A 139,339-nucleotide genomic window follows, 5' to 3' on the forward strand; every position below is an offset into this window, starting at 1 on the left:
AATGAAATACAAAACTTGCTCTCATCTGAAAAGAGGACTTTGGACCACTGGGCAACAGTCCAGTTCTTCTTCTCCTTAGCCCAGGTAAGACACCTCTGACGTTGTCTGTGGTTCAGGAGTGGCTTAACAAGAGGAATACGACAACTGTAGCCAAATTCCTTGACACGTCTGTGTGTGGTGGCTCTTGATGCCTTGACCCCAGCCTCAGTCCATTCCTTGTGAAGTTCACCCAAATTCTTGAATCGATTTTGCTTGACAATCCTCATAAGGCTGCGGTTCTTTCGGTTGGTTGTGCATCTTTTTCTTCCACACTTTTCCCTTCCACTCAACTTTCTGTTAACATGCTTGGATACAGCACTCTGTGAACAGCCAGCTTCTTTGGCAATGAATGTTTGTGGCTTACCCTCCTTGTGAAGGGTGTCAGTGATTGTCTTCTGGACAACTGTAAGATCAACAGATTGTGTAGCCTAGTGAACCAAACTGAGAGACCATTTTGAAGGCTCAGGAAACCTTTGCAGGTGTTTTGAGTTAATTATCTGATTGGCATGTCACCATATTCTAATTTTTTGAGATAGTGAATTGGTGGGTTTTTGTTAAATGTGAGCCAACATCATCACAATTAAAAGAACCAAAGACTTAAACTACTTCAGTCTGTGTGCATTGAATTTATTTAATACACAAGTTTAACAATTTGAGTTGAATTACTGAAATAAATGAACTTTTCCACGACATTCTAATTTATTGAGATGCACCTGTATGTTCATTAAAAAAAAAAAAAAGGGTATATATGAAGAATTTCAGTCAGGATTTAGGCCCCATCATAGTACAGAGACTGCACTTATCAGAGTTACAAATGACTTGCTCTTATCCTCTGATTGTGCCTGCATTTCTCTTCTAGTGCTTTTAGATCTTAGTGCTGCCTTCAACACCACAGATCACAAAATTCTCTTAGATACGGTTGAAAATTAGGTTGGCATTTGTGGACAGGCATTAGCTTGGTTTAGGTCCTATTTATCTGACCGCTACCACTTTGTCTGTGTAATTGAGGAATTGTCAGATCAAACAAAAGTTAAGTATGGAGTGCCACAGGGATCGGTTTTAAAGCCTGTGCTTTTCTCCTTGTATATGCTTCCCCTTGGAGACATTGTCTGGAAACGTGGAATTAGTGGAACTTTATATTTCCTCGAAACCCAACAAAATTTCACAATTCTCCAAGTTATCGAGTGTATCAATGATATCAAAGATTGGATGGCTAGAAATGTCCTTCTACTCAATTCCTACAAAACAGAGGTAATAAATATGGACCAAAAACCTCTAAAATTATGATAAAATATAAAATAAAATATAAAATGGATCTCAATGGATGTACTGTCATGTCATCTTCTACAGCAAAGAACTTGTTTTATTGTTATATTTGATAGCAATCTGTCCTTTGAAAATCACATTTCCAATGTTTGTAGAACAGCATTCTTCCATCTCAGAAATATTGCTAAGTTACAACACATGATCTCTGTTTCTAATGCTGAAAAACTAATTAATGCGTTCATGAATTTAGCAATTAATCTTACAGTTCACAGAAAATCTTTTTGTTTAAACGTTGGCCCCTAACACTTACTTAGTTTAATAATTTTAAATCATGACTTGTACTACACATAAATAACTAATATTGGTGTTATATTCATGCTATATTTAGCCAGAGAGGAACTGGCCCCCACAGTGAGCCTGGTTTCCCCCAATGTTATTTTTCTCCATTAACCAACATCTTATGGAGTTTTGTGTTCTTTGCCACAGTCGCCTTAAGCTTGCTCACTGGGGGTCTAAATATACAGTTGAAGTCAGAAGTTTACATACACTTAGGTTGAAGTCATTAAAACTCATTTTTTAACCACTCCACAGATTTAATATTAGCAAACTATAGTTTTGGCAAGTCCTTTAGGACATCTACTTAGTAATTTTTCCAACAATTGTTTACAAACAGATTGTTTCACTTTTAACTGACTATATCACAATTTCAGTGGGTCAGAAGTTTACATACACTAAGTTAATTGTGCCTTTAAGCAGCTTGGAAAATTCCAGAAAATGATGTCAAGCCTTTAGACAATTAGCCAATTAGCTTCTGATAGGAGGTGTACTGAATTGGAGGTGTACCTGTGGATGCATTTTAAGGCCTACCTTCAAACTCAGTGCCTCTTTGCTTGACATCATGGGAAAATCAAAAGAAATCAGCCATGACCTCAGCCAAGAAAAAATTGTGGATCTCCACAAGTCTGGTTCATCCTTGGGGGCAATTTCAAAAATGCCTGAAGGTACCATGTTCATCTGTACAAACAATAGACACAAGTATAAACACCATGGGACCAAGCAGCCATCAGAATTGTCCTCTGGTCTATTGAAACAAAAATTGAACTATTTGGCCATAATGACCATCGTTATGCTTGGAGGAAAAAGGGTGAGGCTTGCAAGAAGAAGAACACCATACCATTCGTGAATCATGGGGGTGGCAGCATCATGTTGTGGGGGTGCTTTGCTGCAGGAGAAACTGGTGCACTTCACAAAATAGATGGCATCATGAGGAAGGAAAATTATGTGGCTATACTGAAGCAACATCTCAAGACAACAGCCAGGAATTTAAAGCTCTGTTGCAAAAGGGTCTTCCATATGGACAGTGACCCCAAGCATACCTCCAAAGTTGTGGCAAAATGGCTTAAGGACAACAATGTCAAGGTATTGGAGTGGCCATCACAAAGCCCTGGCCTCAATCCGATAGAAAATTTGTGGAGGCCTACAAACCTGACTCAGTTACACCAGTTCTGTCTGCAGGAATGGGCCAAAATTCCAGCAACTTATTGTGAGAAGCTTGTGGAAGGCTACTCAAAACGTTTGACCCAAGTTAAATAATTTAAAGGCAATGCTACCAAATACTAACAAAGTGTATGTAAACTTCTGACCCTTTGGGAATGTGATGAAAGAAATAAAAGCTGAAACAAATCATTCTCTCTACAATTATTCTGACATTTCACATTCTTAAAATAAAGTAGTGATCCTAACTGACCTAAGACAGTGAATGTTTTCTATGATTATATGTCAGGAATTGTGAAAAACTGAGTTTAAATGTATTTGGCAAAGGTGAATGTAAACTTCAACTGTAAATATAATTTACATATTTTTTTATATTTATTTTAAGGTGCAATTTACAATCATGTTTTTTAGTAAACCGCACTATTATGCCTCGAAGACATTACTATATTACAGCTTTTTCTGTTAAAGCATAATTTTCTGTAAAGCTGCTTTGAAATGATGAGTGTTTTAAAAAGCACTATACAAATAAAAATGACTTGAATTTTATGTTGCCTTTATGTGCTTTTTGGAGCTTCAAAATTTTGGTACCCATTCACTTGCATTGTGAGGATCTACAGAGCTGAAATATTCTTCTAAAAATCTTAAATTGTGTTCTGCAGAAAAAAGAAAGTCACACACCTGGGATGGCATGAGGGTGAGTAAATTATGACATAATTTTCATTTTGGGGTGAATTATCCATTTAAACCAGCCCAGAGTAGTTCTACCATGACATTTCTTTGACTCAAGATATCATAACTGTACTCCCAACAGCAGGAATCTGCTGGTTAATATGGTTAATGTGATGCTACCAGTGGACATCAAAACAGTCTCACTAACATTTTCTTCCACTAGATGGCAAAATAACAACCTTTATCACTGCTTTGAGTTTATTCTTTTCTTTTTTAAAGAGGATGGAAAATTGTTTTGGAGTCAAGGGTCTGAGAGAGACAACGATTCTGCACTGTCTGGCAAAGAAACACACATTCTCGGGCATAAACACACACAACCACACTCCCTCCCACTCTCCATCAATCTAACAGCAACTGGTTCAGCGAGGAGAAGTGTGTCAGGCTTTTTGTGTGCATGTGCACATTTACATGTATGCATTTTGTTTCTAGAACCTTTTTTCTGATAAAAAGAAAAAGTAACTAAGACATCTTTCTTAGACTAGTGAAAGACATTTTCATCTTTTTATCTAAAATATTCCATTTTTAGCTAAGACAAATTTGGTGTTTTTGAGAATGGTTTCTCCAAATTAACACCACAGGACAACTGCATGAATTACGGATTGTTAAGGAGGCTGTTGAACATTATTTTTCTTCCATAGTCACTTTTAAATTTTTCTTTTAGCCCTGATTTTTGCTTAATTCAAACAGTGCCTTACAACATGTGCAGACTTTGGAGTATAGCAGTACTGCTCTGTGTCAAATTGGTGGACACTGTGAATGGTAATACAGGACTTATGCTGGACAGAGGTGCAGCGGCTTCCTCTTGCTTTGGAGGTTTTGACCTCTATTTTGTACTAGACAAGTAAGTTATCCTCTTGTTTACCTCTTTGCTTACAAATTCACAGTTATACTTATGATAAAAGGGGGTTAATTAGTAATGTCAAAGACAGAGAGTGTTGGCATGAGTCACCACCAGGACTGAGGGCTTTAACTCATTAATCTGGCTTTTGTAATTATAGAGAAGTATAACACACATATGGAATTAGGATTTATAACAATTTGATAACCATACAACTCATTGTGCTGGTATTTTGGGCAAGGTTCTGTTGAAAACGTTAGAAAAAGGTTCAATTAAAAGATACTTTTATGTATGAAACATCTTCACTCTAAAGTTTTTGATGAAAACTGACCCAAAAATTCACTTTTGCCAATGAGTGATACTTTGAAGATCATTTATAATCAATGTTGTCATTGCTTGCAACTGTACAGTGCCCCCAAAAGTATTTTGACACTTAAAAACGTCTGAATTGGATTGCTTTAAAAAAACAAAATGTAAACAAATTGGCAAATGCCACAAAAATAAAATAATAATAATAATAATTCTCAGAACTAGCTTTTTTGAGCCAGTTTTAGCCAACTATCAAAGTGATTTTTTGTGGCTGTATATAGTCAGTTCCCCTCAAGTTCATACAGGTGTCCTAACAGAGCAACCACATGTGTAGTTCATCACATTAATGTTTGATAACCACAAAGTGTAATATATATATATATATATATATATATATATATATATATATATATATATATATATATATATATATATATATATATATATATATATATATATTTTTTTTTTTTTTTACAGTATATATGTTGTTTTATCATCTAAAAACTTGAAAGGTATGCTTGACCTTGTTACTTTAAAATAAAATGCCATTTAGTTTGATATTTTGTTATACAAGTGTGTCCAAAAGCTTTTTGGGGTCTCTTTATGTGTGTGCAAAAGACCAAGAGAAGAAATAATCAAGACTCCTATCTTCTGTAACATCAGTATGTCCCAAACATGCTGGCTGGGGTTGAGTGGTGCCCCCTGAAGATAGATGACAACTACGTAGCGCTGAGCCAAAGGATTGTATGAAAATGATAGATTAAACAGCTGTGTCTAGATCAATTGTCAAATTAGTACCACAGAGAAAGTTTAAGAGAAAAGGAAATGTATTTTTAAGTTCTGACTACAAATTGTTGTTGTTTTAGTCTTGCTTAGTTTGGTTGACACCCCACAGGCTGATAAGCACACAGTGGTGCCAAAGTTGACAATGTAGTCCATGAACACATGGAGAAATATTTTTTTCGACGCTCACTTTGTTTAAACTCACCATTACACTGCTATGTTTACCTGGGCACTGTAATCTTTGTACATATGAATTCACACATACACATGGGCACACACTGGATGTGGGTCATAATTTCCATATATTTAGTTTCTACTATTCTGAACTTTGGCTTTACTTGGCAACACTCTCAGAGGGCAAAACCTTACAGTGTTATTTTCATGTTCAATGAACGAGTTTTAAAGAGATTCTGAAGTTTCATTTTTGGGTGAACTATCCCTTTAACTGAAAAGAAAAACCAACACAGCTGTGTTTTTCAGTACGTGTAAATCATTCCTCATGGGTAGCCTGTCAGTTCAGCTGTGATGTTATTGTTGGAAAGATTCATACTGTTATACTGTACAGTGAGAGACACTGCTACATCAATTCATTTCCCTTTTACACCATTTTTGTTAAAGCTTTGCATATTGCAAGTAAATCAAATGCTTTTTGTTCTGATCCATATTGTTTTCTTTGTCAATAAGAGCCTTTTCATGAATGTGACAATGTTGAATGTTGGTTGCTATTGCATATTGGTGCCACTATTGAAGTAACATTTTTGGAAACCAGGGCAAAGGCTGACCGAATTAAAGAAAGACCCCATGAAATCCCATGAAATTGTTACATAAACTTTTTTATGGGTTATTTTTATGCCTAAATGTTAAAAGTTTTTTATACTGAACTAGCCACCCGTCTATAGGCCACAACATTTACGGTAGCTATTTAAATACATTGTAAAAAGTACTATGTGATAACTACTTAAAAAAAAAATATGGTAACAAAATTAAACAATATTTATAAGAAATTTTTAAGCCTTGTTTTTTTTTTTTTTTTTTTTTAATGAAAACTCAATTAAATCATGTGAAGTGACTCAAATTAGTTAGTATATGAGACATGATGAATTTAACATCATGTGTTTATTCTACTAATAATAGTAAGCAAATTTACTGATTTTTGTAATGCTTAACATTATAAAAGTGTAATTTCTTTACCACCAAAATGAAGGTCACAGTTTAATAACAAACTAAATAAAAAAATTCAATGTACTGTTCTCATTGTGTGTACAATTTAACAGCCAGCCAGCCAGCCAAATGCAGACGAGTCAGGATTCATCTTATTTTATCAGGTTAATGAGATGCCAAGATATAATCATGAATTAATAGTAAAACTCTAAATAACAATGAATAAACAGAAAATATGAATTAATAAACAACCACAAATGCAAATAGCTCTGCCACATGCTCAGTAAACTTTAATGTACACATTTGCACACTTAAGTATGTTTTTCTCTTTATGTAAATGTAAGTGCGAGAGTAAATACAGCAAATTACTTGTAAATTACTATTATAGAAACATAGAAATGTCTTCAGTGCTGTTATGTTGTACATTAAAGGGAATTAACCTAGCTAATATGCTATGGCAAACACAATGTAGAACTAATATAAACATCTTCATTAATACTCCTAAATAAAATTTATTAAGTGTTACATAGAAGAGTGAAAACTCACAGACAATGCTTTCACTAAGACAAACCAAAGGATGGCTGCAGAATAGAATGGGACACTGAAGAAATGTGTTCAACACTGAATTCACTTCTTTGTTACTAACATGACTTGATTAACTTCCTGTAGGGAAACATCACCACTAGGGGGAGGCCATTCACTAAGGCAACAATGAAAGTGGGGCAAAACAACTAGTTTGTAACATCGCATGCTAACAGGTTACATCATCAGCTCATCAGGATCTTCGACATAAATTGAGAATAAAAATCCAAAGAGACATCCAAAATGTGCAATGTTGATGGTGCTCCAGAACTGGATTGAACACCTGGTCTATGAGACAATTTAAGAAATAAAAGGAAATTCTAAATTATTAAGGCTTACCTTTTTAGCATGTTCACGTGTCAACCAGTCTGCCAAAATGTCATCAAATCAACAGTTGTTCATTTTCAAATAAATTGGTGTCTCTCTTAAATCAAACCACAAAATTGCACAAATTTTATCAAAATAATTAGGTTATCTTCTCTCTTAAATGTATTAGTTAAATGTCCCCAATATTTTTTTATACAATGCTGAGCCATAATTTAAAACATGAAACATCCATAATATTTATTAACTTCTTGTTAATTTTCTTAATCAAATTTACTTGACAACCGAATCACTTTATACAGATTTTTCTGTTGTTGTATGGAACACCTCTGATCTACTTCAGGTCCTTTTCCCTTTCTAAGTCTTTGCAGTATATTCTCCCATATTTTACCTATTTATATTATTGTTGTTTATTACTTCTGTTTATCAACAGACCTTCATGCTCTGCAAGTTTCCGATGTGGACATGACACACGCTATGTGTATCGGGAGACATCCGTCTTTATATTGCAAATTTCGGCACAGAAGTTGCATCTGCAGCTGCATAAATGTATTGACACACTAATTAAAATTGTGGGAAACAATGTATCATGTGCTCGAATGTTATAGTTGTGTAAAAATGTTGCCGACTTTGTTGATTCTAGTGCAGGGCTTACAGCGAGCTGGTGCAGTTGCCAGATATTCAATCACAGAATCATTATACATGAATAAGATTTATTTTCATTATCTAGTTTCTATCATAAAACCTTTTGCCGACCGTGGTCCATTATTGAAGTATCCCAAACAATGCAACCTGATTATATAAAATTCTATAATTTCAACCCACAACTGAATTTTCAAATTAGCTCAATTTGTTGTGAAAACGCGACCAATCTTATCATGTGGCTTGTTGAGCGCATTGCCACGCTCAACTCGCCACGCGACCCACCGAGAACAAACCACATTATAGCGACCACAAGGAGGTTACCCCATGTGACTCTATCCTCCCTAGCAACTGGGTCAATTTGGTTGCTTTGAGACCTGGCTGGGTCACTCAGCACGCCCTGGGTTTCTAACTAGCGATCTCCAGGGGTGGTAGCCAGCGTCTTTACCACTGAGCTACCCAGGCCCTCTACGCCAGACTAGGCCAACCGACAGTGAATTGGACATCGATTCCTCAAAAACATAATCGAGAAAATAACATGCCAATCAATAATAAATATATTGATATTTTATGAAATTCCTAATAAGTGTGCAGCGTGCGAAAACACTGTTTCTCACTTGATTGACAAGGCTTTTTTTCTGTCACATCTGCCCTATTTTGTGTTCTTTATGAGATAAGTATTCTAAAAGTCTATACACAATTTTATAAAGTAATGTCAAGTCATTTTTATTTGTATAGCGCTTTTCACAACACACATCATTTCAAAGCAGCTTTCCAATTATTTCAAATTATGCTTTAACAGAAAAAGAAGCTGTAATATCTGTTATGTCTTAGAGTCATAATTGTGCAGTTAAAACATGATTATAAATTGTACCTTAAAATAAATAATTAATTATATAATTAAGTAAATAATATTTGTATTTAGACTAGCTATTTATTTTAAATGTGTATATCTTGTTAAATTTAATGTTGTCAACTTTTAGGAGTGCAATAGCATATAGATTACCTCAAAGCTAACAAACATGGACAAAAGGACACTAAAAGCTCTGTTTGTTCCTCATACATCTCACCATCAGCTACTCATTTCTAATGTTACATTTCTGTTCATTGAAATTGGCAGCTGGGTTTATTTCTCAGTCTCAGAAAAAGAATAAAACTAAAAGCTACAATAGACTAAACTTTACAGTGATGACATTGATTCAGATGCACATGAAGTGGTTTCAGAAATATACATGAAATGATTATGTAACAACATTGTGGGATAAGGTATCATTGTATTCATGTAATGCAATGAATATCGGCACCTATTGGCCATGCGAAAAGCCAACAAGACCACATAGAAAATTGCCATGTTTCTTCCGAAAGTTTATGTACCCTGAAATCAACCCCATTATACCAAAATACTGATAAGCACCATCCCCCATCACACATAGTTTCTGCATCAATTCAAATAGGTTTACCTTTTCCTGTGGTACTACTGAAAGCGTGTTGCACGAGCAACCTCCGTGACACGACTTTTGGTCCTGTGGAAATCAGGAGGCAATTGTGTTCACATAAACAATAGTGAAAATGATTCGGTGGTTGCATTTTCTTCCTATAATGACATTTTTACTCTACTGACATTTAGGTTTAGTGTTGGGGTTTGAGTTTGGGTGTATGGTTAATAAAATAATCATTCCTATCGACTGTAATATGTCATTGACAACTAAAAGTGCAATGCGCATATCACTTCTGGTGCCACTCTGGACATTTCACCTGGGAATTGGAGCTCATATGTGCTTATATGTTTAACAACATTTCTTCAGCCACTGGGGAAGTGGTTTTCATTTCAGTAAGCAAAGACTGATTTCTGCAGTAGAGCTTTTGACCTACTGTTGCCAAATTCACAATGCAATCAGTCTGGCAAAAGCTTTATTAAACTTTTATTAAAAAAGTTTGGGGTTTTCTTAAGGGTTTTATGATTAAAGGTTTATACTTCACATGTCCACTTGTTCGTGAGGATTGCATGAGGTTTGGGTAATGTTTTACATGGGCAAAGTTTGTGAAAACAAATCAATCAAGAATGCCAGATCACTTGATTCTAAGTTGTGGGAATGTGTTTGGTTGTTCTACTTATAGGCCATTTCTGTGGCTCCATTTTATAGTTGTGGGTTTGATGGTTTGGCTCCTGTGGTCAGTAGGATCTGTGAAGGCCATTTACTGGTTCCCTCCATTCATTCAACTTAAACTCTTTTACAGACAGTGCAACAAGTGAACAGTTAAGAAACAGTGGTGAGAAAAATGGTGTATTTCAAAAATAACTTTATAATTAATAACACTATGGTGTTGTTGTTTCTACTGTACTGTTGTTTTTTGTCTATATTACAATGGATTGTTATTTATTACTGTCTTGTAGATATGCAATATATATAGTTATAATACTCACATATACAGAAAAATACTACTGCTTCAGCATGTTAATTTTGGTGATATATTATGTGTTTGGACTGATAGAGCATTTATTTAAGAGAGTTTATTGTAGATCATTTCACAGCTCTCTAGAAAATGTCCTGGTTACTTGCGTAACCTCCGTTCCCTGATGGAGGGAACGAGACGTTGTGTCGATGTAGTGACACTAGGGGTCACTCTTGGGAGCCTGAGACACCTCTGGTCTTTGATAAAAGGCCAATGAAAATCGGTGAGTGGTATTTGCATGCCACTCCCCCGGACATACGGGTATAAAAGGAGCTGGTATGCAACCACTCATTCAGGTTTTGTGCTGAGGAGCCGAGACAAGGTCCGGCCAGTTCAGCGGGTAGTTCAGCGTTGTGGCAGGAGGGACACAACGTATTGTTCCCTCCATCAGGGAACGGAGGTTACGCAAGTATCCAGGATGTTCCCTATCTGTCATTCACTCGAAGTTGTGTCGATGTAGTGACACTCGGGTTCCCTATACAAAACACCACAATTGGCTGAACTGTGTTACGTAAACTGGCGGTGTGTGACGGGCAGACAACTGTGTGCCTCGTAGCCAGCGCACCAGGCCATCACGTAACCTCCCCCAACATAGTTATGAGTGTCAAATGGCCCTTTGGGGACAAGTCGACTACCCAAAAGATATAGACAGGCTAGCCCAGTCGTGGCCTCTTTTCCCCTTCTTTTTTTCCACTCCCTAAAAAACAAGGGGGATTATCCGACTGGGCCGCCAGGTCTAGTCGGGGGGTGTCCCTCCCAAGGGGAGGACACAGTGGAGACCACACCTCGCCCAGAGAGAGGGTGGGATATTTAAGTGGAAAATACGTCACATGGTCTTGCCGACCATGTGGAGAAGTCTCATGGTAGATCCTACCCAAAGGGAGAGGAGTTACTACAAACATGGAGACTGTGGCAGAGGGGGCTCTGCCCAAGGAAGACGCAGTTTGCCAACAGGGAAATGAATTAGCGGAAGATATACATCGAATGGGGTTACCTTACAGGGAACTGCCACATGCGGAGCACCTACCCCAGAACAGTGCTCTTAGTTAGCACGTGTACTGGGCTGGCAGCGAGCCTCTCCGAAAACTCGACAGCCACAGGGCTCGGAGGAAGTCAACCAGGGAACATAGTTTGTGAACACTACTGGGAATTAATAGCACATGTCTTCAGCTTAGAGGAGGTGAAAGGTGCTATGTGCAAGTGATACACCTGGCCAGCTATCCCGGGCTTATCTGCTTGTATTGCGTGCCACTACCTGGGATGAAACCGGTTCCACCCGGAGGTTGTAGAACCTTGCAAAGGTGTTGGGTGTTGCCCAGCCTGCTGCTCAGCAAATGTCAAATGTTTACCCCTGGTAGAATGGGCTCGTAGCCCTACCGGAAGCGGCACGTCCTGGGCGTGATATGCCATAGCTATGAGCCAGTGGGCGATCCTCTGCTTGGAGACAGCGCTTCCTTTCCATTGTGCACCAAAGCAGACAAAGAGCTGCTCAGAGATCCTAAAGTTCTGCGTGCGATCCAAATAGATGCGTAAAGTGCGCACCGGACACAGCAACGACAGGGCTGGGTCTGCCTCCTCCTGGGTCAGCGCTCGCAGGTTCACCACCTGGTCCCTAAAAGGGGTCGTGGGAACCTTGGGCACATAGCCCGGTCGGGGTCTCAAGATCACGTGAGAGTAGCCCGGACCGAACTCCAGGCACGTTTCGCTGACAGAGAACGCTTGCAGTTCTCCTACCCTTTTGATGGAGTGAGTGCAGTCAGGAGGGCAGTCTTCAAGGAGAGTGCCTTAAGCTCAGCTGACTGCAAAGGCCTCAAAGGTGGCTCTCTGTAGACTCTGAAGAACTACAGAGAGGTCCCATGAGGGAACGAGGCGCAGTCAGGAGGGGTTCAGCCTCCTGGCGCCTCTCAGGAACCTGATGATCAGGTCGTGCTTCCCTAAGGACTTACCGTCCACTGTGTTGTGGTGTGCTGCTATAGCAGCAACGTACACCCTTAAGGTGGAAGGGGACAGCCGATCTTCCAACCTCCCCTGGGCTTGGACGGGAGCTTTGGGCATCCGTGCCAGTTGGCGGCGCTCTGCGGGCATAGGTGAACCGCGAGCGCCTTATCCACTGGGGGAATCGCCGTATAGCCCCTGGCTGCCCCGCCATCGAGGGTAGTGAGGGCGGGGGAACTGAGAAATCGGGACCGAGCAGTAAAAGGTGCCTCCTACGATTTTGTCAGCTCCTCGTGCACTTCCGGGAAGAAAGGCACTGGAGTGGGGCGTGGCTGCTTTGAGCGGTGCCGCGAGCCCAGGAACCAATCATTGAGCCGCAAGGGTTCAGGGGAGAGCAGAGGGTTTCACTCTAGCCCAATGCTCGCGGCCGCCCGGGAAAGCATGTCCGTCATCTCTGCATCAGCCTGTGACTGGGCAATCGTCCCCGAAGGGGGGAGCCCAGCTGAGGATTCTGCGTGTGACTGGACAAGCCTGCTCTCTGATGCTGCGCTCGAGAGCTCATCAACTTCGCGGGCTCCGAACAAGAGGTTGAACTCGCCGTGAGACGAGCCGGCGGACTCATCCGGAAGCCCGATCGGGGCAGACGAGCGTGCTGGGGAATAGGAGGTCCGCGGGGGGATACCCGGCGGAGGTGGTCCCATTGGGGTCCCCAAATCGCCCCAGTGCTAGCCGCGCTGGCCTCAAACCCGTAGGTAGAATGACCGAGGCGGGGAGCCGCTGGGGTGCCGAGACCGCAACGTTGCCATGGTCATGTTCTCGCAGTGAGGACCGCAACCAGGAATAACACATGATCGGAAAGGCATCTTTAAAAAGACGTTCCATGTGTGCCGCTCTTTAAGAGAAATATACTCTTTCAGGAAAATATACTCTCTTTTTTTCTGCCGAAGCACCCAGGGGCGTTCTCTGCAGTGCACTAATGCAGAGGAGGGAGAAGCCGCTGAAATGCGCTGTCAGATCCAGCAGAGGTGAATGAACAGTCAGCTCAGTAGACATTGACCGTTCAGCTCCAAAGAGAAAATCTGAATGATTGGTTGCATACCAGCTCCTTTTATACCCGTATGTCCGGGGGAGTGGCATGCAAATACCACTCGCCAATTTTATCAAAGACCAGAGGTGTCTCGGGCTCCCAAGAGTGACCCCTAGTGTCACTACATCGACATAACGTCGAGTGAGTGACAGATAGGGAACGTAAGTGTGATTGGTTAGTCGCAACATTTTGCAGTCAAATATATTTGACCGCTAAACTTTATATTTGAACATTGTCCCAACTATTCAGTCTCTCTCACTAATAGCTAATAGGTCATTGACATAAGGTTGTCGGACGTGATAAAATTAGAAATCTTTTAAAAAACAATCTAGTTTAAAACATGTGTCTTGTTCATAGAAATGTAATCTTTGTGCCCATGTTGGTTTCATACACTTTTGAAAAATATTAATATCATTTTCAAATAATAATAATTTAATGACTTGAAAATGTCATGTGGTGTATCCATCAAGAAAAAGGTATTAAAATACTTTCATTGCACCTTGAATACATGACAGTGTATGCAACTAAGTCATTAATTAAAAAAAAAAAAATTCTTCAAACAAACTTTAAAGGAAAACATTTTCAGTAAAAATGTCCAAAAAATTAAATATTGCAAAATAATATTTCTTTTTCTTTTTCTTTTTTCTTTTTTTTTTATTCTTTTTTTTTTTTTTTTTTTTTACTTCACACACAGTCTTGAGGTTCTAAAGTGGTCTTCTCTGTTTTATGTTTTGTTTTGTTTTTTGTCACATGACAACAAAATGGCTTCCTACATGTTGGTTGCACCACATGACTTTGATTTGGTGGACAAAAGTATTCATCATATTTTAAAACAAAATTGTTTCACAGCCTATTTTATTATTATTATTATTATTATTATTATTATTATTATTATTATTTAGCAAATTATAATAAAATATTTTTCTGCACTATTTATGCCAACATTTTTTTTTTTTTTTTTTTTTTTTAGATTTTCAGCTTTTAATGAGAATTTGGATTCTCAAAAATGAGTCTCCAGATGGTTACACCACATGACATTTTTTATTTAAGGCCAAGAAAAAAAATCTAAATGACAACTCAGTAAATGAAAAAATGTATAGAAGAGTTGTATTTAAGTTATTATTTTGTTTGAATTGCAGTTTTAATGTATTTTGAATAATTTCATAGATCTGGACAAAAAACGGAGCATCACATCATTGACCTTCTGATGCGCATACAACTTTTGATAGATCATCTAGAACAGGAGTTCCCAGAAATCATTGCTTTAAAAAATATAAACATGGAATGGCTAGGAGACACAAAGCACTAGATGAGAGAGAGCTTCAAATAGAGCAACACTACAATAGATTATAATGTTACATAATAGGTAAATACACTATATTGCCAAAAGTATTCGCTCATCTGCCTTTAGACGCATATGAACTTAAGTGACATCCCATTCTTAATCCATAGGGTTTAATATGACGTCGGCCCACCCTGCAGATATAACAGCTTCAACTCTTCTGGGAAGGCTTTCCACAAGGTTTAGGAGTGTGTTTATGGGAATATTTGACCATTCTTCCAAAAGCGCATTTGTGAGGTCAGACACTGATGTTGGACAAGAAGGCCTGGCTCGCAGTCTTCGCTCTAATTCATCCCAAAGGTGCTCTATCAGGTTGAGGTCAGGACTCTGTGCAGGCCAGTCAAGTTTTTCCACACCAAACTCGCTCATCCTTGTCTTTATGGACCTTGCTTTGTGCACTGGTGCGCAGTCATGTTGGAACAGGAAGGGACCATCCCCAAACTGTTCCCACAAAGTTGGGAGCATGGAATTGTCCAAAATCTCTTGGTATGCTGAAGCATTCAGAGTTCCTTTCACTGGAACTAAGGGGCCAAGCCCGGCTCCTGAAAAACAACCCCACACCATAATTCCCCCTCCACCAAACATCACAGTTGGCACAATGCAGTCAGACAAATATCGTTCTCCTGGCAACCGCCAAACCCAGACTCGTCCATCAGATTGCCAGATGGAGAAGCGTGATTCGTCACTCCAGAGAACGCGTCTCTACTGCTCTAGAGTCCAGTGGCGGCGTGCTTTACACCACTGCATCCGACGCTTTGCATTGCACTTGGTGATGTATGGCTTGGATGCAGCTGCTCGGCCATGGAAACCCATTCCATGAAGCTCTCTACGCACTGTTCTTGAGCTAATCTGAAGGCCACATGAACTTTGGAGGTCTGTAGCGATTGACTCTGCAGAAAGTTGGCGACCTCTGCGCACTATGCGCCTCAGCATCCGCTGACCCCGCTCTGTCATTTTACGTGGCCTACCACTTCGTGGGTGAGTTGCTGTCATTCCCAATCACTTCCACTTTGTTATAATACCACTGACAGTTGACTGTGGAATATTTAGTAGCGAGGAAATTTCACGACTGGACTTGTTGCACAGGTGGCATCCTATCACAGTACCATGCCGGAATTCACTGAGCTCCTGAGAGCGGCCCATTCTTTCACAAATGTTTGTAGAAGCAGTCTGCATGCCTAGGTGCTTCATTTTATACACCTGTGGCCATGGAAGTGATTGGAACACCTGAATTCAATTATTTGGATGGGTGAGCGAATACTTTTGGCAATATAGTGTATGTTAGCTAACTACAGTCCATAAAGAAGTAACTTGGATTGCAAATTAAAAATAATAAGGTAAAAATGTATTGTGTAATGTTGTTTCTGTGTTCGTCTTGTTGATTGGCAGATTGTTTTCTACGTTGTAGTGGACTTTTTTTATTTTTTATTAGAGACTTTAAGACAAATCTAGTAAGATAATAACATCATTTAAACTTGAATCAGTATTTCAAGTCCACATATTAATTCATTTGGTAAGTAGCCATATAATAACGTGGGACATAAACATATAAACATTTTGCGTTTGGATTTTGAACATCCTGTCAAGGTTTATTTTGTGATAATGACTGAACCTTGTCCTCTACTTAATTGTACAGTAATGGTTAAAATACTTAAATACTGAATACCAAACCATTCAAGAACAAAGGTTAAATGTTTGCCAATCTATGTTAATAATCACTGCACAAATAAATACACACACTCTCTCTCTCACCAGTGGTGGAAAGAGTACTGATTTTTTTTTTTTTTTTTACTTAAGTAAAAGTACTGCTACTGAAGAAATAATTCACTTGAGTACAAGTAGAAGTACTGAGAAATATCAAGTAAGAGTAAATAAGTAGTTTGCCTAAAAACAACTCAAGTAATTACATTACAAGTTGCTTGATGAAAATGATATTATATATAGTATATATGCTTCCATTTTTCGAACTCAAAGACATTTTTGTTCTTGAAAGAAATTGATGCTTCCTTTCACCAAGGATGCATTAAATTGATCAAAAATACTGCCAAAATCATTAATTGCAAATTATTATTACAGTTTGAAATAATTGTTTTAAGTGATATTCAATTTTTTCTTTACCCGTGATGGCAAACATATACTGTGTCACCTATTCCTTACAAAAGCATTCCAAAGTGCTAATTTGGTACTCAAGAACATTTTCTTATTATTAGAACAATTGAAAATGGTTGCGCTACCATGCAAAAATCACAATACGGTGGGTTTTTTCCCCATTTGCTGAGGTTTCGAGTTCTTACAAGTTGCTTTACACTTGCAAGTCAAATTTTGGTTTTAAAAATAGGCAAAAAGAAACACTTTTCTCCTGAAATTCTATTTTCTCCTCAAGTCTATTGTTTTATAGAGATGAAGGCTATTCCATACATTACTGTTTTGAAAAAAGAATCTCTAATCAGGATAGAGAGGGAAGTGCACAAAAAAAGACAAGTAAATCACGGTCTCTAGTTTGAGAAACAGACTCCTCACAGGTCCTAAACTTGCAGCTTCTAAATGCCAAAGACCTGCATTGCTGCAAGAGGATTCTTGGATGAACAGAAAATTGTATTAATACTTTAATAATTTATTTATATAGAAATAGTCATTTGTAACATTCTAAATGTCTCTAAATCGTCTCTAAACTACATAATGTGCATTGTGACTGAAACACATTCCTATTTCAGGTTTATTCTCATTCACGTATGTCCAAGTATTTTGGCTATTAAGTTAACATACTGTACAAACCTAATATAATGCACTATAATAGAGGACGAAATTTATCCTCTATGGTATTGCAGCAATTATCCAGATATGGAATGACATTATAAAGCAAACTGTTATCAACTCCTACATGCCAACTGAATAAAATAAGGCAAAAATAAACATTTCACACAGTGTTTAGTGAGAGATATGATTGATTCAAACACTAAAAGTGGTTGTTCTGTATATGTATTATTGTATTACAGTTGTAATAATAAAGTCTTAATTAACATTATGGTTATTTAACATATTGAGAAATTATTATTAAGTAAATTGTAGCATTTGGTTGCATTATGTTTTGTGATTTCTCATACATTCTTTATATAACATCCATCCCTTGCACACTTTTTGGCTTTTCAGACAGATAAACAACAGCACAAGGCAGAGAAATACAGTACAGCACTGTGAGCGAGAGTGTTACCTGCTAGGACAGTTTATTTTGAACAAGAGGGGCGAACGGTTACGGAATCTAACACATGAGTACAATACCGAACTGATGCGGATTGATAGAAAGGAGAGCCCGTGTGTGTGATGGTGCGATGAACAGGTTGGCAGGGGAAAAAAATTATGTTCAGTGAAAAGTCAAAAGAATATCACAATGTATGTAATTGTAACTATATCAGATATTATTAATAAAACATGGGAACTCATTGCTTGGGCATTTTTTGCCCCATATTTTGAATTTCTGGGATATTTTTGTCAATTTCTCTGACATTTTTGCCAAGTCCCTATTAATTTCTGCCACTATTGGCATTGTATCTTTCTAAGGTATTTAAAAAGTTTATTTTAGGCAAATAGTAGCACATAAACAAGATATCCCCACATATATGTCAGACTACATTGTGTTAATATTGACACAGTGAAAACATTGCCTACCTTCAAAACATTAGATCAGTGGTTAAACATGTTCAGAAGGTTCCCTCGTACCTGAATGAACGGCTCCTTTCCAGAATAAAATGAAATATGCAGAAAATCACAGTATTACAGTTCTTGTATAGTGACAGGGCAGAAAGTCTTGAAGAAGCTAGAGAAGAGAGGACACTGGCGGCAGTTTGTGCAAGCTGATGTTCTCATGATGCTTCCATCCTGCCGCGCACAGCAGGTTTTAGTTTATAAAGAGATTTAGCGCTCATAACTTTCTTCTTCCCAAAAAGTTTTTTGTACTTTGTAATTGTGGTGAAAAATAACTGTAGCGAAGTTGAATACTTCATTTTTAATCAACTCCAGTAAACGTAAAAGCACTATTATATATTTATACTTAAAAAAGTAGGAAAATGTGAAACATTTACTCAAGTACTGTAATGAGAGTAGTTATAATTCATTACTTTCCACCTCTGTCTCACACACACACACACACACACACACACACACACATACACACACACACACACACACACACACATACATTCATAACATTTACCTCTTGTTAAAACATTTCACCATCAATTCCAGATGTTCCAAACTCTCTGCCTGCTTTGGCTGCATTATCTGCTGAGAACCCTGGACCTCACTAACAATGGAAAAATAGTGTGTGAGAAAGACAAGGATGTGGGGAGAGGAAAGAGGAGGACAGAAGTAGTGCCTTATAGCAATGCAAATATTTTTGACACATTAACTCTGAAATCATTATGAGGTTGGTGTCGCATTTTCAATTGACTTAGCTACAGTGGCTGCAAAACGTATTTGGACACTTAAAGCCACATATCACATTAAGTGTTATTTTTAAAATTAGGATATTTCAAGATTTTCAAGCAAAACATTTCACAAAAAAAGATTTGTTTGGTTGTTAGATTTTAAATGATAAATCAATACTAATTTGATACTTTCTGGTTGTCAGACGTTAGTGGAATATATTCTAAGATGTCGTCATCGTCTAAGATACATTTTGCACAACTTTCTTTAATGTGCAAGTCCACAAAGAATATAAAGATCTGTAAATCCCATCCATTTGTTAATTCTGGAAAGTTCTTTTTTTATTAAAATCAGTCAAATATGGGAACAATGACCCTCCAGTCTCCTGATTTGATGCTTTCCACTGATCGACATGTTGCTATACCGAATGTTCCAGTACCTGACAGTGACCGAATCCTGCCGAGTTACTGACAAGCGACATATTTCATCAGACATCTGTCACGCCCCCATTGGTCTCCCAGTCCTCCACTATCATGCGCTCTCATTCTCAAACACTCTAATCCTTTCATTGGCATTACCTATCACCAATCACACATTAATCAAGGACTCTATTTATACTCACTGCTTCCCTCCAGTCATTGTCTAGTCATGTCAGTTGCAGCATTGACCTCACCACGCTCTTTTCCCAAGCAAAGTGCTGTGTATTATTATCTCTAATATTGCTATTCTGACTTCTTCCTTTTTGTTTATTTATTAGTGGAGTCTCTAAGTTTATTATTGTTTATCTTCATCATTAGAGTACTGCATTTGGATTCACCTACATTCTCTGTGTTCATCTTCTTCCTCCTCCATGAACCAAGCAGTGATATTTCTCCAGCTGCGTCAGGGGAATCGCTTGCTGGAGGAGTATGTAGTGGACTTTTGTGAATTGGCTAGCGATGTGGACTTAAATGACGTGGCTGTAAAGGAGCTTTTCCGGATTGGATTAAACAAGTCAGTGAAGTCTCATGCCTTATGACAAAAGCCCCTGGACTCTGGCCCAATTTATTGATCTGGTGCTGTTGCTGAGTGTATCAGACTTCACTGTAGGAGCGATGGAGGAGGCCAACACTCCTACGGTGGATTCCAAGACAGAGTTCCCTATTACACCTACTATGGTCTATGAGCCAGCGCCCATGCCTGCCAAGGTCCACGAGCCAGCAGCCATGCCCACTCCACCTCCTGAGACTCCTACTGTGGCTTTGCCTCCTGAGACACCTACTGCAGCTCCACCTGCTCTGCCTCCTGAGACTCCTATTGCAACTCCGTCTGCTCCACCTCCTGAGACTCCTAATATGGTTCCATCCACTCTGCCTCCTGATATTCCTGTGGCTCCGCCCACTTCTACTCCTGCAGCTCCATCCGCTTCTACTCCTGCGGCTCTGCCCGCCTCTCCTATAGAAGCTCCACCCACTCCGCCTCCTGAGCCTTCTGCGGCTCCATCCGCTCCACCTCCTGAGATTCCTGCAGCTCCGTTTGCTTCTCCTCCTGTGGCTCCGCCAGCTCCAACCCTTGCGGTTCCATCCGCTCCGCCCCGTGCATCTCCGCCTCCTGAGACTCCATCCACTGAGCCTCCTGAAGCGCTGCCTCCTGAGCCTCCTATGGCTCTGCCTCCTGATCCTCCTGTAGCACTGTCCCCTGAACTTCCTGCGGCTCAGCCTCTTGAACCTCCATTCCCGGCTGCTCCGACCTCTGAGTCTCTACTTTCTGCGGCTCTGCCCACTGAGCCTGCACCTCCACCCCTCTGCCTCCTGAGCCTCCATCCCTCTTCTCTCATCGTCTGTCTGTCCGCCTGGCCCATCTGCTCCTCCCTTGTCACCTGGCTGTCCGCCTGGCCCCTCTGCTCCATCTTGGTCCCCTGGTTCACTGCTCTTCTTGGATCCTCCTCCCAAGCTGCCAGACCCCATTCTGTGCTTCCAGAGCTGGGGAGGGGTGACTGTTATGCCCCCACCAGTCTCCCAGTCCTCCACTATCACCCGCTCTCATTCACCAACACTCTAATCCCATCATTGGCATCACATGTCACCAATCACACACTAATCAAGGACTCTATTTATACTCACTACTTCCCTCCAATCATTGTCTAGTCACGTCAGTTGCAGCATTGACCTCACCATGCTCTTTTCTCATGTGTGTGCTGTGTATTATTATCTCTAGTATTGTTATTCTGACTTCTTCCCTTTTGTTTATTTATGCAGTATGTCTGCAGAGTCTAAGTTAATTATTGTTTATCTTCATCATTAAAGTACTGCATTTGGGTTCATCTACATTCTCTGTTCATCTTCATCCTCCTCAACGTAACAACATCTTTCCATAAATTAAAATGTGTTTACGTTTTCCTGTGGCACGACTGATAGCACATTGCGTCAGCAGCGTCCGAGACTAGAGTTCATGGTCCCACATTGAAACCACAAAGTAATAACATTCACATAATAAATGACAAGCGTGATTCACAAAACTATTTTTGACACCACTGACGGGCAGGTTTAGGGTTGGGGTTTGGGGGTTAAGTTAATAAAATAAAACTAAATACAACTCTCTTTTGGCACTATACTCTGGGGACACTGGAGAAACTGGAGCTCACACGACCCCATATACATTCAAAAACACTTCCCGCTTTGGCAATGGTTTGAATTTAAGAAAGCACATACCGAGTTTAGCTGAAGAACTTTTGACCAAATGTCGACAAATTCAAAGTGAGATCAGTTTGAGTAGAACTTGCCTGATGTCTCATTAATTTGTTATATTATGTAAGGATTAAAGGTAAATGCTGCTTTCATTCATTGTGCACTATAAAATAACTAATGCTGGACTTCTATTACAATTCATTTAAAATGTATTTATCAAATTTAGCTCATTTATAAAATCCACTAGCACTTTAAGGTTATGGTTAATAGTTTTTATGATGACAATAACAGGGCTTGGCTATTTTACCCTTTCAGACACTGAGACAGAATCTCATTTAGATATTCATTTTGCGATGAATGGGTAATAAACCATGAAAGTAAAATGTACATGAGTTTGAATTTCTTAGGCTTAGGGTCAGTTTGTATAAAAGTACACTTTATCAGTTCATTCTTTCAACTCAGTAATTATTTTGGTTTGGTTTTGTTGATAGTGTACATCCATTTTTTCAATATAATAACACTGTAAATCGACATGAGGCTTCTGAATGTTCATATACCCTGAAACCTTATTCTGCCAAATTACTAACAAACGCCACCCCCCATCAGACATTTTTGCACCAATTCGAATACCTTACCCTGTGGTGCTACTGATGCATTGTGCAATCAACCTCTGAGACACAGTCCCATGAAAACCAGGAAGAAATCTTGTTTACATAATCATGAATGTGATTCAGAGATTGCATTTTTGCTCAAAAATTTAATTTTTACTCCACTGACGGTTAGGTTTAGGGTTGGAGTTTGGGATAGGGTTTAAGGTTAATTAAATATGCATTCCTGTTGGCTGTTTTACATCATTTACAAATAAAAATACAACTCGCTTGCACCTCCAGCTTTGTCCACTGGGGGCAGTGATTTGAATTTCGGTATGCACAGACTTGATTTCAGCAGCAGGATGTTTGACCTTCTTTCACCGAATTTACGGTATGGTCGGTTGCGATTTTATTTATTTTATTTAGTTATTAATTTTTTGCATTAATTGGCACACTTTTTATTTCGGTTGAAATTCTTTCCAGGGTGGTATACAAATCAGATTGGTGTGAAAAGCCATGCAGTCGAATATATCAATTTATCAATATATCAGTGAATTTTGTATTCCACAAACTCACCAAAAAGGATGCTTTCCACCATTCTTTTAATGTGATTTGGTATTATATGCATTGTGGCTACTGTGTAACCACCACATTTTACACATTTGCATGTGTTACAGTACAAAAGGACATTCAAAAATATTGTGCAAAATGAGAGGTGAAAATTTTTTTTGTGGTTTCTCCCAGTCACCAGTATTCCTAATAGGGTATTACCATGAAAAGGCATGATCATCTGGGTGTAATTATATTCAGAGTATAATAACATTTTAAAAACAATGTAATAACACATTTATAACCATACCATTTTGAATTAATGTCCTAGCTCTCCACTAGACATGGCATCATAGAAATAACATCTGGCACAGAGACAACTGCATTAATCAGAATGGCTTCAGTGATGACGTAATGATTACTGGCACTAGAAACATTAACCACTATCAGGGGATAATGATATCATGGTTGTATGATTTCCTCTGAAGCTGGAACCTTACAACATATGTGCAATGGATCAGCAAACAGAGCTTATGGAGATGTAGCTAAAAAGTAGCCATACTGTATTTAAGGGAATTGTGGTTATAAAATATAATACAAAATCAGGCCATTTAGGAAAGTCTTCTGAGAGGATTGGGAGATTCATTCTTTTGAATCTGTTCTTTTAATGACTTCGTCAATGTGTTTGAAACGTTTTTTTTACCGTAAGTAAAACTGACATTTGTTCCTGAAACAAGGATTATCCATTCGATCTGTGTTTGTTTTTTGTGCCTGCCCTTGCATTTTGCCTGTTTTGGCTTTTTCCCTTGCCCTGTCTGCATTTCCAGCAGCCTGGATTGTATTTTGTATTTTCATATTTTTTACCTGTTTGGACTTTGCTTTTGTAATTAATCTTATTTTGACCTATTCCCGTCTGCATTTGAGTCCTGTTCAACCCAAACCCTCACATAAGTCAAGGCAAATAGGGAAATGTAAAGTTGGCATCTCACACAGAGACAGCTGTTCTGGGGAATGCTGGATACTTGATCAATTTCCCTTTTAGGATGATGAAAATGTGTCAAAAGTGAACTGCTGCTTTTAGAAAAGATATTTTTCACACAGCTGTAAATCTGTAAATCTCAAACTGTGGCTATTCCTCTCAGCTTGTGAATCTTTATTGCCCCCATGATGTGCGACTGTAAGTGTCTGTTATACGTCTGTTTCATCATGCAGATCTGGAAGTGTGCAGCATCACTGGAATGAAATATATAACTTTGTGGAACATCTGGCCCATAAGTTTATAAGGTAAGAAAAGACGTGTTTCATAATAAAAACGTTACTATGTTTACATTTTTGCAAAATTTGTTTTACGTGCCTCGTTCTATGTATCGCTGCAGTTTTCTGGTGAAATAAACACTAGAGGCACTACAACAACGAGTTTTATTCACTTTCACACAAATCACGAGTAAAAAAGCAGATTAGCACTTTATAAACACATATTTCTCACTCTGCTCCCTACACAATACTATCTTATTAGTGTTGGGTGTATCCGATTACAATGTAATTACTGTAAAATAATTACTTTTTAGTTAAAAATGTAGTGTAAAAAATTACATTTTAAATTCTTGTAATCAGATTATAGTTACTGACTTTCAATTAAAGTAGTTACTGACTTTCAATTAAAGTTATTATTTTTAAGTAAATTACTTGCACTAAAGTAATATGTGTAATACATTTAAAATATGAATTAATATGTACGTCTGTTAGTATTTCTGAGTCAGCTGAAGGGTGTGCGACAATGAATGAGCAGGAAATATAGACATTTGGAATTTGAGCGGAAAACCAAAAACTTTTCTAGGAAAAATGATTTAGAAAGTAACTTAAAAGAAAATGTAATCTGTAAATTTTTAGATAAGTAAATAGTAATTTGTAGTGGATTACTTATTTTGAGTAACTTGCCAAATATTTTGAAACGCTTTTGCTATAATGCATGATTTTAAAGGCGAAACAGTTTAACACTTGCATTACATAACCAACTACATATACAAGCTTATTCCAATGTGTTCCAAACTTGTGCAGTGGCATAATTGATAGAGTGTTGGACTTTGTATATGGAAGACTGTGGGTCGAGACCAGCAAAGCACTAAGTCGACACCTGAACAGAAAGTGTTAAGAAATTAAGTGGTTACTTTAGCTACTGCGTTTTTCATCTCACATTTGCTTTCATGACACTATAGGTTAGGTTTAGGTATCGTGTTTAGAGTAGGGACTTCAGTTTTGTTCATTTCAAAATAGGAAAAAAAATAATCTCCATAGCAATCCATAGAACATTAACCTTAAAAACCTCATTTTTGGGGGGGGAGAACATTTAAGTTGCTTTTAGCGCCCCTCAGAGGTCATTTCACCTCGAAACCACAACATTTTATTTAACAAAAATGTTGCAACAGTCATGTAATTTTAATGAGAACACGCTGAAAAAAGTCCCACTTATGGTTTTCATAGATATGTGTAATTGAAAAGTTCCCATGAAAAACCTATGAAATCGCTCGATAAGCGCAGTTTTTTTCCTGACTTGACGTATTTGTTACTGAAACAGGAACTTGGGGCGGGATATATCAAAAGGATGACTGGGATTGTATTTTTTTTTTTTTTTTTTTTTCAGTTATGTCACATCCATTTTTCACAATTTGCTAACCTACTCGTCATTTGCAGGTGGTGTTAGGATTAGGGGGAGGGACAAAAATCTTTACTTTTTTTCCAGATGTGAAAGACTAGATTTTTAATGTGTATAACTGCTAAAGATTCATCTTCTCAACTTTTAAGAGTGCACTAGCATATAAATGACATCAAATTTATAATAGACATGGAGTAATCTATGCAAAACTCCCAATTTTTATTTCATGGGGTCTTTAACAGTAGAGTAAAGCTCTAAGGTCATTCTTTTAAAATAATAATACCCCATTTCAGTCATCTGAAATAACTCCAGTGCATCTGACATGTAGTGTGAAATGATAATTAATCTCAATCTTATATTTTTGTCATTTTAGCCCTCAGTTACGGATGTCCTTCATTGTATTCTCTGATCAGGGCAAGATTCTAATGCGGCTCACAGAGGACAGGTCAGTAAATGAACGTTATCTACATTTTCAACATAGATATGGTGTAGCTCACAGAGATGGAAACTTTAAACTTCATGAGACACAATATGTGAATGTGAATATTACAACAATGTTTAGATACAAGGGAGCCTCTCATGCACTCTCTGTTGCTTTTTCCTGTGAAACCATGAAATTTGCTCACATTGTCATTTAAATCACTGTAAACCATAATGCTCAAAATAATATTTGTTTTAGTAAAGACATATAAATTAGTTCAAATAAATTAACCTTGATGAGTATTTAGAACTTTTTCTTTCTTTTGAGTTGACGAAACTAACACATTTTAAGTAAGCTGAATTGTTTTATTGTATTGAGTTTAATGAACTTGTCTCTTAAAATTAACTGAACTGAGCAAGGAATATCTATTTCCAAGCATACTTCGCATGGCACTCGACAGGGAGAGTAAATGTTGAAATTAAGATATATAATGTGTCTTTGTGCAAGATGAATGTAAAAGGGGAGACTTGTTAATATTTAATGTTTTGTTGTGTTATTTAGAAGAGATTCTGTCATGTTAAGATTTTTGGAGGTTACCATTGAGGTGAAGAGTGGAGCTTGAGCTTAGGTTAAGAACAGGTACAAGTTTAGAATGTTCTACAGTATATTGCTTTACACATTGAGCAATTGCAATATTAATCAAAGCATAGTTTTTCAAATTAAAATGCATTCAGCATGCTAGCATTTACTGTGCTAACTATTTCAAGCTAGTACCTAGTTATGTTTCTTCTACTTTAAGTATTTAAGTTGAGCTTATATGGTAAATTTAAGTTCAGCGAAAGAGTTCAATTTAAAGTTAAGTGCCATTATAATGCATAAGTTTGCTTACTCAATATATCAAGTTAATCAACTGACATGCATATGTAGTACAAAATCAAAATTTGAAAGTTCTATTAACTTAAAAAAAATAGATGTAACTGATTGCCTCAGTTTTTTAAAGTTCTGCTAACTTATTAAAAGGTGTGTGATTAACTATTATTAATTAAAAGGTGTCAGTTTCATGAACTCAAAAGAAAGTTCTAAATACTCATGAAGGTTAACTTATTTGAACTAATTTGTATGTTTTAATTTTTTCCTACTCAAAACACTTAATTATTTTGAGCATTAGGGTTTACTGTGGACAGAGATAAAAGGCTTTAGACTTGTGAACATGTCTAGCTCAACCCCTATGTCCAAATGACTGCATTGTGTTCACAGTTGATATCTGGAAGAGTTTTGACTCTTTGGATATATGGATTTATTGCAACAGATTGTTTCAGTATGACACTTTTATCAAACAATGAGGGCCAAGTCTGTCAGAATTTATTATGTGAGCATTAATGACCCATGAAGTATATGACAGTATTGCACATCTGCTATGAGCATTTCCTTGTCTTCATAATTATTTCCAAAATAGAACTTCCAAGACTTCAACATATGCTTCACAATTTGTAAAGAAATGTCACTTTTGTGAGCTGCCTGTGCCAGTAATCTGTATGCCTTTCCCATGTGTCCAGAGAAATGTTGGATGTTTATTGCCTTCCTGCTATCTAGGTTTAACAAATGCCTGATTTCCAGTGTTTCCTTCGCTATTTTAGACTCTTCCAATAGCAAAAAGAATGCTTAATCTCTTTGAAGTGAATACTAATTATAAAAGAGGGACCTATTAATGCTAATGTGTTGTCTCTTGTTTTGGAAAGATCAGCTTGCCTTGAACCAAAAGACCAATTTAAAATACATTTACAATACACGTCAAAATTATCTTTGCTCATGAAGTAATTTAAGAAATAAATACAAGGCTTCAAAACTCATGGCATTCAGATATCATTGATGTATTTAAATACAGTTTCTGATCAAATAAAGTTGTGTACTGTATATAAGTATATAACTGTGTTTGTGATGCATTCATGTGCTGTCGGAATTATCCAACTTCCCACTTCTGAAGTGGTAATTAAGAGTATGTTGCTTTCAAGTGCTTTGTTGTGGGAAAGAACAGGAAACATGGACGACGCCAGGTTCAGTCACCTATATTTCTTGAGGAACTTTTATTTTGACACCATAATACATATTAGTCAGTTAGCTTGCTGACAATAATGGAATTTTGGTCAAATACAAGCTATTTTCACAGAGTAAAAATGTACAACATTCATCAAATGGTTGCTGATATACATAAATTAATATGACCGAAACAGCAAGTGCTAACAATTAGCCATTAACAATTAGCTGTATTTATAAAAATGAATAAATCCTGTCATTCACCACAGAAACTGTACTCTCCTCTGCCAAGTTGAAAGTTTACGTCTACTCCCAACTCGGAAACTCTGGTATCAAATTATCTCATCGTAATTACGACTTGAGGGGTCGTTCATGTGCAACTTCCGAGTGGGAAACTCGTATTTACAATGACAATGATAGCACGTGAAGGCAGCATTAATGTATCTCAATTGTTTCTCTTAGATATAAATGAGTTTAAAATCTCCAGCTTCTCAGATTTTTTTTCCTTAGAAAAAGAGATCTCAACAATGTCTCAAACTGTACTCAAATTTCCAAGACACCAAAGTCTATAATCAAATTTCAGTATGAACTCCAACATTTCTCAGTAAATTCTTCCAAGGCCAAATTATCTAATTTATGCCATCCACATCAATTTACAACTCTATACTCTTATATACTCATAAATGTGTATTATTTTGGCCATTAAATATTCATTATTTTCTCTCTCTTTATATGCATTTGTCAGGGACCTAATTCGTATAGGTCTGGAGGAACTCCAGAAAGTGCGTCCAGGTGGAGATACTTTCATGCACGAGGGTATTCAGAGGGTGAGTGAGCCAATAGGAACCATCTTGGCTCAGCAATATTGTCTACCCACATTAACATCGATGACGTGCCTAAATAGCCTTCACAAAGTTCAGATTGTGTTTGGCCAGTCCTCAGACAAATTGAACTCAATAATCAAAACAACAAAACAACAAAAAACTTTATTTCTTACCTGTCAGTGAAGTAACCAATCAATGTGATCTACAGGAGATACTTGGAGTACACTTTTAAAAGCTTTTTTTCTTTCTTTTTTTTTTTCTACCAGGCAAGTGAACAGATTTACTACAGTAACACTGAGGGTAGGTAAATTTAAAGAAAAACTTTAAAGAAAGTTTTGGCCAGTTTGGATTAACTTGTATTTAAAGGTGGTCTTAACTGGTTTAGAGTTTGCAATGTGGTACTGGTCTTTTGTTGGTTATGGGACAACATTCCTGTCAAACAAACTTAGTCCTATCTTTAACCCCAGTCTTAACCTTAACCATAATCTACCTCTAAAATCTGTAGAAATGATAAATTGATAAGAATGTAGAAGAGCCCTTGACCCCAGGAATACCCTTTCTTTATCTTAAAATCTGATTGGTTGATAGGAATGTTCTTCAATGACTTTAAATGACTTGCTAGCTAGCTTCATGTTGCATGTTAAAGTTTTAAAATGTATTGTTGCATGACATTAAAATCTGGCATGAAGTTTTATGACAGAAACATTGTTTCTCTGTTAAGGATACCGCACAGCCAGTGTCATCATTGCTCTCACAGATGGTGAACTGCATGAAGATCTCTTCTATTATGCTGAAAGAGAGGTAAGAATGAAATCTTAATGGAGATGAAGAGGTCATATCAGTAGGAATCAAAATGTCCTTGATCTTTTATCTCAAAAGATAAAAACTCAAAACAGTCCAAAAAGACAATCAAGCTGCAAAATCGACTCATTCTGAACCGCAACTTTTGCATTGGGTATTGAGAAACATGGCTTGCCCAGTCATGGTGAGGTAATTAAGAGAATGTCAGAGGGATGCTTTTATTCCTAAACATTAGAAGAACTATACTATAAAACAAAACGTTGTGCTGTTCCTGGCTGTGTGTAGAACCTGCTTATCTGCATATCCTTCAGAAGGATCCAAACTCAGAAAAAAGTGGATGAAGTTTATTTTTAACAAGACCCTGATCATTTCAGTCAGATCTTAACAGTTTGTTTTAACGCTGAATGTTTTGTGAACCCGACACAATGTAATACAGGCTTTGCTAAGAGGCCCCTAAAGCTGAAGTGTGTTATTTCTGCGCCACTAGCACCTCCAAACAGAATTGCAAAAATAAACATTGTTTTCAAAACTTTCTGAAATTCAAAGCTTTCTAAATGCGCATGAATAATCTAAGCTTTCAGAATTTCTGAACAATTATTGTACTGTTCTTGTACATATTGAATATACCATTCAAACATTTACAGTGTTGGTTGGAAAAAGTATGTGAACTCCTAGGCTAAATGACGCCAACAAAAGCTGATTAGAGTCAGAAGTTGGCAAACCTGGCATCTAATTAATTAAATGACAGTGGAGGTGTGGGTTAGAGCTACTTTGACTTTTTTTTAACATTTTAAGTTTGCTATTCACAAGAAGTATTTGCTGACATTGACCATGCCTCACAAAAAAAAAAAAAAAAGAGATCTCAGAAGACCTACGATCAATAATTGTTGCTTTGCATAAAGCTGGAAATTGTTAAAAAGTTATCTCGAAGAGCTTAGATATTCATCTGTCCACAGTTAGACCAATTGTCTATAAATGGAGACGATACTAGTACTGTGGCTACTCTCCCTAGAAGTGGCTGTCCAGCCAAGATGTCTCAAAGGGCACACTGCAGAGTGCCCAATAAGGTAAAAATATCCCTAGAATGAAAGCTAAAGACTTGAGGGAATCATTGGGACTGGATAACATCTCTTCATGAGTCTATTATACTGAAAACATTAAACAGGCATGGTGTCCATGACAGGACACCACAAAGGAAGTCACTGCTTTCCAACAAAAAACATTGCTGTGTGCCTGAAGTTTACCAAAGACCATCTTGACCCTCCACAATGCTACTGGGAAAATGTTTTGTGGACTGATGAAACTAAGGTTGAATTGTTTGGGAAGGACATGCAGCACTACGTATGACGTAAAAAGGGCACCACATACCAACATGAAAAAATCATCCCAAGGGTGAAATACGGTGAAGGGAGCATCATGATTTGGGACTGCTTTGCTGCTTTGGGGCCTAGACTGCTTTCCATCATCGAGAGAAAAAATAATTCCCAAGTTTATCAAGATATCCTACAGGATAATGTCAGAGTGGCTGTGTGCCAACTGAAGCTCAGTAGAAGTTAAATGATGCAGAGGGACAATGACCCTAAACATTGAAGTAAGTTCACTACAGAATGGCTTCAAAAAAAGAAAGTCCACCTTTTGAAGTGGCCCAGTCAGAGTGCAGACCTTAACCCAATAGAGATGCTGTGGAATGATGCTGTGGAATGACCTCAAGAGAGCCTGTTCAAACCAGACATCCTTAGAATATGGCTGAGTTGAAGCAGTTCTGTAAGGAAGAATGGTCCAAAATTGCTTCTGAACATTCAGGTCTAATGCACAGCTACAGGAAACGCTTGGTTGAGGTTATTTCTGCCAAAGGAGAATTGACCAGTTATTAAATCCAAGGGTTCACTTACTTTTTTCACAGCACTGTGAATGTTTAATGGGATGTATTCAATAAATCTGTTATAATCCCTGTCTGTTATAATAACTCAACAGATAGGGATTATCCTCTTCATAGATGTTCAGCTTTGCCAGCAAGTGCCAAAAAACATAAGGTGTGATCATGAAGCAGTTTATGGCTAATAGATTGCACATGTAAACAGTTTCTGTGTGTATCCCTCAGGCCAATCGTTCCCGCAGTCTGGGTGCCTCTGTGTACTGTGTGGGGGTCAAGGACTTCAATGAGACTCAGGTGTGTGTGTATTGCAGTCACACTTGTCTTTGAGCATGTGAAACCACTTTGAACCCCGCAAAAAATATGGGCAACAGGTTATGATGCTATGCTCTAGGGCTTCTGTTTTTTTGTTTTTTTTTTTTTTTTTTTTTGTATGTTTTTAATAAATTATGTATAACAAATAATAATAAATTCAAAATCTTAAAATACATTATCTCACCTGCAACACTGCAGCTTTGAAGTTTGTACTCTTTGTACTGAGCCAAGAGGTCAATATGTGATGTTTAAATCCTTTAACGGTCAAACAAATCAATTTGGTATGAATTCACAGATCAGAGTTCACCAAATTAGAAATGTATTCGCAGTGAAAGACAAACCGTCTACACAAGTGATTTTATTTCTGCTGTTATATGGGCTTATATGTATAAATGTAAGTGAATGGAACACAAATATCTAGTCTAGTGACCACACCTTAACACTTGTGTTGTGTTCATTTGTGCTAACAGCTTTTGTGTTCCCGGTCAAAAATGCCCGGTCCACTAAGATTGTTAATAAATCTCTCATACTGCATATATTCTCCCAAGAAATTGCATGAGATGTTTTTGTCAACTTCTTTTTTAGTAATTATGACAGGTTTTGTACATCGTTTTTTTTAACATATATATATATATATATATATATATATATATATATATATATATATATATATATATACTATGGATAGAAGGATTCATATAAATATAATAAATAGGAGCGTCTTTGTCACAATTGTCCTTATTACTTCCTGAAATATTCATATAACATAGAAAATTACATATCGTAACTTACAGCAGACTATCCTGATTCAAATGAGCCCAAACACAACCTAATATAAGTAGATATTTAAATATTTCTCAAAGAATTTACATGGAAAAATGATGCACAAAAGGGCCCTCAACACACGATGTGTGTGTGTGTTTGTATGTGTGTGTGTTTGCATGTGTGTGTGTGCACATGTCCGAGGACTTTGTGTGTGCAAACACACATCCACATATGTGCTCATCTAAAGGATTGATGCTCCTGAATGCTTAATATTTCTGTATTTTGTAGTTTAATCCATTCATTTCCAACGGCTGTCCAATTTTGATCAGGAACGCAACAGGTGTAACAAAGTGAAATAAAGCCAATAAAATATTAAAAACATCCAGTGAGGGGCAGTTCTGCGAATGGAAATTAATTGTTGATGAGAGAGGTCAACAGAGAATGGCCAGACTGGTTTGAACTGACAAAGTCTATGGTAACTCACATAACCGCTCTGTACAATTGTGGTGAGAAGAATAGCATCTCAGAATGCTATTCTGAGATGTGGGTTGGCGCAGTTTTGTGGCACGAGGGGGACCTATATATATATATATATATATATATATATATATATATATATATATATATATATATATATATATATATTTATATATATACAGGTGCATCTCAATAAATTAGAATGTCGTGGAAAAGTTCATTTATTTCAGTAATTCAACTCAAATTGTGAAACTCGTGTATTAAATAAATTCAGTGCACACAGACTGAAGTAGTTTAAGTCTTTGGTTCTTTTAATTGTGATGATTTTGGCTCACATTTAACAAAAATTCACTATCTCAACAAATTAGAATACATCATAAGACCAATAAAAAAAAACATTTTTAGTGAATTGTTGGCCTTCTGGAAAGTATGTTAATTTACTGTATATGTACTCAATACTTGGTAGGGGCTCCTTATGCTTTAATTACTGCCTCAATTCGGCGTGGCATGGAGGTGATCAGTTTGTGGCACTGCTGAGGTGGTATGGAAGCCCAGGTTTCTTTGACAGTGGCCTTCAGCTCATCTGCATTTTTTGGTCTCTTGTTTCTCATTTTCCTCTTGACAATACCCCATAGATTCTCTATGGGGTTCAGGTCTGGTGAGTTTGCTGGCCAGTCAAGCACACCAACACCATGGTCCTTTAACCAACTTTTGGTGCTTTTGGCAGTATGGGCAGGTGCCAAATCCTGCTGGAAAATGAAATCAGCATCTTTAAAAAGCTGGTCAGCAGAAGGAAGCATGAAGTGCTCCAAAATTTCTTGGTAAACGGGTGCAGTGACTTTGGTTTTCAAAAAACACAATGGACCAACACCAGCAGATGACATTGCACCCCAAATCATCACAGACTGTGGAAACTTAACACTGGACTTCAAGCAACTTGGGCTATGAGCTTCTCCACCCTTCCTCCAGACTCTAGGACCTTGGTTTCCAAATGAAATACAAAACTTGCTCTCATCTGAAAAGAGGACTTTGGACCACTGGGCAACAGTCCAGTTCTTCTTCTCCTTAGCCCAGGTAAGACACCTCTGACATTGTCTGTGGTTCAGGAGTGGCTTAACAAGAGGAATACGACAACTGTAGCCAAATTCCTTGACACTTCTGTGTGTGGTGGCTCTTGATGCCTTGACCCCAGCCTCAGTCCATTCCTTGTGAAGTTCACCCAAATTCTTGAATCGATTTTGCTTGACAATCCTCATACGGCTGCGGTTCTCTCTGTTGGTTGTGCATCTTTTTCTTCCACACTTTTTCCTTCCACTCAACTTTCTGTTAACATGCTTGGATACAGCACTCTGTGAACAGCCAGCTTCTTTGGCAATGAATGTTTGTGGCTTACCCCCCTTGTGAAGGGTGTCAATGATTGTCTTCTGGACAACTGTCAGATCAGCAGTCTTCCCCATAATTGTGTAGCCTAGTGAACCAAACTGAGAGACCATTTTGACGGCTCAGGAAACATTTGCAGGTGTTTTGAGTTGATTAGCTGATTGGCATGTCACCATATTCTAATTTGTTGAGATAGTGAATTGGTGGGTTTTTGTTAAATGTGAGCCAAAATCATCACAATTAAAAGAACCAAAGACTTAAACTACTTCAGTCTGTGTGCACTGAATTTATTTAATACACGAGTTTCACAATTTGAGTTGAATTACTGAAATAAATGAACTTTTCCACGACATTCTAATTTATTGAGATACACTTGTAGATACCATATGTGAACAAAGTCAAGGTATTGTATTCCAATTTGATTAAGTTAAAAAAAAAAAAAAATACAAAAACACAAAAAAATAGTCGTCCGGGTCAAAATGACCGGAACACAACATAAGGGTTAACAGTACTTGTCACCAATGGCCAAAGCATTACAAGTGTTCTGTAAATGATGCTTAGGAGAAAATCAACCAGTTTTGTGTGCTGAAGCAACAAATCTACCAAAAACTTTCAAAAATTGCCATGGTATTACATACCAATGCAATTTGTTTATGTACCATACGTCTACATAATAACATTGCATTAGGACCATGGTATTCTTTGACATACTTTTGTCTACCATGTAAATGCCATGGTACATGAATATGGTAATGATTCATCACCATGATATATATCTTATGTCAGAAATTAATTTTGTATTAAAGGTCAATATTTTCCCCTAAACTTGATTTCTGACCCATACTGTATTGAAAGTTCTATAGTAATAGGTTACCCTTCTGATACATTACTGTACCATAGTACCCCCACAGAACAGACTTAAAATCAGGTTTGAAATCAGGTTTGAAATTTTTGTGTTGATTTCACATAATTTGTCTTGTTTTTACCTTCCCTAGCTGGCCAAAATTGCTGACAGCAAAGATCATGTCTTCCCAGTAAATGATGGCTTCGAAGCTCTCCAAGGTGTCATTGATTCGGTAAGAGCCGTTAAAGAGGCAGTTTAACCCTGTGAGACCCAAATATAGAAACATAAAAAAAATAAAAAAAACATTTTCACCTTTTATATGTTGTTGTAGGAGGCCTCTAATGCAGAAATAAATGGGTTTTTACATTTTTTACATTTTAGTAAGTTTTTAGGGAAAAGTTGTAATATTGCAACATTGGGCCTGTTGGGTAGCAGAATTTCAGTGATTTTACTCACTGTCTGAACAAATGTAGAGAACATCTAATGGTTCATTTACAGGGTGTACTGCTTATGTAGCCCCATAACAGTAGCCTATATATCTATACACTAATAATCACATAATAATGATAATCAGACAAGTCATATTTTTATGAAAAATTGTTTATTATAAAAATATGTTCAGATTGTATTTACAAAACCTGATTAACTGAATGAAAACTATGGCATTTACTATGTTTAGATCTGTTCATAGCCCTGACCTGAAAAATCAGTGTTGGTACTGATAAAATCCTTTTTCAGCCAACGATACCTGTCACGGGGCATGGTCTGTGCTCTTGAATGGCTTGGTTTTGTTGGCATGATGTCCACATAATCATCCGATGGGCGATCATTGGGTTTTTTATTTTCCTTTTCCAGTTCAGAGGCATCTCCACATTCTTCTTCATCACTTGTATCAGAGTCCTTCTCAAAGTCACTGTTCCCATTTTGGACGGCATCAATGACATCATACACATTGTAGATAAGACGGTCTTTCCTGGCTGGTGGCATTCTGAAATGTAAAAAAAAAGTCACTGATTATTTTCCAGGCTAAATAATCTCAATGCAAATAAATCCCAGTCTTACTTACACGTTTTGAAGAATTGACCCATTCCGTAGAATTCACACATTCCACAGAATTCACACAATACTGTCTGGCTAGCTTATTGTGCCCTCTATTATCATGCTAATAGCACTTATACCCCCCACATTCCAGAACATTATCACCTGTCCCTCATGAAGCAAGCAGATATTTGGGCAAACAAGCAAAGCCCAGAAAAGAAAACAGGACCAGTTAAGTATATTTTATAAATTGTAAGATACAGATAGTTTCAAATATTGCTACACAAATACTTTCAAATTCTCAAAGAAATAATTTATTCTTTAATTCAACTTGAACTTATCATTTAATAATCATTTAATTTTGATTGAAACTCAAAATGGTAACAAAGAAGACATTTTAAACTTGTGAATGATCAAAAATAGTATGTTTCTATTAGTATTTTTTTTCACATGGAACAGGTGAGAAGTACAATTCATCCATGTAATGTGCAAGGTGCACAGGCAAATTTTGCCACTCCTTTCACCCAGTGTTGTAAAATTACAACATTGACATAACAAGCTCAAAATCTAATATGATCAAAGCATTCAACAGTACCTTAATATCTGCATGATCTAGATATATTACTAATCACAGAAAAAAAATATTTTAGACATTTTACTTACTTGAATTTTGATTTATCCAGTCCAGTAAAACAAGATGATGTGCTTCAAGGCAAGTTTGCAGGTTGTGTGAGTTCATGGCCAGGTGAATAGGCCTATTTACAAATTTTACCATCCAATAGCATTGCAAGGCTTAACAATAGGACCTATTAGTTGTGTAAATGTGGTCTTAGAGAAAAAAAAATCATGTGCAGGTTTATTTTAGTAGAGCTAAAATTGATGTTGTAATATTACAACAGTGGGCATCACAGGGTTAATTTCATTTAGATTTGTATTGTAATATCAGTTTGATTTTTGATTTTATTGTAATGAAATGGTAGATTGTATTCCTTATGAAAAAAAATTATTACCGAGGGGAAAATCATTATACATGATCATTAATCACAAACCTTGTTTATATTCCATTCTTATTGCGGAATTCCGTGCTCAGTATAAATCTTTTGGAACAGTGGAACAGGTTTAGAAATAGGGCAATGGCTGTTTAAGGAAGAAGCCACATGTTTGGCCATTCAGTGGTCTCACTCGATTCTGGACAGGACATCTTCATTAAAAAAAATTTTTTTAAAAAAGAAAGAAAGAAAAGAGGAAGAACAGAAAAACATGGAACCGAAGAACAACAAACAAGAATATTAATTCAGTCCAGTCTGAAGACTTTTTATTCTTTCCAGTATCGGTATTCTAAGAAAGCCCTGCCATGCCCTGCCTCAACTGCTTTGATCCTGCAGTTGACTGGAGTCTGCACAAAGAGGATCAAAGCCTGCTCACTGTATCCTTTTTTGAAAGGTATTGATTTATATTTTTTTTAACTTTGAAGCTGATGTGGAAGAAGAGATGTTTGGGTGAAGACTCGTCTTATCCAGAGGTGGACTGTTTCATGAGCTTAGACTGGGGTCTGTCCAGCTGGCCTCCATCTGCTACCAATTAGCTGTATGCTGAAAGCTCTTGGCTGTTACTCAGGAGAAGACGGCAAAGTGTTGTAAATCAGCAGGGTCCTTGGGATCTGAAAGCATACTTCCAGAGATGACAGACGAAGGCGGTAGACATGTAGATCTAAACAACCTCACACTCATAGGTGGTGGTATAGACTGATGAAGACTATTTCCAGGACAACAAGAGGAAAAGACTAATTAAACAGATGTACATTTCAAAACAAAAAAACACCACAAGAGGATTGTTGTGTTGGGGCACTTGCAGGGGAGGACTTGGAAAGTCATTGTGCAAAAAAATAAAAAATGGGTAACACTTTACAGTAATGTTCCCTTGAAGTGTTTATAAAGGGGTTCATGTATATATATATATATATATATACTAAAAATGTATGTCCACATACAGTATGTGGATAGTTGGACTAAGTTGTGAAATTTTAAATAATTCCAAGTTATAGAAAGCTTATTTTTTTTAATCAAATTGTTTATGTTTCCAGGAGTGTTGGTTATTCATGTTTTTGAGATGTTACATATATTACATCAGAATTTAGAATAAATATTTCTGGTTAAAATAACGACCAGCATCATCCAATCACTGCCAACCATGATAAATTAAAATTTTGCATGAAAATTTCTGAATCTATTTGCTGATTACCACTGTCCCATGTGGGCCAAACATGTTGAGTGGTCCAAACATCATCTGCAGCCTGAAACTGAACTTTTCAGCAGATGATAGGAGTGCATGCACTTGGCTGCATAGGAAAAATATAGGATGCTCCCTTGCTCCCTAATTAGGGAATGACTTAACCTCCAGTGTGCTGTCTGTCTGCATCAGTCTCAGAAGAGTTTGAAATGCACCTTATTTTCATCTTAACTCCATATAAAGGCCCTGAATGCAACATTTTCCAGCTTTTGGATGCATCCATTGATTCTCAATGTGATAATGCACAGTAAATAAAGAATATTTTAAAGAAAATTATCCTATAGTCCACGTACGTGGTCATAGTTTTTAACAGCGTGCCTTTTTGCGATAAATCAATGACATTTTTAAAATAGCATATCGAATGAAACTAGAGACTCTACTCTTTTGTAGAGGTTTTATTGTAAAAAACTTAATGAGGTTTCTTAACAGATGTAGTTTTGTTGCCGTTTCTCCCAAAGACAAACTTGGCTGAGGTCTGCGCCATGTTTTGTTGTCACATGACTCGTGGTGCATCGAAAGTTTAACCCTTTAATGACAGACTAGAGTCTCCTGAACTGAGATCAGTCAGTTTAAATGAAATTAAATAGAGAAGCCAAAACGTAATGTCTATGCATTTTAGAAGCGGGTCTCAGGAGGATAATAACATTAATAAAAAAGGCGATTTTCATGCAGCACTTGCAAAATAGTAAGCAGTTTTACCTGACATGTTATAAATGCTTAATAACACTTATTCAACATGAGTAAACTATGCAAATGTACCTTAATGTAAGGTGGACACGTATGAAGCATTTGTTAATGAGTTGCCAACATTAAAAACCTATGTATATAAAGTTCAGTATGGTTTAATGTTCATCAGTCTTTATTATATGCTATATGCTGTGACTGAGAATGAAGACCTGAAAAATGTTTTAGCAGAGGACTTTAGGTATCTAGGATTAGGTATGCTGCGACACCACATTACAAGACATAATAGTAATAAATATAAGCACAAAGCAGACGGTAGCAACATTAGATAATCCTTCCTTTTAATCTCACTATAATAATATATTTTTGCTGCATTGTGACATATCATGAATTAGTGCATTTTTAGGTTGTTGTATTTTTAATCAAAATAAGTATGAATAACTGTATTTATTAAGCATTTAAACAGTAACATGTAAGTAAAATGCTCACCATTTGGCAAGTACTGAAAGAAAGTCATGTGGCTATAACCACATTTTATACATTATAATGCATTTGTAAATGACTTATTATTCATTACTAAACCCTCAACAAAAGAAATATTGATGGAAACTGTTACCAAAAATGTCAGTGGAACTTCTCCATTTATTGTTCCCAACCATGTTCTAGTGATAATATTTCATGAAAGTGTAAGGGCTTTGGAAATGTAGAGTTTAGTTCTGTTAAATAAAGCACAAAAATAAACAATCATCCAATGATTTTCACTTTCTGTGTCTGTCAGATCTTGAAAAAATCATGCATTGAGATCCTTGCTGCAGAACCTTCCAGTATCTGTGCTGGAGGTGAGTAAAATTTTATGGATTTCTGATGGATCTCACTAGATCAACCTTGGCTTGGCTTCACAGCTCAGCTTCACGCAAACTCTGTTCTAGTGGGGGCAAAGACCCAACAGAATGGGTGAGCTGGCTAAAAACCAATAGTACCAAACAATCAGTTAACACATAATATGTTTGTCAGGTTTGACAATGGCCACATTAACAGTATACAAGTCACCATCTGCACAAAAGATCATGTCAAATGCTGAATTTAGGTTTCAAAATGAGCAATGTATGTTTAAAGATTGGCTCTTGAAAGATTCCTTCCTGTAAAGAGTAACCCCTGAGATGTTGTAAGTTACCTTGCAACTGATTGCTTTAACACAAGGCATTTATATAACACATTGCTTAGACAAAGTCACTCAACCACAGAGGCTAAACTTTGATTGGCTAGCACGAAGAAACTTTTAATGAGCCCAATGTTTCATTTAAAACCAGACTTTTAAGCATAAAGTAAACACAATGCGAATTTGTAAGTCTCAAAAGGCACTTAAAATTCTAAATAAAACAAAATGTGAGTTTTAACTTTAACAACTGACTGAAGAACTGATTTGTCAGTACTGTGCAAGTAAAAAATCTGTCTCCTTTATGACCATTCAGTCTTCTTTTAACTACTATGTTAATCTTTTGTGCTCTGGTTTTCAGCTGTTTATTCAGACAAATAAACTTAATTTATGCGTCTTTCCCTAGATAAATTGATTTTGAATTGATCAGATTTGTTTCGATGTAACTGACCTTGAACAATTGCCACAATTTAACATTGTTTTGCATTAACTTCCTGTCTTGTAGAGGCATTCCAAGTCGTCGTGAGAGGAAATGGATTCCTTCATGCTAGAAATGTGGACAAGGTTCTTTGCAGCTTCAGAATTAATGACACCCTTACCAGAAGTAAGTGCAATGACACAGTTCTATCAGTTAGTAATTCAGTCACATTAACAATGGGTGATGTTTTTTACCAGTTTTAAATTTTGCAATAGCTGCGCTAGCTCAGTTGTTAAAGATATTGCCGTAAAAATACAGCAACCATGTTTCAGGCGTTACAGGATGTCATTTTGGTGAATATTTTACAGCTCATTACCGTATATATCATTAAATTGTATACTGTTAATATACCAACTTACTGGAACTACAAAAATCTGCTTTGCACTTTAAAATGTACTGTTCACCACCATAGCGACACAGGTGGTAAAACAAACCTAGTCTCATAGAATGAACGTTACTAACTACATTTTTGCCACTTTCTACTTTTTGCTGCAGTTTCCTTCTGAAATTAACACTAGAGGTGCTGCAACATCTGCACTTTATTCACTTTCACAGATCACGACTACAATGTCTGTTGATGACTTTATGACTTTAACACTGATTTTTCGCTCTACTACTAACACACTGCTATGTTATTATATCAAAACACATACTCTAATGCACATTTGAAAAATTATACATTTTAACACTTGTATTACAGACCCACCTGCATTTACGCACTTATTCCAACATGGTTAGCTTGCGCTGTAGCTCACCTGTTAGAGTGTTGGACTTTAGACTCTGAGACTGAGCCTCAAGCCCAGCCAAGGTCACTCTGAGAGAAAGTGAAGCGAAAGTGCCATTGAAGCGACACGAAATGACACGGTTGCTTCAGTAGATGTGCTTTTAATGTCGGATTTGCTTTTAAAACATTATCATTTATGTTTAGGTGTTGGTTTAAGGTAAGGTGTCAGTTTTGCTCACCTCTCATTTATCTTTTAGGAAAATGTTGGTTAGGTTTAGGTGTTGGTTAAGGGTAAGGATGTCAGTTTTGTTCACCTCTCATTTATCTTTTAGGACACTATCGGTTAGGTTTAGGCATTGTTTAAGCGTTAGGATGTCAGTTTTGTTCACCTCTCAATTATCTCTTAGGACACTATTGGTTAAGTTTAGGCTAAAGTTTTAGGTTACGTAGGTACATTTACTCATTAAACATTCATCTAATATTCACCTTAAAAACCTCATCTGATTACAATATAATTTAACTCGCTTTTGGCTCTCCTGCAGGACATTTCACGGCCTGTGATGACTCCTTTAAAAGGCCTGTGATTAATACTTACTTTTTAAGTGACAATGCTGAATTAGTTGCTTGGATACATCTATGCTACACACATCACTGGATCTATTAATACTATTACAAAGGACATACACTACCGGTCAAAGGTTTTAAAACACTTGACTGAAATGTTTCTCATGATCTTAAAAATCTTTTGATGTGAAGGCACAGTTTTGATTTATTTTGGATTTTGTTTAGTCACAATATAATTCCTATAGTTCCATTTATGCTATTCCATAGTTTTGATGACTTTACTATTATCCTAAAATGTGAAAAAAAAAATAAATAAAAATAAAATAAAATATATATATATATATATATATATATATATATATATATATATATATATATATATATATATATATATATATATATATATACAGTATATAATAAAGAATGAGGAAGTGTTTCAAAACTTTTGACCGGTAGTGTAAATGTTAAGTTGAACAACAGCAGTGTTATATAAGACATTTCCGTGACTTCTTAAAGCAATAACCATATGGTTGGCATGATTCAAGTCAGAATGTATAAACCCTTCTGATTAGCTATCATATTTTCACCAAGCATCCCAGAGGTCTAGTTTATACAGAAACCTTGGAATACCTTACCGTGATTAGATAAATGCCAGTCCCATTTGTTTTTTATAATGGTTGTTTTTAAATGGTACATTTGGATTTATAGCATGGATTCCTACCAGATGAAGGAGATATAAGGTGGAAACAGTGCCACACAAGAGGCAAAGAGAGTTAGCAAAGTCCCTCAGGCTAATGACAGCTCTACCCCTTGCGTTTTTTACTGTAGGTTTGATGTGTAACCAGGATCCACGTTTATTTCTTGTACACTACACTATTGCAGAGCAGATTAGTCACATTTACTCACCCTCATGCCATTCCAAACATGTATGTTTTCTTTCTTATGTGGAAACAGAAGGAAAATTTTAAATGAATATCCTGGTCTGTCTTTTTAATACAATGGGAGTTGAAAAGCCTACCGGCGGGTCCAAAAGGAGGCACTATGTCGCAAAAATAGTTTACGCTTAAAATGTTCAAGTCTCCGAATACATAAATCAGGCCAATGGGGTATCGTTTGAAAGCTTATAATCAGTACTTTTCATAGATAACCATCACTTCTGCATTTATGTTACATAAAATAACAAAAGGTCTGAAAACATTCGTGTCGCAAATCAGCACCACCTAGAGGTCATGTGGTAGAAATGTTAATATTAATGTAAAAGACTTTTAAATAGCACTTAAATAGACAAATCATATACAGTATTAAATGAAAGTTCATTCTCAGGAATGCGACTGTACAGTTTATTTTGTTGCGCTAATATCACAGTTTGAAAGATTTTCAAAAGAATCACAAAGTGAAATATGATATCTGTAAGACATCAAATACAAACATCTCTTTTATGCACCGATCACTGCTGCTGTAAGCCCCCAAAAGGTAAAAACTTTATATCTGCTTTTACCTTAGGCAGTTTTCTAAAAAAGAGTTTACTTGTCTATAAGCTTGCTTGTCTGAATAATCCAATGTTATATCTTAGATGTCCAGAATAAAATGTGCGATCCAGCAAGAAAAGTATGCTAAACAAATTATTGGAAATATATGGTATCGACTATTGATGATAAAATTTTATACGTCATCGCAAAGGAGGGTCTCAGATTTCTAATGACACCTAGATTAAGCTTCTAGTCTACACAGAGGCCGAGATATTCGATGAAACAATGGGGGTGGTGCATGAACTGAAAATTAGACTGAGTGTCTATGGACGAGCACATCTTTATGGCTATTTTTAAGTCCTTTTTCAGTGAAAATCTTCACATCTTTGGTACATTAAAGAGTGCTATGAGACAAGCTCATTCACAGTGGCACGATGAGAACTTGTGTTGTGTGAAATGACTTTCAGCAAATCAGAGTGCCAAGGTTCACATATGTCCCATGATTGCTCCAACAAATTAATTCCTAAAGCAGTTATAAAATGTGTTAGCATTTTTAACAGTTTATATTGGGGGCGGGGGGGGGGGATGGGGGGGGGTTGCAAGAAGGAAGCGGGAGTCGGCGAGTTCCAACACAAAAAGGTACTTTATTTTTCACAACTCAAAGACCACGGAAAACTCAGGTCCACGCTCTTCAGCGGAAATATAATGTTCCTTGTCAACGGCACGGTCTTGGGGCCTCTCTGTCATCTGGTTCGCCTTTTAATCTGTCTCCAACTCTCATTGTAATGACAGACAGCTCTTAGAGAAAATCATTGTCAGGTGATGATCTTTACTGTTCTCATCTCCCGATCTCACTCTCCATTCACAAGCTGGTGCTCAACCACGTCCTCCACTTCCACAGCATTGTATTCATTTCACAAAATCTTCTTTTTTAATTAAAACTACTGAAATGCAAGTGAAACTGCGTGGTATTTCATATGCAGCGATACTGTAAGGCTTCAGGGAGGGTATCAACGCTCTGAACTAATTTAATTAAAATCAGAGTTGGTTCTAAGATAAAAGCCATCATCTGCCTTCAAATCTACTTTACAGCTTTGCCGTTTCAAAAATCTTTACCTCTCTTTGTCTCAAATAAAGTACTGCCACAGGTGCTGCTGATACTTTTCTACTCAGCAGTCATTGAGTCTGTCCTCTGCACTTCAGTAACTGTCTGGTTTGGTTCAGCTATGAAATCAGACATCAGAAGACTACAAAGGACAGTTCAGACTGCTTAGAGTATTATTTATTGGCCCCTGCCCTCCCTTCAAGAACTGTACACTTCCATAGTGAGGAAAAGGGCTGGACAAATCACTCTAGACCCTACTCACCCAGCCCACTACCTTCTTGAACAGTTGCCTTCTGGATGGCGCTACAGAGCTCTGAGCACCAGAACCGCCAGGCACAGGAACAGTTTTTTTCCCTCAGGCTATCCATCTCATGAACAGTTAAAACTGCCCCTTTGAGCAATAATTATGTGCAATACAGAGCTTAGTCTATTTATATTTATCCAACATATCCAACCTCTTCTGCCATAAATTCCCTTGCATCTGTATATAACAGATTTGTATTTGTACATACGTATAAATATATATATATATATATATATATATATATATATATACACACACACACACACACACACACACACTACCGGTCAAAAGTTTTGAAACACTTAGTATTTATTATATTTTTTTTTTTTTTCACATTTTAGAATAATAGTAAAGTCATCAAAACTATGGAATAACATAAATGGAACTATGGGAATTATGTTGTGACTAAACAAAATCCAAAATAAATCAAAACTGTGTTATATTTTAGCATCTTCAAAGTAGTCACCCTTTGCCCAGAATTTGCAGACATGTACTCTCGACATTTTCTCAACCAACTTCTTGAGGTATCACCCTGGGATGCTTTTTAAACAGTATTGAAGGAGTTCGCATCTATGTTGGGCACTTATTGGCTGCTTTTCTTTATTATTTGGTCCAAGTCATCAATTTCAAAACCTTTTTTTTTATTTTTTTTTTTTATTAAATTTTAGTTTTATAATGAAATAAATTAATATGGTGGCACAATTATATTTTTGTCTACAAAACTAATTTCAAACATTTAAGCATACGCCTTCAGATCAAAAGATTTTTAAGATCATGAGAAACATTTCAGTCAAGTGTTTCAAAACTTTTGACCAGTAGTATATATATATATATATATATACATTTTTTTTTTCTTTTCTTTTTTCTTATTGTGTATTTTCTATATATACTTATATTCACTTTTTATTCTGTTTTATTATTATTATTATTATTATTATTATTATTATTATTATCTCTGTCTTGTTGTTGTATTGTTTGTGCATTGGAAGCTTCTATCACCAAGACAAATTCCTTGTATGTGTAAGCATACTTGTCAATAAAGCTCATTCTGATTCTGATTCTGTAATTGCAAACAAGGCACCATGCTAATTGTTTCTGTCCGATAAAGATAATGTCTGGTTGATGAGTGTAACAGGGCTGTGTCATGGAAGCAATTTAAAAAAAAAAGAGAGAAAAATATGTTTTCTGTCCACAACTTAGAAGAGAATTTCCTAGCCTCAAGCCATATTTCCCAACCTACAGAAATTAACTCTGTTTATGCGTAGGCCTATTTACTCTTCACCACTGTAAACACAAGATATCCTGTAAATGAAAGATAATGACCATCGTGCACAAACCTTTTGATCCCTTTAATTTTAATTTAATTCATTGGAGTACCGAGGAAATCTCATAATGCTTGAGTACAAGAATGGATTATGGTCCAGCAAGGTTCTGGAGTACCAGGCTCTTTGGAGGCCCATTCTTGTTTCAACTGTTATTTTAATGTCCAAAAAAACAAGAAATAGTGTCGTGAATATGAGACATAAAGTTTATAATTGTGTTTATAATTCAATTGTGAAATATAAAGTCACAAATTTGCAATTACGAGAATGAACACCATATGTGTAGTACATTGCAATAGAGTCAAGAATGTACTATGACTATTATACAACAAGGCAGCAATAAGGTCTCATAGAATCACATTACTATACCTATATCTTTGCAAAGTTACTTATACTTTCCTTGTTGTACTGATTGTGGCACTTTCCTGGTGAAATGAACTCTAGAGGCGCTGCAACAAAAATACATTTTATTCCATTTCACAAAAAAACACAAGTAATATGGCAGATGATCAGTTTATAAATATATATAAAGCACACAATGCTTTCTTATGACATCAAAACAATTTTATTATATATTACATGCCACGTAATGTATACATTTTAGCATCTGCATTACGTAACCAACTAGATTTACAAGCTTGCTCAAATTAGATTAAAATGTGTGTTAGCTTAACTAATAGAGCATTGCAAGAGTCCAAAAGAGCATGTGAGTCGATACGTGAGCAAAACATTGTCAAAGAAGCAAGAACCAATAAATTATATGGCTGCTTCAGAAATTGCTTTTTCATATCAAACTTGGCTTTTTATGACACCTTCGGTTAGGTTTAAGGTTTAGGGTAGGGAGGTCGGTTTTGTTGATTTTAAACATAATAGAACATTAACCTTAAAATCCTCATATGTTTAGGAGAATATTTAACTCGCTTTTAGCGCCACACAGTGGACATTTCACCTCAGAACTGCAGCTATACATGTATGGTATCATGTAATATTATTTTGCAAAAATGTTGCCACGGTCATGTAATTTTCATGAGATCAGGCAGAATAAAGCGTTCAAAAGGCATTGCTGGTTGGCCAGGAACAATCTTTTCTCATTTCAGTGTTAATTTTAAATAGTGGCAATAGTCACTGGCACACATTCAAGCACTGCTCATCTATTTGAAGTCATCATTACATCTGTAGAGGCTTTCCATGTGTTGGACCTGTGCCGGCCTCTCAGCTTGAGGCCCCTGACAGTCAGAGGCCCCAGGGCGCTGCCTCAATTGGCTCAGTCCATAATCCGTCTGTGCACAAGTAGATCCATCTCTCCACACCACTCTGCATATTCTTCCTTTTTCAGTCTGATCTTTCAGGGCCACCATAGGTTAAGTGCCTTTTTCAAAAGCATAACGGTGAAGGCTTATTGCTCATTCCCAGCCATGAGCATTATCCACTACACCTTATGACCCACAGAAGCTGCACATGTCTAATGGAGTTTGAACATTAAAATCCAGGGTGATGAAATTAAATGGAAAAGATCCCTTTAAGTCTTTTTTTAAAAACTGCAGCTTTTTTTAGTTCAACTAGGCTTTTATTCAGTATGGAATAAAAACAAAAGAATATACTGTAACTACAAGGTTTTCAAACATCTTGCACTCTTGAGTGCAGTATTTTCCATATTTGGAGTTTGAACTGTAATCATACAACATATATTTTCTCTTTTTTTTTTTTTTAGTGGTGAAGCCATTAATAGTAGAGGACACGTACCTGCTATGTCCAGCTCCTGTTCTTCAAGAGGAGGGAACGTAAGTTTCCCCCCAAAAATAGTGCTGATCAGAAGATATTAATTGTGGGTGTACTCAGTAAGATACTTCAAGCAGTGCTTTTTAATGTGTATTGCAGGGCTGCCTCTCTTTACGTCAGCATGAATGAAGGCCTGAGTTTTATCTCTAGTTCTGTTACCATCACCACTGTAAGCTGTGTAAGTATTATTCTAAATCCATTTTCATTCTTTATTACTTGTGTTTTGGCATATGACATAACTGCTAAAAAGACAAGTTTAGACCAACATGGAAATTCAAGCTGCTTTTTGCTGGGTAGTACTGGTTTACTGCCGCCCTTATGAAAATTGAGAGTTCATGGCAAATTTGCAGCAAACTTGCAGCAAATTGTCCAATGTTGCCAAACGTTTGCTGGAAGTTCACCATTACCGGTGAAAAGCTGCAAACTTGTGGCAAACATTTGCTGCAAATCAAAAGCTCATTTGCATGTGAAAATAATGAGCGACAAATTTGTGTCAAGTTTGCCGCTAGATTAGATTTTTTTGTAAGTGCGGTTTTCCAGTATAGCCATGCTATTCACTATAGCAAAACTTAGCTGGTGAGGCTGGTAGACCAGCATGATCTTCCTGGTGAAGCTAGCTTTACACACAAAATGTACATTACAGTAAATTACATTGACTTACATGTAATGTAATGTAGCTATGCATTGTTATCATGTTTTATCATGTAGCTATGTGTTGCTAGCATATTTTAGCATGTAGCTAAGCTTTGCTAGCATGTTGCTAACATGTTTTAACATGTATCTAGGGGTTGTTAGCATGTTGCTAGGCATTGCTAACATATTTTAGCATGTAGCTAGGCATTGCTAACATATTTCTAGAATGTTTTAGCATGTAGCTAGGTGTTTCTAGCATGTTGCTAGACATTGCTAACATGTTTTTCCTTACAAAAATTGAGAATTCATGGCAAATTTGCTGTAAACTTTCCGCAAACCCGCCACTGATTATTTTCGCAGGCAAATGAGCTTTGCAAAAAACTTCCAAAGGTTTGCTGCAGGTTCACCACTACCGGTGAAGACCTGCAAACTTCTGGAAAACATTTGTGGTAAATCACAAGCTCATTTGCATGTGAAAATAATGATGGCTAGTTTGCATGTAGCTAGGCACTGCTAACATGTTGTTAACTTGTTTTAGCTAGATGCAACTAGTTGTTACTAGCATGTTGCTAGGCATTGCTAGCATTTTGTTTGGCATTGTTAGCATGTTTAGCACAGTAATTACATTAAACACAATAACATATTAACCCTTACAAAAATAAAGAGTTCATGGCAAATTTGCCGCAAACATACCGCAAATTCGCCACTGATAATTTTCACATGCAAATGAGCTTTGCAGCAAACTTGCGGCAAATCTCCCATTGTTGCCAAAGGTTTGCTTGTGTTGCACCACTAGTGGTGAAGAGCTGCAAACTTCTGGCAAACATTTGTGGCGAATCACAAGCTCATTTGCATGTGAAAATAATTTGCGGTAAATTTGTGGCAAGTTTGCGGCTAGTTCAGACTTTTTGTTAGGGAAACAATACATTTGGCAGACAATTTTATTCAAAGCAACTTAAAGTACATTGAAGGTATATATTTTATTAGTATGTTTTTTTTTTTTTTTTCTTCCTGGGAATCAAACCCATGGCCTTGGGATTATTTGCAATATGCTCTACTAGTCAAGCTACAGTAGAACATCCTGTATGCAAGTGACTATTACAGTATGTTATGAAGCCAAAAATGTGTTAAAGGAATGTAATAACAGGTTCCATGGATTGCAGGAATTTCTAATGCCTGTAAAGCTGTACCAGTCCTAGCTCTTTATATAAGCATAATAAGTTTCCCACCAGCCAAATCCAAATGTCATTTAAAAGGCAATAGCTAATGAGATCTCCCTGTAAGATCTTGTAACTTAGATAATAACCTCATTTAATAACCATCCCCACCAGCATGCATAATCTGTTGTTTTCAAAGCTTGCACTCTTGCAACGGACCATTGTTTGATTTGGAGACTAAAGGATTGACATCACTGTATTGTTTCATTTAATTTTCCAAGTAATGTTTCTGTATGTCACTTGCGTTTGAACTGTTTTGTCATAACAAAAATTGTAGTGAGTAATGTTCTTTCGCTCCTCCCTGCAGTCTGATGGTACGATCCTGGCCATAGCACTACTAATTGTGTTGTTACTACTGATTCTGGCCCTCCTATGGTGGTTTTGGCCTCTCTGCTGCACTGTGGTGAGTCTTGTGTACTAGTGTGCTTCATTTTCTAAACTAACTGAAGTGCTGCCACAATATTGCTTACACGCAGACATGAACACAATCTTTACTTGCAGAATACCACAGAAAACTGAGTTTCCCAACCTTAAACCTGGTCAAATTGGAAAAATGTAACTCGAGTATAAATCACTGCAAGTTTTCAAGACCACTAGTGGCGCTAAAATCGATACGATATTTACTCCTTAAAGAGTTGATTCACCCAAAAATGAAACTTCTCTCATCATTTACTCACCCTCATGCCATCCCAGGTGTGTATGACTTTTGTTCTTCATCAGAACACATTTGAAGAAAAATAAAAAATTATTTTAGCTCAGTAGGTCCTTAAAATGCAAGTGGATGGTGATCCGACCTTTGAAGCTCCAAAAAGAACAGACAGTCAGCATAAACGTCATCAATACGACTCCACTGGTTAAATAAATGTCGTCTTAAACGAAACGATCGCTTTTGCTGTGAAAAAGATCAATATTTAAGTACTTTTTAACGACAAATCATTGCTTCCGGTCAGCAGCAGAACGCGTGTGTGACATTATCGCGTTTGCATGTTCACGCGAGAACAGACGCACGTGTGACACACACGGAAGAGCAGCGCTATTTACAACTAAGTAGGAGGAACGCTGTACAGACACTTCTGTGGTTGTATCTGTTTGCTTACTCACAATGGGGTGTTTGTGTGCTCATCCTGATGTCTCAACTAAGAGAAAAACATGAGATTAGATCCATAACATGCCAACGTGAATACATCACACGAGACGGCGTGAACTCCGCCCTTTCGTGAAGTGTTGGTTTATAGTTAAAAAGTAATTAAATATTGATCTTTTCAAAGTAAAAGCGATCGTTTTGCTTTAGAAGACAATAATTTAACCAGTGGAGTCATATAGATAACGTTTATGCTGACTGTCTGTTCTCTTTGGAGCTTCAAAGGTTGTGTCATCATCCACTTGCATTTTAAGGACCTACTGAGCTAGATATTTCTCAATTTTTCTTCAAATGTGTTCTGATGAAGAAAATTAATGCACACCTGGGATGGCATGTGGGTGAGAAAATGATTTTTGGGTGAACTATCCCTTTAAGACAAATCAACCAACAAACACTCTCAAATCATTTTGTACAAAAACGTATGACTTTTACTACCATTGAAGAAACACAAAACAACCAATGTGATTTCAAATAAATAAAATCCTGTATTTTTTTTTTTTTTGCCAGCTTGCTTTATAAGAATTTATTTTATGATAGTAAATGTGTGCCTATGCAGACTTGAATTTTGGATTTAAAATTAAAATCCTGGTAGCGATAGAGGTCGGGATTTAGAAAACTGTGTTGCTGTTGGTTGTGTAAAGAAAGTTTCAACATAAAGGCTGAGAAATTAGCAGGTCATTCTCACAAAATAAACCTTGACAGGGTGGTCAGAATTGTATCATCCCGAAGGGGTTTATTTTGTGATAATGATTGGCTGACTGTACAGGTGCATCTCAATAAATTAGAATGTCATGGAAAAGTTCATTTATTTCAGTAATTCAACTCAAATTGTGAAACTCGTGTATTAAATAAATTCAGTGCACACAGACTGAAGTAGTTTAAGTCTTTGGTTCTTTTAATTGTGATGATTTTGGCTCACATTTAACAAAAACCCACCAATTCACTATCTCAACAAATTAGAATACATCATAAGACCAATACAAAAAAACATTTTTAGTGAATTGTTGGCCTTCTGGAAAGTATGTTCATTTACTGTATATGTACTCAATACTTGGTAGGGGCTCCTTTTGCTTTAATTACTGCCTCAGTTCGGCGTGGCATGGAGGTGATCAGTTTGTGGCACTGCTGAGGTGGTATGGAAGCCCAGGTTTCTTTGACAGTGGCCTTCAGCTCATCTGCATTTTTTGGTCTCTTGTTTCTCATTTTCCTCTTGACAATACCCCGTAGATTCTCTATGGGGTTCAGGTCTGGTGAGTTTGCTGGCCAGTCAAGCACACCAACACCATGGTCATTTAACCAACTTTTGGTGCTTTTGGCAGTGTGGGCAGGTGCCAAATCCTGCTGGAAAATGAAATCAGCATCTTTAAAAAGCTGGTCAGCAGAAGGAAGCATGAAGTGCTCCAAAATTTCTTGGTAAACGGGTGCAGTGACTTTTGTTTTCAAAAAACACAATTGACCAACACCAGCAGATGACATTGCACCCCAAAACTCAAAACTTAACACTGGACTTCAAGCAACTTGGGTTATGAGCTTCTCCACCCTTCCTCCAGACTCTAGGACCTTGGTTTCCAAATGAAATACAAATCTTGCTCTCATCTGAAAAGAGGACTTTGGACCACTGGGCAACAGTCCAGTTCTTCTTCTCCTTAGCCCAGGTAAGACACCTCTGACATTGTCTGTGGTTCAGGAGTGGCTTAACAAGAGGAATACGACAACTGTAGCCAAATTCCTTGACACTTCTGTGTGTGGTGGCTCTTGATGCCTTGACCCCAGCCTCAGTCCATTCCTTGTGAAGTTTACCCAAATTCTTGAATCGATTTTGCTTGACAATCCTCATACGGCTGCGGTTCTCTCGGTTGGTTGTGCATCTTTTTCTTCCACACTTTTTCCTTCCACTCAACTTTCTGTTTACATGCTTGGATACAGCACTCTGTGAACAGCCAGCTTCTTTGGCAATGAATGTTTGTGGCTTACCCTCCTTGTGAAGGGTGTCAATGATTGTCTTCTGGACAACTGTCAGATCAGCAGTCTTCCCCATGATTGTGTAGCCTAGTGAACCAAACTGAGAGACCATTTTGAAGGCTCAGGAAACCTTTGCAGGTGTTTTGAATTGATTAGCTGATTGGCGTGTCACCATATTCTAATTTTTTGAGATAGTGAATTGGTGGGTTTTTGTTAAATGTGAGCCAAAATCATCACAATTAAAAGAACCAAAGACTTAAACTACTTCAGTCTGTGTGCATTGAATTTATTTAATACACGAGTTTCACAATTTGAGTTGAATTACTGAAATAAATGAACTTTTCCAAGACATTCTAATTTATTGAGATGCACCTGTATTGCATGGCTACTTTACAAATAAATAAATACATGGACATGAAATTTTGATTTGTGTTGAAAATATTGTATTATGTACAAAAAAAAAAAAAAAGAAAGTGATATGAGAGACATTTAACTAGCACACCTGGGAAATCGATTCCCTGGGACAACGGTCAATTAGCAGTCAATATACAAAAATATCTGACTGCAGAATGCCACAATTGACCAATCAGAATCAAGTATTCCCGAGAGAGATGTAATAATATGGGTTTAACCGGTCATTTAAACTGGTCACCAGCTGAACCTGCAGGTCTTTTGTTTTCAGAATAGAAAGAGTTACTGAAGGTACAGTCAACATAATTCCAAGAGGACATGTCTTTGCTTACACTGCTTGAGACACAAACCTACTTTCTCCAAATTTCTGAGGGACATCTAATAACTCATTTTGTCAGGGAGGTTCGACTGAGGAATTTCTGAGGAACTGGACATGTGGAATTTGTCTGGAAAGGCACAACAGGAAAAGAGAAGAAATGAGTCATTCTCATGTTGGAAGAGCTTAGCTCGATGTGGAGTGAAGTTAAAGGAAGGCTAGATGAAACCATGCTAAATTCATGCTCAACTGTGATCAGTTTCCATAGAAACCAGCTGTTGGCCATTATAGACTAAATTAGCATTAGCTTAATTCTATGTTTAGTTAGCTTAGTTTTATTTATTAACATAAAGTCTTTAAGAATTTGAAAACTATACATTTTGGTCAAGTTCTAAGTTGCCTGGCAAATACCTTACAAAACATCTTGAAAAAGAAAATGTAAAAAAAGTCTTGTCTGTTTTTACAAGCTAATTATTTCCATCTGCTGCTTTAACCCTGTTAGCTAACTTTAATGCAGCATGGTGTAGGAAAGCTATCAACCCAATCTCATGAAATGTCATACATAATTTACGAGTTGGCTATTTCGCATGGTCTCGCACAATGTTGTTCGCATAAACTCGAATGTCTTCACCTGCAAACAGGGTTGGGGAGTAACGAAATACATGTAACGGGAATACGTATTTAAAATACAAAATATAAGTTACCACTACAGTTACAATTTAAATCATTGGTATGTAGAATACATTTACATTCAAAAAGTATATTGATTATTGAAGAGATTAATTTGCATTTTATTGTCAGTTGTTTCATTTAATATTTAGTCCTTTCAGATGGAAAACATATATACATATAAATGATGCTATTCAAAGTGCATTTGAACAGCGGTGAAACACTTTCTTATGATGTGTTACATTCATATGAGCAGACAGAGAAGTAAGTTTGAAGTAAGTTTGGAGCAGAAGAAATATAAATAAACCTTGTTTAAATTGTCAGATTTACACTAAGCTAAAATGCTATTTCTAGCCATTTAACATGCACATGTTACCAGGCACAATCCAAATTTTTTTTTTATCAAGAAAATTCACGTTGGATCATAATTTCATTTTTTCTAGTAAGACCTTTGATATTAGGGCAAAAATCATATTTTTGATAATAATTTTTGTATTGTTTTCCTGTAAAAATATCTAAAAATCATTAAGATACATTTGATGTATCTTATTTTAGAAACAACACTGCATATGATATTTAGGTTTTTCAGAGAATATATTTTTAACATGTGTATTTTATCTTACTGTACTGGCAGAGTTTTTAAAGTCAAAACAAGTGAAAAAATCTACCAGTGCTGAAGAAGTAATCCAAAGTATTTAGAATACATTACTGACCTTGAGTAATCTAATGGAATACGTTACAAATTACATTTTACAGCGTGTATTCTGTAATCTGTAGTGGAATACATTTCAAAAGTAACCCTCCCAACCCTGCCTGCAAATTCCTGGATGTCTAATGCGGAAGCGTGAGTTCCGCGCACGAGGCGTTAAGCACATACTTATTAATATTATGCCCAAACCCCTTATCTAAACTTAACCAATCAGTAGAGTGTGTAAACATGATAGGAAGCTGCTGTGTGTGACAGAAGCAAGTAATTGTCACGTATTAGATGGAAACGATGTCCAGCTACGTCATTGGCTTTAGTGAAAGTCGTTGGAATTCAAACGAGTGCAATCGCACGATACATACAAATTAGCCAAATTTAGAAAAGTCGTACGAAACCTGATGATTTCGCCGTGAGAATGTGTTGAAAGCTATCCTGTTATTACCATGGTAAAATACAATTGTGATTTGACCTTTGAAATAACAAGGAAGAATAGTGTCCAAAGTTTTCAATTTCATGAATATCCTTTGATTGCCAAGTAGCCTAATGCTAATGTTTAAAGTAGCCTAATGCTAATGTTTTACCCAAGGGGCACTGCAAGTGAGTGATGTGAGGATGTGAGCTTCATTCATTATAATGAGGCAAGGGAACATTAAAAATATAATTTGCTGACATATAGATGAAACACTAGCTTAAAAAAGTGCTAAGTCCTCTTGGGAAGTTCCTGCTTACAAGTTTGGAAACTGTTATTACGATTTGATGTGCATTCAGGTCATTTCTGAAGGAATAAAATAGACACATAAGGAAGTTGCATCATATTTCTCTTTTACATTTCAACAAAGACAAGAAACCTTTTAGCACTAGTACAACAAAAAGAAGACCAAAAGATGCACCATATACAGTATGTTTATTTATGTATTATATTAATTAATATAATTTAATATATTAGTTCATTTGTTTTATGTATATTAGCATTCTCCTGCTATCACAGAGAATGATGTGAAATTTAGTTTTGTCGCACAAGAGTTTCACCACATAATGCGACTGAACGTGTAGTATTTTCTGCTTATCAAAAGCTTTACCTTAAATTTTCAACAACAAGGTTGTGCGTTATGTCCAAAAACTTATTTCATGTTATGATTCATTTTAATTCATGGTAACGTATATTAAATGATATAGTGGTTAATGCTGGAAATTGCTCTATTAGCCATATGATAATACTCATATGCACATGGCAAGATTGGGGGATCCCTTCGAGAAATTTGACTCAAGATGGCGCCGAGTATGGCTGCTGCGTTGCGAGCTCCGACACAACATAGCAATGTTTTGTTTGTTTTGTTTACAATTCTTATGTTTTTTGTCTTGGATGTTGTCTGCCTTATTGTCTACGACAGACAAACACTTTTGGACATTGGTTCAGCGATCTCACACCGAAAACCGGACTTCACATTCCTCAATGCTGACCCGCTGTTTACAAACACGCAAGCGGAGCCCTTTGTCTGGGCAGCACGGCCGCGGAAACGCAGGAGGAAAAGGGGAAACAGAGCCGGCGTTCTCATCAGAGTAAGACGCCGCGCAAATCGACCCCCGCTACCCACTATTCTACTGGCAAATGTTCAGTCTCTGGATAACAAGCTCTGCGAGCTGAAAGCGTGGATATCTTTCCAACGAGAGACGAGGGACTGCTGCATTATCTGCCTAACAGAAACTTGGATGTCTGCAGAGATTCCAGACTCAGCCATTGAACCCGCGGGGTTCTCCATGCAACGAGCGGACAGAGCGAAAGACCTCTCAGGTAAAACTAGAGGAGGTGGTGTATGTTTTATGATCAACAAATCCTGGTGTGATCAGAGGAACGTACATTCCATCAAGTCTTTCTGTTCTCCTGATCTGGAATTTCTTATGCTTCTGTGTCGACCATTCTGGCTACCGAGGGAATTCACAGCGGTCATTATCACTGCTGTGTACATTCCCCCACAAGCCGACACAGACCGGGCACTCAAGGAACTGTATGGGAGTATAAGTGAGCAAGAAACCGCGCACCTTGAGGCTGCGTTCATTGTGACCGGGGACTTTAATAAAGCCAGTTTAAAATCAGTCGCACCAAAATATCACCAGCACATTAGTTTCAACACATGAGGGGACCGGGTTTTGGATCATTGCTACTCTCCGTTCCAGGATGGCTACAAATCCCTCCCCCGCCCACCATTTGGCAAATCGGACCACTCTTCCATTCAGCTTCTGCCCGCTTACAGGCAGAAACTGAAACAGGAAGCACCCACCCTCAGAACGATCCAGTGCTGGTCGGACCAATCAGACTCTATGCTACAAGACTGTTTTGATCACACGGACTGGGAGATGTTCCGGTCCACCTCTGATGACGACATCGAGCTTTACGCTGATAGCGTAATGTGTTTCATCAGAACGTGCGTAGAGGAAGTGATTCTGACCAGAACTGTACGAATCTATCTGAATCAGAAGCCGTGGATCAATAGCGATGTTCGCGCGGCACTTAATGCGCGGACCTCCGCTTTTAATTCCGGGAACGCGGAGGAGCATAAACAAGCCAGTTATGCCCTCCGAAAAACTATCAAAACAGCAAAACGCCAGTACAGGGACAAGATTGAAGGACAGTTTAACACCACCAACTCTAGAAGCATGTGGCAGGGAATTAAAATCATCACGGACTTTAAAGGGAATAAAAACTCCGCCATGAACACCGCTGCCTCTCTACCGGATGAGCTAAATACTTTTTATGCTCGTTTCGAGGGAAATAACACAACCCTCGCGGAGAGAGCTCTCGCGGCTGAAGCTACAGAGGTCAGTTCACTCTCCGTCTCTGTAGCGGATGTAACCCGATCCTTCCAACGGGTGAATATCCGCAAAGCCGCGGGCCCAGATGGCATTCCGGGCCGCGTCATCAGAGCGTGCGCGAACCAGCTGGCTGGTGTTTTTACGGACATTTTCAACCTTTCCCTCTCTTTGTCTGTAGTCCCCACATGCTTTAAAACATCCACCATTGTGCCTGTTCCAAAACAATCAAAAATAACTTGTTTAAATGACTGGCGTCCTGTTGCTCTGACCCCCATCATCAGCAAATGTTTTGAGAGACTAATAAGAGATTACATCTGCTCTGTCTTGCCACTCAATCTTGATCCGCTGCAGTTTGCTTACCGCAACAACTGCTCCACTGATGATGCCATTGCATCTACAATACACACTGCTCTCTCCCACCTGGAAAAAAAGAACACTTAAGTGAGAATGTTGTTTGTAGACTACAGCTCAGCATTCAACACCATAGTGCCCTCCAAGCTAGATGAGAAACTCTGGGCTCTGGGCTTAAACAGCTCGCTGTGCAGCTGGATCCTGGACTTCCTGTCAAGCAGACGCCAGGTGGTTAGAATAGGCAGCAACATCTCCTCATCACTGATCCTCAACACTGGAGCCCCACAGGGCTGTGTTCTCAGCCCACTACTGTATTCCTTGTACACACATGACTGTGTGGCAGCACATAGCTCCAATGCCATCATTAAGTTTGCTGATGACACGACGGTGGTAGGTCTGATCACTGACAATGATGAAACAGCCTACAGAGAGGAGGTGCACACTCTGACACACTGGTGTCAGGAGCACAACCTCTCCCTCAACGTCAGTAAGACAAAGGAGCTTGTGGTGGACTTCAGAAGAAAAGACAGAGAACACAGTCCCATCACCATCAATGGAGCACCAGTGGAGAGAGTCAGCAGCTTCAAGTTCCTGGGTGTCCACATCACTGAGGAACTCACATGGTCCATCCACACTGAAGTCGTTGTGAAGAAGGCTCATCAGCGCCTCTTCTCCCTGAGACGGCTGAGGAAGTTTGGAATGAAACGCCACATCCTCACACGGTTCTACACCTGCACTGTGGAGAGCATCCTGATTGGCTGTATCTCCGCCTGGTACGGCAATAGCACCGCCCACAACCGCAAAGCACTGCAAAGGGTGGTGCGAACTGCCAAACACATCATCGGAGGTGAGCTTCCCTCCCTCCAGGAAATATACACAAGGCGGTGTGTGAAAAAAGCTCAGAGGATCATCAGAGACTCCAGCCACCCGAGCCATGGGCTGTTCTCACTGCTACCATCAGGTAGGCGGTATCGCAGCATCAGGACCCGCACCAGCCGACTCCATGATAGCTTCTTCCCCCAAGCAATCAGACTTCTGAACTCTTGATCTCTCATGATCAATATACATCAGCACTGCACTTTATTACCCTTACTCTTATATCTCACACCGGACTGTCATAAATTATATTATTATTATTATTATATTATGTCTCTCTTAACAACTGACTATCAACCGACAGCCTGAATGTCAATACAGTACAATACTGTACATTCTATATATATATATATATATATATATATATATATATATATATATACTTTTTTATTTTATTTTTTTTATGTATTTTAAATTTTAATTTCTATTGAATAATGTGTAATGTGTATATAGTAAAAAACAAAAACAAAAACAGCGTATTGTATACTGTACAGTGTATGTTATTATTTGTATATTGTTGAGTGTAATTATGTGTATAACAGATGTTTAAATTGTGTTGTGTTAATTTGATGTTATTGTAAATTGGTATATGTCTCATCACTGTCACGACTGCTATGTTGATTGGAACTGCACCCAAGAATTTCACACACCATTGCACTTGTGTATATGGCTGTGTGACAATAAAGTGATTTGATTTGATTTGATTTTTTTTTATATAATACTTATATGCACATGGCAAGATTGGGGGATCCCTTCGAGAAATTTGACGCTTTAATATGGGACAATAGGTGTCTGTGGGAAGTCTTCATTTAGGTCAAAATATGGGACACACACAAAAAATCTAGAAATCTGACAAACTTGCTGCAAATGTCCCTCTCATTATTTTCACATGCAAATGAGCTTGCAGTTCGCCGCAAATGTTTACCAGAAGTTTGCAGCTCTTCACCGGTAATGGTGAACCTACTGCAAACCTTTGGCGACAATGAAGAGTTTGCCTCAAAGCTCATTTGCATGTGAAAATAATGAGTGGTGAATTTGCAGCAAGTTTGCCAGAATTCTCGATTTTTGTAAGGGCAGGTGGCAATCCTAGAGCACGCCTGTAACTGCACATCATTTGATTTATATACTGTATAAATGAGGCAAGTTGCAATGCTGCTTGTCAACAGTAAACAGCTAAACTTTGATTAGCGTTATGCCAACAACAATGTATTCCTTGTCTTGACATGTTTGGGAAAGTCCCCCTCTTTGTCAGTGCTGCACGTTATATACTGTAATACCAGCGCCCAGTCCTTATCAACAGCACATAAAATGCATGCAAGCTATTGTGTAGAGTTAACAATCACAACCTATAATGATCAATATCAATTAATTCCCACCAAAATTCCTTAACTGGCATGTCTCCAACTCAGAAAGTCAGGGCTCCCAATGTTTTCCAATGGTAATTATGACATTGTGCTGGCATTCATGGGTGCTCATCTCATAAATTCAATCATTAATAACTTGAAGGCAGTATAAGACCACAGAAAAGTAAAAGTAAAAATTTGCCCTTCAATCCAATTCCAAACTTAAATAAGAGATGACATGATTTCTAAACTATGACGTTTTTAATGTCTTTATTCTTCCAATGCTTTTCACATGATTCTCAGAATTCGAGATGAGTTTGAAAACAAAAACAAATCAGAAAGACCACATGTGCTCTTTCACAATTGTATTGCTTGTGGGTTAGCTCAGACTCTCCTTCTACATCTTTCTTTTTTCACACTCTTTGCCATCCTACGGTACCTTTCAGCTTAACGTATCTGGCCTCCAGATTTTTAGGTCATTTAAACTTGCTTGTAAACACACTGAAAAAGGGAGGGGTGTGCAATTCCTAAGCCATGTGTTTTTGTGTAACCTGATTTTCTGGCACACATTGAAAATATTACTTGGGTCCTTTGACAAATAAGTCGAAGAAAATAACAGTTTTTTTAACTTCGGAGAGCATGTGGTCTGACATGCTAGCATGAGTGGCTTATGTATTTATCTTTTCATCCTCTCTCTCTCTCTCTCTCTTTCTGTAGATTATCCATGAACCTCCACCTCCAATAGTAGAAGACAGTACGGTAAGAGATTTCTTAACCTTTGACTTTGATTGGTCTATTAAGGCACACATCAGAATCTAACTGGCGCTTGAAAAGTAAAGTTCTTTAAGGCAAACTTGGAATTTTGGTTTGACAAAGCTTGGCCTGAAAGTTTTAAACGGCTTTTAAAAGTTTTGACATTTAAAGGGTATTTAAACCTTATGTAGTTTAATATTTTGGCAATTTGAAAAGACACTTCAAGTTTAAATGTAAATTGTGTTGCAACTCTTTACGAATAGTGGTGAAACTTCAGCAAACCTTTGGCAACAATGAAGAGTTTACCGCAAAGCTCATTTGCATGTGAAAATAATGAGTTGCGAATTTGCGGCAAGTTTACGGAATTTTGTAAGGGCCTTTTTGCATTACTAAGCATTTGCTAAGTTTTTCTGATTGGTTGCTAGGGAACTTTTAACTGGTTGCTATATGGATGGATAGATAGAGAGAGATATAGAGAGGTAGCTATATTGTAGGCCTACTTTACTTTTGGAACACACAGAGTTTTCCAGAATACACTGCACGGTTTATGGTGAATTTCTCATTACACTTTTTTAGTTTGGATTAGGTTTAATCCATGTTTATGAAACATACCTTGAAACGTCCTGGTTACTTTCATAACCTCCATTCCCTGATGGAGGGAACGAGATGCTGTGTCGATGTAGTGACACTAGGGGTCACTCTTGGGAGACCCAAACACCTCTGCTTTTTTGAAAAAAGGCCAATGAGAATTGGCGAGTGGAATTTGCATGCCACTCCCCCGGACATATGGGTATAAAAGGAGCTGGTATGCAACCACTCATTCAGGTTTTGTGCTGAGGATCCAAGACCAGGTCCCGGCCATTTCAGCGGGTAGTTCAGTGTTGTGGCAAGAGGGACACAACGTCTCGTTCCCTCCATCAGGGAACGGAGGTTACGAAAGTAACCAGGACGTTCCCTATCTGTCACTCACTCGACATTGTGTCGATGTAGTGACAATAAGGGTGCTTATACAAAATGCCACAACTAGCTGAACTGTGTTACGTGAACTGGCGGTGTGTGTCGGGCAGACTGCTGTGTGCCTCATAGCCAGCGCACCAGGCCATCATGTAACCTCCCCCAACGCTCTTATGAGCGATGAACGGTCCATTAGGGACAAGTCGGCTGTCCAACTATAGGGACAGGCTAGCCCAGCCGAGGCCTCTTTTCCCTCTCTTTTCTCCCCAAAAAGAGTAGAATTTGTTAACTGACTGGGAGCCATAAGTGTCTGTGTCGGGGGGTGTCCCTCCCAAAGGGAAGACACTGCAGAGACCACAACCTGCCCAAAAGGGGGGGTATTTTGAGTGGAATACGTTACATGGTCTTACTGAGTCTTGTCGGAAGTATGTCATGTGGAGAGGTCCCATGGTAGGTCCTACCCGAAGGGGAGAATTTTCTACAGAGCATGGTGACCGAGGGCAGGGAAAAATTTTTGCGGAAGATATCACATGGGGTCGCCTTCGGGGAACCAGCACATGTGGAGCACCTACCTCAGTACAGGGGCTCGTTAGTGCATGTAATGGGCCGGTCAGCGAGTTTCTCCTCAAACTCAACTGCCAGAGGGCTAAGGAGGAAAGTCATCCAGGGATCACAGTCTGTGAACACAACTGGGTGTCAAGAGCGCACGTTTTCTCCTCAAGGGAGGGGAAAGGCGCTATACGCATGCAGTACACCCGGCCAGTTTGTCCCGGAACTTACCTGCTCGTGCCTGCCAATACACGGGACGAGACCGGCTCAACCCGGAGATTGTAGAACCTGGCAAAGGTGTTGGGTGTTGACCAGCTTGCTGCTCTACAGATGTCTGCCAAGGAGGTGCCACTGGCCAGGGCCCAGGAGGCCGCCACACTCCTGGTGGAGTGGGCTCATAACCCCACAGGGGGTGGCACGTCCTGAGCCTGATATGCCATCGTGATGGCGTCAATGACCCAGTGGGCGATCCTCTGTTTCGAGACAGCGCTTCCTTTCTGCTGTACACCAAAGCAAACAAAGAGCTGCTCGGAGCTTCTAAGGCTCTGCGTATGATCCAAATAGATGCGTAAAGCTCACACAGCAACGCCAAGGCTGGTTCTGCCTCCTCCTGGGGCAGCACTTGCAGGTTCACCACTTGATCCCTTAAAGGGGTTGTGGGAACCTTGGGCACATAGCCCGGACGGGGTCTCAGGATCACGTGAGATTAACCCGGACCAAACTCCAGGCATGATTCACTGAGAAAGAACGCCTGCAGGTCCCCTACCCTTTTGATGGAAGTGAGCGCAGTCAGAAGTGCAGTCTTCAAAGAGAGTGCCTTAAGCTCAGCTGACTCCAAGGGCTCAAAGGGAGCTCCCTGTAGACCCCGAAGGACTACAGAGAGGTCCCACGAGGGGACGAGGCACGGTCTAGAGGGATTCAACCTCCTAGGACCTCTCAGGAACCTGATGATCAAGTCGTGCTTCCCCAAATACTTACCATCTACTGCATCGTGATGAGCCGAAATGGTGGCTACATACACCTTCAGGGTGGAGGGGGACAGCCACCCCTCCAACCTCTCCTGCAGGAAGGAAAGCACTGATCCGACTGCACAACTCTGGGGGTCTTCGCATCGGGAAGAACACCACTTAGCAAACAGACACCACTTCAAGGCATACAGGCACCTCGTAAAGGGAGACCTAGCCTGAGTGATCATGTCTACCACCACAGGTGGTAGGCCACTTAGGTCTTCCACGTTCCGTCCAGGGGCCAGACATGGAGATTCCAGAGGTCTGGTCGCAGGTGCCAGATGGTGCCCGTCCCTGAGAAAGAAGGTCCTTCCTCAGGGGAATTCACCGGGGGGGGAGGGGGGTGGCTGTCACGAGGAGTGTGAGATCCGAGGACCATGTCTGGTCATACCAAAGCGGGCAGTGGGAGGCTTCCCGGGAAGCAAACAGGTCTACCTGTGCTCGACCGAATCGACTCCAAATCAGCTGGACCACCTGAGGGTGGAGTCACCACTCTCCCCTGAGGGTAACCTGACGTGACAGCGTGTCCGCTGCGGTGTTGAGGTCGCCCGGGATGTGAGTAGCTTGTAGCGACTTGAGGCGCTGCTGACTCCAGAGGAGGAGACGGTGGGCGATTTGTGACATGCAATGGGAGAGTAGACCGCCTTGGTGGTTGATGTACACTACCATCGCTGTGTTGTCCTTCCGGACCAACACGTGCTTGTCCTGGATCAACGGCCGAAACCTCCGCAGGGTGAGCAGAACTGCCAACAACTCTAGGCAGTTGATGTGCCAATGCAGCTGCGGGCCAGTTCAGGAGCTGGCGGCTGTGTGCCTGTTGTATACGGCGCCCTAGCCCATCTTGGAGGCATCTGTTGTAACCACGACGCTCCTGGAGACCTGCTCTAGGGGAACCCCTGCCCGTAGAAATGCAAGGTCAGTCCTTGGGCTGAAGAGGCAGTGACAGATCAGTGTGATGGCCACGCGATGTGTCCCATGGCACCATGCCCATCTCGGGACTCAAGTCTGAAGCCAGTGCTGAAGCGGTCTCATATGCATCAACCCAAGCATTGTGGCCACTGCTGAGGATGCCATATGCCCCAGGAGCCTCTGAAAAAGTTTCAGTGGAACCACTTTTATCCATCTGAACACCTTCAGACAGTTCAGCACTGACTGTGCGTGCTCATTCGTGAGGCACGCTGTCATCAAGACTGAGTCCAACTCCAAACCAAGAAAAGAGATGCTCTGAACCGGGGAGAGTTTGCTCTTTTCCCAGTTGACCTGAAGCCCCAGTCGGCTGAGGTGCCAGAGCACGAGTTCCCTGTGTGCGCACAGCAACTCTCGAGAGTGAGCTAGGATTAGCCAGTCGTCGAGATAGTTGAGGATGCAGATGCACACTTCCCTTAGCGGGGCAAGAGCTGCCTCTGCGACCTTCGTGAAGACATGAGGGGACAAGGACAGGCCGAAGGGGAGGACCTTGTACTGGTATGCCTGGCCTTCGAAGGCAAACCGCAGGAAGGGTCTGTGTTGAGGTAAGACCGAGACATGGAAGTACGCGTCCTTCAGGTCTACCACCGCGAAACAATTTTGATGCCAGACGCTCGCTAGAATGCGTTTTTGCATCAGCATCTTGAACGGGAGACTGTGCAAAGCCCAGTTCAGTACTCGCAGGTCCAGGATTGGTCGCAACCCATCGATCTCCGCATGCAAGGTAGCGGCGTTCTTGCCCTTCACCGTGGTGAAGCGGACGCCGCTGAACCTAGGCGGGCACCTGGCGAACTGAATCTCGTAGCCGAGTCGGACGGTCCGGGTCAGCCATCGCGACGGGTTGGAAAGCGCGAGCCAAGTGCCCAAACTTCAGGCGAAGGGGACCAAGGGAATGATCACGTCGGACGTACCAGCGGGTGGGGCCTCGTGGCGGGTGGATTTCGAGGTGCCACGTCAAGGGGATTAGAGCCCCGTGGCAGTACTGAATCCAGGGACATCAAAGCACTTACCTGGCTCCTATCGACCAACATAAGATTGGCCGAGGAGGGGGGAGGAGGAGTCTCGTCCCCGTAGTCCACCGGACCCAATCACGTGTGGGGGTGTTTTAGCCACAGCTGGGCGCACAGGGGCGGGGGGACCGCCGCTGGAGTGCCATACCTGCAAAGATGGAATGGTGGATGGTGGTCGTGATGACGGCCGTGCGCACCGGACATGTGACCCAGGGAACAAGAAAACCGCTCTTTTGTTGAATTTTTGTGTACCGCAGCCTCTTGGACATGTCTTGAGCCATGCCGGGGCAGGATGTGCTGTATGGCCTCCATCTGCTGCTTCACCACCGAGAACTGCTGGGCAAAGTCCTCGACAGTGTCGCTGAATAGGCCAACCTGGGAGACGGGGGCATCAAGGAACCGTGCATTGTCAGCCTCTTGCATCTCAACCAAGTTGAGCCAAAGGTGGTGCTCCTGGACCACCAGGGTGGACATCGCCTGCCCGAGAGACCGCGCCGTGACCTTCATTGCCTGGAGAGCGAGGTCGGTCGCCGAGTACAGTTCCTGCATCAATCCCGGGTCAGAACTACCCTCGTGCAGTTCTTTTAGCACCTTGGCTTGGTGTACTTGCAGGAAAGCCATGGCATGCAGGGCAGAGACGGCTTGCCAGCAGCACCACAGGCCCTAGCCGTCAGGGACGATGTAAACCTACAGGCCCTGGATGGGAGTTTCGGGTGCCCACACCAGGTGGCGGCGCTCTGCGGGCACAAGTGCACAGCGAGCGCCTTATCCACCTGGGGGTTTACCGAATACCCCCTGGCCGCTCAGCCATCGAGGGTAGCGAGAGTGGGGGAGCTGAAAGACCGGGGCCGGGCAGTAAAAGGTGCCTCCCACGATCTTGTCAGCTCCGCAAACCCAGGAACCAATCGTTGAGCCACGAGGGTTCAGAGGAGAGTGGAGGGTTCCACTCTAGCCCGACACTCGCAGCCGCCCGGGAAAGCATGTCCGTCATTTCCGCGTCGGCCTGGGACTGGGCGACCATTCCCGAAGGAGGAAGCCCAGTCGAAGCCTCTGCGTCCGACTGGACGAGCCCGCTCTCCGATGCTGCGCTCGATAACTCTTCTTCTTCCCGGGCTCCGAACGAGAGGTCGAACTCACCCTGAGATGAGCCGATGATCTCGTCCGAGCAGCTGACCGGGGCAAGCGAGCATGCTGGGGAATGGGAGGTCCATGGGGGGATACCCGGCGAAGGTGATCCCATTGAGGTCCCCAAATCGCCCCCAGTGCTAACCGGCACGGCCTCATACCCGTAGGTAGAAGGACCGAGGTGGGGAACCACTGTGGTGGCTTGCTTTCTTACGAATGCAAGCTGCGATTGCAACGTTGCTCACAAGGAGGACAAGACCCATCCACGAACAATGTCTCCGAGTGGGCAGTGCCCAGACACGTAAGACAGTGATCGTGGCCATCAGAAGTGGAGAGATAACGACCGCAACCAGGAATAACACACAAATGGATAGGCATCTTTAAAATGACGCTCCGTGTGTGCCGCTCTTTTAGAAAGAAAATATACTCTTTTTAGAATATACTCTTTTAGTTGTTTCTGCCGAAGTGCCCAGGGGCGTTCTCTGCACTCCACAGGTGCAGAGGGGGAGAAGCCGCTGAAATGAACCATAGAATCCAGCAGATGACGTGAATGAACTTCGCGGATGAATTCAGCTTCAATTAATAGAACCGCTCGGCTCCGAAGAGAAAATCTGAATGAGTGGTTGCATACCAGCTCCTTTTATACCCGTATAGCATGCAAATTCCACTGGCCAATTCTCATTGGCCTTTTTTCAAAAAAGCAGAGGTGTTTGGGGCTCCCAAGAGTGACCCCTAGTGTCACTACATCGACACAATGTTGAGTGAGTGACAGAAAGGGAACCGCAATGTGCCAGTCGTTATATTAAAACTAGAAGATGAACATTCACAGCAGCAATGAGAGAGTGAATGAAATTCAGCCTTTCCACAAGTACACTGTCTAACTTTGCTCTTGCTAGACCACACAACCAGAAACTGCTAATATTTTCCATAAAACACAGTTCCATAAATCTGGGAGAGATGGTTACACATTAATGCAAATTAAATTCAGTAAGACTATCCCATGTCAAAGAAACTTATTGTCAAACTCAAACTTCAGTTTGAAATGCCAAATGGCTATGTGCCTCTAAATAGTTTTGTGCTCGGGTACAAATGGTTATTATGGGGAGAAGAAAAATCATAAAAATGTTGTTCTTGAAAACAGGACCTGAATACCAGCTTCAGTTAATTTTTCTACCAAATATTTTACCTGATACATCAAATGGGTTTGGAAAAGCTTAATCTGAAATAGGTCCGAAAATTACTGATATTAGTGAATATTAGACCACTTTTTTAAATCCCCCAGACTTGTTTCAATAATAACAGTAAACAAAGTTGAGGGAACATAAAAAGCACCTCTTGGTTTCAGATTTGGGTGTGGAAATGCCATTTCTGGATATTATGATATTAGAAAATTTTCTAAGATGATATTTGGACATGTCTCTTGCAGAACCAAGCATTAACAAGGTCATCTGTTCTTTAAGTCCATTTGTTTGTATCAAATGTGCCGAATTTACATTTGTTATATTCGCTTTGGTAGTATTTTCACATGTATGTGGTCAATTTTCAAAACTCTAAGTATTAATATCACAACAGATTATAAAAAAATGTTCAGCCATTTCAGTATATCTTCAATTGACTAAGTGCAATACACAAAAGTTGCAAAGTAACATTTTTACCACACCAGACAGTAGCGGTTATAGCTTGTAGGGCACCCTGGGCGAAACCCGCTTCAACATGCCCCCAAAGTTGTTTGGGGGGGGTGTTGGTGGTCTGTGCTGTGGGTGCCTCATGCCGCCCCCCCGCAAGATGCCACCCTGGAGAACAGCCCATGCCTAAATCCACCACTGACACCAGATAAGTGTTTCATATCTACATATGCCTTTCACTGAAAACACCGTTCATAATGGTATTAGCATCAGACTTTTTATTTGCATCTTTGTTCATTTATTTGAACACATTTGACTATCATTACAATCAACTGATCTAAATGGTTAATTGGTGAATCATTTTGTATATCCATATCATTTTTAACTGGTTTAAATAATTTTTAGTGTTTGAAAAGTATTAACATCTACAGTAAAAGGATAACCAAACATAATGAATTTGTGTCTCAATATTGCCAATTTAATACAGTGTTGTGTGTAAATCAATTACAAAGTAATAATTTACAGTAATCTAATTACTTTTTAATAAAAAAGTAATGTAATGCATTACATTTCAAATTCTTGTAATCAGATTACAGTTACTGACTTTCAATTAATATACTGACTTTCAATTAATTTAATTACTTTTAAGTACATTATAGGGCTATGATTATTTGTAATATAATATTTATGTAGAGTACATGAATTATGACCCTGTAACAAGTCATTGTGAAGGATAAATGTGTGGTGCTGAGTGTATGACTTGTGTGTAACAAATATACCATTATTTTGAATTTGTTGAGCAGAAAAGTGTTTTCGGAAGTAATTAGTAATGTGATTACTTTTTTAACAAAGTAATTAGTAAAGTGATCTGATTACAATTTTAGAGAAGTAATTTGTAATTTGTAGTAGATTACTATTTTTTAGTAACTTACCCAACACTCTTTGTAACCACTATTGTTCACAGTATATACATTTAGAGCAGGGGTCGGCAACCTATGGCACACATACCAGCATTGGCACGCGGAGGGGTAATCACTGGCAATGGCAAGAGAGGAGTACACTATTTTATTTGTATAAATTCCACACCTGCATTCCAATCTACATCTTGATGTAATCCTTCCTCATGATCACACAGCATGTTTTCATGTGCTGAATGGGAGGCTAAACAAAAAGTTAAAATGTGACGAGACTGCAGTATACCAACAGACTCGTGCAGTACATGCAAGCCATTCGCGCATCACGAGCTGGCAGCACTTCACGTTTGGTTAATCGTGTGAGTAAACATACCTGCTTTGCTTCGGTCAGTCTGTGCGGATGACAGCCTATATTCCATGTTTAATTTGTTTCTTTTTGCTTTCAGAACAACACGTGATGTAATAAGGAAAACACCACTATTAATCCTTGAGATTTCCAACCCACTCCTTAAACCATGGTTACACTCAAAATTACATTAACCCTCTGGGGTCTGAGGGTGTTTTGGGCCCTGGAGAAGTTTTGACATGCCTTGACATTTGTGCTTTTTTCAGTTGCTTAAAAACATATTAATGGCTAAAGTCTGATAACACTGTATTCAGATCAAACTGGGCTACAATAATATGTGAGCAACATGTATGTACATGTTTGTATTTTTGAAAAAACAAAAATTTTAAGTCACTTAAAATTTTTACATTTTGTTCACAAGACTTTTGAGAACTTGATCTTGTAGCCTAGAGTTTTTGCTACAAAATGATGTGAAAACCATCCTGATCACTCATTCATACAAAACAATATAGTCATTTAACTTTTGTAAGACACTTTTACTGTTAGAAAGGCCATATGTGAGGAGGCCTGAATGATCATGAATATTGATGTTATTACCACCTGAGGAGACAAAGACCCCTCCCCTGAGAGAGAATGAATGTGAGGAGACTTAATGATTAAATGTATTGTCTGTAGCTTATTCACAAAATCAAGCTTAAGTTAAAAGAAGTAATCTGATTATACATTTTCTTTTGCACTGCGCACTTCATCAACCGGGCATATTTACAGCACATTTTATACATTTACACCCAAACAGATATTTGCGAGCACAAGCTTCATTGATGATAATGATTCATATGAATCTAAACATTCATATTATTTTTATATCATATTACATATCATATTGATGTCAAACAGCATACAATTTAAATACCTGCTTTAGCCGAAACAACATTTAAATGTAATTAAAACTTGCCTATTAGGACATATTTCAAATTTCAATACTCTGAATACTGGCTGGCAAGTCTGTAAATAGTCCAGCTAGTAAAGTATGTACATGTTTATATAAAATAGCATGTCAACTAATGTACATAAAACTAAATGACTTACTCATCCGAAATTGTATCCTCGGCTGGATCTTCTGAGGAAAATGTTAACTCTTCGTCACTATCCAGGACCATCTGAAGAGCTTCCTCACCTATGTAGCATGCCATCTTCCAAATGCCCAGGAAAGTGAATGAATATGATGATGAACTTGATGCTTTTTAAGGCATTGTTGGGGGCGTTTACCATTCGCATAGATCGCCTCAGCACATTACCATATGAATAGCACGCTCTGCGCGTGGGTGTGATCACATTAGCGATAATTAGCTGAGCCAGGAGAAACTGTACACCTCTTTAGTTTCATACAGATTACATTGCAGGAGAATATTTGTTTTAAATTTGAATTGTTTTATTTAAAAGTAGACATTTTAAGCTTTCTTTAGACATATATTTCATGTTTGTGTGATAAGTATTCGCTGAGTTTCAGTTCATTTTTGTGAAGTGTTTCAGAAAGATGCTTGTGGAGACAGAGACGGCTGAAAGCGCACACTGTTTATTTTCTTTATTTTACAAAAGCACAAGGTTTTGTTGTTATTGTGAGTGTACACAAATAAGACCCTTTATAGTTTCTAATGATGTCTTACACTTATCTGTATGCCCAAAAATGACGGAGTATTTCAAGTTGTTTCCACTGTTATGAGGAAAAAATCCAGCAGGACGTGCCGGCGCATCCGTCGCCCCAGAGGGTTACATGATTAAAAGAGAAAATGTACACTGGCAGCCAAAAGTTTGGAATAATGTACAGATTTTGCTCTTATGGAAATAAATTGGTACTTTTATTCAATTTTATTCAACTGATCACAAAGTATAGTCAGGACAATACTGATGTAAAAAAACAGCACCATCACTATTTGAAAAAAGTAATTTTTGATCAAATCTAGACAGGCCCCATTTCCAGCAGCCATCACTCCAACACCTTATCCTAGAGTAATCATGATAAATTGCTAATTTGGTACTAGAAAATCACTTGCCATTATATCAAACACAGTTGAAAGCTATTTGGTTCATTAAATGAAGCTTAACATTGTCTTTGTGTTTGTTTTTGAGTTGCCACAGTATGCAATAAACTGGCATGTCTTAAGGTCAATATTAGGTCAAAAATGGCAAAAAGAAACAGCTTTCTCTAGAAGCTCATCAGTCAGTCATTGTTTTGAGGAATGAAGGCTATACAATACTTGAAATTGCCAAAAAACTGAAGAGTTCATACAAAGGTTCATACAAACTACAGTCTTCAAAGACAAAGGACAACTGGCTCTAACAAGGACAGAAAGAGATGTGGAAGGCCAGATGTACAGTTAAACAAGAGGATAAGTACATCAGTCTCTAGTTTGAGAAATAGACGCCTCACATGTCCTCAGCTGACAGCTTCATTGAATTCTACCTGCTCAACACCAGTTTCATGTTCAACAGTAAAGAGAAGACTCAGAGGTGCAGGCCTTATGGGAAGAATTGCAAAGAAAAAGCCACTTTTGAAACAGAAAAACAAAAAGAAAAGGTTAGAGTGGGCAAAGAAACACAGACAGTGGACAACAGATAATTGGAAAAGAGTGTTATGGATCTTAACCCCATTGAGCTTTTGTGGGGTCAACAAGACTGTAAGGTGCGTAAGAAGTGCCCGACAAGACAGCATATCTATGGCAAGTGCTACAGGAAAATTGTAATAGTAATTTTTCAGGTTATTAATGTCCTGACTGTACATTGTGATCAGTTGAATGCCACTTTGGTGAATAAAAGTACCAATTTCTTTCCATAATAGTAAAATCTGTACATTATTCCAAACTTTTGGCCGCCAGTGTAAACCCACATCGTGGGGTTCAAAAATCTTTTCAAGTCTATTCAAAATATAAATTAAACCTGGAAATAAAGTTTTTGGAAAAAGGGCTAAATAGTTGATCGGCTAGCGAATGGCGAGTCTCGTCATACTTTAATAGTGTTTAGCCTCCCATTCAGCTGATGAAAACGTCATGGTTACTTGTGTAACCTCCGTTCCCTGATGGAGTGAACGAGACGTTGTGTCGATGTAGTGACACTAGGGGTCACCCTTGGGAGCCCGAGACACCTCTGGTCTTTGATAAAAGGCCAATGAAAATTGGCGAGTGGTATTTGCATGCCACTCCCCCATACATATGGGTATAAAAGGAGCTGGTATGCAACCACTTATTCAGGTTTTATGCTGAGGAGCCGAAATAAGGTCCGACCATTTCAGCGGGTAGTACAGTGTTGTGGCAGGAGGGACACAACGTCTCGTTCCCTCCATCAGGGAACGGAGGTTACACAAGTAACCATGACGTTCCCTATCTGTCACTCACTCAACGTTGTGTCGATGTAGTGACACTAGGGGTCCCTATATGAAATGCCACAATTGGCTGAACTGTGTTACGTGAACTGGTGGTGTGTGGTGGGCAGACTACTGTGTGCCTCACAGCCAGCACAACAGGTTGACACGTAACCTCCCCCAACATACATGTAGTTATGAGTGTCGACTGGCCCTTTGGGGACAAGTCGACTACCCAAAAGATAGAGACTGGCTTAACCTAGTCGTGGCCTCTTTTCCCTTACTCTTTTTCCACTCCCTAAAAAGAAGGGGGATTATCCGACTGGGCTGCCAGGTCTAGTCGGGGAGTGTCCCTCTCAAGGGGAAGACACCGCGGAGACCACACCTTGCCCAAAGGGGGGGGGGGGGGGATATTTAAGTGGAAGAATACATCACATGGTCTTTCTGACCATGTGTAGAGTCTTCAAGGTAGATCCTACCCAATGGGGGAGGAGTTACTATGAACATGGAGACTGGGGCAGAAGGGATCTGCCCAAGGGAGATGCAGTTTGCCAACACTATATCGCATGGAGTTAGCCTTACAGGGAACCGCCACATGCGTAGCACCTACCCCAGAACAGGCTCTTAGTTAGCACGTGTACTGGGCCGGCAGCGAGTCTCTCCAAGAACTCGACTGCCACAGGGCTCGGAGGAAGTCAACCAGGGAACAAAACTTGTGAACACTACTGGGAATTAATGGCGCACGTCTTCAGCTCAAAAGGAGGTGGAAGGCGCTATGTGCAAGTGATACACCCGGCCGGCTATCCCGGGCTTATCCGCTTGTATTGCATGCCACTACCTGGGATGAAACCGGTTCCACCCGGAGGTTGTAGAACCTTGCAGAGGTGTTGGGTGTTGCCCAGCCTGCTGCTCTGCAAATGTCTGTTAGAGAGGCACCCCTGGCCAGGGCCCAGGAGGCCGCTACACCCCTGGTAGACTGGGCTCGTAGCCCTACCGGGGTGGCATGTCCCGGGTGTGATATGCCATAGTTATAGTATGTCATAGTATGACAGGGCTGGGTCTGCCTCCTCCTGGGAGGAGGTTCAGGTTCAGGTGCAGGTTCACCACCTGGTCCCTAAAAGGGGTCGTGGGAACCTTGGGCACATAGCCCGGTCGGGGTCTCAATATCACATGAGAGTAGCCCAGACCGAACTCCAGGCACGTTTTGCTGACAGAGAACGCTTGCAGGTCTCCTACCCTCTTGATGGAAGTGAGTGCAGTCAGGAGGGTAGTCTTCAAGGAGAGTGCCTTAAGCTCGGCTGATTGCAAAAGCTCAAAGGGGGCACTCTGTAGACCCTGAAGAACTACAGAGAGGTCCGATGAGGGAACGAGGCACGGTCTGGGGGGATTCAGCCTCCTGGCGCCTCTCAGGAACCTGATGATCAGGTCGTGCTTCCCTAAGGACTTACCGTTGACTGCGTCTTGGTGTGCTGCTATAGTGGCAACCTACACCTTCAAGGTGGAAGGGGACAGCCTCCCTTCCAACCTCTCCTGCAGGAAGGAAAGCACTGATCCAACTGCACATCTCTGGGGGTCTTCCCATTAGGAAGAACACCACTTAGTGAACAGACGCCACTTAAAGGCATACAGGCGCCTCATAGAGGGGGCCCTAGCCTGAGTGATTGTGTCTACCACCTCAGGTCCCGATCAGGGGCCAGACATGGAGATTCCAGAGGTCTGGTCATGGGTGCCAGATGGTGCCCCATCCCTGAGAAAGAAGGTCCTTCCTCAGGGGAATTCACCGGGGGGGGCTGTCACAAGGAGCGTGAGGTCCGAGAACCACATCTGGGGGGTCCAGTAAGGTGCTACCAGGACGACCTGCTCCTCGTCCTCCCTGACCTTGCACAGGGTCTGTGCAAGTAGGCTTACTGGGGGAAATGCATATTTGCGCATGCCAGGGGGCCAGCTGTGTGCCAGCGCATTTATGCTGAGGGGGGCCTCGGTCAGGGTGTACCAGAGCGGGCAGTGGGGAGGATTCTTGGGAGGCGAACAGGTGCAACTGTGCCTGTCCGAATCGACTCCAAATCAGCTGGACCACCTGAGGGTAGAGTCTCCACTCTCCCCTGAGGGTAACCTGTCCTGACAGCGCGTCCGCTGTAGTGTTGAGGTTGCCCGGGATGTGAGTGGCTCGCAGCGACTTGAAGTGCTGCTGACTCCAGAGGAGGAGACGGCGGGCGAGTTGTGACATACAACGACAGCGCTGACCGCCTTGGCAGATGACATATGCTACCGTTGTCGTGTTGTCTGTATAAACTAACACGTGCTTGCCCTAGATCAATGGCCGAAACCTCCGCAGGGTGAGCAGAATTGCCAACAACTGTTGATGCAGTTGATGTTCTAATGCAGTCGCGGGCCCGTCCACAAACCGGCGGCTGCATGCCCATAGCAATCCTCGCCCCAGCCCATTTTGGAGGCATCCGTCATGACCACGACGCACCTGGAGACCAGTTCTAGGGGAACACCTGCCCGTTGAAACAAGAGGTCAGTCCAAGGGCTGAAAAGACGGTGACAGATCGGCGTGATGTCCACGCAACGTGTCCCACGGCGCCATGCCCATCTCGGGACTCGAGTCTGAAGCCAATGCTGAAGCAGTCTCATATGCATCAACCCGAGCGGGGTGGCCACTGCTGAGGATGCCATATGCCCCAGGAGCCTCTGAAAAAGTTTCAGTGGAACCGCTATTTTCTGTTTGAACGCCTTCAAACAGACCAACACCGACTGGGCGTGCTCGTTCGTGAGGCGCGCTGTCAAAGAGACTGAGTCCAACTCCAATCTGAGAAAAGAGATGCTCTGAACCTGGAGGAGCTTGCTCTTTTCCCAGTTGACCCAAAGCCCTAGTCGGCTGAGGTGTGAGAGCACCAAGTCCCTGTGTGCACACAACATGTCCCAAGAGTGAGCTAAAATTAGCCAGTCGTTGAGATAGTTGAGAATGCGAATGCCCACCTCCCTTAGCGGGGCAAGGGCTGCCTCTACGACCTTCGTGAAGATGCAAGGAGACAGGGACAGGCCGAAAGGGAGGACCTTGTATCGAGAAAGAATCGAGACGTAGAAGTACGCGTCCTTCAGGTCTAACGCCGCGAACAAATCTTGATGCCGGACGCTCGCCAGAATGCGTTTTTGCGTCCGCATCTTGAACGGGAGTTTGTGTAAAGCCCAGTTCAGTACTCGCAGGTCCAAGATTGGCCGCAACCCACCGCCTTTTTTCAGTACGATGAAGTAGGGTCTGTAAAACTCCTTCTTCATCTCGGCCAGAGGGACAGGTTCTATCATGCCCTTCCGTAGGAGGGTAGTGATCTCCGCGCAAGGTAGTAGCATTTTCGTCCTTCACCAAGGTGAAGTGGACACCACTGAACCTGGGCGGACACCTGGTGAACTGAATCGCGTAGCAAGCCCCGCGTCCAAGTTCCGCGCAAGAGGGACCAAAGGGACAACGTCGTCGGATGTACCGGCAGGTGGGGCCTCGTGGCGGGGCCAAACCTGCCAAATAGAATGGTGGATGGTGGTCGTGATTATGGCCGTGCACACCGGATACGTGACCCAGGGAAAAAGGAAACTGCTCTTGCTGAACTCTTGAGTACTGCAGCCACTTGGGCATGCAACGCAATTAAATGCAAAATGTAACAATGCTCATCTAATTGTACTTCACAATAAAACACCACTGCAAACCGAGGAGAAGTTTATATTAAAGTCCCCACTTTAAAGTGTTCTAAATTCTTGGCCCAAATGAGACGCTTCTACTCAGAAGCCTGATGAGAGCGATTCAATATTATTTACTAGTGCAAATCCCTTGTAAAAATTAGCCCTGCTTTGAAGAAATGTCAGTACTATCTTCTTACAGTTTTTATATATAATTGAATTAATCACTTTGTAAACCTGGATAGCTGACCAAAACTGTACACTGTAAGCTATGTGATGTCAGCTGAAAGTAATTTAAAGGGCTCAAGTTTTAATAACTTTACCTTCTTACACTATTAAAAGGATACTAGGTTATTTAAAGCTGTCTCATCGTTTCTGCCAATAAATTATTTGTAGTTATTGGATACCCAAAGCAAACTTAACTTTAGAGCTTAGAGGGATAGTTCACTCAAAAATGAAAATTCTCTCATTAACTCACCCTCATGCCATCCCAGATGTGTATGACATTTTTAGAAGAATATCTCAACTTTGAAGGTCCTCACAATGTAAGCGAATGGGCACCAACATTTTGGAGGTCCTAAAAGCAGCATAAAAGTAATCCATAAGACTCCATTGGTTTAATCCATATCTTCAGAAGTGATATAATAGGTGTGGGTGAGAAACAGATCAATATTTTAGTTCTTTTTTTAGTGTAAATCTCCACTTTCACTTTCACATTCTTCACAATAATATCATGGATGTCCATTAAGAAAATAAATAGTGTCAATTTTAATTTCTTGTTGTCTAAAAACTCTTTCAGACGGTCAAAATGTTTATAGGAGCTTTGGGCAGGACTTTGGTCTCCATGAAACTCTGTCAGCCTGCTGTTAAACTCTGCTGTGTTAAAATGAATTAGCTCAGTCTGGCCTTATTGGAGACCTGTAATATGAGAGCTTATTTTTTTTTATCTGTCATTAGTGACGTTACTTGTGTAAGACCTTAGGAATCTCATATTCTGCAATGGCTGTGGATAGGAGGAATTTTCCTAAAGATTCTGTCAGGGTTAAACCTCCACTTTAATCAAGTTTTTACACTAAAATGTTGTGATGTAAAAATAAATTTGATGGAGAATGAAGTGGGTGGTCAAACTGAATTATGCAGTAAGGAGACAACTGTTAACCTCTTTGATTAAAGATGAATGATTTGATAAAAGATTGCGAGAGGTTTAAATTCCATCACCTAGACTGATTGATAAAGCTGTAAATATAATGTCATAACCTGTGTGAGCCAAGTTGGACTTATTTACAGGATCAGAAAAAGCGAGGAAGGGTGTGAGCATGGCTCATGCTTTTCTGAAGCTTATAAATGAAAAAGTAACGTTTTAAAAGATTGAGTCACACCTCATTTAGGAAAATACTGCTGTGCCATTTGAATATGACCCAGAAAATATGTTCTTGGAACTAAACAAAAAACACCTTCACAATAATGTTTTGTTTTGTTTTTCAAGATCTCAATATCAGTGGTTCTCAACTGGTTTTGCTTCAAGATGCAAATTTTACATCGGCATTCAAGTGGCAACGCAACACAATACTAAACCCATGAGATGTATTCACAGAAAAAAAAGGTTATAAGGGTTTCTTGTTAAACTTTAAACTCTATGGACCCGCTGCTATTTATTTTGTTGCCCCGATACCACAGTTCAAAAGATTTTCAAAAGAATCACAAAGTGAAATATGATATCTGTAAGACATTAAATACAAATGTCTTATTTATGCAGCGATCAATGCAGCTCTAAGCCCCAAGTAGACAAAAACATTATATATGCTTTTACTTTAGGCAGCTTTCTACAAAATGAGCCATTTTTTACTTATCTATGAGCTTGCTTTGGTGAATAATCCAATGTTATATCTTAGATGTCCAGAACAAAATATGCAGTCCAGCATAGAAAAACATGCTAAACAAATCATCAGAAAAATATGTTATTGACTATTGGTGATAAAATGATTTATATCGTTGCAAAGGGGAGAACGTCGTGGATACTTTCGTAACCTCCGTTCCCTGATGGAGGGAACGAGACGTTGTGTTGATGTAGTGACACCAGGAGTCGCCCTTGGGAGCCCCCAAACACCTCTGATCTTTGAGAAAAGGCCAATGGGAATTGGTGAGAGGAATTTGCATGCCACTCCCCTGGACATATGGGTATAAAAGGAGCTTACTCGCAACCACTCATTCAGGTTTTGTGCTGAGGAGCCGAGACCGGGTCCTGGCCATTTCAGCAGGTAGTTCAGAGTTGTGGCAGGAGGGACACAATATCTCGTTCCTTCCATCAGGGAACGGAGGTTACGAAAATAACCAGGACATTCCCTATCTATCATTCACTCAAGGTTGTGTCGATGTAGTGACACTAGGGGTCCCTATACGAAACGCCACAACTAGCTGAACTGTGTTACGTGGACTGGCGGTGCAAGACAGTCAAACCATTGCGTGCCTCGTAGCCAGCGCACCTGGCCATCACGTAACCTCCCCCAACACTCCTACGAGCGTCATACAGTCCCCCGCACCTCGGGGACAAGTCGACTGCCCAAAATGGGGACAGGCCACCCCAGCCATAGCCTCTTCTCTTCTTTTTTTCACCCCCCAAAAAAATGGAAATCGTTCAGCTGGGGGCCATAAATGTCCACGTCGGGGGGGTGTCCATTCCCAAGGGGAAAACACTGCGGAGACCACATCCTGCCCGAAGGGGAGGCAATTGTGTGGAAATACATCACATGGTCTTACTGAGTCTCGTCGGCAGTGTCGCATGTGGAGAAGTCCCTGTGGTAGGTCCTACCCAGAGGGGACAGAGCTATACAAACATGGAGACCGGGGCAGAGGGAAACTCTACCCAAGGAAAATGTGGGTTTACCAAAAGGGAAACCGTCTCACAGAAGATATATCACACAGGGTTACAAACAGGCAACCAGCGCATGTGGAGCACCTACCCCAGTACAGGGCCTAATAGCACACATACTGGGCCGGCATCGAGTTTCTCCGCGAACTCGCCTGCCACAGGACTAAGGAGGAAGGGTCCACGACCTTGTGAACACGGCTGGGGAGTAAAAAGCGCACGTCTTCCCCTCCAGGAGCTGCTCAGAGCATCTAAAGCTCTGCATACGATACAAGTAGATGCGCAAATCACACACCGGACACAGCAACGAAAAGTTGAGTCTGCCTCCTCCTGGGGAAGCTTTGCTTGCAGGTTCACCACCTGATCCCTAAACAGGGTCGTGGGAACTCGTGGGATTCCGGACCAAACTCCAGGCATGTGTCGCTGCCAGAGAACGCCTGCAGGTCCCCTACCCTCTTGATGGACATGATCTCAGTCAGGAGGGCAGTCTTCAAGAGACTGCCTTTAGCTCAACTGACTCCAGGGCTCAAACGGGGCTCCCCGCAGGACCACGGAGAGATCCCATGAGGGAATGAGCCACGGTCTGGGAGGATTCAACCTCCTCGCACCTCTAAGGAACCTGATGATCAGGTCGTGCTTCCCTAAATACCGTCAACTACATTGTGGTGCACCACCATAGCGTCCACGTACACTCTCAAGGTGGGGGGGACAGCCGCCCTACCAGCCTCTCCTACAGGAAGGAAAGCACCGACCCTACTGCGCATCTCTGGGGGATACTCTCACGTTGGGAAGAACACCACTTAGTGAACAGACATCACTGCAAGGCATACAGGCACCTCATAGCAGGAGCCCTAGCCTGAGTGATCGTGTCTACCACAGCAGGTGTTAGGCCACTTAGGTCTTCTGCGTCCCGTCCAAGGGCCATACATGAACATTCCAGAGGTCTGGTCGTGGGTGCCGGATGGTGCCCCGTCCCTGGGAGAGGAGAACCCTCCTCAGGGGAATTCACCAGGGTGGGGCTGTCATGAGGAGTGTGAGGTCCAAGACCCAAGTCTGGGTGGGATAGTAGGGCCACTAGGATGACCTGCTCCTCATCCTCCCTGACCTTATACAGGGTCTGTGTAAGTAGGCTCACTGGGGGTAATGCATACTTGCGTGGCCCCCGGGGCCAGCTGTGTACCAGCACATCTGTGCCGCGCTGTTGAGGTCACCCGGAATGTGAGTGGCTCGCAATGAGGAGGAGGCAGCAGGTGAGTTGCAACATGCGACGCGAGCGCAGGCCGCCTTGGTGGCTACTGTATGCTACCATCGCCGTGTTGTCCGTCCGGACCAACACGTGCTTGCCCTGGATCAATGGCCGAAGCCTCCGCAGGGCGAGCAACACTGCCAGAAACTCGAGGCAGTTGACATGCCAATGCCACACTGGGGGGTGTCTGTCATAGCCATGACTCGCCCGGGGTACTTGTGCTAAGGGGACTCCTGCCTGCAGGAATGCAAGGCCCATCCAAGGGCTGAACAGGTAGCGGCAGATTGGTGTGATGACCACGCGATGTGTACTGTGGCGCCATGCCCATCTCGTGACTCGAGTCTGACGCCAGTGCTGAAGCGGTCTCATATGCATCGACCCGAGCGCCGTGACTGCCGTCTAGGATGCCATATGCCCCAGGAGCCTCTGAAAATGCTTCAGTGGGACTGCTGTGCTCCACCTGAACAACTTCAGGCAGTTCAGCACTGACTGCGTGCGCTCGCTCGTGAGGTGCACCATCATAGAGTCTAACTCCAACCCGAGAAAAGAGATGCTCTGTACCGGGGAAAGCTGCTTTTTCCCCAGTTCACCCGAAGCCTCAACCGGCTGAGGTGCCTGAGCACCAGGTCCCTGTGCGCACACAACAAGTCTTGAGAGTTGTTGTGTGTGCACAACAATACACAACATAATAAATTTATTATTAAATAAATTTAATAAGCTGCTGTAATGTGCCGTAAACTCCAACAGTTTTTTAGAGGTGAATGGAACGGCAGAGGATTCAGCTCGCTGAACACAACCACTTGGCTCCTAAGAAAAAATCTGAATGAGTGGTTGTGAGCCAGCTCCTTTTATACCCGTATGTCCAGGGGAGTGGCATGCAAATTCCACTCGCCAATTCCCATTGGCCTTTTCTCAAAGATCAGAGGTGTTTGGGGCTCCCAAGGGTGGCCCCTAGTATCACTACATCGACACAACGTCGATTGAGTGACAGATAGGGAATCTCAGATTTCTAATGACACTTAGATTGAGCTGCTAGTCCACTTAGAGGCCGAGATTTTCAAAGAAACAAGGGTGGTGGTGCATGAACTGAAAATTAGACTGAATATCTATGGACGAGCACATCTGTGAAGGCTAAAATGTGGTAGAGCGCCACCTACATTTCAGATCGGCAATTTGTGACGGAAGGTGATAGAGAAAAAATTCCTTTTCCTAGTACTTGCAGCTTTTTGGAGGGAGATGGAGTGAACAGAACCAGAATTACATGCTTACAAATATATATTTCTGTTCATCATAATGTATAAACATATACAATCTTTTTTATGAATAATTGGAGTATTTTTATTTAACCAGACAAAAATACTGATTAAGAAAATGGCACAAACGATGTTTATCCTCATTGCAAATTAACATGTATTAATATAGTTTGGATCATATTTTCTTACAAAGTTTTGTTTATAGTTTACAACAACATGGGAATGTTACACAACCTGTCAATCTCGGCATGTCTGCCTACAGTATTTTTTCTAGCTTCTACTAAGTAACAGCTGAATTTGCACGAAAATACTGTAGAGTTAGAAAGGACACACGCGGTAAAAAAAAAAAAAAGAAGGTTCACTTAAGCTAGTTGTCTTTTTGCTTTGATACAGTCAATTTCTCTCAATTTAAGAAGTTTTGTTGAGACAACTAAATAATCCATTGACAAAACTGTTTATTTTTAGTTATCTGAATTTAACAGGTTTTGTTCAAATAAATGTAATATTGTGACGTTCGAGGCTACCCAGGATGCATTGCAGCGCCTAAGTTATTGATGTTTAAATTCTGATTAAAGAACTTAATGAACACCAGCAAAGGCTGGATGCATCAAATAGTTTGAACGGGATGCACAGTGTTTTCAATACAAAGCTCAGTAATGGTGATGCTCAACAAACACCATTAAATAAAATATAAGCTATTAACATCACCACACAACTATTAACTAACAGCAATGACAAAAACAACAAAAACAGCACAAATAAAGTCTACAAAGCACAAAAAAAGAAAAAGAAAAAAAAGCCTACAACACTAACCTCATTATTTAGTCATGCTGCAATGCATGCTGGGAGATGGCAAATCTTTGCTCTTCCAGTCAACTTTGTTAAGTGAGTTGAAATGGCAAATATGATTGTTAATCCAATTTAAGTACAAGTTAATTTAATCAAAACTCAACAAGTTAAGTTGGCATTAAATTTGAGTTGTGTCAACTCAAAAAAGCTAGTTGATACAACTAAACCTTAAAATCAGTCCTTTGACCTTCCCTGCCTATTAGACCAGATTATTTTCTGGTAAAAATATTTAAACATCCTTTAAACAAGGAAAAAATTACTTGAGAAGAAGAATGACAAGACATTAAGTCTTGTTTTCAGAGAAATGCAACAACATTGAGTGGGGTTTATGCTTAAAACAAGAAAAAACAATTTGCCTTTGGGGTAAGAAAGATAAACTTAAAAAAAAAAAAAGTCAATTTGAATAATGTTTTTTTTTTTCTTCTTCTTACCCCATTGGCAAATAGTTTTTCTTGATACATTACTAAATTTAGTTAGATTTCTAATATTTTTGAAAAATATTTTTTACTGGAAAACAAGAAAAACCAATTTTTTGAGAAGCCAGTTGAGAGCCACTAGGGGTATCTTGGTCACACTTTCATTGACTTACAACTGTTGTTTTTGTTTTTTGTTTTTTTTTACAAGGATGATGAAGAAGATGGAGCCCCAAAAAAGAAGTGGCCTACAGTCGATGCCTCGTACTATGGGGGTAGAGGAGTCGGGGGCATTAAAAGAATGGAGGTAAACAGCAGTTTTATCACTCTCGAGAGAATGAACATCATTCACTCAATTAGCACACCCTCAGTCACTCAACTGATGCTTTTCATCCAAAGAAGAGGGTTACGTATATCCCTAGAGGAACCGTAGGGTTACTTTAAGTGTCTTGCTTATGGGCAACAGATTGTTCAATAAATCTCCGGTTTTTCTTTCTTCTTGGAATCAGACCTCGGCTGGGTTTCCCAAAGCGCTAAATTGAACGTTAGTAGTACTTAAGTAGTACTTAATCTCTAAGGCATGTTTCCCAAAAGCATTGTTATCTAAGTAGTTCGTAAAAATGTTCGTAAATTAACGAGACCATCTTAAGGCAATTAAGTGCAACTTTAATGTATCTTTCTCTCATCTTTTAATGTTTATCAAAGACAATGGGACTTTTAATAAATTGTATTAATATATTTTATTGGAAATATATTGGAATATATTGTATTATTGGAAAGCCATTGTATTTCATAGAATAAAAAAAAACCACAAAAAAAACAATCGTATTGAAATCAATAGGCAGTCTCTGCAGTCTGCGCATGTGACATGATAGGTCTAAATTTACGTAACACATAATACGCTATAACGTTATTTTAGCCTTCTTTGATAAGCATAATTGTAATGGCAATAGAAACAATATATTCTTATTAAACAGATTATTTAAAAAGACATATGTGAGTAATGTGACCACGCAGTTTAAAACTTAAATAAATATTCCTTAATAAATAATTAAAATATGGTTAACAGAGGAGATTAGAGCGAGAGTGTGCAATGAGAGATTCTCTCTCTCTCTTCCTCCTCCTCTTCTTTCTTCCTCCAATGGCTGATTCAAATCGGCTCGCCTATAGTCTTCTTTTTTTTTCACAAGGCAGTAACAAATTGCATGTTTCATAATTGCAGTTTAAAGGCTACAAGTACACAGTGCCTTGAACTCTAACCAGATGATCTACTATTATCAAGATAGGTCTATGAGTAGTTCAATAATGATATCCATCATTTTAATCCTGTTCTGTATGCATTTGTTCAGTTTCCAGCCAAAGTAACAAAACCTTAGGATACGTGAGAGCCCCTTATGATTCACATCGCGTGCATTCACATTACATGCATTTATTGCATCACTTTCATTAATATCTATAATTGAGCATCATTACATCTGAAACTCTGTCTTACTATCATTATTTCTTTAATAATTTCTGTAATAGTTTATACGTTTTGGCGCCTCTACTAGGTTACAAACAACTTCCATGTTTGTAAATATTTCCACATTATTTTCATTTTGAGAAGACAAACTCCTGGACATACTGGCCAAATTGATCAGCAGCTTTGGACCGGACAGCCTCTGTAACGAAGCACTTAAGTTCAACTTTATAACGAGCAATCTACGGGATGGTTTGGGAAACAGGTGTTACTCCATCGTAAAAAAAATGAGCAACGTTAGTTAAGATGATCATTAAAGCTTAAGTTACAACGTTACGGGAAAACAGCCAACGTCATTTAAGGTGATCATTAAGGCTTAAGTTGCAACGTTATCAGGAAACCCAACCCTCCGCTGTTCACATTACCAACCAAGAGACTTCACCATTGGCTACCATTACCATAGTGACGAAAACTCATGTTTTAATTGAAGTCAGCATTGTTGCTGAAAGTGATTAAAAAGGACACAACAGTGGAGAAAAACAGCAAATACAAAAGGGAAAGTATTTTTTAAATTTTTTTTATTATTTTTTTTTTTTTGGCAAATCCATTGATTCACATATGGAATCAGGAAAGTACAGCATGTTTGAAATAAACAATCCACGCTACATTATGCAAACAAAGGCTGTCTCGTTTCAATCCCCAGTTCCCTATAAAGTGAAGTCATATAAATGATACACAAATTCAGGCACTAACAATGGGCTTGATCGTTAACGCTGTTGATATTGTTTTTATTGTTAATAAAAACGAATGAAATAAAATAAAATAAAAACTAACATTAGATTGAAAAATCTTAAAGCTTTAAGCTCAATTGTTTTCATTTTATATTTTTTCTAAAATGCTTTTACTGTATATACATAGTTTTTGATATTTGACTGTGTAGTACATTATCAAATTTTAAGCCCTTACAACTCGCCTTCATCTAACACATAAAAGTTTCCCTTTCATGCACTTTAAACCTAAATCCCTGATGAAAAATAAGTATAAACAAAATCTGTTTTAAAAACAAAACAAGGCTTTGTCTTAATGCATTTACACATACTCTCATCCTCTGAGAATGACGTGTTTACAAGACTGTATAGAAGACATTTCCGGAAAGTGAACACAGTGAGCAGCTGACGCTCGCAAGTGTATTTATTTATTTGTGTCTCACAAGATGACAAGGAACACCCACTGCACGACATGCCCACTCCAAGTAACGCCCCCTTGGGACATAAATCGATTCTTTTGGTTAAAATAACTTTTAAAATCCTATGCAATCACTGTTTGATTCATGTTGTCATAACTGTGTATATTTGACAAATAAAACTTTTAATTATGTCACATATCATATTATTCAAAATGAAGATCTAATGGTGACAAAAAATAAAAAAAATTATCTTTTCTCCAGTTTGCTCACAAGCTAACCGGTTAGCCCATTAGCTTAGGCATACCACTAGCTTCTTCTCCTCTTCATTTTCATCACATTTCTCCTCACTGCCACCACCTACTGTTACGGCTGTATGATTGTATTCAAAATAACTTTTAAGTCACTGTATATTTAATCATTTTAAAAACTTTTCATTTTTTTATGTTTTTGGCTATTGTAACGTAGCTGGCAATGATAGGCAGATGAAGACAATGATGATGTGAAGAACCCAAGTGCAGTTTATTTACATAAGTGATAAACAAAAACGTGAATCCAAAACATAACAAACATAAACGACTTGACAATGTTACATTAACAATATCTGACAAGAGACAATGGCAAACATGAGGGCTTAAATACACAGACATTGGTAACAAGACAACCAATGAACAGACAGAACTATAAACAAGATAACAAGACTAAACCAATGAGAAACTAGAACTGATAACGAGTTAACAAGACAATAAACCAATGAAAACAAGACACATGAACATGGAGGGAAAAATGAAATCACATGACCAGGGGACCATATGACAAGATCACATGACAGGAACAAACATGGCATGGAACAAAACACATACAACCCTGACATATCCCCATGCCCCAAACAAAAACACATAGTTCAAGAGGGAGCTTGGGCATGGCGACTTGACGTGGTTACGTGGCATGACATGGAAACATGGTGAGACAAGGCATGGGGCATGGCCTAGTGAGACAGGGCATGGAGCATGAGACCAGGGTGGAGCCCGTGGGGGGTGGAGCCGTGAGAGGCTCAAGGGGCGAAACCATGGAGAACTGGAGAGTAGCCGAAGACTCGAAGGGCCAGGGAGGACCAAGGCGGCACCAGAGGAGCAAGGCGGAGGGGATCGGAAGACTGAGGCGGAGCCGTTGGGGCTTAGGACCAAGGCGGAGGTGTAGGGAAGGAGGTCCCCGGTGGAGCTGAAGGATCGGAGAGATGAGGCTTAGCCAGAGGATCAGAGAGCCAAGGCGGAGCCAGGTGACCGACGGACCAAGGAGGAGCTGGAGGGATGAGGGACCCCGGTAAAGCCAACAGGCTTAAGGACCGCGGTGGAGCTGAAGGAACGTAGAGTCGAGGTGATGTCGAGGGATCGACAGGCCAAGGCAGAGTCCAGGGCTCGGAGGGTCTAGGCGGATTCGGAGGTTCAAAAGTTTCCCATGTATGGGATATCTCAGTTGGCGATGATCGAGCCAGTGGCTTGGGGGAAACCGGCTGATCAGGAAAACTCAAGGTGGGCACAAGGGTGGGAACCAATTCCAACTCAAATAGCCCAGTGAGAGATGGCTCTGGAACGGACGAGGTTTGCAATGCTGGCTCTGAGACGGATCAGGCTTGCAACGCTGGTTCTTTGGACGTGGCAGATGTGGGCATTGGCTTGTTGACCGTGGCAAGCTTGAACCTGAGACATTGCATGGAGCAGACTGAAGCTTGGCTGTGACATGGCATGGAGCAGTCTCAGGCGTGGCTGTGACTTGGCATGGAGTAGACTGAGTTGTGGCTGTGACATGGCATGGAGCAGGCTCAGGCATGGCTGTGACATGGCATGGAGCAGGCTGAGGCGTTGCTGTGACATGGCATGGAGCAGACTGAGGTGTGGCTGTGACATGGCATTGAGCAGGCTGAGGCATGGCTGTGACATGGCATGGAACAGGCTGAAGCGTGGCTGTGACATAACAAACAAACATAACAAACAGAGTGACATCCAACTGTTGCAAGGCTTTAGCATTTCACTGGTTATATGAAGGGGATGTAACTTCTAGTAGTCATGCCTTGTTATGGGCGTGTCCTGAGGAAGGCATGTCTAGTAATAGTCTTACAGGATGCAGACAGGCCCTTCTCTTACTCCCAGGTTTTTATGGTGCATTCTGGGAAATTTCGAGTGAACATTTCAGTGAATTCATTAAATGTTTGTACAACCCCAATTCCAGAAAAGTTGGGACAGTATGAAATAATGCTAATAAAAACAAAAAGGAGTGATTTGTAAATTATATTCACCCTTTGCTATATTGAAAGTACAACTGCACATTATATGATGATTTACCCTGTGAATTTCTTTGTTTGTTTTTTTTTAATGTACAGTAATTTCAAATCAGATGATTGCAACATGCTTCAAAAAAGTTGAGACAGGGGCAATTTAAGACTAATAACAATTTGACGAGTTAAAATAACAAGGCAATTTGAAACAGGAGATGTTAAACAGGTGAGGCAATCGTGTATAGTATATAATGACGGAGCCTCCAAAAACAGCCTAGTCCTTCAAGAGCAAGGATCATTCGAGACTTGTTAATTTGCCAACAAATGCTTCAGCAAATAATCCAGCATTTTGAGAACAATGTTCCCCAAATACAAACTGGAAGGATTTCACCTTCTACAGTGCACAATAAAATTAAAAGATCCAAGGAATCTGGTGAAATCTCAGTGCGTAAAAGGAAAGACGAAAACCACTTCTGAATGCATGTGATCGCTGATCCCTCAGACATCACTGTCTTAAAAAACATCATTCATCTGTAATGGATTTCATGAACATGGGCTTGGAATTACTTTAGTAAACCTTTGTTAGTCAACACCACTTGCCGCTGCATCCACAGATGCAAGTTAAGACTTTACTATGAAAAGCAGAAGCCCTCCATCAACACTGTCCAGAAGCTCTGCCGACTTCTCTGGGCTTGGTCTCATCTTAGATGGAAAGTAGAACAGTGGAACTGTGTTTTTTGGTCCGAAGAGTCCACATTTCAAAAAGGTTTTGATAACACAGCCGTTGTGTTATCCGGGCCAAAGAGGAAAATGGCCATCCAAGCTGTTATCAGCATCAGGTCCAAAAGCCAGTGTCTGTATGGGCCAGGGGTGTGTCAGTGCCCATGGCATGGGTAACTCGCACATTTGTGAGAACACCATTAATGCAGACAGATATGTACACATTTTGGAGCAACATATACTGCCATCCAGCACATCTTTTCCAGAGACATCCCTGCATTTTCCAGCAGGACAATTTCAAACCACATACTGCCTGAATTACAAGTGCATGGGTGTGTAAACAGAGAGTGTGGGTGCTAGATTGGCCTGCCTGCATTCCTGACCATCTCCAGTTTAGAACGTGTGGCGCATTATCAAGCACACCATCCGGCAATGAAGACCCCGTACAATTGTGCAGCAAAAGACCTACATAATGGATGAATGGGGGAAAATTCCACTTTCTTAACTTAACAAACTTGTGTCTTCAGTGCCCAAATGCTTAATAAGTGTTATCAGAAGAAATGGTGATGTTTCACAGTGGTAAACACTCGACTGTATCAAATTTTTTGGAGCGTGTTGCAATCATCTGATTTGAAATTATTGTACATTTTCAAAAAACAATTAAATTCACAAGGAAAAACATCATATAATGTGTAGTTGTAGAGCTTTCAATATAGAAAAATATTTTTTGTTTTTATTAGCAATTTTTTACTGTCCCATCTTTTTTGGAATTGGGGTTGTAAATATATGAATAAACTGGAAGAAATTTGTGCATAAAATGGACTTCCTGCAAACTTTCCTACCAATTTACAAATGCCTCGTACACCCCAGATGTGTTAGTTAAATGTATGTTGGTGAATTCCAAATATTCATAAAAAGGACGAGCATGCATACTCATTCACAACTATCATAATCCATGCCCATTAAAACACCATTTAAGGAAGATATCAGAGTCTCTAGTAAATGAGAATAGGAAGCTTTTAACATCTACACTGTAAAAAAAAAAAAAAAGAAGAAAAAAAAAAAGAAATCTGGTTTCAACTTAAAAAGTAGATGTTTGTGCTGCCCTAAAATTTTAAGTTGTCGACTTAAGAGGGATAGTTTTTTTAAACAAAATAAAGTTTCATCAATATAACTTGTCAAATGAGTATAATGTCTTTTTAAGCAATCTTTACTTTCTTAGCCCAACCAATTTATTCTAATTATATAGCAGATCAATTATTTGTATTATCATTTAATATTACTGACAATAATCATAAGAGTAGTTGGGCTATACCATTGTCAGGGGTAAAATAAACTGCCATTTGATGTTAAATGGCCACTAGATGATCAGCGATCAACGATGGATCCTTCTATCATGTTCAGACTTAAGTTTGTCGAGGAGACATGCATGGGCCTCAACACTTTGCACACAAATCACAAAGATGGTGACAGTCACCAAGCATATCATTGATGAGCTTTGAATTATTGCTACATGATGAATTACTGAAAGTGCCATAAACACAACAACCAAGAGCATAAATAAAAGCAGCAAACAGTAAAAAATGAAAAGACAGTATCACTGCAATTTACATAATTTATTCATGCTGCAGTTCATGCTGGGAATCCAGATACGTGAGCATGATGTGCATAGTTCTTTTGACTTATAGTTTTGATTTCTGCTGAATAGTTTTTCTAAGTTCAATAACTTATCACAAGTTTAGCCAACAAAACTTGGATAGTTATCTCTACAAGTTCAGTCCAGGGCAGTTATTCTAACTCTACATTTTAAGTAGGGGGTACATTTTGTTAGTACCAACTAACATAATTTTTTTTTTTTTTAAAAAAAGTCAAAAAAAAAGAAAAACGTTTATGAATGATTACAATGGGGCAGCTCTTGAAATGGCTGACTTCCTAGAGAGACACACACAAAAGAAATAATACCAGAGCTATGTTTCAAACATCAATAAATCAGATCTTCCATTGTAATGTATACGACCATTCTCTCCTTTATGGCGATCAACGGCTGCCAGTAAAATACCAGAGTCACTGCAAGACCAGTGTTTACAATCGCGGAAAACAACCTAGTGTGCATTTTACAGCTCATCTGCTCTTTGAAATCCCTCCTTTCATAGAACATTCTGCCTGAACTATCAGCATTGCAGTGTAAGCATTTTAATTATCTCAGAAAATAAACTGTCAACAGCAACAAATACTTCTATTTGGGAAAAACAACTTAAAATATGCACTTTTATAGTTTTTGTAGCAATAAAGTGCTGCCAAATATACAGTGATGTCTAAAAGTCTTTATTTGCATGTAAACCTGAAAAAGTATTTGTAAATTAGTGAACATAACAGTTATGATGTAAAATGTAGAAAAAATTGTAAATAAATATGACCTAAAAATAGTGCAGACTAAGCAAATCTGTAACATTTGCTAACTCCTTTGTACAAAAGGTCTGATCTTGCTTCTATTGAATCACACATATTGAAGCTCTTTGGAACATTCTCAAATAATTTAAGTTGGCATGATCATCAGGTTTTGCACAAACTATATGCCAGCTCGAGTTCATGCTGACATACCATACCAAATGTTACAATGATTACAAGCTGTAAAACTTTTTAATAAAAACATGTTTAATTATAAATCAATGCAAAATAACATTTTCATTAGTGGTCTCAGACTTTTGGACTTCATTGTATTAAACATGTTCAAACATGTCCGCATTCCTCATTTCAGGTGCGCTGGGGTGAGAAAGGTTCGACTGAGGAGGGTGCTAAACTGGAAAAGGCGAAGAACGCGAGGGTAAAGATGCCCGAACAAGAGTTTGAAGATCTGCCAACTCGAATCTTAAATAACGGCATGCGGAAACCTCCAGGCCCTCGTAAATGGTACTCGCCAATTAAGGTGAGAAGAACAATGCACTCTCTGGGCACAGGATACATGTACTTAAACTCAAATTTCGTGTTTAAGATCTTGTTGAGAAAGGGGAAATGTTGAAATCTTAAACACTTAAGAGGCATTTTATTTTTTTACAGTAATATTTCCATTTATATTCTTTTTAGTCCACTGGTAATATTTGTCAAGGTTTCTTGCACTAAAAATGTCAAAATGTATGGGTGAATAGTAAAAATTGCATTTGGCTCTGTGAGACTAAGGGAACATAGTGCTTAACCACAGTGACATGAATAGAATAAGATTGTGTAATATTACCATGGCTCTTGGATGAGAATTCTTCGGACAGTTGTACATGAGTAACCCCTCTACCAAGCACTTTTCCTCCAGAATTAATTTGTCTATATAGATATGACTTGAGATGTCAATTAATGCTTGTAATCAAGGGTCTATGAAGCATAGATGGAGTGAAGTATACTGTATGTGGCATTTGTGCTCCGGCAGAGAATCAGCTCATCAGTTCATATGGGACATCTACAGATGGAAATGTGTAATATAGAGCAGAAACTTATTATAGTCGCCTCCAAGAGACTTGGGCTGCAGAGCCAGCACATTTATTACACGGAAAAACAGGTTTCCCTCATTTCACCCCATCCCCGCTCACTCACTCTCATAGTTCTCCTCTCACTGCTGTCTAAGAGTTGGAAGCGCTGCCAAATCTGTCTTTTTTACTTTATGTATGTGCTTTTGTTCTAAGTCTTTTTCTTCTGGTTATTTATGTCCTCTTTTATTTGCTCATCTCTCTGTCTCTTTCGTCTGCCTGTTTAATTTTTATTTAGAAAGAGGCCATGTGACCAGTACTATATGTAAGACTACGTTAAAAGGATAGTTCACCCCAAAAATGAAAATTCTCTCATAATTTACTCACCTGCTGAACACAAATTAAGATTTTTTTAATAAGAAAACTTTGATTCACTCTAAACTGTAGCTTTGAGTTTTATCTACCTCACTTGTTAATGGGAACAGTGAGCCAGAGAGGCCCCATGTGGGGTGTTGAGTTTAGGTGACAAATACAGGAAATATCTTTATTAATATAACCCACTTTCCCAGAGTTCAGTGAATTATCAATGTGCGGAACAAACTGAGGGGAACTTTTCTGAACCATTTTTGCCACTACTGTTACGCAACTGGTGTCAAGGTGATTTTAATGGATGTAAGAAGTCAGTTCCCCTTAAATTCACTAACAGAGTCCTAACAGAGTAACCACAGGTGTATTTCATCACACATGTTCCATTAACATTTGACAACTAGAAATTGTCCAAATACTTTTTGTCTATATTTTTTTAAAGTATATATTTTTTTTTATAATTTCAAACCTAAGAAACATTTTTTAAATGTATTTATTTATTTATTTTATGTTTTGCTTCGTACAGTACATTTATAATTATGGCTTAAGCGTCCAAATACTTCTTTGGACCACTGTAAACTTGCATTTTTAATCTTAATTTGTATGTATTGCATGTGTGTACTGATCCACAGGGAAAACTGGATGCATTGTGGGTACTTCTGAAGAAAGGCTACGACAGAGTGTCCATCATGCGACCACAACCAGGAGACAAGGTAAAGTAAACTCTAGTCTTTATTGTTGAACCCTTTAAGCTCTGAAGGTGTTTTTAAAGATTTCCTGTTTCAGTGGTATACACAAAATTAAAGGCTTACAACTCGACAAAAAAAAAAAAAAAAAAAAAAGAGGGTCAATTGTTTGGTATCATTTTAAAGAAAACTTTGCAATAACTTTGCAAAAAAGCCTAATAAACTTCTGAAAAATCACAAAAAAACTTTAGCCAAAAATTTACATTTTTTTCTTGTTTTTCTGATTTTACATTATATATCTTAGGGTGTAAATAAGTTAGCTCTGAAAAACAGTGTTTGTTTTGTTCCCAATCATGTCACATCTATCTGTATCTGTTTACAATTTTGTGTTGATACGACAAAGCAATCAAAAGTTAGAGCATTACAAAAATTATTTATCCTAGTGTCCAAAAACATCTCCAAGTGTCCAAAAGCCTCTCCAAACAAATAAAACATAATAATTTTACATAAGAACTAATTACACATGCAAATACAGCAATGACTAAAGGTATGCTCTTTCTCCAAAGCATGCAGGCATGAGTAACAAAATCTCATTCAGTTCCATTCTGTGTCATTTGAGCCATCATTGAGTCTGTGTCATGTACTTGGCACCATCTCCCTGTGGCCATATGTAATTACAGTGAACGATCCTCTCTGCCATATTTGGATGACCTCTGGTTGCAATGATCTGAATGTTAATATGACTGGGTTAGCGTTCCATGATGCTAGACAATGTACTACATAATTTCCGATGAATCCATCTGATCTAGTAAAAGCGAACATGTTATTAGCCAGATAGCACATTATGTACTATATGCACATTGATTATCTGATGATCTTCACATCCGATCACGTTGTGTGTGGGCTCGTTTTTGCAGGAATTCCCTACTCTAAGTAATGGTATGTGATATTTTATGTTCTGTTTATTTTTTGAAGTTATAAGCAAAAAATGTGGCTTATAAACAACACCTGTTTACATGTAACATGTATATCAAAAACATATACTTATCTATTACTCGCTATATTTTTTGTCTGTAAGTAAAACAAATAGACTGGTTGTATTCTACTCTTTGAGTGATTTCCAACGACATATGACACATGACTATTTGATCAGACTGATGTTTTAAATGATGACAATAATATGTACAGTGCAAAATCTTTAATAAACTATCAAAACAGAACACTTCTGATTTGGTTGAAAATTTCAAAGCACTTGTTCATTTTTGGTCATACTGCTTACATACATTGTAAAGTACAGCTTCTAAGCTTTAAAACGATAAATATTTTCTATTTGTCAAGATTGTAGTTATTCATTTTTTTATCACTATTTTTCTCAGCGGCCTAATCCAAGCTTAAAAGGTTAAAGGTGTTGTAAGCAATTTCAGTCATTTTGCTAACTTCAACAACATGCCCCCTCTCCAAAACCAGGCCAACTTTAAACATCAAAGGACGTCTCCATCCATTAAATCTTATCTATTCATTTGAAAGCAATTTCAATTTCGATACATTTTTCACAGTCCAACACAGTCATCTGCTAAGTCCTTCTTAAAAACTGTCAGTCTCGTCAATACCACTTGGCTTTACTAAAGTGTGAGAAAATGAACATGGATGGATACACATAATAGATTTAGACAACGTAGATCTAAAATATTATCTTTAGATAGGGCAAAAAATCTTGACCCAGGAAACAACTGCAGGAAAAATGAATGCAGGAACTAATAATGATAAAGCTGTTAAAATTTAATGATTTTGCTTTGCAGTAATGGAGGAATATAGCACACAAGAAGTATGGACTGTTTTTATGGTGCTGTCTGCTAAATAACTCCTTTTGTGTTCCATGGAGAAAACAAATTAAACATTTTATACATGAGGGAGAATAGAGAACTAAATAAGTGTGCAAATTTATGCTACGTAATGTTTACTCAAACAAGGCCAACATGACCAAAAAATATAATGAATGTCAACAATAAATGATGAGGTCAGACACAGGGACACACGAATAGACTTCCGCTCAGCAATACGTATTTCACTCCCTGCTTCTTTCATACATTTCTTAATCCTCAGATGAACTGAGAATAATAACAGACCAAGAATAAAATCCCAACTGCTGCATGCTGGTTTCTTGCACCAAGCAAATAAACAGAGGAAATGCATATCATATATCCTAAATGGCAATGAGATGTGCATGAAATTAAATACAACGTTCTTTTGGGTGGACTAAAGAACTATTGTATTTCTTACTTATGCAAAAGATGAATTGACTCTAAAGTTGAAGGCCACTGAGGACAAGACTTCATCTAAGAATAGTAGGGCTTGCACTGACTACTTTACTAGTTGATTAGTTCTGCCACTAGTCAAAGCGTTGCATCTGTGTTGACTAGTCGTGGATCATGTGAGTTCAGTTGCGCTTGTTCTGTCTGGTGACCAATATGATCACATGGGAAATCTGCGTGTTAGCTCCAAAAAAATGTCACACAAATTCGAACCGGATGTTTCAAATTCTGGACAAGCGCCACCATACGGCAAATGTTCATGCCACAATAATTACATCTTCCCCCTCCAAGCTCCAGCTAGCTAGATACTACATTTGCAATGTAGTAAGTGAAAGAACGCTGTTTTGTGTGGTTTGAGTTAGGTTTAGGGTTTGGGTTAGGAGAATATAAATGTAATTACTACTCAAATGTTTCCAAAAATCTAACATGCTGTGCCTTTCATGCCACTTACATACAAAGAAGTAATAAAAGAATGCACATGCAAGGGTGTGCACTCGCTTACAAATGTAGTTCAAGCTTCACCACGAGGGAGTTCGGAAATTCGGAAAGCAAAGACCGATTTAAGCAGACAAAACATTCTACCTCCTGTCGCCAATTTCCCCATGAGTTTCTTAGGAGAACCATCACATCTTGTTGTCTAGATATTATATCATCCTCTGGTAACAAAGGCGCAAATTGCCTTATTAGAGAACAATGTAAACAAATGTTTTGCATGAAACATCAGTTAGCATCAAATCTAGATTGTAAAATGCATTGCAAGTTGTACTTGAAGTAGCCTAAACTTACAGTAAATAAACAGCTCTTGCAAGCATGTGCTAAAACAATCTGCCATTTTCTTTACCCACAAAGCGTGTGCAGCTTTACTTAACCAAAGTAAAGAGAATGTCAACAGCATCATTGTGACTTTACGCCACGTGCAGAGGGTGTTGTCATTTATGGCAGTGAAAAACACAGCAGAACTCAACACCCACACCTTCATTTTATTTCTGAGGAGCTAGCTAGCTGAGTAGCTCTACATTTCATATCCCGCTGCTTGTTTGGAGGGTCAAACTGTGAGCCACATTTGGCTTTAGCTTTGCTTTGCCGGGACCTATTCGTTATAAAGGGAAATTAAAAAATATTTAAAATATATAAACACACTGGCTCATGACAAAAGTTTCAATAAGTCAGTACACACTAACATTCTGGTTTTACCCACAAACTTTCAGCCATGTTGCCATGCTTTTCTTTAGAAAGACAAATGCAGTAAAATTCTTTGGTAAAATGAACGATAGGCTACACAAGATTTTAGGTCAGATTTAAGCTGTAGGCTATTATCAGCATGTATGCACTACATTTGTCTTGTTTCTGCATTGTATAGAGCAAAACATTAAAGACAGTGGGGAAAAAAATACCTAATTATAAATAGCGTAAGTATGTACTGTCTGTTGTTCGAGAAATGAAAACCTGACAGATGTATACATACAAAAAAATATTTTGTAATTAATGCTTGCCAAATAAGAGCGATCTCTAACGAGTTGGGCTCAGGTGCATTCAATAAGGCAGAAAATCAGATCCAGGTGGGGTTTCGTGATAATAAAGTGGAAAATTACGCTGTAAAAGTAACTTAACTCACACTTACATTTACACCAGCACGTATAATCAACATTAAGTAGAACTGAAACTGGACCTGGCACGTCCAAAGATGCAAAATTAATGCTGAAACTTCTACCTTATCTCCAGAAGTTGTTGGCTTGTTATTCATTTGACATTCGGTTTCACCTACCCGTGCTCTCTGGAGCCGACAATTTTACAACAATATCATTAGCACAGTTAGGTTAAAGAATATATGACTATATCATACAAGCATAAAACATTGAACTCAAATGGTCAACGCTTGCTGTAGCTGGAGAATTATGCCTAAAAATACTCCAGTGGGCTTTTATGATCTAGTGCTTGTAAGGGACCGTCTAAAAAAATTCCACCCACAGCACTAAAATGTCAGAAGTGTCCAAGTACTCATTTATTTATTCATTAAATTAAAGTGTAATTTATACATACAATTTACAATCTTTAGAATGTGTAAATGTTGTTTTTAATAAAAGTGTTTATACCAGTGATGTTTTAGTACAGTGTTTGGATGTTTCAGATGGTATCTGCACCATAAACGAATAATTAATTAATATTGAAGTTAAATTAAATGCATTGATGTTTTGTTTAATTATAGTTTGTTTGGTCTGTTTATTATGATGAGGGGTCACTGAACTGTAAAATGAGAATACCATTCTTACAATTCTACCACTCTACAATTCTGATGTAAAAGGAGGAGTAGGGGAGGTGGTGGGGTGCTGGGAGAACTGACGTTATGACGAGGTAAGAGGTTGCTTGTATATACAGGTAATTATTTGGAAGATTAGATGGGTGTGCTCCTCTCGAACTTATGTTTATTAACTTAATTTTTTTAAAGAAATGTACGATTTTTGTGTTTTTTAATATTTTTGTTAACTTTGAAACTGTTTTAAGTCACGAAGTCTGAGTCATTTGCATTTCTGAGATTTCTTTTTTGATAATCCTGCTCTATTCACGTGTCCGGTGCACATGCATTGCTGCTGCTGCAGTGCACCATTTTAGAAGAGAGATCACTCCACACGGACATCTCATGTCTTAATTATTGTTGTTACCCTGCCATCCAGAAGACATCTCTTCGCAGACTCAACTCAGATCACCTAAGTTAATCTAAAAGCCAACTAATTCCACCTCATGTCAACCCATCTCAAACCTTCTTGCTCTAATTCATCTAAGCTCATCACTACTCATCGCAAGCCATCACAACTCCTCATAGCTACAGACTGGTATCCTTTTCTATTCATTCTTGATCCTTTAAGTACATTGTACTAAAGGGTTGTGAACATTGAGATTTCATGTTCACTGAACTTTCATTGAATTGGTCTGAACATTTGAACAAAGACATTGAACTGAATCTGTTCTGAGAACTGATTTTTGTTGAACTGAATCACTTAAGTCATTTGAGTGTCTAACTGAACTGAATTGTTTGAAGGGTTTTGACTGAACAACTGAGTCAATTGGGTGAACAATTGAGTGGTTCTATTGTATTTTGCCTATTTTGTGAAAACTTAACTGACTTTGAGTATTGACACTTTGACATCAAAAAGGGTGACACTGACAAATCATTCATTTTATTAAACTTTTATTTCATTGATACATTTGGTTCACTTTTGATATCTTGAGTCCAAATTCTACAGAGAACAAAACAGACCTAAAGAAAAAAAGAGAAAATGAATACTGTTAAGTTGTTGAATCTAACATGTGTTTTGCCTTTGAATGTTAACTTGGAGTAGGGGCGTCTTACTTTCTTTATTAGGTTTGGGGAGGTTGGGGTATGCAAGGCCAGACTCCTACAGCGCCTCACACATCATACACTGTACACTTCAGGAAGCCACCGTGTAGTACATACTCACCTGAAGCCCACCTTTCCGATCCCTTTAGTGTTGAGTACAGTAAGGTACGAGAAAACATACATAAATTTGTGTATAGAGACTAAATGTACTGGGGGTGGGGACAAAGATCCTTTTGTTTCTCAGTCTTCCAAGGTAGTGTTGCATTAGTACAATCTACAAGGCGGGGCTTAACTCCCCCGCTACAAAGTGGCATCACGAACAGGATAGAATAGCGTAATTTTTAGTTGTCACACGTCCCAGGCCTACAAGTTGAAAAAATGGCGGAACTTGAAGAATTAAAAAGAGCAATGGCGGAGATGCAACAGAGGTTTGTGGTGCAGGCAGGAGCACTTGAACAAGCCAGAATTGAGCAAAGAGAAGCTCTATTGCTAGCAGAGACTGTAATTGAGCAATAGGCCTCTGCATGAGTAACCCCAACTTCCATTTGCATTCGAAGAGACAGAAAGCTACCAGAATTCAATGGTTGTACTTCAAAGCTAGGTGAATTTAATATTGAAGAATGGGTTGCATCAATAAAACATGCCTTTCAAGTTATGAGAGTCCCTCCAGAAGACCATGTAGAACTAGTGAAAACACACTTGAGAGATGTAGCCAAAGCAACTGTGAGATTCATGCTAGATGGAAAAGAGGATTCTGCTGAGACCATCTTCAATGTACTTCTTGGCACTTATGGAGATAAAGTGCACATTGGAACACGACTCAAAGACTTCTATGATAGAAAACAGATGCCAGGAAAGACAATACGCTCATATGCTTATGACCTACGAGAGAGGCTTAGCCGAGTTCAGCGCAGAGAGCCAAACAGAGTTCCTGATGCTGAGAGTGTGTTAAAGGGACAGCTGGTCCTTGGTCTCAAAGATGATTTTCTGAGACATGAAATGAAAAGATGAATTAAAGAGGACTCAAGCTTGACTTTCATCTAGTTAATGCAAGCTGCAATAACCTGGTCCGAAGAAGAAGAGACACAAGAATCAAATATTGTAAAACCTAATGCCCGTGCCAGAGGAGTGGTGAATGCTGCTACAGCAGAAGATGCTCCATCTGCACTAATGTTAGAAAAGCTGCATGAGACAATTGACAAGATAGCTGCTCATCAAGAGGAGCTTTACCAAGCAGTGCATGGGGATGGCAAGACCAAATCACAAGAAACCCGTCCAAAAATAAAACCTTTAAAAGACAGTGAAGGCAGATATATGTTATTCCTGTGGTGAACCTGGGCAGTCGGCGTTGTTCACAAAATGGTGGATCAGTAAGGGGACCTTCTCCATCCCAACACTCAACAGATACAACTGAAGCTGCAGAGAAAGTTCCAGTAGGTGCTGTGCAGAAAAGCCAAGGCCATCCATGATCAGAAGTCATTAAGCAGAGTGGGTAACTGATGAAGCTGCTGAAGCACTAAAGGATGGTGTGTTTGGAGATTGCTTGACCATTGAAGTTAAGATAGCTGGTGTCAAGACAAACTGCTTGCTAGACACGGGGTCAGAAGTGTCCACCATCACAGAGCCACCATTCAGGACACACTTCGGAGAGCAGGAATTGAAATTGTCATCTACTCACTGGGTTCAACTTACAGCAGCTAATGGACTTGACATTCCTGTCTTGGGATGCCAGCAGGCTGATGTAGAGTGTATGGGGAAAGTGCTCCATGGAAAGTGTATCTTCGTTCTAACAGACACAAACCCAGAAGTGACTTAAATGAGAGGATTGCCTGGAATAATTGGAATTAATATCATCATGGTGTGAAGACCGTAGACAAGTACTGTCAATATTAAGAGGCCAAGATCAGGAGGGTGCTAGCAAGTGTCAAAATAGAGGCTGGACTTCTGGGTCCTGATGGCAAGATCGGTTTTGTCAAAGTTGCTGGAAAATAAACTGTCACAATTCCCCCTCTCAGTGAAAAAGTTCTCAAAGGATGTTGCAGAGTGCCACCTAAAGTAAAGTGTCAGGTAATAGTGGAGCCCACAGCTGAAGCAAGCTTACCATAAAGACTTCTAGTTGCCAATGTCCTAGCAAAAACAGGAGGAAAAGTTCCTGTCAATGTGATGAATTCAAGTGAGAAGCCCATTAGACTTACGCCAAGATGCAGACTTTCAACGGTGTACAAGCCACAAGAGGTGTTGCCAAAGAAAATGCTAGAGTTTGAGGAAAATGATGGAGTGCTTCATGTCGAGGAGTTGACACACATCCAAGCTTATGAGGCTGTCTCTGCACAATTGTCAGTACCAGTCCAATTGAACTATGAAGGACTCACTCCAGCACAGCGTGAAAAACCGAATGAATTGTTGTCAAGACAGAGATGTATTTTCAAAGAATGACTATGGCTACACCACAGCTGTTAGACACAGTATCCCAACTGGTGATGCTTCACCAATAAAACAGAGACACCGCAGAGTTCCACCACAAATGTTCCAAGAATTCAAAAAACATGTACAAGATCTTATGTTCCAAGGAATTCTCAGAGAGAGCAGTAGCCCTTGGGCATTGCCAGCAGTCATAGTTATTAAGAAAGATGGAAGTGTGCACTTCTGTTGTGACTACAAAAAGCTGAACAAAGTGACATGCAAAGACGTATACCCTCTTCCAAGAGTGGAAGAGTCCCAAGACGTTTTTGGCAAAGCTCAGTTGTTCTCTACACTTGACCTAACCACTGGTTATTTCCAAGTAGCCATGAGTGAGACAGATCGTGAGAAGACAGCCATCACTACCCCATCTGGGCTGTTTGAGTGGTCCCAGATGCCCTTCAGGCTGTGCAATGCCCCGGCCAACTTTCAGCACCTCATGGGAGTGGTGCTGGGTGACTTAACTTTTGACATCCTCTTACTATATCCAGATAATATTATCGTGCTCTCAAAAGACTTCAAGAGCTACTGCGAAAGACTTGAACTGGTCTTCAAACGGTTGAAGCAGCATGGTCTAAAGTTGAAGCTGAGCTAATGCTTCCTCCTAAGACCTGAAGTGAAGTTTTTGGGTCACTTGATCTCCAAAAAGGGAATCCAGGTTGATAATGAGAAAGTCAGAGCTCTAGATACATGGCCTGTTCCCAAAAACATGAAAGTAAGACAGGTTCTTGGATTTATGAGCTATTACAGATTTGTGCCAAGATTCGCTCAGATAGCCAAACCAGTGCATGCACTCATTGGCAACAAAAGCAAAGTAAAAGCCTCTGTACCTTTAAGTTGAAGTGGAGAGTGTCAGACTGCGTTTGATTAGTTAAAACAGTGCTTGATGTCACCTCCAGTCCTTTCATATCCAGACTTCAACTTACCCTTTATCCTCACCACTGATGGAAGTCATCTTGGTCTTGGAGCCATGCTCAGCCAAAAGCTGAGAGGAGCCGAGTGAGTCATCGCCAATGCAAGTAGAGGGTTGAGAGGATCTGAAAGAAATGACAAAAATTACAGCGCATTCAAATTGGAGTTGCTTGCACTCAGATGGGCAGCAACCGAAAAGTTTAGAGAGTACCTTATGTTCTCCAAGTTCACCATTGTTACAGACCACAACCCACTGCGTTATCTGGAGACCGCTAATCTCGGGGCAGTTGAGCAACACTGGGTTGCGCAGTTGGCGGAGTACAATTTTGAGGTTTGTTATAAACCTGGATGACAAAACACAAATGCTGATGCCCTGCCAAGGATTCCCTCCAGCGAGGAACCTGAAAGAGATGGTACAGAAAAGGATTTCATCCAATTTCATTGTGGCCAGCTACTAGAGTCAAAATGGAAGACCCAGATATCCATGTTGCTGTGCAAGCATCCATAAGAAATGGAGTAAATGGTTACAGCTGGAGTGAAATTAAGAAGCAGCAAAAAAGTGATCCCATGATTAGTCCCATTTACAGTTCTGTTTCCAAGAATCAAAGACCAAGTTGTGCTAAACAATGTAATATGAATACAAAATTGAAAAAGCTTTCCAGAGAGTTTGAGCATCTCAAGATGCATCAAGGACTTTTGTTCAGATGCATCTTTGATCCTAGAGTTGGAGAAGAGATCTGGCAGTTAGTGGTTCTTGAACCATTGCAGAGGAAAGTATATGAAAGTCAACATGAACACGGAGGTCATTTTGGATAGAGGAGTACTCTAATACTCATGAGATGGGGCTACTATTAGCCTAATAATTTATATCCAAAGATATTCCAAGCTGGGTTGAACAGTGTAAAATATGTACACTTGCAAAAGACATGTTTCCCAGAATTCAAGCTTCCATGATGCGCAGTAATGTCACAGCTCCACTGCCATGGACTACAGACAGCTTGAAATGTCCTTGGGAGGATATGAAAATGTTCTTGTCCTCACCGATATGTTTACAAGATTCACGGTTGCTATTCCAACTAAAAACCAGACTGCGAGTACCACTGCAAATGCTCTCGTCAAACATTGGTTCGTCTATTACGGGTCCCAGCCTGTTTGCATTCAGACCAGGGCAGATGTTTCGAGGCAAGTGTAATCAAAGAGCTCGGTACTGTGTATGGTATTGGAAAGAGTCGTACAAGTCCTTACCATCCCCAGGAAAACTCTCAATTTGAGAGATTTAACAAAATAGTGCATGACGTGCTAAGAACATTTCCAGTTGAGAAAAAGAGAGGTTAGAAAACTCACCTTCCAGACCTAATTATGGCTTAAACAGCCACGTCCATTCATCTACTGGCTATTCCCCTATCTATCTAATGTTCAGAAGAGATGCGCAACTGCCTATGGATGTTCTTGGTGGAAAAGGCCTAGAAGAGAGTGATGCAGATAACCTGGATGATTGGGTGAAAAGTCATCACAAAAGACTGTAAACAGCAGTAGAAATTGCAAATGCAGTAATGCAAGAGGCCTTTAAAAGAAGAAAGAGAGCATATGACCACAAGTCCTCCTGGGCACTTGTAAGTCCTGGAGACCATGTGCTGTTGAACAAACACTGGGGCAGAAACAAAATTCAGGATAAGTGGGAACACATACCTTACATTGTAGTGAAACAAAATCACTCAGACATACAGTATTTACTATCAAACCTGAAAAGGGAGGTCCCACAAAGGTAGTACACAGAGATCAGCTCTGACACTGTAAATTCCCCTCACCTGTAACATGGCATGTACACAGACAAAGATCTAGAGATCAGTCTGGATCTGAAACCAAAAACTCAAGACATTGTCTACATTCCCACCACTACACTCACACAATACAAGAGTGGAACAAAGGGAACCAAATGAATTAGAGCAGCAAGGGAGTGTGGTACAAGAAAAAAATGTGGTTGAGGATGTAGTTTCAGAAACAGACCTAAGGGTACAAGAAGATTCAGATGATGCTGACATTTCAGATGTTGAAAGAGAGATTGTGCCTGAACTTAGACGCTCTCAAAGACAAAACCAGGGTACTTTACCTATGAGATACAGAAACGACTATGTTGTGAAATAAGAGTCTCATATTTCAAAAAAAAAAAAAAAAAAAAAAAACTTGTGATATTGTAATGTGTACATATTGAGTTTGAAAAAGATTGTAACTTGTTAAATATGTTTCTAACATGTTGATGTTTTTTGTTGCAGAGATGAGTTGCCTGGAGATGTTCAGTGGAATGGCAGGGTTTAGCTGGGAGGAAATGTAGAGGGTATATTTTGAAATATATAATTTTTTTTATATGATTTTTATTTTGACGGGCAATCTGGTTTTCACACGCCAGACACGGTGAGTGAGAAAGTGCTCAGTCGCGGGACAACCGAGCAGAGAGCGGACACACAAGAGTGCCATGTTACTAACGTTGTGCTTTAAAGTTGAGATTTTTCCTTTGAAAAGCCAACAGAAGACACAAGACAGTTAAGAACTGACAGCACTTTGTGTTTTTGACAAGTTAAATGCTGTATTTTTGAAGAAACGTAATATTTTTGTGTTTTTGGATTTTTGTGAACTGTGAAACTGTTTTAAGTCACAAAGACTGAGTTATTTGCATTTTTGAGGTTTCTTTTTTGAAAATCCTGCTCTGTTCAAGTGTCTGATGCACATGTATTGCTACTGCTGCAGTGCACCATTTTGGAAGAAATCACTCCACATTTTCGCACGTCTGGTAATATAACGTGGACATCTCATGCCTTCAATTATTGTTGTTACCCTGCCACCCAGACAACATCTCTTCGCAGACTCATCTCAGATCATCTCAGATCACCTAAGTTAATCTAAAAGCCAACTAATTCCACCTCAAGTCAACCCATCTCAAACCTTCTTGTTCCAGTTCATCTAAGCTCATCACTACTCATTGCAAACCATCACAACTCCTCATAGCTACAGGCTGGTATCCTTTTCTATTCATTCTTGATCCTTGAAGTACATTGTACTAAATGGTTGTGAACATTGAGATTTCATGTTCACTGAACTTTCATTGAATTGGTCTGAACATTTGAACAAAGACATTGAACTGAATCTGTTCTGAGAACTGATATTCGTTGAATTGAATCACTTAAGTCATTTGAGTGTCTAACTGAACTGAATTGTTTGAAGGGTTTTGACTGAACAACTGAATCAATTGGGTGAACACTTGAATGGTTTTGTGCCTATTTTGTGAGAAATGAACTGACTTTGAGTGTTGACACTTTGACATCTAAAATGGTGACACTGACAAATCATTCATTTTATTGAACTTGTTATTTCATTGATACATTTGGTTCATTTTTGATATCTTCAATCCAAATTCAAACAGGCAAAAAAGACCTAAAGAAAAAAAGAGAAAATAAATACTGTGAAGTTGTTGAATCTAACATGTGTTTTGCCTTTGAATGTTAACTTGGAGTAGGGGCTTCTCACTTACTTTATTTGGTTTGGGGAGGTTGGGGTATGCATGGCCAGACTCCTACAGCGCCTCACACATCATACACTGTACACTTCAGGAAGCCACCGTGTAGTACATACTCACCTGAAGCCCACCTTTCCGATCCCTTTAGTGTTGAGTACAGTAAGGTACGAGAAAACATACATAAATTTGTGTATAGAGACTAAATGTACTGGGGGCGGGGACAAAGATCCTTTTGTTTCTCAGTCTTCCAAGGTAGTATTGCATTAGTACACTCTACAAGGCGGGGCTTAACTCCCCCGTTACAAAGTGGCGTCACGAACAAGATAGAATAGCGTAATTATTAGTTGTCACGTCCCAGGCCTACAAGTTGAAAAAATGGCAGAACTTGAAGAATTAAAAAGAGATGGCAGAGATGCAACAGAGGTTTGCGGAGCAGGCAGGAGCACTTGAACAAGCCAGTTTGTCAATCAGTGTGCATCTTGTTTCCTGGCAGCTGTGCATGAAAATAAATATACAACTTTCGTCCATGTTATAAATTGTAAATGTGAATACATTTATGCCACATTTCAAAGTCTGTGTACACACTTCTGGTTAGTGTTGTCACGGTACCAACATTTCAGCTCTCAGTACTGATACCAGTGAAATTAAAGTTTAATTTAATTTCATCATCAAAATGGTGTCTAATCAATAAATTCTTAAAACTTTTAATAAGTGAAAATAGAACTTTTCAACATGTCATTGTATTTTTGCCAAACTTTTATTTAACAGCTGTCTTGCTTGTGATATTTTGATTAATTATTATTAATATTATTATTATTATTATTATTATTATTATTACAGCAAATATTATATTTTACTATACAGTTGTAATATATTTTTATTCGATTTCTTCAATTTCAGGCATCTAGATTTTATTTTGAATCGTGCTTTTATTATGATGTGTGTTTTTTGCCAGAAGCTTCTTTACTGGATAAACAGTTCAGGACATGGCCCAGTGTGATCACTGAAGACTTTTAAGTCATGTCTGAAATCTCATCTGTTTACACTGGCCTTTCAATCTGACAAATGAAATGTAGGAAGTTTTTAGTGGATGAGCGGTCAGATTTATTTAAAGTACGCAGCTCGTCCACGGTAAGATTGCAGCCTTTAGCGGTTTAATTAATTACTCTAGGACATGTCACGATTTTAATTTGATTAATTGTCCATTTCAGTGGAAAAGGAGTAACAAAGTACACATTCAAAATAAGCCTGTGAGCATTTTAAAGCTGTCGTGTGTCAGTTGTACTGTGCTGGTACCGGATTGAGTCAGTGATTGGTACTACCAGTACTGCAGAAACACTGGTATCGTTACATCTATTTTATGTTAGTATCGACTTGGTACCAAAGTACTGGTACTTTTGACAACACTACTCCTGGTATACAGTACATGTGGCTTCTTTTGCAGTGTATTGACTACTATAGATAGGCAAATCTAACCTGAATTTCATTGCCTCATCAGATCCCCTGAAGGGAGCCTCCCTGTAGCACAGGGGTTGTGGGGGTGTCTAGTACAGCAGTGATTATGATCTCAGTTTAAGGTTAAAACCTTAATTGTTCTTCAACTGCTGATATAACTTGGATCTTCACAAAATGGGAAAACACATCAAGATGTTTCAGAATAAATGCAACAAAGCATTTAATGATGACCTAGATGACTGAGAATCTAAACAGTCCCTACAAAAAAGTATGGTGACATGGCACTGTAGTATCAGATGGAAACACTATGATATATAACAGGGAACTGATTACCATATTAATGTAACATGTATTTAATCAAAGAACACTTTGGTACTGTCATATTCATGGTACTTTTATTGTTTGTGAAATGCACTTAAAAGAAGTGTCATTAGAGACCCTGTGAAATCAAAATTTGGAGTTTTAGTACATGTTTATTAGCTTTGAGGCCATCTATATGCTAGTATAAAAGTTTACAAAATTAACCTGTAGCAGATATGCAAGCTGATCTCACAGTAAAATTGTAAACAGTAGGTTGACTTTTCTTTAGCTGAAATCAGTCAGTAGTACACTACCCCCAGTTGCCAAAGTGGTAATTGTTGTTGGCCATATGGGCATGAGTGAGCACCATATTCAGGGTGAAATGTCCATGTTGGGGCGCCAAAAGCAAGATGTGAATTGAGTTGTTTTCAGCTATACAGGCTGTAACAGTGAATAAAAATGCATATTTTATAAACTGTACCCCCCAACCTAAACCCCAAATTTAAACCTAACCATCAGTGGAGTAAAAATGTAATGTTAAAGGGAAAAATGTAACCACCAAATCTCGCTCATCACTAATTATGCAAACACAATAAATTCCTGGTTTCAATGCAGGATCCGACCCCAGGTCTCCCACACTGATGACGCAACAAGCTTCCCAGTGCACAACAAGGGAAAGAAATCTCATCAGAGCCGATGCAAACATCTTATAAGAGATTGCATTTGTCAGTTAGTCGACATAATGTAGCTAATCCTAGGGTACCCAAAACAACATGCCGACTTACTGTGTGATCATGCTGCGATATGTGCATTTTAAATTAATAGTATCCCTCTTCCAGAAAAATATTGCACCACACAGTTTGTTGTCCAATCAAAGGCACTCTACAATGAGTACTGTATGTCCCTCCCCTTAAAACCACTGCCAACCAACTAAGTGGCAAATCCTGATACCTGGCTGTGACATAAACTTAAGATAATTGACTTTTCTTGTTTCAATAGGAAATACTGAATTTCAACACAGGGTAACCATGCTTCTCAAGTTATTTAATTTAACTGCATACCATGTATAAATATTATAATTTTAATAAAATAAAGTCTAGAAAATGTAAACAATACAAAATGGGGTTAGAATTGCAATTATATGCAACAAAATGATAATGCCAACGTTTCTGACATTTGGTGCAGTAGTGGTTAAATCTATGACGGGTGAATATGCAGTACGTAACACAAGGCAAACAGCTGTGAGCCATAAATCAAACACAGACAGATATTCTGCCGGATAGGGATGTTGTTGTCTGGCAAAACCATCCAAGGTTTCCAACATCTGAAGCTTTAAAATATGCTTCTTATAAAATGGGGCACAGGAGGCAGAGGGAGTCCAAGCAAACCTTTTGGGGGCTTTGCAAATATTTTGTTGAAAGCTATGGTAATTTTTCAGTTAAGGAAATGTTCACTTATAGCCCACCGCACCAAAGCACTCCATGACCATTCAAATTTTATTCTTCTGAATCCTATACAGGGGTGCGTTTCCCAAAAGCATTGTTAGCCAACAATGGTCGCAAGTTCCATCATTACCAACATAGTTCAACAATTTGGTGTTTCCCGAAACCATAGTTCCAACGAACATTCGCAAACAGCATCACAAAGTTGAGTGTTTGGAAATACAGCATTCCATCTGTGGTTTGAAGCATAATTCCTTGTTAGTTTTCTGTGTGGACATCATTTGACTTCGCTAAATTTTTTTAATTGTGCATTCCATATATATATCTTTCATTCTGTTAAGACTTTGACCACGTTTTTCAATCATTTAAGAAAACGGCTTATTCCAGGGTTTTGCAGAAAGTGGCATTAAAATGGGACTTAAACGTGAATGCAGCCATTTAAGGGATTAAAGGCTAGTTAAGAGAAAGTGCTTTAACACACACTGTTTCTGTCGAACAAAACAGCTTACTGTATGTGTCCGCACAAGTGACGTTCTTATAGGTTTTTGAAGAGTGCACATGTGCGTATGTGCTCAAGTGCGTCGGGGGAATCCCAAAGTCTGATGTTAAGGGAAATCCCGCTATTGAAACGCAATCATCTGTTGCATTACATACTGCACGCAGCTTTCGTGTCTTCAGCAGCTTTCACACATTAAACATCTTTCTGGAGTACATGTAAATGAGCTATTATAATTTGATATCTGCAGAAGTTATCACTACACCCCCTGCATAATGTCATTAACAACAGTTCTATATTGTTGAACCAACGTGGTTTGAACGATGAATGTGTGACATAGTTACTATGGTTTTGGGAAGCATTTGTGACTAGCTAATTATTTTCTCCAACGATGCAACGTTCTATGTTGGTTAAAGGTGCTGTAAGCGATTTTTTTTTTTTCATGGAAATGGATGCAAAAAAAAAAAAAAAACTACTCCCTAAAAGACATCATTAAAACAAGTGTCCTGAGATATCTCACCGGTCTCTGTGACAGCTCTAGACTCTGTAAACAGCGAACAAAAATGTGTCCACGGGCCGCAATATATGTATATATATAACTGTATATAATGGCTTTAAAAATTTCATGTGGTGTAACCATCAAGTCAAAATATATTGAAATACTTCTCTTGCATGAGAGTTTACACAACTTAATCATTAATTTAATAAAGAGATTTCATATTTCACATTTTACTGCTCATTTTATAAAATAAATATTAATAAAAGATAACTGCACTACTCATGCAATTTGTCAAAAATTTCTCTCATCATTTACTCACCGTCATGTCATCTCAAACTTGTATGAATTTCTTTCTTCTGTGGAACACATATGAAGATATTTTTATAGATGTATAATGTATTTTGTTCATGCAATGCAAATTCAAGGGGGTCCAAAACTTTCTTGCTCCAAAAAAAGGACATAAAGGCAGCATCCATTTGACGTGAGTGGTTTAATCCATGTCTTCTGAAGTGATAGGATCAGTTTTGGGTGAGACGCAAACCCAAATTTAAGTCCTTATTCATTTTAAATCTTGCCCATGTTCAGCAGGAGAAAAAAGTCATACACGTTTAAGGTGGTGTCACAAACTGTGTTTTCCCCTCACCTTCAGTTCAGTTTCAGTGACTGTTTAGTTTTCCCCTTGTTCATAGACTACATTTCCCAGTATGCACCTTTTTGATTACAGTCACCTGCCCTCCATCTTCCACAGCTGTTCCCTGTTCCCTTATTATTCATCTGTGTATACATACCCTCTTGTTTCCCTTAGTCTTGGTTGGTTCTTGTTTGTTTGTTCGCTTGTAAACATGTTAGTGTTTGAATGTTACTTAGATATTTAACCAGCAAACTGCTGTTGCGTTTTTGATTTCCCTTTTGCCCAGTGCTTTATTTTTATCATTGTCTCTTCTTCATCTTCTTTGGAGTAGCATAATAAATATTTTGCATTTGGATCCACACCCTCTCGTCTCGTCCTTCCCAGTAGCGTGACAGGTGGCAAAAGAGTAAATGATGAAGGGATTATAATTTTTGGGTAAACTATTCCTTTAATAACTTTTAAGTTTGATTTTAATGACACTTTTATTACTTTCTTTAAATGTTTACACTTTTCAATAAAAGTTTTAAAATCTGTGCCCTGAAGTAAAGCCACTTGAGGACTGTGCTATATGAAATGGATTCAAATTTTCAGCCATTGCAAAAACCTTTTCAGCAGCACTCTAGTGAATGCATGTCTTTTGTTGGATAAATATCAGAACCTCAAGGAATTGTGGAGTCTGACCCAGATTCTTCATATTAGTATGACGTGAGTTCAGTGGTTGTGTATCTTGGTTTACATGGCAACTGTCATCATACATTTCTGTGGGGGTTTGATTGAATCCAGTCATCTTTAATTTAAAATAAAATCAAAACAAAACCAGGCTTCACTTCAAGCTGTATTATTACAAGCAACTATGCACTGTGGTCAAGCTATCTGAAGCTATTGTATAATATATAAAAATATATATTGCTGCACTGAATTACATGGGTCTGTTTCTAAGAGCAAATGATAATGCATTTTAATCAGGTGTATAGCTATCTGTCAAAACAGAGAGACAGGAACTTCAGATGCTGTGTTACAGGAAATAATATGAGTGTAATCATGTGCGTGTTTAGTAAAGAAAGCTGTATGGACTGATGATTGGAAAATCAAATAGGAGCTACAGCTGGCTGCAGTCCCGGCTACTCTTGAGAGAGAGAGAGAGAGACAAAGAGAAGCTTGTATAAGTGAGCTGTATTACATCAACGGAATGAAGATGCAACCGAAGCAACAGCATTAAGTATTATCACACCTAAGGAGATGGGTGGTGTGGTGTAAAGGTTAGAAAGTTAGTTAACCCTAAATTGAAAATTCTGTCATTGTTTATTCACCCTAATACCCAACCTGTCTGGCATTTTTCCATGGGAAACAAATTGAGATTTTCAGAAGAATGTTCATGCTGCTTTTCCCCCTATGAAAGTAAACAGTGACCAAAATTTATCAAGCTCCAAACAGGATAAAAAGAACTTCCTATGACGTGCTATACCACATCTTCAATAACAATACAAAAGCTTTGTGTGACACATGAAATGGAAGCCTAAGCAAGAGTTCTATCAGGAAGAGTTCTATCAATATTTAAGTCTTTTTTACTCTAAATCTCCACTTTCACTTTCAAATGTAAAAGTGAAAGTGACAGTTTAGGGTCAAAAAAAAAAAAACAAATGACTTAAAATGTTATCTATTTCTCACCAACGCCTACTATATTGCTTCTGAAGACATAGACTTTACCACTGGAGTCATATGGATTGCTTTTATGTTTCCTTTCTGTGATTTTTGGAGCTACAAAGGTCTAATCACCATTCACTTACATTGTGTGGACCTACCTACAGAGATATTCTTCTAACAATCTTCATTTGTGTTCAAGAAAGAAAGTCATACACATCTAAACAATATATTGTTCTTTGACTTTCCCATGTGAAGAATGTGAAAGTGGACATTTATAGTAAAAAAGGACTTAGATATTGATCTGTTTCTCACCCACACTTATCAACAGGAGTTTCACTCCTAAGTATTACATTCTTGAGCTTTGAGGATAATTAAATTTCACCATAAACAGACTGCAAATGACTTATAAATACTATATTAGCCATTGAGAAATCTTTCTCCATAACTTGTTGATAAAAAAAACAAAAGTGACAAAATTTATTTTTTTATTGTAATTGTAATTTAATTACAGTAACTGTAGCCTACATATGATAATGATGAACATGCCAGTGTTTGCTATATGCATGCTGATTAGTTTAGGAGTGTACACTGTTCAGACCAGCATCTGATAAGGGCTTCATTTAAAATGGCATGTGAACAACCTTACAAAAAAATCTTATTTAAGCAGAAAATCAGATTTGGCCCACATTCAGCTGCAGTGTGAATGTAGTCTAATATATGTATATGTGTGTGTGTGTGTGTGTGTGTGTGTGTGTCTTTGGGGCAGAAGGGGGTTAGTTCTTCATTAGTTAATAGGAAACTGAGGCAGAGAGCTCTCTAATTTCCTCTAAGTGTTTCTGGTAAACAACCAACAGCTTGCCTTTTCCTCTGTATAATTAAAACCTGTCTGGATTTTATAGCTTCCTACAGCTACAGGAGACAGAACAACTATTTTAAGATAGTCAACCCTTTATTTCATTTTGTATTCTCATTTTCAGCTTCAGTTTATTTTTTGTTACATTTAATTGTGCATCAATTATTTTATTTTGTTTGTATCTTTGGGAAATGACTAGTTTTAGTTTTCATTACTTTTAACCAGTACCACAAATTGCAACACACAATTGGAAAATGTTGTTTGTTGCACATGTCAAACAGACAGCTGCTTCCTGTCCAATAGGGTTGGGTATAAAACAAGCTTTTTTAAGATTTTGCGCTGAAAGATTAATTTCCTTTCGAACTCTAAGAGGCAGTTTAAAAAAAAAAAAAAAGACAAATTCCATGTGAATGTTTGCCAGTCAATGTTATTGTTATTCTGCAAGTTCTGAGAACACAATTACAGTTCAGTTGGCCCAAAAATTGGTATTAGATTGGTGGGCTGACATGCTTCTCCTCAAGATGTCTTAGGTAATAGCCATAACCTAAAGTTTTAGAGATTTCAGTCATAAGTCATGAACTTCTGCAGCTTTTTTTGAATGTCCTAGCCACTTGGGCCAATAAGGAACCACAGTAGTAACACCCAAAACACACTAGAAACCATATAGCAACATATGAGGATCACTAAGAACACCCTAGTACCGTGACGGCGAGATTTTCATGGGCAAGCACCACTCACATGTTTGAATTCAAAAATAGCCTATTCATTCTCATGTTTTTTTTTTTCAGGGTCGCTGTATGAACTTCACTCGCATCAAGTCCAGTCATCTTCCCCAGTATCCATCCTACAACCACTCTTCACCCATCTACACCCCACAACGAACCCTCAACCCACCCCCTCCTCAGGGCCAGCTGCCCCCTCCACCTCACAGTCCACCAGCCTCCCTCTCCTCCAGTTTACCTCCCCTGCCTTCCACCCCACCTCCCCATGCTATCACTCCATCCCCACCCAATACCCCTCCACCATCCTATTCTCCACCCCCCATCTGGGCTTCATCTACTACCAATTTCTTCTTTTCTCCGCCCACATCTCCGCCCTCTTATCCACCATCGCCTACTTCCTCCTTGCCTCCACCCCCTCAAGCCCTCCCTCCAGGTAGAGCTCCGCCTCCGGACCGCCCACCTCCACGTCCCTCTCTGTAATGTGGCGATTCTGAGTGGACTACTTCAAGGAATTAAAGAGGAAACAGGAAAGATACATTTCCCATCTCCTCCTTTTTCCAGTAAATGCAATAAAACTTCAAAGACTCACTTTTGGAAACAAGGGCATTTGCTTCCTTTCAAGAACAATGAAATGGACCATGAAATGGCATACAAACCACCATTCAACTCTTAAACTAAAGCGAGCAAAACTCTGAATCACAAATCACAGGCATTGCAATACACTTAACTCTAAAGATACAGTAAATTTGTGTAAAAAGCTAAATGGTGGGTGCCATTTGCTTGTTTGTGAAATGAACTAAGCTTGGAGATCAAAAGTGGTTGGTTCCAATATTGGATCCATGGATGTGTCAGAATTGCAGGCACATGCGGCCATCTTTAAAAGGAGTATTTCGTGATAGTGGAATGCTGAAACAAAACTTTCAGGAGTGCTGTTATTCTGAATATGCATCCTACGGAATATAAGAAATACAGGTACACTATATGGCCAAAAGTATGTGGACACCTAAAACCACCCATAACCACTGGCATTAATAGGGAGTTGGTCAACCCTAACAGCTTCCACTCTTCTGGGAAGGCTTTCCATTATATGTTGGAACATGGCTGTGGGGATTTGCTCTCATTCAGATACAAGAGCCTGTCCTGGCAGTTCATTCAGTTCATCGCAAAGTTGTTCAGTGGTTTCAGGTCTGGGCTTTGTGCCAGTAAAATATCTCTAGTAAGACTCAGTAAAGCATTTGTTTAGATGGACCTTGCTTTGTGCACAGGGGCATTATCATGCTGGAATAGAAAAGGGTCCGCCCAAATTATTACCACAATGCCACTGTATGGCATAGCATTAAGCTTTGTTTTCACTGGAATTACTGGAATAGCCAAACCTGTTAATTAGAAGGGGTTGTCATATCCACATATGTTACATTTGGCCATGTAGTGTATGTGCACATTTTTGGCTAGATTGAAGGGATGAAGTAGAATTGACCGTAGCTATGTTTCTAAGTTGTGAATTGAATTTATACAAAACATTGGAAAAACTATTTTTGAACGAAGCAGCATTTCCATCCCATATGTTTAAAAGAACATAATCGTGGTAAATTGTCAAGTCAAGTAAAGTCATTTTATTGTATAGCGCTTTTTAAAATACACACTGTTTAAAAGCAATTTTACAGAAAATCATGCTGTAATGTTTGTAATGTCTTAAAAGGTTAGTTCACCCAAAAATTAAAATACTCTCATTATTTACTCACCCTCATGCCATCCCAGATGTGTATTACTTTCTTTCTTCTGCTGAACACAAACAAAGATTTTTAGAAGAACATTTCAGCTCTGTAGGTCCTCACAATGGTACTAAAATTTTGAAGGTCCAAAAAGCACATAAAGGCAGGATAAAAGTAATTTATAAGACTCCAGTGGTTAAATATATATCTTCAGAAGCAATATGATAAATGTGAGAAACAGATCAATATTTAAGTCCTTTTTTTTTTTTTACTATAAATTCTCCTCCCTGCCCAGTAGGTGGCGATATGCACGAAGAATCACGCTAAAAGCAGAAGAAGAATGTGAAAGTGAAAGTAAGATTGATAATAAAAAAGGACTTAAATATTGATCTGTTTCTCACCCACACCTATCATATTGCTTCTGAAGATTTAAATATAACCACTGGAGTCATGTGGATTACTTTTATGCTGCCTTTATATGCTTTTGTAGCTTCAAAGTAAAAAAAAAAAAAAACATTTGTTTGTGTTCTGCAGAAGAAAGAAAGTGAAAATAAAGGAATTTTCATTTTTTGGATAACTATTCCTTTAAGTGTCTTAAAGTCCTCACTGAACAGTTTTATTGGAATACGTCATTAAAAATAATGCATTAAAAAAAAAAAAAAAAGAAATTCTCTAGGCCCCCAGTGAGCAAGCCTAAGGTGACTGTGGCAAGGAACCCAAAACTCCATAAGATGTTAGTTAGTAGAGAAAAAAACTTTTGGAGAAACCAGGCTCAGCTGGGGGAGCAATTTCCCCTCTGGCTATACAGCTTGATAATCCCAAAATTAGTTAGCTATGTGCTAAATAAGTCATGTATTAATTAAGTAAATCAATCAATATTTAATGGGAAATGTGTAAAACTACAGGATTTCGATTGATCTTTCTCTCACGCTCAAGAAAATACTGAAATTGCAGAAATGAACCACCTTTGCAAACATTTTATTTTTATTTTTATTTTTCTTTGAGTGAAAAGCAATATATTGCTATAAGAAGGCAAACGGCTTTTGGTATTTCAGGTAACTGTCATTTTATTTGTGCAATATAAATTTTAGTGGCTTTTATTTTGGGTGGCATGTTACTTTTTGGTCTTTGAATGTCAGAAAAAAGTACCAGCTGATAATTAAGATGGTAATAAGATGATAACAGCTTGTGGAAATGCTTCAGTTTTATTAGAACAGCATTCCATTCTAATAAAATCAGCCTGATCTCATAAAAAGTTGCAAAATGATATTATGTGGTTCATTACACATATTCCCTCAGAGAACTCGACAGTATGGAATAACACGAGTTAGTGATAGAGTTAGAGATCAGGATTCTCGCTCGAACCATCAGAGCTTACCCCTACAGCAGGACAGGACCTAAACTGGTGGAGTTGGGGTGACGGTGGGTGAAAACAACATGGCGAGACACAGCTGTAGTACCTTATAAGGCATAGGCTAAACCATGATTGGGTGAGATGTCGGAATTAGATGAATGAATGACATAATGCTAATGCTTACTATGAGTCCTCTGCGAGAATTATCGCTTAGGCTTCCATTTCCGAGGTGAAATGTCCACAGTGTGGCGCTAAAAGCAATTTAAATGTTCCCAAACAGATAGGTTTTTAAGGTTAATGCTCTATAAAGTTTTAAATCAACCAAACCAATGACTCTACACTAAACCTTTAACCTTAAACTGATAGTGTCATAAAAAGCAAATGTGACATGAAAAATGCAATTGCTGAAGCAACCACGTCATTTTATGGTGCTTCTATGACACTTTCGGCTCAAGTGTCAACTCGTGTGCTCTTCAGGACTCGTAACCCGGTCCTTTGCATTGCAAGTGCAACACTCTATCAGTTGAGCAATCCTGCAATTTGGTCATGTCTGAACAAGCTTGTAAATGTAGTTGATTATGTAATGCAAACGTTAAAATGTATCATCTTACAAGATGCGCTGTTGTAAAAGTATTTAGATGTCATAAGATAGTACTGTGTGAGGAACAGGGTGACAAGTAAGTGTTTATGAACTGATATTCTGCCATTTTACTCATGATTTAAGTGAAAGGGAATAACAGTTATTGTTGCTGTAGCATCTCTTGCGTTTATTTCACCATGAAACTGCTGCAATATGTCACGTAAAAATCATTTTGCAAAGATTTAGGTATAGCAACGGATTCTATGTGACCAGGTTGAATTTAATACGTTTTACTTGTATTATCAGAGTTTAATTAAAAAAGTAATACATGAGAATTTGAGAACTTCTTAGTATTTAGCATGCCTTATTTTTGCTTTAAGAACAGCATTCAAGCTGGTATGGACTCCACAAGTTTGTGCAAAACTTGATGATCATATTATCCAGCAAGTAGTATGCTTCAACGAAAGCAAATAAATCTGAATTTGTTTTGCTCAATGTCTCAAATTTGTAATATTTGATTTAGCGTATAGTGCGTAAGAGTCTTAAATATTTCTGGTTAATTCTATGTCACAACCTTTCTTTGTTTCAAATGAATCAAAATCCGAAATCCCAGATTTTTAATGTGGTCTCAGTCTCTTCAACATACAGTGGGGTCCAAAAAAACTAAGAGACCAGCCAAACTAGAAAAAAAGCGAACCTAAGCAACATCACCTTCCTTTGCACATATAACATTTGTAATGGTGTATGGGTGCATTATTAAAAGATTTTGTACAAATAATTAAACCTTTACACATGTTGTATGTATACGTCTACATAGTATGTATCCTTTTGTTTAGCTTCCTTTTGATATAAGGTTCTTCTTCTTTTGTGTTGTAATGTTATCATTAAACATTAACAGCAGAAGATTACAAGTAGCTGTACCCGTCAGAAACTATCTACAACCCAAAGTCCAATGCATTTGATACGTGTTTGTTATTGTTCATAGATTACATGTTGTATATATTATTGTCATAAAATAACACAGCGGCAGGATCCACAATCCTTTGCTTCTAAAGAGCTCTAGTCCTTTTTCATTGTCCTCTGACTCTTAAGTTATTGCAGTCCCATGCCGATGCCAGCGCTGTTTATATGGCTCCCAAGCCTTGTTTTGATGATGGTTTCATGGGTTATTTACACCAAAGAAATCATATACATTAAGCTTTTAAAAGGAATCATGTAAATGTATCATTATCGAAATTACTCTGTTCACGGCAAAGTTATTTTCACTTTTTCTCAATTGTTCTTTTGTTTTTAAATAAAGTGTTGTCATAAAAGTCAATTCAGTTCGTTCTGTTTGTATGTGTTTTGTGTGTTTGTATGTACCTGTATTTTTTATCAGTTACCCTCTATATGTCTTACAACATCACTCAATGAATCTCAACAGTTCAGCTCTGTTTTATATTATGCTGCATTTTTTCTTTTTTTCTTTTTTTTGCAGAAAAAATAAAACATTTTTCTTGGCACAAAGGACAAAGATACTGGTGGATTCCTCTGAGCTTTTCACTATCCCACAAATGCTGTCGATTGAGCTTAACTTGAATTGAACCTGGAATATTCCTTCCAGCACCTTCTTTCACTGACTATTTTTTGAAAAAGAACAAATTAAGTGATTCAGGCCCCTTTGTATACCCTATTTGTGGAAAGTTTCTAATTCAGACAGCCTTTCAGTAAATATGTGCACAGAAATCCTGCGTCTCATGAGACTTAGACCATAAAGTGCTCACAGCGTCATGGATGTATCTGATTTCAAAGGAAGTCAAAAGGCAAGGTTTTTATTCAGTGTGTCATAAGTATCAGCCCAGCAAGATTTGGCATGAAATGCTTCAAGTGCAGCCAAAGATAAGCAAATTAAAGTGCTGGAGAAATATTTGTGGATTAGTATATGCAACCTTTTCTCCAGCAGTGCAGTGGTACCCATGAGACCTATGTAATCTGTTTTTTGTTAGGATTTATTAAGAAAATCTAACGTGATGTTTTATCCTGCTGGTATTTCTCTATGTCTCTCTAACTCTCTCTGTCTTTGACCCTAATATTTATCTTTTATATCAGCTCACTCAACTTGCACAGAGATGTCAGAGTTTTCACTGCAATATTTGACACAAAAAAGACTGGGGGCAAATTTTTACTTAATGAAAAAGTGATTTTTAGAAGAATATCTCAGCTCTGTAGGTCCATACAATGCAAGTGAATGCTGACCTTTGTACCTCCAAAAAGCACATAAAGGCAGCATAAAAGCAATCCATAAGACTCCAGTGGTTAAATCCATATCTTCATAAGCGATATGATAGATTTGGGTGAGAAACAGGTTAAGTCCTTTTTTTACTCTAAATCTCCACTTTCACTTTCAGATGTGAAAATGAAACTAAACAGGCACCACATGTGGCTTTCAGATGTAAAAGTGAAAGTGGAGATTGATAGTAAAAAAGGACTTACATTTTTATCTTTTTCTACCCCCATCTATTATTTTGTTTCTGAAAATACGGGTTCGTATTGATCACTTTTATGTGATTTTTGGAGGTACAAAGATCTGATCACCATTCACTTGCATTGTAAGGACTTACAGTGCTGAGATATTCTTCTACAAATCTTCATTTGTGTTGAGCAGAAGAAAGTCATACACATCTGGGATGGCATGAGGGTGAGTATATGATGAGAGAATTTTCATTTTTGGGTGAACTATTCTTTAAGGCTACTGTGTGTAATTTTTCAGCCACAAGCAGCACCAAACGGAATAGAAAAAATAATGATGCTTCACTGTTTTTATCCCTCTGCTTTTCTGTGTTTGCAATTTTCCAAACAGTGGTGGAGATACTGATTCATTGTTCTTTTTGATTTTGTTTTCACTGATTCGTTCAGTAAACATCTCTGCAGATTATATATTTGTGCCAGAAGTTGGCGACAGATGAGCGTATTTTGTATTGTAAGTCACTGAATCATTGACTCATGTTTTTCATTAAACAACACATAGTCAATCAGGACTGAACTGTAGGGGAATACAGTTATACCCATTAGAGAGACCAGAATGAACTATGAAAAACAGGAGTCAAAGTTGAGTTTCAATCAGTTAAAAAAGAGTTTATTGAAGACAAAGTTCTCAACATTTCCAAAGGCAAAAGACAGAAACAGAAAATAAGCTGAGTATCTAACCTCGAACTAACTCAGATAACTGAAACAACAGTAATTATAGGCATATGCAAATTAATTGACATCATCTCCTCCAAGTACAGAGTTCTTATAGGTAAACAGTACAGATAATTCTAGAAATGTCCAAACATGGTGTTCTGTTCAGCTATGTGAAAGCAATTATTCAAAGATTATATTTTTTACAACACTAAGTCAAGTTGGTCAGCAGAAACGGGTCAGGGGTGAGTCTCCTTTAGATACATTGGTGTCCAGTTCCTCTGACTTAGTCATATGACTCTCAAAACTCCAAACAGTCCCTACAGTGACATCATTAGACAGAACACAACATAGCACAGGCTATCCTGTGGGTGCTCGGGCACAGAAAAGAGAAATTCCCCATACATTTTCTCTATAGGCATTAAAAAAATTTTTCAGTAACTATTTCTCAGCCTTGACCCAAACCAGAAAGCTATATTATTAATTAACAACATTAAAACATTGAATTTGAAGCAAATCATTTTTAAAAATCGAAAAAAGTGATTGACAATTTTTTAGACTGACTGTTCAAACTGCAGATTATATGTGGACAGATCAGATTCTTTTTTTTTTCTTTTTTTTTTCTGACTGCAGTCACTTTTATATGAAGGTAAATCAGTAGCAAAACTCGAGAGCTTACATATTTGTACTCGTAAGTTGAAATTTACACTTTACATTTGCACCGATGTGAAATCTTGTAAAATAAAAATTTGAAGTTGAATTATGCAATCTGCACTCAAAGACAATAATTCAAAGCTTGTTTTCTGAATTCACAATTGCAGACAAGTAGTCACAAATGTGTAAAATGCCATTCACATAACTTGTGTTACACATTAATTTTTGTACTTTAATTCATTTTTGCAGTACAACCACAAATCGGCACTTACAACCTCTCAAATCAGGCACTGCAACTTTAAATCTTCACGCCTTGACCTTTGCAACTGCTTTTGCGAAAAACCTGTAGCAAAACTCACTCAATTCTGATGCGAGAGAGCAAGACCAGTGTTCAGTGGGGGAAGGGTCAATGAAGTAGTTTTATTGGTTGATGTCTAGCCAATGAAATGGGACATTTTTGTACACGATGATGTCACGCCACGCGTCTTTTTGTTAGGACAAAGCAGGACAGGTGTTATGGATCAACTGGGGATGTGCGCGTGCATGCAAATAATTTCACTTGCATTTTCAGCAGATTCCTTCAATGTGAATTGCCAAGAAGCAAAGAAAAGACGTTTTGCATGTTATAAAAAAAATGCTAGTATCATTATTAACCGTTTCAGTGATGTCTGTTCTAATGAATATGACTCCGTTTAATAGTGATTTTAACAGTTTCACAGGGTAACATCTGGTTTCCCATGTTAACGTGAGACATTGGTTTGAATGGGAACTGACGATTACACTTGTCAGAGCCGTAAATCGCAAGTGGAATTATTTTATTTGCAACATTAAAGCATCATAGGCTGATATGTGTCAATAATATACTTTCTATTGCCTTTATTTCTTTATAATAAATAATGACTCAATTAACCCGAAAATCAACAAAGTGACAGATCTATTAGAGCTGGGACACTGGTCCAGTGGTTGTGCTGACTGACAATACATTCAGCAACTCAGGTTCAAATCCAGGTCAGACAGGATGCATTTGTAGCTTTGTTGCAGATTTTGATGCATTTTTAACAGATATAATGAAAACAATTTTGCAAAACACACATACACAGACAAACAATTTATAAAATTGTTTTAAATAAATCAATCAAAATTGTAACTGAATCTGACAGCCAGCAATTACAGTATAATCTACAGAATCTTCTGAGAGCGCTTGAATTACTGAGGAAAAAAATAAATAATTTCCATACATAGTTAAGAGGCTTTTTAATTGTCAAACCAAGATTTTGCCAAACAAACCAAATTATTACATTTCTTTGGTCAATTTGGCATTTGTACTTGCTCTCCACAAAAAAAAAAAAAAAAAAATGCTTTTCTGAAAGATCATCTTTTGGCAGTGTCATGGGTAGTTATAAACATATGACACTGTCATGCACAAGGTTCAAGGTTCAATCATTTTATCAATAAATAATTTTTCATAAATAAACGTAATTTAAGTGTATAGGCCAATTAGTGAGACATTTCAGCCTATGATGGCTTAATTTTGCAAATAAAATAATTCCACTTGCGATTTACTGCTCTGACAAGTGTAATTGCCATTCAAACCAATGTCCCACGTTAACATAGGTAACCGTGTTGCCCTGTGAAGCCGTTAAAATTTCTCAAACTGTGTCAAATTCATTAAAACAGTCATCAGTGTAACAAAGCGGGTTAATAATGTTACCAACATTTTACTTTATTTTATTTTTTTTCCATGTTTGCAAGTTTATTTAACCCATTTTTTGTTGATTTTGTTGTTATATTTGATATAACATCTTGTATTGTGAAGTCTCTTTCAAAGTGTTTTTTAAAACATTTGTATTTTTTTTTTTTTTTTAATTACAATCGACAATTTCCCATCTCTCACCAACAACAATTCCAACGAAACCCCATTGGTGCTGACCTTTTGGAGAATAATCAACAGATATACATGTCACAGCATATATACACAGACATGTACAAATGCATACACAAATACCCATATATATATATATATATATAGGATCTGGATCTAGCCTGTATTGGAGGATCACTGAAAGGGTCCCAAATACAGATCGTCAGAAGCACTCCAGCTTGGGGCATGTCCAGAACATGTGGATTAGTGTAACATCTTCAGTTTCACATCGGTTACATAGGGGATTAGTTCCAGGGTAGATTTGGGATAATTTAACTTTTGACATATGGGCTCTGTGTACTACTTTAAATTGAATGAGTGAGTGCCTAGCACATATTGATGAGGAGTGGACCTGCTTAAGAACCGAACTCCTTGTATCTTCTGAAAGTGGGCAACCAAGATCTTCCTCCCAGACACTCTTAATCTTAGACAAGGAAGAGGATGCCAGGTCTGCTATCAGGTTATGAATGGTAGAAATTGAACCTCAGGCCAATGCATTATGAGAAAGGAAGTTGTCTAAAGGATTGTTTAGGGGTAACAGTGGGAACTCTGGGACAAGTGGCCTAACATAATGTCTGACTTGCAGGATTCTAAAGAAATCTGATTTAGGGAGGCCAAATTGCTGCGATAATTGATCAAAAGAAGTGAATGTATCATCAAAAAATACATCTTTAAAGCATTTTAGCCCTTTGTCATACCAACTCTGAAACATTCCATCCTGCATTGATGGTGGAAATAGGTGATTACAGGCAATGGGGCTTAGGAGAGAAAAATTTCGGAGGGCAAAAGTTTTTCTGAACTGAGCCCAGATCCTTAACGAATGTTCCACAACTGGGCAATTGACTTGTGTGTAGGATATTCGTGGCAATGCAGCACCAAGCAGCGCTGAAAGAGAGATTTGCTTATGAGCACACACCTCTATAACAACCAAGGATGGATAATGCCACCAATATAGCATGCTTCGTATATTGGCTGCCCATTAGTAACATTTAAAGTTAGGAAGGGCCATGCCACCGTTGCTTTTAGATCTCTGAAGAAATGTTTTGCGCAGGCGGGGATGCTCCAAATATAAGAAGAAATGTTAGCATCCAGAGATTTAAAGAATGACAGAGGAATAAACAGGGGTAGAAATTTAGGAAGCACTGTCATTTTAATAGAGTTAATACGTCCAATTAGTGAAATTTTGAGGGGGGACCACTTAGCAAGATCTTTTTTAGTCTGTTCAAAGAGTTTAATAAGGTTGTTTTTGAGAAGGTGTTTGTAGTGGGGCATGACGCAAATCACAAGATATGTAAATTTATTTTTCACTAACTTTAATGGTATATTTAAATATTGTAATTGCAGAGCAGCACTGTTAATTGGAAAGAGTTCACTCTTGTACAAATTAAGCCTGTATCCAGAAAAAACCTGTGTGTGTCACCTTGTGTGTCTGTAACAAGGCCAAACATTCAAGGGTATGTAAACTCTTGATCAGGGCCATTTGGGTGATTTCTGTTATCATTATGATCTAAAAAGGAGCCAAACAACTATGTGATAATAAATGGCTTAATATGATCACTATCCTTAAATAAAAGACAGTTTCTTTGCATGATCAGTCATATTTTCAAAATCAATGCCAAAATTTCACAATTTCTGCCAGGGTATGCAAACTTTTGAGCACAACTATAATAAAACAATAAAAAAATAAAAAAATAATAATATTCAAAGCAGGAGAATATGAATACTAAAACCGCATATGTAAACATAACGACACTAATGAACAATAAGACAAAATTAAATTGAGATGGGCAAGAGGTAAAAAATAATAAAATAAAAAAAAGATTGTCCGTCACATCGAGCGGAAAACTCAGACCATAATGCAGGGTAAAAACTGTGCACCCAACCACACCGAAAGATATCTTCTTGTAAAGTTATTTAAAGGAGGCGATAAGACCATCTATCACGTGTAGTTGCTGAGATGAGACAGGAGACATAGGATCTATTTGCAGGCTTTAATAAAAATGATGACAGTGAAACAACAAATGAGAACTCAAAACGACAACAAACAAGAACTGACAAAGGAATGCAAAAACTAGAAGGTATATATACAAACAAGAGCTAATGAGGGAATGGAAAACAGGTGAGAACAATAAGGAACAGATGGCAGTGCATACTGGGTAACGTAGTCCGAGAGAGACAGACTGTGACATAACCCCCCCCCCCCCCTTTAAGGGGCGACTCCTGGCGTCCCAAAGATGACTGATGAGGGCAGGAAGATACAGGTGAGGAAGGGGACCCGGAAGATGACCAAGCGGCCAGGGAGGAGACCCCAGGGAAAGGATTGGGTCCGGAGGTCTGGGGGGGGCTACCTCAGGGCAGGGACTGGGTCAGGAGGTCTGTGAGGCGGCCTCAGGGCTGGGACTGGATCAGGAGACCTGGGAGGCGGCCACAGAGCGGGGACAGGGTCAGGAGGCCTGGGAGACGGCCACAGAGCGGGGACAGGGTCAGGAGGCCTGGGAGGTGGCCACAGGGCCGGGACTGGGTCAGGAGGCCTGGGAGGTGGCTACAGAGTGGGGACAGGGTCAGGAGGCCTGGGAGGTGGCCACAAATTAGGGACCAGGTCAGGAGGCCTGGGAGTGGCCACAGAGCTAGGACTGGGTCAGGCGGCAGAGCCGCTGGAGGAGGGGCAGGCAGATCCGCTGTAAGAGGAGTCTCTGGGAGGGTGGACAGAACCTCTGGAGGAGAAGTCTCTGAAGAAGTGGGCAGAACCGCTGGAGTAGGAGTCTCTGGAGGGGTGGGCGGAACCGCTGAAGGAGGAGTCTCTGGAGGAGTGGGCGGAACCGCTGTAGGAGTCGTCTCTGGAGGAGCAGGCAGAGCCGTGGAAGACTCTGAGGGCGGAGCCATGGAAGACTCTGAGGGCGGAGCCATGGAAGACTCTGAGGGTGGAGCCAGGAGAGGCTCGACGAAGGCAGGCAGATCCAGGAGAGGCTTGACAAAGGCAGACGGTGCCTGGAGAGGCTTGACGAAGGCAGGCGGAGCCAGGCGAGGCTCGAGGGGCAGAGCAATGGAAGGCTCTAAGGGTGGAGCCGTGGAAGGCGGAGCCGTGGGAGGCTCGAGGGGTGAAGCCATGGAAGGAGGAGCCATGGGAGGCTCGACGAGAGCTGGCAGCGACTGGGAACAGACCTCTGTGATCAGGAGCACTGGCAGTGACTGGGGAACGGCCTCCGTGGTCATGAGCACTGGCAGCGAATGGGGAATGACCTCCGTGGTCGTGAGCACTGGCAGCGAATGGGGAATGACCTCCGTGGTCATGAGCACTGGCAGCGACTGGGGAGAAGATGTTCTTTTCTTTCTCCAGACAGCTGAAAGCATAGTCACGGGAGCAGGCAAGGCCACAAGCATTGGCTCTGGGACGGTTGAGGATACAGACATGGGCTCTGGCTCATTGGCCGTGGCAGGCATGGGCGCTGGCTCATTGGCCGTGGCAGGTGTGGGGCATGGAGCCGTGGAAGGCTTGGGGCATGGAGCCGTGGAAGGCTTGGGGCATGGAGCCGTGGAAGGCATGGGGCAAGGAGCCGTGGAAGGCATGGGGCAAGGAGCCATGGAAGGCATGGGGCAAGGAGCCGTGGAAGGCTTGGAGCATGGAGCCGTGGAAGGCTTGGGGCAAGGAGCCGTGGAAGGCTTGGGGCAAGGAGCCGTGGAAGGCTTGGAGCAAGGAGCCGTGGAAGGCATGGGGCAAGGAGCCGTGGAAGGCTTGGGGCAAGGAGCCATGGAAGGCTTGGAGCAAGGAGCCGTGGAAGGCTTGGAGCAAGGAGCCATGGAAGGCTTGGAGCAAGGAGCTGAAAATGCCGGATTTGGCCCGGGGTTCCCGCCATAATCCAGTGTGTAATGGGAACAGTGTGTGTGTTGTGCTGAAAAGCAAACCATGAGTGTACGCTAAAAAAAATGTATTAATAAAGAATTACATGGACTGTTCACCTGGCCCCCGCTTCCTCCTTCCCAACCGAGCAAGAGATCTTTCACAATGGTGCAGAAACCCGGGATTTGGGAGGAAGAAACACCATCATGGAGTCTTCGCTGCTGGCCGAAGTGATTAAGACCCTCGCCGGCATCCACCAAGCACAACATCAGGCTCCACTTGAGCTGCACATGGAACAGGAGCAGCAGTTCCAGGTGGCTGCTGGCTGAATAATGTGAAGCCGAGGAAGTGCTCGATCTGGTGGTACTGGAACAATTCATTGTCCGGCTACCGAAAGGAATGGCAGAGTGGGTCTGGTGCCACTGACCGGCGTCGCTGGATGAGGCGGTCTAGCTGGCTGTGGATCATATGCTGGCATATCCGGGGGCCGGCAAGCCCTCTTCTTCTCTTTCTCTCTCTCTCTCTCCTCCTTCCCCATTCCCCCCATCCTGTTCCTTTTCCCCAGAAATTATGACCCCAAAACTGGTTCCCAGTTCCCATGGACCTTTCAACCAGCCGGTTTCCCCTATCTCTCTCCGTTCTCCCCCACAAGCTGGTGAATCTGCTGCTACGGGTTTGGCCGTGAAGTCTGAGCCGGTCTGCTGGAGATACGGGGAACATACTTCCAGGACCGATGTCCCGCCATGGAGGTGGAGATGTTGGTCCGTACTCCTGATGCGCCATAGGCCACCCCCGATCGAGCAGGAGCATACCAGATGCCTGTGAGTATTAAGGGGGTACATACCAAGCCTTGGTGGATTCAGGTTGTAACCAAACCTCCATTCACCAAAGCTTGGTTCAATCCGAGGCTCTGGATACAGGCCAGAGGGTAAAGGTAAGGTGTGTGCATGGGATATTCAAAATTATCCCTTGGTGATAGTCATCATTCAATTTCTGGGACAAAAGCATAGTGTCAAGGCTGCGGTTAGTCCCCGCCTCTCCCATCCACTAATCTTGGGTATGAATTGGCCGGCATTTACAACTTTATTGAGGAGAATATGTGTCGCTGGCTGGGGAGGCGGCGCCAGGGCCATCTACGTCAGCTCCACGTCAGGAGGACATAAGGGAGGGGGAAGTCCCAGCTTTCCCAACCCATAGAGGATTCCCTGCAGGGGATTTTCCTCTGGTGAAAACACGAGATGAGACCATTAGGCATGCCTTCGACCAAGTGAGAGTGATCGATGGTCAATGCCTCCAGCCAGACATTGCACTCTCATACCCATATTTTTCGATTATCAAGAATTGGTTGTATCAAATGACATAGGACACTCAGACAAAGGAGGATACAACCCATTTGTTAGTACTAAACAGCCGTCGGGAAATGTTATTCTAGATGGCTCATTATAATCCGATTGTAGGTCACTTAAGACAGTAAAAAACACTGAACCATCTAATGGCTCGTTTCTATTGGCCGGGCATTCGCAGGGGTGTTCGCAGGTGGTGTGTGGCATGCCGTGAATGTCACTTGGGTCATGGGCAGGTGCGGCTCCAAATTGAGAAGACCGCAGCGATTGCAGCCTGCCCAGGACCTAAGACAAAAAAGGAAGGGAGACAGTTCCTTATGCTGACTAATATAGTAGGTTTGTACCTACTATTCCACCGTCACCAGCCCGCTGACTGATATTACTAAAAAGGGGACACCAGATCCGATCCAGTGGATGGAGCCGTGTCAGCAGGCGTTCACATGGGTGAAGGCTGCACTTTGCGGCGGGCCGTTGATGCACTCTCCTGACTTCACTCTCCCTTTTATCTTGCAGATGGACACATCAGACGGGGGGTGGGAGCAATACTGTCCCAGATGGTGGAGCGCCCTGTGCTGTACAGTAGTTGTAAGCTCTCGCTGAGAGAGACTAAGTACAGCACAATTGAGAAGGAGTGTTTGGCCATCAAGTGGGTGGTCCTCACCCTCTGATACTATCTGTTGGGGTGTGCTTTCACCTTCTGTTTGGACAACATCACACTCCAGTGGCTCCATCGCACGAAAGATGCCAACATGCGGATCACCTGTTGGTATCTAGCTCTCCAGCCTTTTAAGTTTGAGGTGGTCCACAGGCTGGGGACATAGACAGCTGTTGCGGATTTCCTCTTCAGAAATGGGGGCGGGGGGTGTAAGTGACAGGGCCTGAGTCGGGCAATGGGGGTATGTGGAGATTGGGACATTGCCGAGCGACATCTGTGGAGAGCAAGGGCGGGAGAGGAAGAGCGGTAAGGATTTACACCTGTGGGAAATTCTCTAACAGCTGTTTTGTGTTGCAATGAGAGCTGGAGAAGGATAAAAGGACAGTCCAGACCGCCGGGAGAGAGAAAGAGAGCTGAGCTTGAAGCTGTGTGTGTGTGTTGTGCTGAAAAGCAAACCATATGTGTACGCTGAAAAAGTGTTGTTAATAAAGAATTACGTGGACTGTTCACCTGACCCCTGCTTTCTCCTTCCCAACCGAGCAAGAGATCTTTCACAACCTGCAGCCTTCAGCAGGTACTCTTGCTCGAGGGATATAGCTTAATTATCAGATGGACTGTACCTTGCATTAAAGCATGTGAATAACTGGAGCATTATTCATTCTCTTCCAGATATCACCTGTGAACAATTTGCAAAGGAAGACAAAACTTTTCTTTGTGCTCTGGAGGAATATTGGTGACACTTTACATTAATGTTCTCTTTGTTAATGCTTAAATTCAGTAGTTTGGAGCCAATTTAATTTTTTACACATTAACAAATTAATTGTGTTTTTGTGAAGTTTGATCCGAATGGTGTACACTCACATGAGATGAAGACTGTACTCATAATAGTTTTCTATAAAAAGTGCTTTATTTCACATGGTGCGGGTCACCCCCTTCAATGTGTTTCACCATGTTGAAATCACATGACCCGCTGTGTTTCTCTAAACATCGAAGAAGAAAATCCTCACACTCTCTGGCTGTCACCTATGTAGATACGCTTGGCTATGCTTATGTAGCACACAGTTTTGTTGTTTGGTGATGTGAATAGCAAAAAGAACACAATGGAACATACTTATTTATCATGCTTTAGCAGCAGAGACAACGGGAGATCCAGTAGCTGTACTGCAGAAGAAGCAAAAAAGGTCTGATACAAGAAGACAGAAAGACCGGCAAAGGCAAAAAACTAGAGTAAACATCGGTAATGGTAAGGCATGTGATTGTTGTGGATTTTGTTTAAACCATGACGTTGGTTGCTTGGAAACAAAATGAGTTCGTCAAAAATTAGGTTAATTTTACACCAAGTAGTTCTCTAATAAAGGTAATAACTGTCTTTAGAAATAACGTGAAACGTAGACAATCCCAAAAGATTATTGATATGGGGGACAATAATAATCTGTCTTTAACAGTTGAAGCATACTCACTTGATTTCTGACATTTGTTTTTAGGCAAAGCAATTATATTATAGTAGTAATAAATAACTTAAGAAATTACCTCAAAAAACGACATTTTCCAAATGATTGTCAACATTGTCAAAAAGGTAGCAACATTTATATTTACTATTTTTAAATAAAAATGTAAACATTATTGTTATAATGAGATTAAAAGGAGGGATTATGTCATTTTTCTACAGTTCACTTTGTATTTATATTAATTCCTGTAATGTCTTGTGCTAATCCTATTTACCTAAAGTCCTCTGCAAAAACACTTTTCAGGTCTTCATGCATATTCACAGCATAAATCACATAATAAAGCCTGATGACCAATGAACCATACTAAACTTTATGTACATAGGTTTCTAAGGTTTGCGACTCGTGAAATTTGCCATAGCTGTCATTTAGGTACACTTTACATTAATTTTCATAGGTCACTAATGAATTAGTGTTATTAAGCATTTATAACATGTGAGGTCACTATTTGGCAGGAATTGCATGAAAGTCACTCTTGTTATGCAAGTTGTTATAACCGCATATCTAGTTTTTCATGGTTAGGACAGAAGCCGGTATATTGATTTTGGATAATCAGTTGTGATTAATGTACACCACATAGATAAGTTTCTGCAAGTTTTCTATTTTATTTTATTTTCCAAACAAAAGTCAAGGAAGAGACAGATGGTAAAGGAAAGGGAGAGGGTGGGGGGACAAAAAGATGACCAGACCAGATGGTGACAGATTCATTTATACAACAGGAAAGTATTAGATTTGCATGACAGGTCAGGAAATGTGGATCGGCTAGAAGGGAGGCATGCCAAAATGAACTGTACATGACATAACTGCATGCCATACAGTACTCTTCAGGGTCACCGGGGGCAACTAAATACAATAGTTCATTACAGTTTATTATGAAAACTATGTGATTTGGACTGTGTAATCAAATCCAGCTCTCAGTTTCATTACAAAACTGTGGTGATATTTTCAGCGTTCCTCGCAACTTTTGACTAATATATTTTCATGAATTTTTCAGTTGTTCGTGATTGCTGGACAAAATTTTTTGAAAATGATTTTATAGAGATTACACTCCCTAAGCAATTTCTACCCCAATAAATATTTTAGAACTATATTAAAGCATAACATAAAAATATCGAGAATTCCAACAAACTTTTTAGGTTTTATTAATTACACAACTTTATAGGCCTGGATATTTCCAGGTGTTCCATGACCATGGGAATACTGTAAATTGTTTAAGGTTGTCAAGTCAGTCTTTGAAAAAAAAAAAAAAAAACATAAAAAGGTACAAAAAAAAAAAAAAATACCTCTTTAATTTGTTATTTTTTCAGTTGTCCAGGAATTTGCACTGCAGAAGTCAGGATGCACAAATATCTCTCTGGGCTATTTATGAAGTAGTCTAGTAATCCGATTACACAGTCATGGCTTACAACTGATATAATAAACAGGATATTTGATAGATTCGACACTGGTTAGTGTGTAATTCAAAAGATGTTTTGCATAAAAAATTTTATTGTTTAATGTTTATTTTTCGTTTTATCAGCATGTCTAATTTGCATGTCATCATTCATCATCTGACATTTAAATGGATTATTACAGAATGAAAACAAATTCTGCCTGGATTTTGTTTTTATAAAAATTAAAGGGGTCAAGACATGAAGAATACAATTTTTCTTGATCTTTTTAAATTGTACTATAAAAACATATATTAAGTTTCAGAACATTCTTGAAGAGTTTAACCTTCCTTAATAAAAAAAAAAAGAGCATTTATTTAAACCATCGCTCCCTTGGCCCGCCAACTGGCACTCATTCAGAAAGGTGCAGATGGGAGAACAAGACAGAAGGGCCTAATTTTCCTGCACACCAAAGGGGATTAAACAGGATACCTTTTTGCACATAGCTGGACTATTTTTAAATGTTTTTGTTTTACATAAACATGCAATAGGTGAACTGCTTTGAGCGTTATCACGCATGTCACTTTAAAATTACCCAATATTTCACCCATCTGTACTATTTTAAATTTTTGGTCTATGTAAACATACACTAGATGGATGTCTTTGATCGTTCTGATGCATTTCCGGCGATGTGCGGCATGTTTTAAGAGCAGTACAAACTCAACTTTCAAAAATGGGTCTGTTCTGCTCCATTTCTATTGCTGCCGCTGACTGGGAGAACCATGTCTCATCCAGAGTAAACAGACACTGTACACGTCACTGGAATTCCTGTACATGACTGCACGCTGCACGAGTGTTTGTAGCCTGCTTAGCATTGCTTATTCTTATTCTCATACGTTCGTCTTTTTATCCTTAGTCATTTTACCACGTGTTTCGGGTTTTTCCGCTTTTCTACTGTTTCATCTGTGTGTATTTTACCTGTTGCTGCTGGCGTCTAGCTCGAGTCTGTGTTTGTAGCCTGCTAGCTTTTTTAGCATCGCTTATCTATCTGTTTTCAGACTTAAATTCTTAACATCTGCCATTTTTCAGCGTGCATCAGGTTTTCCCCCGCATTATTCTCTTATCACGATTCAACTGCGTGCATTTTCCACGTGAATCCGCTTTCTATTTTTATCACGATTAAATTGCGTGCATTTTACAGCACACACCTGTTTTTTTTCTCTTCTGTGTTACAGAATTTTTGTTGCATCCATCTCAAAGCACAGCTTATCAAGAACAACCATAACAACAAACAATGGTGTGAGGGATTCACTTCGATCTCAAACCCTCACCACTCAGGAACAACCAACATCAACAACAAACAACTGCGGTAAGTCATGGCATCCGCTCATGTTATTTCTTCCTGCATTGCATGTCACATGTTTACAATAGCCTCTTCCGTCAGCAGTGAGGGATTCACATGTGATAAATGTAAGGAATTAGTCAGGCTGACGGAGAAGTTTCATGAGTTCGAGGCACGCATCCAAACGCTAGTGGAGGTCAGTGAGAAAGAGAAGCTGGTAGATACTGTTTCGGATACAGGCAGTACAGAGAGCAACACACACACTTTGGTTCCGGCTGTAGAGCCCCCGCAGCAGGGCGTTTGGGTGACGTCTCGGCGGCATACTCAGCAAAGCGACACCACTCTCCTGTTCCTGTTAAGGTTTCCAATCGATTCTCTCCACTCAGTGATGCACCCACTGAGAATCATGTTGAAAGAGCCCTTGTTATTGGTGATTCTATTGTAAGGAACGTGGAAACAGAAACTCCAGCCACTATTGTTAAATGCATTTTGTGTGCCAGAGCGTCTGACATCAAATTAAATTTACAAGTGCTGGATAATGCTAAATGCAGATTTTCTAAAATTGTTATTCACATCGGCACTAATGATGTCCGGCTTCGCCAGTCGGAAATCATTAGAGATAATGTTAAAGAGGTGTGTCAGTTTGCAAAAAATGTCAGACACCGTAATATGCTCTGGCCCCCTCCCTGCTCATCATGGTGACGAGGTTTATAGTAGATTAGTGTCACTGAATGGCTGGATGTCTGAGTGGTGTCTGGAGAATAGAATAGGATTTATAGTTAATTGGAAGAGTTTTTGGGGTAGACCTGACCTGCTAAAGAGAGACGGACTCCATCCCTCCAGGGAAGGTGCCGCTCTCCTCTATAGTAATTTGGCTCATGGTCTTAATATTGATAGTATTTAACTAACTGGGGCCCAGGTCAGGAAGCAGACAAACTGGCTAATCTGAATGTCTGCTATCTGCCTTGAGACGTCACAAAGGTCACATAAACTAAAACACATAGAGACTGTATCACCTAGATATCATATTGAGACCGTGTCTGTTCCCTGAACTACCAAATACAAAACCCTCATTAAATCGTTTAGAAAAAAACTGATTTAGGTCAAACTTGAACAAAACAAACAAATTAAAGATAAACACCATATAAAGATAGGGCTACTAAACATTAGATCTCTTTCTACCAAAGCACTAATTGTAAATTAAATGATTACAGATCATTGTTTGGATGTGCTCTGCTTGACTGAAACCTGGCTTAAACCGGATGAATATATTCATTTAATTGAATCTTCTCCCCCAGGTTATTGTTATAAAAATGAGCCTCGTCTGAAGGGTCGAGGAGGAGGTGTTGCTACAATTTTCAGTGAAGTTTTTGGTGTTACTCAGAGGACAGGATATAAATTTAAGTCTTTTGAAATAACAATGCTTAATGTGACAGTGTCAGATATAGATATAAATTAAAAAAACTCCGTCGTCTTTTATCCTTTCTACAGTATATAGATCACATTGAGCCTTATTCTGATTTCCTTGGTGAATTTGCAAAGTTTTTATCAGATCTTGTAGTCACTGTAGATAGAACTTTAATTGTTGGTGACTTCAACATTCACATAGATAATGAAAATGACACATTGGGATTAGCCTTTATCGATATTCTCAACTCTCTTGGAGTCAGACAAAATGTAACAGGACCACCTCATCGCCATAATCATATGCTATATTTAATTCTGTCATATGGAGTTGATGTTGATAATTTAGAAATTCTGCCGCAGAGCGATGACATCTCAGATCATTACCTCATCTCTTGTATGCTGCGATCAGCTAATGTAACTCAGTCTACTATTGAGTACAATCTACTCAGTATACTCAGACTATACTTTCGACCACTAAAGTTAGCTTCACTAATAATCTTCCAGATCTATCTCATACACTCAGTAAACCCCAAAGCCTAGAAAAACTTTATGAAATAACAGAAAATATAAATACAGTCATCTCTAGCACTCTTGATAGTGTCGCCACCCTTCGATTAAAGAAAATTAAAGAAAAAAGCCCTGCACCGTGGTACAATGATCACACTTATGCTCTCAAGAGCTGCTCGGAAAATGGAGCGCAAGTGGATGATTACAAAATTAGAGGTATTTCGCGGTGCATGGAAGGATAGTGTCTGTAGCTACAGACAGGCACTAAAAGCTGCCAAGTCAGCATATTTTAGCAAACTCATAGACAATAACCACAACAATCTTATGTGTTTATTCAGTACTGTGGCTAAATTGGTTAGGAATAAACCATCGACTGAACCAGATATTCCATCACAGCACAATAGTAATGACTTCATGAATTTCTTTACTGATAAAATTGAATTATGCAATCTTCTGTCACAGTACCTTAGAAAACAGTGTCTCATAATTTTCCTCACGTGCAACTTCAATCCTTTGCTGTCATAGGTCATGAAGAGCTAACAAAACTTATAGAAACATCAAAAGCCACAACATGTTTGTTAGATCCAATACCAACCAAGCTCTTAAAAGAAGTATTCCCTGTAATCTCAGAACCTCTCCTTAATATTATTAACTCCTCGCTATCCTTAGGACATGTCCCAAGAAACTTTAAAATTGCAGTTATCAAACCACATATTAAGAAGCCACAACTTGATCCTGGAGAACTGGCTAATTATAGACTGATTTCAAATCTCCCGTTTATGCTGAAAATACTAGAAAATGTAGTATCCTCCCAAATATGTTCATTTCTACAGAGAAATAGTATATATGAACAATTTCAGTCAGGATTTAGGCCTCATCACAGTACAGAGACTGTACTTATCAGAGTTAGAAATGACTTGCTCTTAACATCTGATCGCGGCTGCATTTCACGTCTAGTGCTTTTAGATCTTAGTGCTGCATTCGACACGATAGATCACAACATTCTCTTGAATAGGTTAGAGAATTATGTTGGCATTTGTGGAGTTGCATTAGCCTGGTTTAGGTCCTATTTAGCAGACCGCTACCACTTTGTCTATGTAAATGAGGAATTGTCAAACCAAACAAAAGTATGGAGTGCCACAGGGATCAGTTTTAGGGCCTTTGCTTTTCTCCTTGTATATGCTTCCCCTGGGAGATATGATCAGGAATCGTGGAATTAGTTTCCACTGTTATGCCGACGATACCCAACTTTATATTTTTTCAAAACCTGATGAGATTTCACAAATTAGCAGTGTATCAATGAAATAAAAGATTGGATGGCCAGAAATTTCCTTCTACTCAATACTGACAAAACAGAGGTACTAATTATTGGACCAAAAATCTCTAAAAATAAGCCGCTAAAATATAATTTGACTCTCGATGGATGTACTGTTACTTCATCATCAACAGCGAAGAACTTAGGTGTTATATTTGATACCAATCTGTCCTTTGAAAATCAAATTACAAATGTTTGTAGAACAGCATTCTTCCACCTAAGAAATATTGCTAAATTATGACACATGCTCTCTGTTGCTGATGCCGAAAAACTAATTCATACATTCATGACCTCAAGATAAGATTATTGTTATGCATTATTGGGAGGATGTCCAGCAAGATCAATAAATAAACTTCAATTGGTTCAAAATGCTGCAGCCAGAGTGCTGACTAGAACCAAGAAATATGATCATATTAGCCCCATTTTATCATCGTTACATTGGCTACCTGTTAAATTTCGTATTAACTTTAAAATTCTGTTAACTACATACAAAGCTTTGAATGGTCTAGCTCCGCAGTACTTAAGTGACCTTCTACCACGCTATATTCCATCACGTTCATTATGATCACAAAATTCTGGCCTGTTAATAGTTCCTAGAATATCAAAATCCACAAAAGGAGGTAGATCCTTTTCCTATTTGGCTCCTAAATTATGGAATAGTCTCCCTAACACTGTTCGAGATGCAGACACACTTACTCAGTTTAAGTCTAGACTAAAGACTCATCTATTTAGCCAGGCATACACCTAATTTATCCTTCAACTCACAATTAGGCTGCTTTAGTTAGGTCTGCCGAAACCAGAAACAATGATCATGATCTATAACTCTGCAAGAAATTGAATGGCATCTATGCTAATATTATTTTATTTGTTTCCCTGTCTCAACCTCGGGACTCCTATCCTGAGGTCACCAGAACCGGCCAGATCCAACTCCATTCTTGCTTGGTGTTGGACTCCACTGCTACAAGTCGCTGTGTGATGATGACTAATAGCAGCCAGTGCCAGCCAAACATCACTTCAGTCTATTGCAATGGACTTCAGAGGATGAATTGATGCAAACTCCAACCATAAGACATGGGATACTTCATATGCCATCGCCTGAACCTTGGCCTTAGGATAGACCTCACTGAAATTACTGGCCAGGTTGAACTGCGATGCACCTCTAACTGATCTCTGCCTACATCACCTCGGTCTAATGATGGACCACACTCTTGAAATGGAATACATAGACAATTATTTAATTGCCAACAAAACCCTTCATCAGCCAACTAACAAGGACAATTGCATCTATGTGAACTTCTGCAGTTAATCCAGGATGAACTTCAAAGACATTAGTCATTAATCTTACAGTTCTTACAAAATCTTTGTTTTAAACACTGACCCTTAACACTTACTTAGTTTAATCATTTTAAACCATGACTTGCACTATACATAAGTAATATTGGCATTATATTCATGATGTTAACCAGAGGGGAACTGGCCCCCACAGTGAGTCTGGTTTCTCCCAAGGTTATTTTTCTCCATTAACCAACATTTTATGGAGTTTTGTGTTCCTTGCCACAGTCATCTTCGGCTTGCTCATTGGGGTTATAAATACAATTATTATTTAATTGCTTATTTTTAAACAATACACAATCGTATTTTATCAAACTACAAAATGATGACTCTAAGACATTATAGATTTTACAGTTATATCTTCTGTTAATGCCTGATCTTCTGTAAAGCTGCTTTGAAACAATGTGTGTTGTGAAAGGCGCTATACAAATAAAAATGACTTGACAATGGAAGATGTGAGATATCGTGCCTGTTAAGACCAGCGTCTCTGTTGAAGCATCCCAAAATCAGGAAATAGTGACTGACTGAAGTTTAACAAAGTTCCTGATCACATCAATGCAGCAAGCACATATCCTCCAAAAACAAATATGGGGAAAACTGGAAAACTGGAAAGCACAAAGACAAACAGATCAGTCTCACTGACAGATCAACCCAGAAACCTGACAATACCTCCTCTCCCAGGAGAGCCTCCTGGTGCTCCCAGTCTGTGACGCCACTCTTGCAAGGCCAACTTAACCTCTAACAGTTCTCGATTGCAGATGTTGCAATTCC

General features: G+C 39.4%; 1 protein-coding gene across 1 annotated transcript; it reads left to right on the forward strand.

The window, feature by feature from the left end:
- The first annotated feature begins 3,900 nt into the window (after positions 1-3,900).
- LOC127415120 (anthrax toxin receptor 1-like) lies at positions 3,901-119,609 on the forward strand. Its single transcript, XM_051653689.1, has 18 exons — positions 3,901-4,369; positions 24,425-24,496; positions 26,239-26,310; positions 29,066-29,147; positions 29,411-29,444; positions 29,866-29,945; positions 32,047-32,115; positions 35,751-35,831; positions 40,389-40,449; positions 41,272-41,370; positions 48,444-48,513; positions 48,611-48,689; positions 50,669-50,764; positions 61,665-61,706; positions 84,068-84,163; positions 92,252-92,419; positions 93,947-94,027; positions 114,641-119,609. The coding sequence occupies exons 1-18, from the start codon at positions 4,227-4,229 to the stop codon at positions 115,052-115,054; spliced, it is 1,839 nt and encodes a 612-aa protein (XP_051509649.1). The 5' UTR covers positions 3,901-4,226; the 3' UTR covers positions 115,055-119,609.
- Positions 119,610-139,339: the final 19,730 nt, after the last annotated feature.

This window comes from Myxocyprinus asiaticus, chromosome 24 (genome assembly GCF_019703515.2).
Source record: "Myxocyprinus asiaticus isolate MX2 ecotype Aquarium Trade chromosome 24, UBuf_Myxa_2, whole genome shotgun sequence".
NCBI classification, from domain to species: Eukaryota; Metazoa; Chordata; class Actinopteri; order Cypriniformes; family Catostomidae; genus Myxocyprinus; species Myxocyprinus asiaticus.

Coding starts and splice junctions, on each gene's coding strand:
- LOC127415120 (XM_051653689.1), top strand. CDS start 4,227: ATGTGCAGACTTTGGAGTATAGCAGTACTGCTCTGTGTCAAATTGGTG. Junction 48,690..50,668: donor CCATCACCACTGTAAGCTGT/GTAAGTATTATT, acceptor TCCTCCCTGCAG/TCTGATGGTACGATCCTGGC. Junction 94,028..114,640: donor GACCACAACCAGGAGACAAG/GTAAAGTAAACT, acceptor TTTTTTTTTCAG/GGTCGCTGTATGAACTTCAC.